Genomic DNA, 144,179 nt, shown 5'->3' with positions numbered 1-144,179 from the left:
TTGGCTAGAGGACAGGGACAGCAAGGACTAGGACTGACTTGTACTATCCAGTAACCTCCTGGTCTGGATGACTGCAAGTTCTCCAACAACTGAAATAGATCTTGGGACCTTCTGTTAAACTCCATAGAAAGACTGGCACAAAGTTTGTTTCATTAACAATTGCATGTAAACCCAATATGTTAGAAGGGTTGTTTGTTTGTTTGTTTCTTTGTTTGTTTGTTTTTACCTGACCAAAGCATTTTCCAGTTGATTCATGCTATGATTTAGAGGCACGTAAAAGCCTTACTTTGGGTTCTCTTTCTCTTTTTCAGACTGGCCTCTTAAAGATTAATAGTGGAGAAACAATTATTGTTTAACATATCCACAAACTGGCAGGACTTATCAGTCAGAAAAATACTTGCCCCATATCTGTTGTTCTAGCTCTTGACCTGAATTCAGTGTCAGATGAGTTAGTGGCGATGTACCAAACTTGAGGTCTTTCAAGAAGCAATTCTCTCATCTGTTGTGCTTACTTTACATTTTTCTTTATTTTCTAGGTTGGTGTATTTTTTTTTTTGCCAAATTTTCTTGGTAGAAGTTGTAAAATACCGGTTTCAGTGACTTCTATGCAGAATTCCCATCTTAACAGTACTTCAGATTGCTTTCTTTGGTGGGCGTAGGAGATGCAAAATTGTCAGTAACTTTTCCTTGATGATCGACTTACAAATTTTTCATGAGTAACAAGGAAATATTCATTTTGACATAAAACCTATTTTACATAGGAAAGACACAATCTTCTGAATTAAAAGTTTAATTTGGCATTTCTGAACAGACCCTACATGATCTTTTCATGTTTAGAGCTATCAGAATATAAAAGATATTTTTGTGATAAAAATATCCTAAACCTAGTTTTAAAAAGGAAAGCATGTAATGATAGGAGTGTTGGAATAAATGGAGGTCAGCAAAAATAGGAAATACTTAGGCTAGTGATTAATTTTTGTAATGAAGCTTATTTTTACTATGAAGGACAATACATTCGTACAAAGCAGATCTTGAGACAAGATTGCTAATATATTATGTGCTTATTGAGTCAGCTTTGACAAAGGGACATTCACTTTAATCTCTCCTGCTTTCAATAATCGCCTCTCGATACCAGCCGGCCGATGCGAATAAATCTCTTCCCTAGCGCGGCTCTCTGAGTGAAGCACTGCAGAAGCAGTTTCAGCAGATGGAGCCAGTGTGCTTCCAATCTCTGACAGCCGTGCTCATCGCAGAAAAAGACAACCAGAAAAATATGCAGGACTGTGGTTAGGGATGTGTCAGGGTCAGTGGTGAAGATTTTCTTTTGGCTTAGTGGAAAAGTAGCAAGCATAAGTGGGAATTAACTGTCCTTTATCAAGCACTGGTGGGTAAGAGGAGTGTGGCTTTCTGATTCAGGTACTGGTGATGTACCACAACATGAATAGAAACCTGAGAAGAACTGCAACAGAGTATTGCAGTTGTCTCCAAAGTTTTCATGATATGTTGCTCTTTTTGCACTTTTACTCTCACACAGCAATACATTGTGCTCATAAAGTGCCATAAAATATTGAAGTATTCAGAAAACTTGTGACCAATCGTTTAGGTCTTACGGGGCATGTTGGTCACACAGGACTGCAGTAAGCAGAGAGATGCCTCTGTGGAGTTGCAGCTGCTTAGTTCAAGCTTGTACTGACCTGAAGCACCTACTTGAGTTGTGTACAAGGGCCTTGTACAGTCACTGACACCGACATTTTAAAGTAGGGAGATGCTAGAAGCATCCCTCTTCACATCAGTCATAAAACACCTGCCAATTAGTAAAAAATAAGCCTGTCATTCTACGCTTTTTAAACCATGAATTTCCACACTGAATTCCAAGTTTCCTAGCTCTAGAGGTACCTCCAACCTCCCCAACGGTCAGAGTACAGATTACAGTGAGAGCTCATCCACAGCTCACATTCATATTAAGGTTTTCTCCTTTTTACCTCTAAGCTAATTTAAAGCATTCTTTCCTGCAAAGGGTGTTCCTGCAACAGCAGCTCTTACTGCATGAAGGCCCGTAGCTGTCCAAAGGCCAAAAGTTTAGGAGAAAAGGACAGGGTCTTGGGTGTAAAGCACAGGTATGTAGCACCTACAATCCATGTAGAGCTCTATGGCTGTACCTGGCACTGCTTCCTATGCAGAGGCCATGAGCTACCCTGGGGACCATATCTGAGGGAGACAAAGAGACCTTGTACCTACACCAGCAGACATGTCTTTACCGTGGCAATTGTGCTGGGTTCAGTTTTCAAGTTCAGTAGTTATCATTTGATATACTAACAAGTGCAGAAGGTGACAGCTTCTCACAAACCCCTGCTTCCGTACAGCGCAGCTAAAAGACAATGCTCAGAGCTGTCAACCAGCCTTTGGAGTTGTCCTGCCTTGGGCAGATCACCTGAGTGACTTAGGATTCAGTTTGCATATTCGCTCGTGGGGGTAGGGAAGAAAAGCAGAACAATTCAGGAAGCTTTCCAGTCTGCACAAAACGTCAGGATTTTCTGTTTGTGACATTAACTTTCTAATAGCAAAATGTGCAGATGCCGGTGGCAGCGAGGAGCTGTGCCCTGCCCTCGAGGGGGGCAAGGATTCACCATCTTCGTGCTCCTGACAACTTTATTTCAGTGTGCTGAGAAGAGGAGAGTTATGCGCTATTTCAGAAGTTAGTATGCGGTATTGTTGATATCACGTTGTACCTTCCCTGCAGTTCTTTGGTTCTTACACTGTGATTTAGTGCAGCACATTATAAGAGCAGTGTGTGAAAGTTTCAAAGCCATCATTGGTCATTGTTACAGCAGCATAACACTGACAAGCAACTGATGGAAAGAAAGGTTTTATTGCTGTACTGTTCTCTCCTTCTTGCCTATTTAGGTCTTCAGCTTCTGTACTTTAGTGACACCATACATTACCGAATTCTTGAACAAAGTTCAGTGGGTATAAAGTAAGGCATTATTTTATCTGCATGTCTGATACTGAAAGGACAATTCTACTTTACTGTCAATTGTCTATTGCAGCAACAAACTAAGCCATGGTTTTGCATGCGCATATATAAAATCGTTCTGGTTTTGAATTCAGTGTTTTGATTTCGTGATCTGTTGACTTCAAAAGATTATCTTATGCAAATTGTCATCTAGTGTTAGCGTTTCAAGACTTTGTTCCATAAAACTGTAAGATCTTGCCATTCCTGAACCCTTACTGGGGATTTCTGCCCTCCGACACCAGGAACATAGTATAAAAATGCAGGCAAGGGAATTCATCATATATCAGAATCTACTCTGGGTTTTCATATGGCTAAAATTAGTTATGTAGTGCATACACACATCACTAATTACTCTTGGAATGTAATTTCCTCTAAAGGAATGAACACTGCAAAGTTTTGCTTAATTTTCCTTGTGACAATAAGTCATCTGAATGAGAATAAATCCTGACTAGAAACCCAGAGATCCTGGGGTTGTCCTAGGTCTTTGGCAGAATTTCTGAATGACTAGTGCATGTACCACTTGCAGTCTCAGTTTCTAAAACAGCACTTGTGCTCGTCTGTTTTTGTAAATTCCTTGAAATCAATGAATGAAAAGTGTGGTATAAAAGTTGGGTTTCACATTGTAGCATTGTCTACAAAACATGTCCGCAGTTTCCTTTTCTGCCATGAGTGACTTGCCTATGTTGGAAGCTGGTGCACAATAAATTATGGTGTGAATTTACAGTATGTGATTTACTCTGCACTGGCTCCAGGTGAGGGCATTCTCAGCATAACTATTCATCTCACCTAGCTGCAGGTGTCCCCAGGGTTCTGCACTGCCAATGGTGAGTCTTCTGCAAAGGGAGATTCAGAGCATGCAAGTTAGACATGTGCTGTGATCTCCATTCCAGAGAAACCCCTCTCTCACCCCACACAGACTACAGAGTCTAGGCAGATTAGCTTCCACTTCAAGAGATGTGATACCCTTCCCTCTCACCTGCTTGCCTCTTACCACTGCCTGCGAGACAAATTCTTCCACAGTTACTTTGGAATTAATTGTATGTGCTCTAAGGGGTATGCTCACAGGGCCCAGACTCACTCTACAACCATGAGGAAAAAAATGGTAAGTTTACTCAGAAATCGATATAAAGTGGGAGACTGACATAGGTATAGCAGAGATGCCTCCGCTTCTCTCTCTCTCATTCCCTATTAGAAGTGGTAGCGGGCTACCCTCCCAAGCATAAGGTGAACCTTTGTGATGAGCAGATAAGGTGGTGGCATGAAGGAGCTCATAATTCACACCCTCCCTAAGTCACAGCCCTTACTAACTTCTCCACGTTGGCAAGCCAAACTGCTATATCGCTTAATAACAAAAATGCTGTCTGTATAGAAACTCCCAGGAAGTGAATCAGTGTCCTAGGGACACAGACTCCACATCCACTCCTGGGAGTTGCTAGTACTCCAGGTATTGCCAGTGGAATACTTAAATAAGCAATGTACAGTATTATTTTTCCAGTGGTAATACTTACTGCAACTAAAAGTACTTTTGGTTCTTTATTACTGTGAAACTAGGTACTGTGTGTTTACAACTGATATGAGAATTGGAATGAAATATCATCTTACTGATACCACGGTTTTTAACCCACGTGACCCACCAATGCTACATTATGCAGAAAAACCTTTAAGGGAAAAGGGGGTTGTATAGAATGGCTGAGAACAGCACATGAGGGGCCGAGCTGTGCAAGGGCTGGTGTAGGAACTGCAGACTTCGCTAATAAATGCTTTCTGTCAGGCTCTTGGCAGGAAACGGGTAGAAAAGCTATAAATCTATTGCAATGACAAGTAGAGATGCTGTCTTTCCGAACACCAGACAAAGTCTGCCTACCTGCAGAAGAGATCTGAATACCGGACTGGCAAAGAAATCTCATCCTCTTGACGGCATTTGTAAAGAACTCATCAAGGACAGGAGTACTGAAGGAGGTACATGAAGGGAAAGAGCTGACACAACGTAGAAGCTATGACTAAAGAATGCATAAATTAATGATTATTGAACAAAATTTGGAACAATGCAATAACATTTTCCTTTGAATTATCCCTGCACATAAGTTCATGAACAATCACAGTGATGAATGAGATCTTAAGTAGTTCTGTAAAATACCAGGAAAGAGTTTCACAGTAACTGGAGAAGTCTTACTAAAAGGAGTATGTTGCAAGGGGGGAAAGAACAACCAAGTTGTTGAAATAGTTTTGGCTCTTCCTTAATGAGGAACATACTCAACTTCTGTAGGTGCTCTAGTAGTTGTGAATGACAAAGCTTGACTGTTACGATGTGAATGGATCATTTTCTGTCCTATGTATTCTAGGATCTACCAGAGTAGGATTTTAATTACCTATGTTAACTAATTAATTACCTATTTTAATTTAAACAATTATTAATAACAGAACTGAGAGACCAGTCTGTGGCAAGATAAATACCCTCAGCCAACTACAATCTGAATTTTATGGACTGATGCTTTTGAAGTTAGCTGAAAACTTTTCTGCAGTAATTTTTAAACCTGTTCTCTGCCAGTATGGATGCTTTATTTTTTTTCCTTTGCATATGCTTGATTTCTTATCTTTCCCCCTTATCTTCACCGATGTGAAAACAGGCAGGAGAAATGCTTTTTAACTTCTTCCTTTTGTACATAGCTCAATTGTGTGTGGAACAGATGGAAAGTGTCCTGTGCAATATACTTCATCTGGATTCTTTCATCTGGGTGACTATTCATGGGGTGCACGTCTTGTTTAAAACTTAGGAGTTTTGTAAATGTCATAGGAGATTGAGTCTTTCTGCTTTTTTTTCCCCGGGATTAATTTTCCGTTGCATTTTATTTTGTCTGGAGATTTATCTGGATTAACACACATACACACACCTTTTTGCTGTTAGGTCAAGGCTTACCAAAATGCAGCTCACAAAGACACTTGTGACCCATTAAGCCTTTGTATGTGGTTCATAAACTACTTTTTTTTTTTTTCCTTTTGTCCTCTCTTAATGGAACCAAATCCTAGAGTCACAGAAAGCTGGGGTTAGAAGGGACCTCGATGTCATCTGGTCTGATGCCCTTGCTCAAGCAGGGTCCCCTAGTGCAGGGTGCCCAGGACTGTGTCCAGATGACTTTTGAATGTCTCCAAAGATGGAAACTCTACAACCACACCGAGCAACCTGTGCCAGTGCTCAGTCACCCTCACAGTGAAAAAGAGTTTCCTGATGTTCAGAGGGGAACCTTCTGTGTTTTGGTTTGTGCCCATTGTCTCATGTCCTGTCACCAGGCACCACTGAAAAGAGCCTGGCTTTGTCCTCTTTACAGTCTCCCTTCAGGTGCTTATATACATTGATAAGATCCCTTTTGCATCTTCTCTTTGCTAAGCTGGACAGTGATATTTTTAAAATTTAGTGTGCATGCTGTTAAATAAGCCAGAACCAAGGAAATGGGTTTGACCACTGCAATAAGATCACATGTACTGTTTAGCTGTTAACATGGTTCATGGCTTTCTTATGGCTTACTAGATCCTCCAGACAATGCCTGGGCAAGGTTTCAGACACCTTGCATCAAGGACTGCTCCTAAAAGGCAGGATGGATAACAGTAACTTGGAGGTTTGGCTCCCTCCCCTCTCTTCAGTCCCTCAGGTCTGCATCAGGAGGCTTGGTACCTTCAGACATCCCTCATGCTCTGCTCTAGGGCTATTGCACATACCTTGAGTCTTGTATTGTGAAAACGCCTCTTTAGGAGGGGTGTTGTAGGGACCTATGTAATGTACAGAAACTCAGCATCCCCCCGCTCTGGTCAGTTCTACAGGACAGGGATGGTGACATATAGGACTGCCCAGTAGGTGGGGAGTGTAGAAAATCAAAAGCCTCTTATGTAGAAATTCAAGGCCATCCTTGCTGCCTTGCATCTTGGGAAGTCAAGCTCACAAAAATACCACACTGGATAGAAGGCATCAGCGATAGTGTTGATAAGCATGTTCAGCAGGAGAAAAGAAGGCACGTTAAACTTTCTACAGCACAGAAGCGTGTACTGGTGACAGGAATGCTGTTTCCTTCTGTGGAATGACAGAAGAAGTCCGAGACCCTTGTTGCTCCTTAGAGTCTCAAAGATGGTATTGATTAAAAACCTATTCTGAGTGCCACGCTGTTGATGAGAACAACACGTTGAAAGCTCATCTCTTGCTTGTGTCACAACAGATGGTGCTTCCTTTATGACGTGGAGAGAAGTGTTGCAGCACTTGGGAACAAAAAAAGTCATAGAGCCTGGAGGTGAAGACACTTTTATTCGTGAGCAAACTCCTGTTGTACACCTTGAAATGGAGTATGTCACAAACATTGATGTTAAATGTATGAAAGTCTCCACACCAAAAAGTCTAGTCCTCTGTGGAAGAGCATGAGGCTGAATTTAGAGATGGGGTATATTCACAGTCATTCAGTGGTAATTAGGGATGCAGACCTAAACCTAATTTGGGTTGTTTTGTTTTGTGGGAGAACATAGATGTGTTTCTGCAAAAGAGTAATAAGGTTAGCAATATCTGTGAGGCACTGGCTGGGACTGCACAAGCCATTGCTGCTCTTCTCGCATCTCAGTGAAGAGAACCTGAACCTGTGCAGTGGCAAAATTCCCACCTAAAAGACTGCATGAAATATTTGAAGGGAAATCTCAAAGTATTGCAGAAACAACAGAAGCACAGTGACACTGCCAGGTTGCAACAAAGGAGGAAGAAGCTTTTTCCTTCAGGGCAAGAGAACCAGCAGTCTTTATCCAAGAACTCAGAGGTCCCAGAGCTCTTCCAGGAGCAATTCTTGGATCTACAAGCAAGCACTTGTTCCTTTCAGCTGTGAGCCAAGAAAATCTCCAGAAGATATGCAGGCAAATCTTTTTAACCTGAAGTGGACTGTGAGAACAAAGATAACATAACATGAGTTATGTCTGTTTTCTACAAAAACTTAAATTATGAGCCTTCTCAGCAATTGCTGGCACTCCTACAATATTATGCTTTCCCTTCAAAGCATACCCAGACGTGAGCAAATATTATTGAACACAAATATTAATAAATCTACTTTATGACTGTGATAGACCAACAATCACTTTGTATCAGTCCTCCTCATTCCATCTTTTTAAACTCATGTCACCACCAATAATCAACAGTAAAAATCTGCTGTGAAAGTCCCAGTCAACTATAAATTGAATAATATCACTGAATACCCCTATAGACACTTTGTGTATCTATCCTGCTACATCTATGGAACTTTCTGAGGTCTTGTATTACAGATGGGACGTCTTTTTATGACTCAAACCCTAATTCCCATTCAGTGTATTTCTTCTGAACGGATTTGGGTGGGGGACACCTGAAATAGGTATTTCCAGGCTAACAGTCAGATTGTTTTATATGATCAATGATTCTGGAGTCTTCCTCTTTTTTAAATGCCCCAGATAAGAAAAAAATATGTGGATCTGATTAACAGAGAGTGAGCTATCATCAGGAATTCACCTCATCTTCCCCTGGAACCTGTTTCTCACAGTAGTGATTCTACAATTGATTAGCCACTCTAAGGACAAAATAATGTGTATCAAAAAGAGGAAAAACCTGTCAGAATTTCCCTAACAACATCCTGGAGATAAGCCTTGTGATTTTTAGCACACAGTTACTCCCTCTCCAGAAAGACACTATAGCTTTTATTAAGGGCAAAAATTAATGGCTGCTACAAAGAATGCCACTTCTAGACATAAATGAATGCAGGTGACCATACAAAAGTGATAGTACATGTTACTCAGTGTTGTTGATACTGTGCAGGGCTTCCTGAAATCATCTATTTCAAATCTGGAGGGTTGCATACAGGCCATTTTTTCCGCAGCTCCTGGCAGTGTCTCTCCTCCATCTGCATGTAGAAGAGAGGCCTTTGCTTGAGTCAGGTCTTGAAAAAAATTTTCCCTTTATTCTTTGGAGATGATACATTAAGGAAGGAACTTGCCCTTCCTCTTCCACCATTCAATGCTTCTCTTTGTTTGCATGTCTTTTCCGTCTTCTGTCAATGGGGGCTGACAGTTTTCTGGCTAATTTCATATCTGGAGTTCAAGGAGCTTTTTAGCTTGCCTGCCACGGTTTCAGTTGGCTCAGTTAGGATATATCCATCTTTCTTGTACCTGTTCAGAACTGCTGTCTTCACAGTTTATTTTCTTTAGCCACCAGAACTGTTTTGGGGGACTGCTCTCCTTCTGTGCTGCTTTTTGTTGTGGCTGTTTTCGGTTTAACGGTGCAGTCCGGGGGCCAGGGTTGTATGCTAGCTGCTTGCCTTTCTAAAAACTTCTTTCTACCTTGCTGTTTCCTTTTCGTTTGCAGTTAGGTAAGTTAGAAGGCAGATAAATAGTTCTGAATTTTGCAGATTCTGCAAACCCTGGGTTTCTTAACAGCAGATAAAGTCCACTGCAAGGTGAAGTGTGCGTGCTGGGGAAAGCAGGCACCATTTCATGTGTCTGACATCTGTTTGCCAGTCATCCCAATAGTCATGACGAAACACAAGTTTTTTCTTATGTACACAGAGAAAAACATGCGTCTGTATGTATATAGGTATTATATTTGCATACTATGTATATACACACTTCCAGTTTATTCGGGTATTTTACCCACTGAATCAGGACCAGATCCCTTTGCCATTTTCATAGGCAGACAGACGTTTTTGAATTAAGGATTTGAGAACGTCACCACTTACATTTGTTCTGTAAAGAGCATAATGATTCTTGGTTGTGCCTCCATCCTGGAAAATACTGAAAGCAGCAACAACTCTAAGTTACATATACCCACTAGTCCTTCATGAAAAATAAATTAGCAATGGAACAAGTCCAAGTTGTGATGTTAGTTTTGGCTCTAGGAAATGTGTTTACAGTACCTTATAACAAATATATGTATATGAAGAGTGAGCCCTCAGAATGTATTTCTTTAGGTATTACGACCCTTAAGGTTACTTTAAAAGTCAGGAGTTTTTATTTTTTTATTATTTTCAGCTTGTTCTTTGTTTGTGGGTGGTTTTTTTTTTGTTTTGTTTTTGTTGTTGTTGGTTTTTTTTCTTTCAGAAACGACACCTCTTCTTTCGTGTCTTGTCATACTAAAATAATGATGTTTGAAGCCCGAGTTTTCTCAAAAGTGGGAAGAGCAAGCAGGTAGCACTTAAAACTGCAGTACGCAGTACCTGTTGTTTTGTGCAAATGTGGCTGCAGGGATAAGAGCATCACAACTAATTAAAGTACACAGCGAGTTTCAGCTCCCCTGCCTCAGAGTTACGTACCTTTTAGAGTAAACAGTGTATTTGCTAAATATAATCTGTTGCTGCTTTACTGGAGTTTGTGACATAGTGAAGCAAAAGCTAGAGGGTAAGTGGAATGAATTGGCACCTGTTTGGTCCTTGGATATCATGAGTTTACATACTTTTGGAGAATAACAGCAAATAATGTCCCTGCAGGACTTTGCTTCAGTACCTGTTGTGCCAGCAAATTAAAGGAGCTGAGCTCCACGTTTTTCAGGGCTACGCCTGTTTTGCGGTCTTTGTTGGGAAATTTGCATCTACCTTATTTGTCTTGGCTTTGATCCAAACAAACCTTGAGACAGTGGAACGAAGTCAGGGGTCCATCTAAACAAAGGGGTGATTCATGATCTAATGTCAAATACTTACATCTGTCACTGATTCAAGTGTCTCATAAGGAGAAGGTGAGTTGTCCTAATAGAACATTAACTCTTTCTGAAGCAAATACACTTTGTCACTTTGCGCTGGCCAGTTGTGTGACCTAGGGGGATTGTGCCAGCAACATGTTTTACCCAAGGAGAGATCAGAGTAAAGAGCAGGGCTGGTTGCCTAGATCCTCTTCACTACATCTCAAGAGAGTCCTCTAAGACAGTGAGTCTTCCCTCTCGGAGCTTGGTAGGAGCATCCCTCCTCAAGGCCAGGGATGGTAATGCTTGACATTAAGGAGTAAAACTGCCAGTACAGTCAGTGCAAAATCTGGTGTGTCATGGTTCTTGCAAAATGGTGCAGATCTGAAAGACTTAAAAGAGCTTTATTTTGTATTTATTTCATAAACATTCACAGGAAAGAAACTGTTATTAACTGATGATTTTTTATATATCCATTTTTTCAGACCTCTAATTTACATCTTCAGCCACCTTGACTCAATATTCTATAGCTGCAGAAACAAAGTAGCAGGGTAGCTCAAAATAAACTGACACACAGCTTTAAGTAAAGACTCCAAAATACTTTAATATTTTTCTTTCTCTCTCTCTCTTTCTCTCTCTCTCTCTCTCCCTTTCGCTTACTCTCTCTCTCTTTATCTCTCTCTTCTCTCTCTCTCTTACTCTCTCTCTCTTTCTCTCTCTCTCTGGCTTACTCTCTCTATCGCTTACTCTCTCGCTTGCTCTCTGTCTCTCTCGCTTTCTCTCTCTCTCTCTCTTTCTCTCTCTCTCTCTCTTTCTCTCTCTCTCTCTCTTTCTCTCTCTCTCTCTCTTTCTCTCTCCTTGAGACAGATAACAAATCCTTGCCTGGTAACTGCTACTTTTTAGGTCTCAGATTTCTCTTTTAAATCTCATTAAACATTATCAGATCCTTGACAGATTCAGTATCTCACTTCTCCCTCTTTTTTGTGATTAAGGAGATTACCAGCTCCTTCACAACTTAAAAATGAGTCCTTTTCTTTCACAGTAATTAATACCTGACTAAATTTTTTCTCTCCTCTGTTTTCTTTGCTAATCTTAAAATGGGTATTTTGACATTTACTAATCTCTATATAGACTCATAGAGGGAGTTTAAAGAGTCTGCGTAGAGACATTCAAATGCTTTGAAAATTAAGGTAAGAGATAGGAATCTGAAGAATATTAATTGCATCTGAATATTAGGTATTGAAACTCTTCAGATGTGATGTAACCGGACAGTTTTCTCTCTGGCGAACACCAGGACAGGGCTAGCTACAGCCACCGCATGGTGACGGTGAGGTGCTTGCCCTGTCACGCTCCACGGGCTGTGAGGTGCATGTTTAAGGTGCTCAGCTCACAGGCTCCTTAAACCCTACCATTTTCCTGTGGAAAATCGAGACCTTCACTACCAGTTATCCTAGTTCAGATCTCGATAATGGCATCGGTAACCCCTCTACAATGATCAGTGTCACCTACTAACTCTCACCTCATTCTCTTCCAGGATTTTGAATCTCAAGCATTTAGAAATAATAAACCAGGCTAATAATGTATCAGAGTAATTTTTTTAAAAAAAGATAGGGTTTAAAATACTAAGTTTGGAGAACATTTTATTTCCTTTTAATGCTGATATATTTATGATTCATGTTTCTGAACCCCCAAATGAAAAGCTTCCCCCCACCCCCGCTCCATATTTAATGTACAGTGAGATTCCAAGTAATACTATGATTCTCATGTCTGGGAGGAGCAATTATGGTGAGACTCACTGAGGAGCTGGATGTATTGGAGTTAATGTGACAGGAGTAAAGCAGAAGAAATGGTTATACAGCCTCCTGAATACTATTTTTCTTGGAAGAGGTTACTCTTGCTTTAGTGCTTGCCCTAGATGTAGTAGAAAGGTTAGAAAAAGGTAGGAGGGTAAAAGCAGGTAGAAATAAATCAAATTTAGTGTTTTATACATCTGCATTAGGGTTTCCTGTAGTCCTTATTACTATAATGCCTGAGCGTTCCCAAGTAATTTAGATCTGCTCTGGGCATTGTTAATGTACTTCAGTTGAATCATCTGCTCCTCTTCTTTTCCCAGTACAGAGCCAATGCTCAGAATTCAGCTTCTCTTCATTCTTCTTTCTTGCTAGGTCTTCCTCATGCTGCTTATAGTGAAAAATCTTTCTTGGAGAATAAAATTTTCATGCATTCCAATGGTGGTCAGCTGTTTCTGAAAGCTGATTGCATTACTAACCCTTCCCAACTCGCAATGTTTTCTGTTTCTGGCTTTCATGCCCTTCCATACCCGTTGTGAACTGCCTAGCTGCAGCATGGCCAGGCATGGCCAGAGGTGCACTCACCTGGGCTTCCAGGTGACTTCCGAGAGTAGGACTTGCGTTCTTGTAAAAGTAACAAAAATACCCTGGAACTGAGAGAAATGGAGCACAAGCATCGTGTGCTTTCAGTCACAACACTAGTAAGGAGGCAGCACTCGGCAGCCAGCAGAAGCCTGTGAAATCTCTGGAGCAGTGACGTTCTGTAAAACCATGTGGAGTAATGCAAGAAAAGGTTAATGCTGCTGGACCTATCTCACCCAGTTATTTCATTTGCTTTAATAAACCCTTGTCTGTGCTGTGCAAGGACTCTGCATCAGAACTGTGCTGTCTTAGTAACTAGAAAAGCTGCAACAGGAGGCTCAGCACCTGATTGCCATTGAGGTACAATACTTCTGAAAATCTCATGAGGCAACTGTATATCTCTCCTAATCCCTAATTATTCCTGTGTATCCCTTATTAAAAGGCTATGCTTTCTCGGTAGGGTGTTTTTCTGCTCATTCCAATATGGCAGTCTTTCATTCAGTCTGTCAACATAACCATCCTAGAATGGCATTTCTTGTAGTTAGTACTGATCCTAAATAGTAACTGTATTTGCAGAGTATTGCTTTGAAGACATGTACCGTTCACTTCTTTCTTTAGTATTTTTTCATACTTGTTACAATGATAAATGTTACTTGGTTCCACCTGTATGGCACTGTATCTGTCTGTAGTACTCTCATGAATACTCATTTTTTTCAATAAGGTTTATGGAAAACCACTGATGGGTATGTGGTAATATATATCTTACCATTTACAAGATAATAAGAAGATGTGTAAAATGTAGATGTATTTGATTGCACTCTTTCCCTTCTGTCTTTTATGTCAACTTTCATTTTAGGCCAAAGGTTCTCATCCTTTGACAAACTGGGACCATAAATTGAAACCACACAAGCTGTATTCCATATTCTTCTCAGCCATAATGAAACTGAAGGGGATTATAGCTTTTTGAAAAATGCTTTTCATTTGCTGAGACATGACTGTATGTCTGAAACCACTTGCTTTCAATTAGGAGCCATTCTGACCAAGTGATACATGTATGCATGTATTCATAGAGCTTCTAATGCCATGGATGTTCATGTCTGGACAGCAGAGTTATTTATCTTTGGAACATGTGTTCATGCAAAGAATACACAATACTAGTTATCTGCTAGAGTTCCTTCCTACACAGTGTTCCTTTCCATTTTGCTATGTTCAACAGCATTGTATTTGGGAGGGTTTTTTAAAATTCTGATTTTAAAATTCTAACAAATGCTGAAACCAAAGGCAGCGATGAGCTTTTTATGAGCTGTTAAACCATTATTCTGACCCTTTCCTAAGGTCATTTACTCCTGATACATCTGTCTTCCCTTCAAGATGTACAATATGAGAGTCATTTAGTGAACTGCATTAACTAGAAGATTCTTACTAGCAGTTGTTGAGGGGATGGTATAAGATCTTGATGTGTCTGGAGAAACCTTAATACAGCTCAGGTCCATTTCAGAAGAAAGGTAAATGTAACTTCTAGACCTGACAGATATCGTCGGCTTCATCTCTCTAGATTTTGTTTTAAGGAGCCTAATTGAAAAATCTGCAAAAAGGACATGCCTGTAATGCCCTGAACATATTCTGCTATTGAACTGGGTTTAAACACCTGAAAACTCAGGATGACATTTGGTGCTTTGAATGATGTGGGTTCCAGTCAAATCCTGTCATCAGACCTGAAATCTGGGATCTTCAGCTCAGTCCAGATGTTTGAGAACTTTCATGGTGTTTTAGCTCAGAAGCTGGTAAGGGAAGATGAAACAGTGGAAAACAGCCCTGTTCGAATAGGATTCGTGCAGCTCCAGTAGTTGTCTTCATGAGCTCTTCTGAAATCTGATTTTGTGCTCTGTAAACAATACATGAGAATACTAGATACCTTTCAAAAGTTGCCTCATAGTAAGATTCTGTATTTCTGAGATGTGTGCCGCCTGATATTTGTACAAGAAACCTTTGTATATGGAAAACAGAAAATACCACTGGAGCTGCCAGAGAATAAAAGTTGTCAGCAGTATTTCGTTCTCGCAAGAAGACACTAGAGATAAACTATAGGAATTTGTTGCTGTGCTAAGCAATGCATTGAGTCTGAGTAGCTCAATTTCAGTCCACTAGAGGTCTGTGAAATCATTTCCCAGGTATGTTTTTAATCTTGTTTTGAATCAACCTTGCTGAATCTGATACAGTTAAAATAAAATACACTTTTTATCCAGTTCCTATTGTTCTCAGACAAAAGACTACAGCCATACAGAGATCAATTTAATAGACATGGCCGAGTTAGAAAACAGTCCTAGCTGATTCTTTATTCTTGGATCAGCACAGAGAATTGCTTTGACTACTGATTGAATAATATTTTAGGTTAAAAAAATTGGCTTTCCTTACAAATGGTCATTTCTTCTAATAGGAAGAGAGTACCATGTGGCGCAGAGAGTTCATTAGCATGAAATACCCACCCCATCGTAGTTCTTCATAGTGCTAAATTTACTTAAGTAGAAAAGGAGCCAAGATCCATAGCCTCATATGGCTAATGAGGCCTTCCAGAGCACTGGAAGGACACAGGTGGTTATCTATTAGCATCTAGCTCAGACTGTTTGACTTGCTTTCAAATCGCTTGTTAAGCCTCAAAGCTTAAGGTTCCAAATATATCTCGGGTAATAGTTTTATTAATTTTTTTTTTTTGCTATACTAACTCATTTTCTTTAATTTCTATCCTAATTACAGTTATATTAGAGCATATTTTACCCCTAATTTTATGCTGCATGTGTAGTCAGTTCAACTCTGCACATAAAACCAGCTGAAATAGTGTTCTAAAAGGCATTAGTAAATTTGTGATTTTCATAATAAAACCAGTGCCTGGTGTTAGTATTCAAAAGCAGGAGCACAGCATTACAAATCATAAGATAATTGTGGCAATTCAGAAAGATTCAGGTAGGCTCCATACATCCTAATCTTTAATCCCAGTTGCTGCAGTTCAAAGAGAGTGATTGTTGAGAGCATAAGCTGTAGTAAAAATGATGGTATTCAAAATTGCCTGAATTAATTTGAATGTATTATTTTCATCGCTGCTCGGGATTCAATATTTCATTTGGTTTCAGTTAAATTCTTTGTATTTGGTTCATATTCAGTATGTGGTTCATTTTTGCATCGCTAAAGAGTGCTACTGCACAATTATTTTCATGTGTCTTGAAATATAATTAATGTAAAACTGAATATCATTGATAAATGGAGGCTACTTATCAGTATTTAGCATATAAGGATATATGAAAGGGAAAAATGTAATCTGTCTGAAGCAATTATTTGTCTAAATTAGAGATAGAGGATTAAGGATGAGACATTTAAAGAACCAAACAGAATAAATATATGGAATGTTCAAAAGTACAAACATGACACTTTCAAGTTGGTAGCAGCTTGTAAAACGATGGATGTCTTTGTACTTTCTATGGACAAACACAGAGTGCACAGTATTAAATGATGCCTAGGTGATGCATAATCACCTTGGAAAGTAGTAGATAGGAGAGGCTGCAACACCTTAGAGTCTTGAAACATGCTCATTGTGGCATGTTTCCACTTAAATGAGTGGGGACCACTGACATAATACAGTGATGGAGAGCCCAATCCTTCACTTGAAGCTACAGAAAATATTTAGTACATTAAACCACTTACGACAATCTTACTTTTGTGGTCTGAAATATATTGTACTGTCCGTTAGACTGGAATGCACTTCAGCTGCCAGGAATCTGGTTTACTGAGTTTTTTGGAGGACTATAGGATGAAGTCAGACTACTGACTAGTGCTGGGCTCTGTCCTATTGCCTAGATATGAGTAACAGCAAATATCAAATGTGACAGGAAACTTTGCCAAGTATCTTTGGGCATTAGTGGCATTCACATTATGTATATAAAAAAATTCCCTTTTCCTTCTCTCCCATGTTTCCAAAGGTGATCCAACACATATATAACATCATCTGCATATTGATCCACCAGTCCCTTGGAAGCCTAGATTATCATCACTTGTACCACAAACCAGAAAGATAAACTTTTGTGGCTCTTTTTCCTCAAGGAGCAGCAGAGGAGAAACTCAGAAGAGAACTTGTGGTGTTTATAAAGGTTTGTAAGAAAACTCATCCTAGTTAGCGGGTGTTCCACAAGAGGCAAAGCTCTGTGTGAATGTTTAAATGCTTAGGGGCTATCTTCCTAAAAGAAACTCCAAGGTTACCAGTAAAGAATTCCTGCAGGGCAGGGAATCTTTTGCTAGGCTTTTCAAGTATATCAACAATTTCAGTATTTAGATAACAGAGCAAACACAACTTTTATTTGAACAAAAGATACTGGTCTGTTTGACCAGCTTGAGAAGCAAGTACAAGGGAAGACCCTGCCTCAAAAGGCAAAATCAATTACAAAACAAGGACCCTCACTGAAACAAGAATTAAGCTCATTTTCCTCATATCTGTGAAACATGCGATTGTATAGTCATCATCACTACTGTCACAAATAAGCTGTGGTGTGCTAATGAAATGAAAATAACTTTGAAATAATTATTTATGTATATTTTTTAGAACAGAACATAGAAGGTATTGGGATGACTTTGTAAATTTATTTTATGGACAATTTCACAGCCTTTCTCTCCTGTTGAGAATTTGATAATTGATATTGATTGTCTCTAAAGTGAGTGCAGGAATGTGTGTAATGGTATTGCTATGGTCTATTTGCTTTACATGCATTGTAGCTGAGAAAATAAATAAGAGTCCCCATGTTAACAATTATGTCACAGAGAAGATCACTTTTGCATTCCTGGATCATGTGAATGTATTACTAAGCAGGGATGAATCTTTGTGCAGCACATAAGGCGCCTACTCCCACTTGAACGTCTGCTTCCAGGCCCAGAGTGCAAGACCTCAGATGGAACTATTCTAATCTGTGATTCTTTAAGGTGAAAAAACCCCACCATAGTGCCCCTGCAACTGTCTTCAGAGGAAATCTTGGCTCCCTTTTGTAACAGGAAATAAACATGCCGTATTTAGTGTAGACCTACTGTACTGCATGCCTTCAGCCTGTTTTGGCTGACTGCTATGGCTATCAGCCCTCTGAAATGGAAGAGAAACTGAGTGAAGAGTTTTCTTCTGTTCTGCAAAGTACAGATGCGAAGGTCAGCAAAAAGTTAGGGATGACTTCATGCCACTCTGTTTGCTTGTGTGGTGTTGCAAAGGCAATGCCGATGAGAGTAGGAAGAAAGAAAGAGCAGATCCACCCGCACGCAGCAGTACGATATGGTTGGTATGTGGAAGTTAGAGTGGTTTTTAGCTGAGTGGTGGTTTTGTGGGAATGTGGGCAGATCAGAGTCCTGAAATCACACTGCCTGTGTGTCAAAAGTAGATGGGACTTGCAGCCAGACCAGGAGCATGTTCCTATCGTACTGCATATAAACATTCAGCACGTTAACTACAGCTAAACTGTTTTGTGTAAGTTACAGTGCTTTACACTGCTTGCTCGTAATTAGAAGGTGAAAAACTGAGAAGAAAAGGTTTTGAGGATCCCACCCCCCCTTATTTTCTTGGATGTTGTTATTAGCATCTGCATCTCTAACAAGTTTGACTATTTTGGTTTGAAGTTCTAGAGGACTGAAAGCATTTCCACAAGGAGGTATGCAATGTTGTCAGTCTGACACTCTCTGACCAGGTTCTTTTAGACATTCCATATGTGGAGGACATTACATTTAATATAAAATTTACTTATTTGAAGATATTTGTTACACAGAATTTCTGATTTAGCAAAGTGGTATAAAATACACTGAAAACACAATAGAAATGTAAGCTATGCTTAGCAAAATACAGCAATTGCACTGGGCAGCCCCAGTCACCAGGGAGGAACATGTGGGTTGAAGCCAGCTCAAGCCCATTGCTCTCTTCAAAATAGCTTTGCTTGTTCTCTAAATTTATACTCAATGTCAGTCTGAGCCACTTACTCCCCTGCCCCCATGCTGGTCTGGCTGACTCAGGGAGACATTGACACTCTTAACTCAGGGAGAAACATTTATACCACCAGTTGATCCATTCAGCCGTTGGTAGCTGTCTATCTAAAAGCCCGTCTTGCAGTCCCCTTTGTGTTGAGGTGAAGTCTGCATCTCTCCAACAGCTCTGGTCAGTCGCAGCCAGTGTTACTCCCTGAGCTTCACATCCTTCTTGCCCATCTCCTCCGAGCCTTCTTCCATTGCAGGGGTTTATTCGCCAGTCACAAGTATGCAGAGCAATACTTTCTTGCTTTTTCTTCAAAATACTGAAATTACATGACACATAAGTGTACCAAAGATAGTAGTGAGATTCTCTGGGTTCTTCAAAGTACCCTTGGCTTTTCTATACCCACCTCTTTTTAGAGGATGAACACATGTAGTGTTCTAATTGAATGTCTGAACAATTTTCTGTTTATATTGATACAGAGTTCCCAGTAGTCTACCTCTAGTTGTGTCCTCGAAGAAACACCTATTTAACAAAGGCATGTAGCAGCTCACTACTGTAATGATCCCTCAAGAGGAATTTAATTTTTAATTAAGTGAAGCAGTGTGTTTACTCTTACTATATGGCTGATTAATCAGGGCTTTGTTAGCTGTGTAGAGGAAGAGACTAAATTAAATACACCTTTAATGAGATGATAGGGAATTGACCTTTGCTGTCATCTGGAGGGCAATATATAAACACATCCATTGAGGGGAATTGTTCCAGAGAGGTTAGATAATATCCATTAAAAGGCATCTTGAAGTAGTGGCAAATTGGTGGTAAGAAACCTAATCCGCATGACTGAATGAGTTTCATGGAAATTTTTGAAGCTACCTCTAAGATTATTAATGATCAGGTTTGATAAAGAATCTAGTGTAGCACAGAAATATTTTAATCTTCAGGCCCCCTGATGTTAAAGTCCTTAGTAAAATACATGGTTTATTGAAAGATCACTGTTGTTTTCCCAGATATCTTAGTTGGGAATTTGGGCAATGAAGGGAGGTGACTTAGTAGAAATCGCACTGAGAGATTTCCAGCAAAATTTCACTGAGGTGAAGTGAGTAGCAAAAATACCAATTATTTCTGCTGGACTGAAATTTTATATGAAATCTTCCTACTCCATCCCTACTGCAGTATAATCTTTGTCAGTGCTTCATTTGGACAGGTAACAACCATTCCTTAGTAAAGTCCTTTTTCTGGAATAAATATGTCTAACATACATGTCTTGGCAAGTAAGAGGCTAGGAAATTAATTGACTCTATCAGTGTGCTGGTGACGCAAGTCATGATGTATCTTGACACATTCCTGTAGCAGTAACAAAATTGTAACCTGGGTCTTTGACTCCCTTTATCTCCGAAAAAAGTAAGTTGTGGGATGGCTATTACATATTACACTTTAATGAGGGATCATAGGTTATATTGCTAAAAACACTTGAAGTATTTAGCTGCTAATAGAAAAAATATGAACTTTACTCACTGAGAAAAAATTGGTTTTGTGTTTTTATTTCTTGAAGAAAATATTGCATAAAAGCAATGCTAACAAATTCTTCCTCTACTATTAAATCAGTAGAAAGAATATTCCTTCAGCTTTTATATTATCTTTTCTCTCCCCTGGCCATTTTGATTAAATGGGTATGTGGTCTCTGTTCTCAGGACACCAGGGGGAATTAACCTCAGTGATTTTTTTTCACGTGACTCTGCCCTCATTTATGCCTTAGGCTCCACTCCAGGGATACAACTAGAAGGTAATTATCTAGACACTAGGGAAAGGTAGTTAATGAATTGGAAAACGGTATTGAAATATAGCCTTTACTAACTAACATACACATTTACCAGCTCTATGAAATAATGTCCTTGGAAAGGCAGCTGCAATAATGGCAGAGTTTCAAAGGGAAGCCCTTTATGTATTTCCTTAGGTCTTTTATATACACAATTGCATACTGACCCACAGAAGTGGATTCATGAAATCACACAAAGTGATGTTCCAGAGCAGCCTTCCAATACTCCTTGTAGGGCTGAAAGTCAAATTGGTTTCAAGGTGGATCCTATTTAGTTTATGAAAGAGCTTGTGTGTTCAATAACTAGCGATTGGACTGGACCAGATCAGTCTCGTGTTTCTTTGACTCTCTGTGCTGCCTTTGGGAGGATCACCTAACCTTTCAGATTCCTGTATTTTTTGAGCAAAGTGGTTATGACTTTTTCACAATCATTTGTTTTATTCCTGAGGAAACAGAAACAAGGATCTTTCAAAACTGTAACAGATACTTAGAGGGAGAATAGGAGAATACAAGAGAGCTTTCTGCCTGATGCCCATAGCAAAGTTCCTGTCCTCTGTTTTCCGCTAAGAAATGGGTATGGCATATTGGGTAGAGGTGGGGGTGAGTGACTCACACTTTGCATACATGGTGTATGAAGAAGCCGTGATTCTGGAATTCTCTAGGAATTTCAAATTCTTGGGAATACCAAAAAATGCAAATCATGCAGGCGTGCAGCTGCTGAAGCTGAACCTGCCTCAAGCTGTCTCTGTCGCCCTGTTTCACCATTCCCAATGTACAGAGAAGAGAAGGGTGCTCCTCTGCTGCTTCCTCTTCCAGGCACCACAAGCCTGGAGGTTGAGAATGCACTCAGCTCGTGGAGCCTTTCTGGTCTATGCCTATTGTCAGAAACGAGCGGTTTATTCTTTCCTGCTAGAACAAGAGGAGGACCTAATTCCTGAGTAAGTTGTCTCCCTTTCCCCTTGTTGGAGAAAGCTGCTGTGAACTTTGCTTTCCCTGGTGCCAGCACATAGCCATATGTGTTCTGTCACTAGTTTGCTCTTGTAAGTCTCTGTTTTCTGGGCTGGGTACCTCGAGATGCAAGCACCAGACTCTTTGCCAAGTTCCATTTGAGGTCTCTTTCCCATGTGGCTAATTACAGCAGGTGTGTTTGTCTTCCATCTGGCCCGAGGTTTAAATTGCGCTGTTGCAGCTTCAGGAGGTTCCAGTGTAGGTGGGGAAATAAAAGGATCTGCTGTGAAGGCTCAGAGTTGTTTGTCTGTTCTGGACCTACTAGTTCATGTGAAGATGTTAACACACCTGGAAGTCTCTGTGTTTAATTCTAGAGAGGTGTCTTTCTACGCCCATGACCACTTTGATGTGTGAGTTTTACTCTAGTGCTTCTGACTTGTTCTGAATTGGCCTGGGATCGTAAGGCGTGTCTTCTATATGGACAAAGACATAATATTTCTTTCCATTGTGTAAAAGAAGATGGCTGTATTGCTGATTTGTCTTACGTGGTAACTCTGGGAATATGAGCCTCTGGGCAAAGAGGGGATATTTTTTGTGCTTTATTTCTTCCTCTCTCATCCTCAACAAGCACAGGCATAATTTGATCTAAAGAAAAGCCACACTGTGAGCAATTACATGTTTTTGAGTCGTTATTTCTATACTATAATGGGTGCATCTCATGGACAAGCAGAATTTCTGAGTTTGCTTTGGTGATTGCATCCTGCCAACATATTGGTTCATATTCTGGGAGCTGTTTTTCCACTTTAGTTCCTTCTGTTCACAAATTTTCATAAATAACAACTTAGGATGTGATTTATTGCTCCGAAGTATTGTCTCTACCATCTCAATTAAAGAAATACACATTAAGGATAATGATAATTGGCTGATGTTCCTCAGGGTTCACTCCCTGGCCTTCTGTTCTATGCAGTTCACGCAATTCATATCTGTAGATTATGATGATGAACAATCAGGGTTGTAGATGAAATATATTTTGCTTACTATCAACATTTTTTTTAGCCTCTATTAGTAACAGCATTTTGCTGAACTGAAACTGAATGTCCATAAACCACCTGTGCTTTAGGGGAGTTCAGATTTAGCATCCGAAATGGTTAGCTGAGTAACTACGGTCAAGAACTTAAAGTACTCTGCCTTTGGTTGACATGTTTTATAGTAAAGACACTATTCGTTATTCCCATAGCAGAAGGTGTTTATGTCTCTTTTTGTTTCTAAGACAAAGAATAGAAAAAAAATGAAATAAGAAGCATTTCCTATGCTTTTCAATCTGTGTTGCATAGTGATGCATGAAATGCATTTTTTCACATGTTGCTTATTATCAGGAACTAATAACAGAAACTCTAATTAGTCTTATGGATGGCTTATTGTTGTAGTCTAACCCCAACCTTTCTTTTAAACTAATCTGTATTTTACACATTTCTAATTAAATTGCAATAATACTTGGAGAAGTTACTCCTATAGTGGTTGGGAGGGGAAAATCACAATTTTTTAAAAATTTTGTTTATGGCCTTTCAATAATATCTGTATAAAATGTATAAGGAAAATATTTTTTTAAAATATCTAACTATGCAAATTTAATCAGATATGGAAGTTAACAAGGGAAAATGTTACAATTTTCAACATATTGTCTATAGTAATTTTTTTTTAGGAGATTTTGTGAATAAATCCATGGATGCTGCGTGAGCCAAAGTAATCAACGTCTTTTACATATGTGTGCTCGTTTTATTTTACCTGTTGTGATTAAAAAGGGGTAAAATCTTACTTTCTTTCCACACAAATTCATAGAGATTAAAAGTACAGTTCACAAGTGCACTAAAATGGGCTTTACAACAAACAAATTCATGTGGTTGGCAGGCTGTACCTTTGTGAGCTTGTTCTAGTATAGATGTTTGTCTTGTCACAGTGACAATGTTGGCTTGTGTTCCTCTGGTAATCCATTATAAACTGCGTATCTTTCCTGCAGAACTGCTGTCTAGGCAATCATTCCTGATCCTGTGTCACACAATTCATTATTCTTGGCTCTATATGCACACTCTTCCCTGCTGAACTATATTACTTTTTTTTTTTTCAGTCTGTTTCCCTATTTGTCAAGATGGTATTGAATTCTAATGCTGCTCTCCAACATAGCAGTGGTATATTCCAGGGTGATATCACCTACTGTTTTAGGGAGAATAATCTCTCTTCTACCATTCAGGTCTTTCATAAATATATTAACTAATAGCGGTATATTAATTAAGGCCAAATAAAGAACTCTGAAAAATCTCATTTAGTATTTCTTTCCATTTTGATCGTGAGCTAGTGATACTCACTCTCTGTTAACAGTTTTCCAGTCTGTTTTGCAATCTATAATAGTTTTGTCTGGACTGGGCTTCCCTAGCCTGTTTGTAAGAATGTCACATGAGAAAGTATCAAAATCTTACTAGTATTAGGAAAGAGAGGAGGCTGACTACTGGGAAACCTTACCAGGTTACTGGGAAAATTGATTTGATATGTTTTATCTCTGGCAAAATCTCACCTGTGCTTTTCTTCCCCTCTTTGTCCTCTTTTCACGTCTCTTTCAGCTGGTTTGGCTGTCCATTCATGGGCTGAGGTTGCACTGGTTGATGGTTCCTCGGCTCCCACCCCACAACTCTGTGTAGAGATAAATCTGTGTCATCTGGTACCTCACTTACCCTCTTGAAGCTCTGCAAAATAACTGCTAATGTATATGAGATTGCCTGACTGTTTCTTAAGTTTACATTATGAAATTCTTCAGGTTTAGCCATTTAAATCAAATTAAGCTACATAAATATCCTGTAGCTTGTTGCTTCCCCACTTCCCGCCCCGCCCCCCCGCTGCCACTTTTTTTCATCCATCAAGAAAAAACCCCAATACATGGAAATGCATATACATTCAGAGCAAAAAGACGACTAGACATTCTATATGTTGCATTTCTATTTCTCAGTGAAACTTGGAGCCTTTATTATTACTAGGCTATATTAGTAATTTAAGATAATTTCCAGATACAAAACATGAGGCAAAATAGCTGTGAAATGATGAGCTCTCCTGTGAAATTGTTTCATTTCACAGTCAGGAATGCATTCATCTTATCATGACAATAGAGCAGCACTGCTGACCTGAAATACTGTTCTAGTGTTGATAATGTTCGGCTTTATCCTATTAATCCATTTCCAGTTCTCTTTTTAGACAGACGGTATTACACAGGAACCTCAAAGACTGACAGAAAGCAATATTATTGCCACACACTTGCCAAGGAAAAAACTGCAAAAGGCTTGGATATGTAAAGGACTGTAGAAATATTAAGGGATATCACTGTAATCTAAGTATAGGATCTGTGTAAATTGATGGTTTTCAAGGGGCTGTTAAGATCCAGTCTTTCATGATTGCAGAGAGTCTAGTACCTAACTTCTCATCTTGTTTGAAAAATTATTTCAGGGACAGGACTTGTACTGGGACCTTCAGGATTAACATTATTTCTGCAAAAAACTTGGGTACTCTTACAGATTGCTTTCCAATCTCAGAAACTTTTTAGACAGTGTCAAAGAAGACATTTGCAATGCTGATATACAGTAACTGTTCCAGGAATATTTTATAAAGATATTATCAAGAATTTATTAAAACCAGGATCAACCATTTACCATTTGCTTTGAAATGTGAAACATCTGCAACTGTAATTATATTCCTATGTGTCCTATCAGCCCATTGTTTATGCTGTAAAACAACAGATTGTGGAGCTTGCTCCTCCCCCTCCCCCCCCCCCCCCCCCCCCCCCCCCCCGAAAACTCCTAGAAACACAAACTTTGTTTGCCACCTTGACTTTGATCTTAGCCCTTTCTTCAAAGGAATTTTGCTTATAGAACTGTGGTATCAGTTTGCCTCTGCATCCTTTAGTCTCGTGGACAACTTAACCCCCTTGTAAAAAAGGCTGGAGGGCTTGGGGGTTCATGTCTCACATCCCAGATGTTGACCTTGAACACCTGTCCTCCTGCTGGGTGCCAACAGGTGCTGGGCAACATTGCAGGAGGCAGGAGATGGCTGGCAGGGCACTGTAGCCCTGGGCTGTGTGAGCCTTTTGCCCAGCCAAGGAGCGGGACAGGTAGGGCACATGGGTGTGAAGCGGAGAAAGGCAGTGGTGTAAAGCCGATGATACTGAGGTCCGTCCACCTGTGGGTGGCAAAGCGACAGGTTTTTCCAGCTTTTCGACTCACAGGACTAATTGTTGGAATAGTGTTTATTGTCTTTAATACTGATACGTAATTACGTTAGAGGTTTAAACTGTTGTGTTTTGCCCTATTGGATGTTTAATCTGCTAGTTATTTGTATATATGCATTAGAACAGTGATCTCTGTGATGTTACAAGTTTCTCTTAAGAGAAAAAGCACCATTTTTGTTTTTTTTTAAGAGAAGAGTAACTTCACTGCTGCTTTTTTTACCCCCTTATAGTCCCAGCTGTTTATTAACGTAGAGGAATATAGCGATTATTTTCTCCATATTACTGATGGGCCGACTCTGGTGTGTCTAGAGGCAACATCTGAGTGACATAATTTAACTTGGTGCCGAGACTGTTTTAATTACATTGATTTTAATTATATAGAGTACATTTTAATTACATAGACTGAGACAGAGGGGCTCCCATCTATTAAGATCCTCTGCAATGCATTTGCGTAATGGGACCCTATTTCTGTGTGCGGTGCTAACACTTCTTGATGGCTTCATTATTGGTGGAAGGTGGATTTTTTTTTAAAAAATTTCATTTACATTTGTGTTTTGCACAAGCACATTTGGAAGCCACCTGACAGCCTTCATTCCTCTGCACTGAAAAGATGTATTTTAAATCAAATATTAAAATTAGAGGAAAAATTAAAGAAGCTTCTTGTTTGTGTGTTACTCAGTTCCTGTGCCAGACAGGGCTTCCAAGGACTCAACTGTGAAACCAACTGAAGACTTTTTATAACATTTGGGGAGCACTCATGTTAATAGATGAATAATGCCCTAAGAGGTTAGTAATGCCCTGCCTCTCTGTTCCCCATAAAAACTGCATGGCTGTGGTCAAATGCGTGTTGACAAGGGACATATATTTACCAGTAAACATAGATTTCCCAAAGGGAATTTTCAACTCTGCTACCCTTCTTAGGCCCCATTGTTGTGTCCCTACTGGGGCCCAGGCTGCACGTACCTTGTTGTGTGCAATGTGGCAGCTTCCCTTGAGTCCCTGAAAAGGTCTCAGTCCCTGGCCATGTCCTGTCCCATCCTCTCCCTTGACACCCAAACCACTCAGGGTAATTAATTTCCCTTTGTAGGAACATTATGGTGAATGGATGGCACAGGGCTGGTTTGGTTCTCCCATTAATCCTGAAGCTACCGGTGATCCCAAATACTGGGCTCAAAATCATGAGTCTCAACCACAGGAGAGGTGCTGTTTAGTTAGCTGTATTGTGACATCATTTGGTTACAGTGACCCTGTCCCTTTGCATTTCATAGTGTGCTTTGGATATAGATAGTGCCTTTACTTTTTGAAAATGTTAACAAGATCAAAGTCTTCTGTCTGATGCATTTGCAGCTGTCATTTACTTCTGCTTTCTTTAAGTGTTTCCTAAAAACTAGTCAATCTGATACTATGGTAATTCACTAAGCCTAACCCCAACATCTTTTTCTCTCACAGAGCAGTATTTCTTTACTTGCGATTCCTCTTATGGGATTTGAGAGCATTTTTTCTTTTTTCTCTCTTTTCTACTGAAAGACTTTCACTCTAAAGTGAGACATAATAGTAAATAAAGCAAGGAACAAATTATGATTTGTTTGGGAAGAGCAATCCCTAAACTAAATGAATGTCTAACCTGGGGCGGGTGGGTGGGTGGATGATATTTTTGGATGTCTCTAATTAGCAGTCTGGAATTTGGACTGTAAGTACACATCTAAATATACCTGAGTGATTTAGAAATTTGTGTTTGGTCTTTGCAAAGGAATGAGGCCTTAATAAGGTTTGGGGCACAGACAGAGGGACTAACCTATCTAATCTGATGAACTACCCCCATACATTGTGCTCTTTTCTATTTTCTCTTTCCAAGTGGACATTTCCTTTCCCAGTTCAGATGACTCCTTCCTCCATTTATCTTTGACCTAAATCATTTTGCAGAACTGGTAAGACAGTAATCACATAGGTAAACTGGCATGTATGGTGAGGAAGGAGGCACAATTTTCAGTATAGGGATATTGGTACACAGTTGGAGATGGTAATGATCAACTTTGAATCAGAAATAGATGGGTGGTTTAGCCTGTAAATGATCAGAATCCTAAACTGCTTTCATTAGCGTACCAAATTATGAGACTTGGTCAGATGTTTTCTAGTGATATTTTATTGACAGTAAACGATTAATGGAAAAATCAATTCCTTGCCTCTTTGGAAAATTCTGATTTTTTTTACCTCCTAATATTTAAGAATTAATTAAATGTTTAATAAATTCAATATCCATTTTAATGAAGTATTTAATAAGAAAATGTATACTGGGTCTGGTCCAACCTGAAGCAAAACAGTCTTTTCAATGAAACAAAAGAATACATTTATATTAAAATTGGCTTAAAAAAATATTCATAGACAATTTTCTCTAGTTCATTGCTGATTTAGTTGTAGCTCAGGTCCCTTTCCCCTTGTCAGCCACACTCCCTGAAGCATTATATTCTGTGGTGTGTTTTTGCTCTGACCAAGCTATGCATTGTGAATCATAAAAATCACTGCTATCAATGCAGTTCAGGAGAGACAATTTCACCGTATAGTCTGGCCCAGATAGGAAACAGGCCTCACTGGACACAGACAAGGGTGTCCTCATACCAGAAACATGGCTAATGCTGTCCTTGTTTAGAAAACTCCCTTGTAGGAATCCTGAACTTAATTTAATTTTGGAACTTCCACCCTGTAAAATGTATTTGTATTCCAAAATATTGTCATAATTTGGGACAGTCAAGCTGTTTGTGTAACACAACTTTCTTTGCAATAGTCATAAATCATCAGAATATGCTATAAAAAAATTTGTATTTGTTAGTTATTACTTTGGATAGAATACTGAACAGCTCCTCCAGGAGCGACCAGTTCTGAAATTGTTTTTAGGACTTTTTTGTCTTTTTGCTGTGACCATTAATTAATACTACTAATCCTAAATTTCATCCTCCATTTGTACACTCAGCCATTCAATAATATGCTTTAATTTTGAATGACTTAAATATATTACTGTGATGGGTTGACCCTGGCTAGAACCCAAGCCACTCGCTCACAGCGGGGGAGAAAATAAGAAAAAAATACAGGAGCAAGATAAAGACAGGGAGATTCTTCACCAAGTAACACAACGGGTAAAAAAGGTCTTGATTTGGAGAAAGTTAGTTTAATCTATTGCCAACTAAAATAAGTATTTGATTACTGATTTGAGTAGTGGGAAACAAAAAGATAGATATGAAACCATCATCTCCTCCTCTCCCAAGCTCAGCTCCACTCCTTCACTCCAGGTGCCTCTCCTTCCCCCCTTGCTGTCACTGCAGGTCACATCCAGCCCCTTCACAGAGGCAAGGGGCAGAGCAGGATGGTGGTCCATCAGGACATAATGGTTCGTTCCTGTCTTCTGCTTCTTCCTCCTCACACTTTTCTTCTGCTCCAGTGTGGGCTCTCCGTGGGCTGTAGAGACTATGGGCTCCACCATGCAAGGCATGACCCCACACGCCCACTTCATGCACTGTAAGGATATTTCACACTTGTGTTTAGCTGGAAGCGTGCGCTTTTGTAGCTTGTACAGCAGTATCTCTCATGTGTTCTGCATCAGCAAATTGTGCTGGCTCACCTGGCAAAATTTAGTAAAATTATCAAAGACAGTATACATTTTTATAAAATTGAAACATTTAGACTGTCTTGTGAATTTAAACTGTAGAGATCTGTAGAGATATTAAGTGCATGTAATATATTTGTTACACAAAAATGCTCTAACAGGTCCTTCAGGCATGCTGTCCTTGAATGTAGTGTTGCAGCTCTGTTTGAAATCCTACAGGATGCTGCTTTGCTCAGTATTTTTGAGTGTACTTCACAAAAGATACGAAGTCAAAAGGAATCTTTCTTTCACTGTCAGCAGGTCCTGATTGCTAGTGAAGAGTGGGATTTGGTTCGGGTTGTGGAAGCACTTGATACGACATGAAAAATGTGTGCAAAAAAACCCTCTCACATAGCATAAAGGATATGTAGGGACAAAGGAAAAAATTGCAAGGAGGATGAGAAGGACTGGAGGGCCTGAGAGCCACAGGGCAGAGAAAACATTAAAAAAAAAAGCAGAAATAGGGTGGGTCAAGGGCAAGAAGAATGAAATAGTTTTGTTAAAGGGGAAAGTCTTCTTGTCCATATCTGAGGAGATTCAAATCCAGGCTGGAGCATGACAAAAATCAGGTGTTTCAGGTGGTGTCTGTCATTTCAGAAGACTGGGGAACTGGGTATTCCCTCCTTCACAGGGTTCCACAAGCCCTGACTGCACATTTGTCCTTCCCACCAGCCAAAACTGGTGTGGCAGAACAGGTGATGTTACATACTGTCTTATGAAAGGGAAGTTAAAAACTTTCTTGTTACCTTATTTTCTTAATGTTTGGATTGCTTCCACAGTTTTACTATTGGCTTGAATGAAGACAAAGTGGTTCATCCGTTTACTGCTGTCCTCAAGAGCAAGTGGAACTCTGAAACAACTGTTTATGCTAGCACAAGGGCTAACGAAGGCTCGTTCTCCACACGGCTTGCCTCTTGCTGAACACATATTTCTACAAAATTTCCACCGAATTATATCCACATATTCCTGTGTTGGAGTCTGGAAATCAATTCTAACTTGGTTTCAGGATGTCAGTCATGGGTTGTACTGTGGCAGTGTTTAATCTTCTGCTGTCTTCAGAATGATTTGCCACCTCTGAAATAAAAGTTGGAAAGATTTTGTTTTTACCTTGACTTTTTTTGTTTTGTTTGTTTTCTTCTTCCAGGTACATTTTGCTCTTGCCTGTATTACAGCCTGAATAAGAAGTAAGCACAAATCAGCTCATGTTGCAGTACTGTGAATTTGATTTTTATCTTTGATGTTTTGCATTTGCTTATACCATTTATAAGACTGATCACTCTGATTGCTGAAGTGCTCTGAACTCTGAGCAGACAATTAAATCTGCAACTTTCATTTTACGATCTCAATTAGAGCTCAGTATTACCAATCAATTAAAGAATAAATAGAGATGTGCTGACTCATTTGGAAAATTAATGGTGTTGGCAGTGAAGGAGAGTGGACAGAGCAGGTGTTTGATGTCTGCCCTTGAGTAACTAAACCACTAAAGCTGGGATTGGATTTGAAACCAGGTATAATGCCTGAAACAAAAACATTTTCTGGTACACTGGCTCACATCAGTCATATTCCACCACTCACTGTTTCAAGCTGCAGTGCCACAACAGTGTTTTTCCAGGTGGGGAATGCCTGAGCTGATTATTTTGGAAAAAAACTTGCCTGAGGATATTTTCTCACCGTTTGTGTATAAGGAGGAATATTACATATAATTTATGTCACAAAAAAAAAAGATACTTTCCCAGCCATAAATGGATGCAATAAAGGGGGGCTGTTCTCTTCAGCAATATTTTTCCCTTTTTCAAATATCAAAATAGTGATGTATTTCTGATAGAAGACCAGATTCTCAGGCCATGGTTTGGTTAGTCCTATTGGAAATGAGCTCTGTAAGATCTGACAAGACTAGGCAGGAAACGACTGTTCATCCCATGAAACACGAGAAATTACAAGAGCAACAACAACAAAACCCCCAACAAAAAAAACCCAAAAAACATCCCCTCCCCCCCCCCCCATATTTCTGAATTGGGATGATAAAGTTTTTTTCGTATATTTCTTCAAAAGATGTAGGAATGAGAAACATTTTACTCTGCTCCCAAAGAGCCTGAAGGTGAAGACAGTCTTCAGGTTATAGGAAACCTGAAGAAAGTTCCGGATCCAGCAGTTATTTTGGCTATTTATACAAAGTGAAATACCTGTAGCATTAGGTAATTGTTGCAGACCAGCAATAAGGATGTTTGCCTGTCATGTCCTAGGAAGTGTCCACAGCTGTTCGCTCTCTCTGGCCCAGCAGCTGAAAGCCCTCAGAGGTGGGGATGTGGGAAGATCACCCCTGTGCAGCCAAGCCACTGCTGGGTACAGGCTCACCTGGGCCATGAAAGAGCAAGGCTCATCTGGTCACTAATTCAGGCAAAGCAGGTGGTGACCATGCACTTCCCACATTGTGGAGGTGCCTGGCCTCCAGGTATTGATGTGGCAGTTAGGGATGTGGTTTAGTGGTGGATGTGGTAGTGTTAAGTTAATGGTTACATTCAATGATCTTACAGGTCTTTTCCAATCAAAACAATCTGTGCTTCTGTTTTGAGGTGCCCTGTCAGTTTATTGTGGAGAAGAGTAAGCTGTCCTAAAAAGATTTGTGAAAACTGGTGCTACAAAAAGATAGGTTTTTAAGAGATTGTGTACCCCAGTGAAATGCCACGCTGTCAGAAAATTCCCAGATGGGCATAGTTGCTGTCCTTAGAGTACAGAACCCAAACCAGTGTAAAATTACTGTAATTTAAATGCCTTTAAAATAGCTTAGATCCCTTCCTAGACAAGTACAATTGAAATGGAAACATTTATCAGGGGTTTTGGCGGGGATATTTGCCAAGACACATCTGCAGGTATCCTCTGTGGTGGTACAGTAGCAAGGACTCATTATGCAGATGCACAAGGAGAAGCATCCTGTAGATGCACCGAGTGGATGACGTTCTCCCTCCAAAAACATGGGTGCTCCTAGGAAGTGTCATTAAATCGAGTCACCAGCACAGCTCTAAAGGGAGCAAGGACAAAGAAATCCTCATATATCCCTTGCTGAAGCACTGTTGTGCTATATCTGGAATCCTTCATGCAAGCTGAAGTGAGGACAAGATTTGGCTTTTAGCACATCCTGGTTGCTTGTGCACAGGGAAATGAGAGAAAGAAGTGGAAATAGGAACAGCTTAGGGTCAGAGACACACTTTAAAGAACTTAGGGTTTATTCACCACACATACAAAGAATGAAACAATGGAGATGGCCTTGGAAAGAGAACAGTCTGCTAGGTGGTAGCAAAGAACATAAGAGACTGTGAAAAATACAATACAGTTGTATGTGCTCAGTGTAACTACTTTCTCTACTTTCTCCCTTTGATATCCCAGTGCTCTACAAATAGCTCTTATAACCCAATCATGCTTTTTAATAAAAAAATGGTTAGATCTCCTAGCAGCTAATAGAGATGCTGAGAAACATCAGTAGCTTAATTTTATTTTGTTAAACTTTCTAAAGTGAATCATACTGGGACCTATTAGCAAACCTCTCTGGAGGCATGCATCCTAACTAGAAGATCTAGTTTTTTAATACCTCCTAGACCTGATGGGTGTGGTGCAGGCATTCTCAGATATAAAGTATCTCTTTATAGCTGAACCCAGAAGACAGACAAATTTTTGTTAAAAATTCCAGTTGAAAACCAGAACTATCCATTAGGAAATGCCACCACATTGCCTTTTCATATTGCTTTTCATAGGATACACAGTGGGATCCATCCTTGGTGTGTCATCAAAGTACTTAATCAGTGCTCCAGTTACAATGTGTCATGAGAAATGTAGCCTGATTGAGAGGTCTGATGAACAGAAGAAAAGAGGAAATGTGAACATTTAAACATTATCTGTGATGAAATACTATACCAACATTTTCCACTACAAATCTTGGTGGTGTAGATAACTTTTCTAGCCATTGAAACACATATTTTCCTCAGCAAAAACACATTTCCCTGTCAAATTCTTGTTTTAAATGAATAAATTTAATCAGCTGTAGCTGCAGATCATCACTGTTTGGCAGAACTCCTTGCTGGTTGACTGATACTCTGCATATCTGCATTCCTCTCATTCCAAAGAAGAACTAAATGGTTCACTTGGGCAGAGACTTCCAACTAAAAAGGTTAATCAAATATAGGGGAACAGATTGCAGGAAAACAGAATGCATGCATCAGCCACACATGACTAAATTCTGCTTTAGAGTTTGCTAGGGCTACTGACAGCAGTGTCCCCATTCTTACTCAACTGTAACTCAGCAGACTCTAGCTGTTAATACTTCAGTGTTACAGATGCTTGTATAAAAACCTCATTAAATGTACAGTGTTTAAGGTAACCTTTTGGTGTATGGAAAAGCCTCCTAATGGGTTTCAAAGGGATGCTAAGTCTATTATGTTTTGAAAAAAGACACCTCAGAAATTAAAGTTATGAACATGTAATCTGACAATTATGGGACTTTCTTGCTCATAAAATAAAGAAACCTCATTTTTACACACAGAGTTTAAAAAAGGACATCAGTCTACAGTGCCTTGAGTCTAGTCTGCAAATAAAATAATTTCCCTCAGTGCATATATTTAATAAACCAAACTGTATAAACAGAATTGCTAATGGAGATCCCCAGGCTGGAAGAAATCACAAGCAATGAGTTGAACACAGAATACTGTTTGAATTGAAAATGACTTTTTTTCCTGGAAAATTGTTAGGTGAAGAACATTGGCATTATTCACCATTAGTTAGCAGTTCTCAACATGGTGAGGATAAGGAGAGCGGCCTTCCAAGTTCTTGCCTCTATGGACTCCCTAGCAGCCTGTGGGCTCCTGCTGCTGCTGTCACCCACACAGCTTTGCTCAGCTCATACAACTTCATCATTATTCTAGTTCATCAAATTCACTTTTCCCCCCATTGTCAGCATTGTAGAAATTAACTAGGAAGTTCCTCAGGATAGTGGACATGCTGGGTTACTAAAAACCCATAATATACTTACACATGCAAGCCCCAAAGTGTGTTGTGTTTTGGTTTTTATTTTATTTTCCAGTACAATTTTACTGTACGATCCAGCTTGTGGGTTCCTGGGGTAGAACTGTATGTTGTAGCTCTCCCACGTCTTTTTTTTTTTTATTATTCTTTTTCTTTCCCTCTCTCTCTCTCTCTCCTGCTGGCAAAGAGTCTTTCCCAATCAGGTAGGTTTATGTTTTTATTTGGCTAAGAAAATAAATTATCTAACTTTTCAGGCCAAAACTATGCAATTCAGGACTGCAAGAAGTCATCAAACCAGACCTACCCCAGAAAGAACATAGATGCCAACTGATGGGGAAACGTGCCACGGAACTTCTGACACCTCCTCCTTCACAAGATATCCTAATTACTTTTTCTGCTGTGTGTTGTGATCACAACCCTTTACTCTTCAGCTCCACCAAGAAGGAAGATACACACTACAGCACAGTCACACTACTTGTCACACTAATCCAGGTGTGGAGGAGACACTGTGTTTTGGGATTTTTTGTTCTTTTTGCTTTTTAATGGTTTATTAGCGTTGAAGTTTTTGTAATATATAAATCTGGGTTTAATTGGCCTTTATAAATGAAAGGATGTGAAGAGAAGGGACAAATGTTATTACCTGTCACAGTATAAACCCTGTCCTCAGTAAGATTAAGGAACCACTTGTTTTCCACTTGTCCATGGGGATTGGTTAACAGAAAGAGTCCTCTGCCTGCTTATGAAATTCTGTTGCCTGATCTTTGGGTCATAAGCATAACACAGGTGGTGCTGATCCTCTTCTCCCTGTTTGAAAGTCACTACGGATGTATTCCTGAGCCCTGTAACAGCAGATGCTTAAATGCATATAGCTAGTGAGGCAATTATTATAAAGCTGTAATGTGTTAACAGGAATTGCACCAGGCTCTGAAGAATATCAGACAGTCATTGCTAGCTTTGCACTGTAAGCCATATGCCAAAACTGTAGAATTAGATTTTTTACAGATGTTCAACCCTTGCTCTGTGAGCAAAAAGAGGTATGATGATTACAATACAAGGACAGTAACAAGGTTAAAATGCAATTACCATCCTAACAGGATCTGGAAAAAAAATATCTTAAAGACTGGATACACATGTATAATTACTTCTGCCTTTGCTTGTGTTATAAAATAATTTAAAAAGAGGCTGAGACATCATTCTATTTTAATATGTGACTGACAACAATGACCTGTTCTTTGCCCTTCTTCTTGCATCTTGGCTAAAATTTTTCAGGAGGAAGTGGTGAAGATATTATGTATGTTAAACTAAAGTAAAGATTTTAAACCAGAAAGCCTATGACAACTTCGGAAAAGTTTTTGTCAGCATGTTCTGTTGTAGTCTGAAGACATTTGAGGGTGCTGTTCAAGGAGGGAGACAAACTTCTCAGGATGCAAATTCTTAATACTCTTACATGGATTTCTGCAATTTGATGCAATTTTATCATATCTGTGTCTTGTAATATCAAATTCACCCAGAACTAGATGGTGCACAACAATAAATGGAATAAAATCCAGGTGGTTTTTTTTAAGTGGCTAAAGTAGTTAAGAGATTCCAGAATATCATTAAGAAGGTTCCTCACTGTCTTTTTGCATTTTGTGGGGCTTTCAATACTATAAGTCATCTTAGGGGTGGTTCTTCTATTTCTGTATGGAACAGGTAGTGGTCTGTCACTTTGTATAAAGTTCAAAAGTAAAATGTATGTCATTGACCCTGATTGTAGGTATTTATTTTTATTTATAGAGAAGATCATTTAAATATACCACTGTTTTCGTCATGTCTTTGTCACTATTCCTAAACTGATCATAAGCCTAAGCCCTGGACTTAAGCAATGAAGTCAGAAGAGGAAGCAATCCATTGTGAACACTTGAGCATTGAGAAATTCCAAAGTTGTAGACAAACCAGAAAAATAAAAATATTATAGAATTGAAAGGAGTCTCAGGCGTCTTACTCTAAGTTTTTAATAACAAGAGTATGTGAGAAATTACCATAATGTAGTATGGCTGAAGACAGTTCAAAAAGTGCTGAATGTGGTCAAATAAGGTAAATTGTTCATAGATACAATTTATGAAGATATTTACATTTATTTTTCTTGGAAGAAGAGAAGAATATTCTTTCATTTATTAACTGTTAATTCACAGATCTTTTCCCATTCGCTTCTGTTAAATACATGCCCTGGCTACATTATGCTGGCTTCTAATTTCTGATTACACATGTCATTTGATGATCTTGATTGTATCATTTCATTGAACCCCTTATGCCATTTTTTCTAATTATGAAGTAGAAGATACCTTTTACAAAAGAAACATTTTTCCTGTTCTACTGTAGACAAATTTTGAAAACATTTTCTTCTCAATTTGAGCTGTTGTTAAAGAGGTCTATCAATAAAGCAATTTCCCAGTGATTCCTATCGGCTCATTGTTGCAGACTGTCTGTGCTCTGGTAGTATTTTCAATATGGTTTCATCTATTTGAACACTATGAAATGCCAAAATAGAACTGTTATAGTCCAGCTTTTCTACTCCTAAAACTTGAACATGCTATTGATTCTTTTACAGTAAAGCGTCTATTAAAACTATTTAAATGATGTAACATACCTAAGGAAACCATCAGCCAATAAGTTATCAGTCATCTCCACTTACTCGAGTTCTGAGGCTAGAGAAATAAAAGAACTAGAAGAACAGAAGGCTCAAAAACTTAATGTAAAGCAAAGGAGGAAAAAAAAGACCAAACAAAAATATCACCATATTCCACATCTGATGAAAGCAGTGCTATCTATAAACTTTTCGAGAGTTAGGGAGATTATCCATTTTTTCCTAATCATTTAGAATGCTTTCTGCCAGCTGTGGCAAGCAAGGAATCCTGAATACATTATTATCCTATTAAAGGGAATAATGGATATGGAAGGGAAAGAGAGGAAGAAGCTCTCAGTGTTGTCACCTGTCTGCCATGTAATTAACCATGGTTATCCACACAAATCTTTCCAAATTCCTTCTGCCTTGCATGCAGGTTGCACACAGCCTCTCTGGGAATCTGTGCTGAACACAGCAAGAATGGTCTTGGCATCTTTTCTTAAGAGGATGAATTTGACTTCATTGGGCTGGAGGTTTTGGCCACTTAGGTGGCCGCTTAGACAGAGCCTCTGCTTCTAACCCTACAGTGAATGAAGAGAAGTTTCCAAATAGCCAAGAGATCCTTCAGGGACCACAGGCAGAAGGTCCTACTCCTGTAGGACCATCTCAACCTCTATGTTTTTCTTCCATTTTCACTTGCTCACAGGGAAAAGTGGCACTCATTTCTTCAGCTTTTTGTGGATTCCTTTTGAAATGGAGGTATTCCAGAACTACAGTTACAGACTGACAAAGATGTAGCTTATCACTAACATCATGAATGTATGTAATAAAGGGATACTACTGATTCCCTGACTTCAGTTAACCAGGAGAGATGAACATGATGTGGTGCCATTTATCAAGACTTGTAAAATCGGTGTCCTTTGGCTTCACTCCATGCAGCTGGAGGCAGTTTCACTTTCACCCTGTTCACATACTGTTCTGGCCTTCCAAACAAGGTATTTTGGCATGATTTGAAGCACTGCTGAAGGAAAGTTAGTATTGCTTAGCTATTTTATTCCCCTGCCTTTAAAAAAAACAACAAACCAACTAAGAATCATTTACAATATCTTCAATAATGCCTAGCAATATAATAATATCTAGAAATAATTATCAGATAAAAAGAATTAAAAAACCCTGGGGCATATGGTTCGAAACTGCATTCCATAGTGTTTCCATTAATGTTTATATTTCCATAGAAATTGTCTTAATAAAATTTGCTCCATTCCCTAGCTATACCTATCACATACTTATCATAAAATCCTAGGGCTGCTACAGTGTTCTACTTAGGCTATTTCTCAGCATTTTAGTGATCTCTGGAGAAAGAGGATCCACATGTGCTAGCTGATCAGATGATGGTTATGAGCCTTCCATGCAGTACAGCTGTGAGAAAAGCAAATGTTATCCTAGAATATATCAGCTGAGATATCTCAGCAGAAATAGGGGAGATATTAAAGTACCCTCCACTGGTGCAAACCTCATTTACTGCAATAGCTTTTGGTTGCCTACAATCAGTAAAGGACAGAGTGAACTTTCAACAGCCACAGAAATGTACAAGATGATCCTGAAAATAAACAGAGGACTCTCAGACCATCAAAAATGAGGACAAAAAAGAAGGGGATTACTTCCTTTAAATGATTGGGAGAAAAAAATGCCAGGGAGGGAATAAGAAGTATTTATCAGACTTTTTTGCATCAGACCAAATTTTTTAAACTGATGTAAAACTGACTAGAAATTCAAAGATGGATGTAAGTGAGCTTTTGAAACAGCCCTCTGGCAGGAGCAAAGACCACGGTCCAGTCCCTCAAAATCAGATACTGGCTCTGTCAGAAACTAATCCAGTTCTTTCTAAGATACCTTTCTGCTTTTCTGTCTCCATTATTCTTGTAAGCTGTCAAAGGGCTTCTGCCTTTTTCTAAGTGAAATAATATTTGTTGACAGCACCTAAACATGCTTGCTTTTTTTTTTTTTATAGTGTGTTTTGTAACACCATTCTTCATGGCATTAGGCAGACTGATCCCAAACCAGTTACTGAAGTGCTCCTCTGTTAACATTCTCCTGTCTGACCTTCCCCTTTCACCAGCTGATTACCTTATAGCTCTCCTCTCTAACCTCAGATCAACTAGTCTTTTCCAATATGGGTTTACATCAGATCAAAGATACTCAAATCCCACATCCATTTAGTGTAATGGGACTGTAACCAAACCCAGACAGAAGACATTTATTGTTTTACTTGTGCCTAAGCAATTTGTTGTGGTGTGACAGAAGGTGTCAGATCAGCACAGCAAGGGATAACAGGGCAAGGAACTAGCTCCGAGTAACACCTGTTCAGACACAGAGACTGAATCTGATAACTCAGGATATATTTTGCAGTCTAATTCCCATCCAAGAGATAGATACAAAATTCAAAAAACTTTTAGTAACACATGAAATAATCCCGAGGTTCAGGTGGGTTTCAAAATTGTTTCTATACTTAAATTACATCAATAGGCTTGACCAAAATTGTCTAGAATATTTTCCCCCTATGATATTTGTAAACTGGCTTAGAGATTCATCAGGAGAACCTAAGGAATAGTTGCTATCATTTCAGAGACATGAGAAGAACTCTTTCAAAGGAAGGAATTTTCTGCTTCCAGGAGGATATAGAGATGCATTAAATTTCTGTTCTTTAATTATGCTTACTGTCTACATTTACAGGGTTCATAATCATTAGCAGGCTGGTTATTTACTGCTGAGCAGATCCTAAATGAGGAAATTAAACAACAGGAACATCCTTATGTTTCACTAATGATTGATCATTTAACCTCCATGATACCATGGCCTGGTAACTGCCCAGTGTTCTGACCTTTTTGCTGGAATATAGTACATATTGCTGTTGCTCAGGAAAACTGCTCTTTTAATGGTCTTTGGCATAACGTGAAGGGAGAAGCGTGAAGAATAAAGGAGTGGGAAGTTCATAAACTTGCTTGCATGTATTAAATTTGATCTGTGCTGAAATCTAAACAAGAGGAAGTTTAGAAGCAAGATTTACCTGTTTTCACAGACAATGGAATAAAGAATGGTTGTGAAGAAAGATCCAATTTTAGAACAGACTTTAACTACAGCATGTTAAATTGCATCCATCCTTTTCAGGTGACAGTAGTTTAACATTTGACAGTGAAGCTCAGATCTATAGCCCTGCTCTAATATGTCCCTGACCAACATGCTTCCAAGAAGAATACAGTGGCCTAAATGAAAAAAGTACCTATAGACCAAGAACCAAAAGAAGAAAATAAATAAAGAAAAAGCAAAAGCAGAAACCAAGCACATACAAGGAAAGATGAAAGGAATGACAAATAATTTCTATGGATATCAAAATTAGGAAATAAAATTAATATAAATAATCCACTATTGGAATAGACTTTCTGCATATATCTGTTCTCTTGGAAAGACAAGATTAACTGCCATTGCTAGGCTTTTTCAGAATTACAGTTCTCCTTTCCTAGTCTTCCTGGTATAGTATTGAAATAAGAATATTCTTTCAAAGCTGAAAAAAGCATGCTGATCGTGAACCATCAACTTAATCATAATTTTGCCTGAAACACTTTTTTTCTCCTCCACACCAATTGTAACATTACGAGTCTATAATTTTTACTTTGTTCACTTATGCAAATGACTGGACAATCTAATGCCATCAATTTTTCTCCTACCTATGTGGTCTGTCAGTCAATATTTTTTCTTGTTTTCTAGAGCTTTTCACAAAACAGCAGGAGTGATGAGAATGTATTAAACTAAGAAAATGCACAAAACCACAATAATAATACTAAATAATAATACCAGAAAAAATGGCAGTAGCATTAAAAAATACAGCCAAAGTACTTAGACTAATTTTCTTAAATTGACTGTATTTTAGTTTGATATCATCCCCTTCCCCTTTAATATGTAGCATATCTGTAGTTTCTCTATTGTGTTAAGTTCTGAATATAGCATTCATTAGTGTAATTAAGTGGATAGATACTAATTTTTTTATGTTTACAGGTTATTCTCAAGGGAAATGAGGCCTGTAAACATCTTTTACTTTATTCTCACAAACCTAAGCTATTCTTCTTATGTCAGATAAAGGGAAGCCATGACTTGGAGTGATTTTACTCAGCCTGAAGAAAGACAGAATAAATAGCGTGGTGTTTGGTGAGGCTGCAGTGATTGCTAATGCTGTGTGCCAGAAATGGGTAAGATTCTTGTACCTCCTCAATGCACAGCTGTTTGGAGCAGAATTTCATGCACTCAGACCGCTGACAGGTTTGGTTTGTTTCCCCTTCACAATGAAAATTAACTCAATTTCTATAGCTAATTAAGTGTAGCAGCCTCTTCAACTTCTAATTTGTCCTGCTGAGTCCCCCGCCGCCCTGGAGGGAACTCGCTGAGTATGTACTGCCTCATTGAAAGCACGGGCCCTATCCTCTTCTGAGCACACTGAAGTGTTAGCACCATGAGGTGCCTGTGCTGTCACAGTGTTTTCCATGGTAAAAGCAAAATAAATACACCCATCCCTACAAAAAAAAAAAAGATATGGGAAAAAAATTTCAAGACTTGCAATGCAAACCATTTGAAATTCTCAAGCTTCCTCAATGCTTTTTTTTCTTTCATATTAAATGGGAAGAAAAAAATAAGCAAGTACTTGGCTATTTGTCCCATGCCAAATTACTTCTGAAGAGGATAGACCTGACAATGAAGCACAGTTTTCTGGAGAAGTCTTCCAGTATTCACTTTCCAGCCCTCTTCCCACTACCTTTCTAAGGACTGTCATGCCCCCATGAACACCTGGCTGGGTTGTCTGGGGTCAGTGTCACCCCAGGCCCAGGCGAGCTCCTGGGAGGCTTGCCCCTTTTCTCCCCACCCAGCAGACCTGAGGTGGTGTTTAACACTTTGCTGCTAAGGAACAGAGTCACTACCTCTTGATTCCCACTGGCAAAAGATCACGTGTTATTTCAGATAAGTGGCAATTGGTTTAAAATAGAATGTTTGCATCTCTGTGGGGCCTGGAAGACCACCATATGTTCTTTTACTGTTCAAGCTAGCACTGTACTTTTGTTAAATGCAGATTGTTGCCTTCAGTCCATGCAAATCCTTCCTGAATATTTTGAGTTCTTAATTCAAACTTTCTTTTTCAAGCACAATTCTCATTGCAACGTCAGGCTCTCTGACAATCCTATGGATAAAAAAAATATGCAGGAAAAATACTACCAGACTATATTTTCTGTAAACTACAAAATGAAAAGCAATTACTTTGTGCCAACAAAGCAATTATATCGAGGAGTCAACATGAATGCTTTGCAACACTACATCCTGTACCATCAAAGAAGTGTTTTGTTCTCCATTTGAATGCAAAACTCCCTCATCTCCACATAAAATGTATAATTTCATCCTGGACTGACACATGCAGTTTCCATGACTGCATATGTCTAACACTCACATTTCTATTGTGCATAAACTCATAGAGTTGCTGAGTGAGGTAACACCATTGCTTGCCTTCTTCATGCAGAGCTTTCAACACGACAGTTTTGAAAAATAGGTCTTTCCTCTCAATAAGCTTTCTTGTTCATAAACATCATGAAAAAGAACTTTGAAATGGTGTCTTTAGATGCCTCATCTTAATGAGCAAATTAAAATCCTATGAGACTTGAACTCTTTTCCTGTCATAGCTGCTAAGAGTACAGTATAACTGTGTTTTATTGACCTTCCTTTCCCTCTCCCACTCCCCTGCCCCCCGGTAGTTCATTGTTCATGCTAGTCTGAGCAGATGGCAAGTAGTCAGCAAGAACACATAAACCTCAACCAAACAAAAGCCAAGTTTTTTCTCCCCAAACCCATGAAACCTAAAATTTAAAAGAAAAAATAATCACTTTATAGCATTGTAAGGCTATTGAGTATTCTGACTCTGCTCTTTCCCATTTTATTGTTTATCATGGGCTCCTATTATTTTACCTAGGCAGCAGGAGGTAGGTTTTGCAAATGCATCCAGAGGTCTTCAAAATGCCACTGCATTGTTTAGTATTTAGGTATTTAAGCATTCATTAAAAAAAAAATAACTCTAAAGTAACAACGTGCATGTTGCAAAAAGAAATCATTCAAAGAATATGAAATATCTCCAGATACCTCCTGAAGCAAGAACTAAGACTTTTGGGCCAATATACTTTGCTTTGAGTTTCAAAGTTTAAGAGTTGTCAGTGTACCTTCATTCCACACTTAACTTTAGACATGACATTAAATAATTCCTTGGAGAAACTCTCCCCTCCAGGTTACTTGTAATCATACACTGGAATCAGTCTGATATTCCTCTGCAAAACCAACAAGAAAACTGATTGCTTGAGACAAATGCATCATCACTATATATTGAAAAGTCTTTTCAGACTGGAAAGAAACTACTACCTACTATCACCTTATAGGTTTCCAATTCCTTTCTTTGTATTCTATCAAGCTCTTGGCCAGAATACCTGAATAAGTGTTAATGAAGGGGATTTACAACATGCATTCACACGCAACCTGTGATTTATTCTTCTTTTCCCGTAAATTCACAGCTCTTCTTTTATCTAGGACTCAGAAGACTATGAGAATGATGAACTTCATCAGGCTCTCAGCTGAGATTTTAGAGTATTGTTTAAGCTCTGAACACTGTAAGCAACAGAGTTAAAGTAACTAACAAAAGCTGAGTTATATTTCTGTGTATCTCTGCTCATCCAGCATCTAATTCACATTCTCAGCAAGAAATGGTGAAATGGCTTCTTTATCCAAACAGACCAAGGAAACATGGCATGGTTCCTCCATCTACTCCAAAACGAGACCGTAATCACACACATCACCTAGTTTCCATTCCTAGAAGAAAGGCTGAGAATCACTAGATTACTCAGCAGCACACGACAGGCAGAGGGCCTTCACAGCCCTTGCTTCTTTGTAAGTCATTGCACAGTCTGCTCTTTCTCCTCTTCCCAAAGTCTTCATGAGTGTCTGTTGTGCTTTAACCCCAGCTGGAAACTAAGTACCACACCCCCATTTGCTCACCATCCCCACTGCCACCACCAGCGGGATGGGGAGGAGAACCGGGAAAAGGGTAAAGCTTGACAGATGAGATAAGAAAATTTAATAATTAAAATAAAATAACAAGAACAACTGTAATTAGAGGGAGAGAGAAGGGGAGAGGAATAAAATCCAAAAGGAAGGGGGGGGGGGGGGGGGCGGAAAGATGCACAATAGGATTGCTCAGACCCCACTGACCAATGCCCAGCCAGTCCCCCAGCAGTGGCCAGCAGCTCCCACCCAACTCCTCCTAGATTATATACTCAGCTTGATGTTCTACGGTATGGAAAATCCCTTTGGCTAGTTCAGGTCAGCTGTCCTGGCTGTGTCCCCTCCAGCTTTGTTGCTGGCAGGGCCTGAGTAACTGAGAAGTCCTTGACTTAGGATAAACACTGCTTAGCAACAACTGAAAACTTTAGTGTGTTGTCAACATTGTTCTTATACTAACTCCAAACCACAGCACTGTCCCAGCTATAAGAAGAAAATTAACTCTATCCCAGCTGAAACCAGGACAACATCCTACTCTTCCTTGCATCAAAACTGACTGCTGTTTTGTAAACAGTTCATTTTAATTCTTTTACTTTGCCCCCATTTGGCAGGCTGCTCTTGGAAATTCTGCTTCAGACACTGCTTCCTTAGCATGATGAAATTAATGTGCTTCACTGCTTGTATCGTAGAAACGGGAATCAGTTAAGTTCCTTTTCTTAACAGAAGTTATATACAGAGAATATAATCTGTTGCTATGCATCCTACAAGTTGTCACATATTAAACAACTATGCAGCCAATAGTTTTCTAATTTAGCTGTAAGCTTGTACCTTTTTAGTATGCACAGTATTATTTTAAAAAATAAGCTGATCGACTCCATTTTCTCCAAGAGGCAGTTGATGTTATTACACTGTCAGCATCCATAAGCACTTCAGAGAATCACTTGTGACAGCTTTTAAACTGCATTTACTTTCTCTTTTCCTACTTTACAGTGCTCTTTCAGAGATTACTGTTAACTGCGCCCTGTGTCTCCTGCAGACAGTTTGGGAAGCTTGAGGGCAACAAGCCTTCTTTTACTCTGATTATTCTGAGCAGACCATTATAATGACAGCAAATAAATTGTTTGGGTCATCAGAGATCACAGACATTTCTGTTTACACAGAAGAAGTTTGGAGGCAGATAGTTCTGTTTTGAATTGATTAACATGAAGAAAGTGACAATTGATACTAGAGTTAGCCAGACTAAAAAGAAGGAACAGAACTTCATAAACAAAACTGCAAGCGTACTTCGGATGCATGAGGATTTGATGCAATGATCTGTTCACATACTCCTAGAATCAACTCTTTTACAAATGCTTTGTGATCACATGTTCTTACATGAAACTGACTTTGAATGTTTTTAAATGCTCTCACAGCAGCACTGAAAATGAAGATTGTAAAATTCAGTCCTGTAATTGTGCTATATTACAACTCGTGATGTAACCTCTGCCCGTAATATAGAAGTTGGTTGAAAGCAAGGACCAGGCTAAAATTGCTCATAAAACAGAGTATTGCCTTTTGAAGTTTTTATTCTAGTACTGCAAAAAACTAATATGTTGACTTTTAAGTCTTGTAAATAGAGTCACTGAAACACATATGCAAATTCTGGTTCAACCTGTAACAAAGCTAATGCTGCAGTAATAAACCATAGGCAGATAAAAAATGCCATAATTTATGGTCACTTTATCTTGTATCACTCTGCTGTATGATCTATCTGCAGATTCAGCTAATCTGTCACAATCAGCCAGCCTTTAGCTTTGTTTCAGACAAACTTTTAAAACCTACTACTTATTGTATAAAGAATACTTTGCATCACAGAAATACTTTGTTGAATCATCTTGGTCTTGGCTAGCACAAATCAGAAATAAAGCTTAGTAACAGCACATGGAGGTAGCGTGGGATTTACAAAAGAAACAAAAAATCCTTTTCTGTCCCAAACTAATACAACAAACATAACTTCCATTGTGCTCATACACAAAATGTTCTGCAGACCTCATAATCCATATGTCTCAGTTATTTCAAATAGTAGAAAAAGGTCCAGAACTTTAGAAGACTCAAAAGGCTTCTACCCCCACCCCAAGAAATTACCACTAAAACACCTCTTTAAAAGATTTTCCCCAAAACTGTGTTTAAGGTGATACAGGTACTCTGAAGTCACTATAGTAAGGAAAATTCACGTCTGTAGCAAAACAGGCCTTAAACAGATCTTGTTAACTACCTGTAGGCACAAAAACAGCTAAACACGTTAAACAAGTCCAGGTACACTTACCAGAACTGTAACAGCAGCAACATAGCCAAGTATAACTCTGAAATAACTTTCCAGCATTACTCTCCTTATGGAATTAAGGTTAGCAGTTAATCAGTAGCAATTTCACAGCAGTCAAGCAAAGAAAAGCCCTCATATCAACCTATCTAGAATGGCTAATTTCTGAGAAACCAGCTAGCTACATCTGCTGGGGGATTTATAGCCTACAGCCCTGTGTGTGGTTCAGTGGGATTTGTTTGGAGCAGAAGCAATGAAGCATTTGCTAAAGTTCTTACACCTGGGTTAATGACAAACCTGTGCCACATGGGAACACTTCATCCCAAAGGGAAAAATCTGAATAGCCTTAATAATTTGAAATTATTATTAATCATTACTACCATGTCTTGCCTCTACAGCTATGGCAGAGACAGCTGCTCAAAGAGAAAATTCCTTTGGTTTTCAAATTTAAAAGAAATTGAAAACCCTATGCATATGTGCTCAGAAACTCCTAGGGATATCAGTATCCTGAGGTTTCACTTCCCTCCTTTTATTGCTGAAACATATTTTTAACCAAGAAAGCTAAGAAATGCTCACTCTTGGTTTGGTAGTATGAAGAAAAAGTTACTCCCTGAGTAATGTAAAAATGAAAGTAACTATTTCACTGAAACACTTTAGGTGGAATGTGGTGTGATTATTAAAGTATTAATTTCTCTTTATCTTAGCAGGTATGAGACATGCTTTTCTTTCTTTACTGGGATAATCCTTAAACAGAAACCAACATTTTGTAAAGCAAGTTTCTGTAAGGCTTCCTAAAAAAAAAAACCCCAAACCCAGTCACAAAACCCCAGCTCTTCCTATATAAGTGATTATTGGTATTAATAAAACTAAAATAAATAAAAAACTTACACACACACAAATCCCAAAGCTCTTATCTGTTGTTCTTTTGCTCTATTTTAAACTATTTCCCTACCTATATGCTAATAGAACTTTTTGGAAGTAAAATGCTGGTTTCCTCTGCATGCATTTGAAAACAAATGGATTTTCCATGTATTGTCAGCTCTTAAAGGGGAAATAGCTTAACTAAGGACACAAGCAGAAAAGCCCCTCTTGATGGGTGTTTACCTGAGAGTGCTCTAATCTGAAGTATAGAGCTCCATTACAATTTCATTGTGAGCAATGGCCCCATAATGGTCACAAAAATTCAGTTGTTGATTCAGAGAACTCTGGGACACTGGAGGCATTTTCTCCCTCTTCCATCAGGTGAACACACATGGCTTCCTTCAGCTTCGAAGGGAATTCTTCCAGTAGGAGAACTATAGCTACTCTGTAAAACTACTATTGCTCCTCCGGTGACTATTTCTGCTTGCTGTGTTTTATCTTTGTCTTCCCTCTGTATTTCCTAAGTGTTCTGGCAGCTGTCAAGTCCTCCTTCTTCATGGGGTCAATGCCAGCATTATCAACTGTATTGAGGGACTGAAGGCTGCTGAGAAATTGTGTGGACAGGTAAACTAAAGCTTTGAAGTGTAAGAGAGAGAACTTTTCCTTTCCTATAAAAGTTATTGTAAGGAGAGGCAGAAAGTTTTTTGATTCCAACAAGACTTGGATTAGAAAATAATGAAATACACAGCACATATTTGCTGCTCATCTGGGGCTTTAGTCAAAGCTTGTAAAAGTCAAAGGAAAGATAATTTTTCTGCTGAGAATTTTTTAAAGAGAGAAGGGTGTCAAGAATACTGTATCATCTCCTTTATAAATCTAGATGAATACCGGTTTCCTTCCTGTCCCCCTCTTCTGATGGCCAAATCATTATAAAAATTTGAGGTCATTGAAGAAAATATTTATTTGCAGTGGAACATGGGGTTTAACTTAGCTGAAACTTGATGACGTTAAAACCCAACAATACCAGGGTTTTAGTGGGAGATGAGAAAGACAAAGCAAAGATAAAATACTGTGAAAGTAAAACGGCTGCAGCTCCTTTAAAAGTGATTATATTTGATCCTTGCTCAGTTCAGTAGCAATATGAAACATAGAAATAAGAATTTCTGGGACTAGCTACTGTATAATAAAATGTTAAGATAGTTATCAGCTGCGTTTCTTATGAAGAGATGAGCCCAAAGGCAAAGAACTGTTACACATTAGCTTTCCCAAGGGTACTGTATTCTCACCTGCTCTAGTAGGAATTAATTCCCCAAATTCTTTGCCACTTCTAAAAGGCATAGTTTCCAGACATTAAAATTCCAAATGGTCCAAGCGTATTGTGACAGAAAAAGTTCAGAATGTTGAAGAAAATGAATATATTGAAGTATTTCCTCCTACCGTCAGTCCAGCTCAGGAATTGTAAGGGAGAGCATAGATATATACTCTATTTGCAGATGGCCAAAGGTTTAAATGTTATATTTGAGAGTAACCAGCTCAGCTCAGAGTTATACTGGTGGAAGTCAGGCTCGCCTCTCTCCATGCTGTCTCTATTGAGACCTTTCATTAGCAGCCTTCCATTTCCTTTTTAAGATACTCTTCAGTTTCAGTTCTATTCAAGCCATTAGTATGTCATAACAATTTCCATAAGCCTCAATTACATCCAGAGAAAATTAAATTATAGAGAGAAATGAGTATACAGTTTCTAATGGAACATGGAGAAGAAACATCTAGCAGAGAAACTCCATGCAGTCACTCAGTTGCAGTCACTGAGAATGTCCCTGTGAGTGTAGGGTGCAGGGGCCAAATACATTTTTTGTATCCACTCTGAAGTTACTGACAGCATCTTGGGAAGGTGATTTCTTTCAGGAGATTAGATAGATGGGGAAGATAGGGGCTCACCACTGAATGAAAGCCAGGTGTCTCTCCCAGTCCAAAAGGCAAAGTCCTAATTCCGTGGTGCACCAGCTGCATGACAGCCACCCTGCTGCGGTCAGAAAGGATAATGGCCAGATCTCAGAGCCCTCTGGGACACGTGGTTCAGGAGCACCAATCTCTCCTACAAGCGAGATGCCACCAGCCAGCTCATCAGCTGTGCTGTGCAGCTGTGAGATTGTGCCTGCAAGGCCAGTTCAGTTCAGGTTGCTTCAGGATCGTAAAAGGAGCAGCTTGTTTCCGTTCATGCTGGAGATATTTTGAATGGAGCCTTTTTCCACATTCCCTGGGTAATGTAATTTGGTTCAGTGTGAAACATGAAACATTCATACATCAAGGACAGTTTGTTGTAACTCTTCACTGTTTTACTGACTTAGCAAAGCACAAATAATGATTCCTCATTTACACTTAGGAAATATGTGATAGCTTAATGAAAGACTTACAAAAAACCTATCTTGAGATACTCTAATAAGGAGAAATACGTGACTTTTAGAAATATTTAGGCCTTGCAAAACAACCTACAACACCTTCCTTCACAAAAAGAAAAAAGTTCTGTTTTCTTATTGTCTCTATATAAATATTACACAATCACACAGATTTTGTTAAAATTTTAGCCTTTGTAAAAGATTGATAAAGCTGCAAGTCAGGCTTTACGTGCTGATCTGTAACATCCCTAAGCTTTGAGTAACTCTGGCAGTTTTGAAGGACTGGTTACTCTGGGTTGTCCAAGATCATTACCAGTACACACAAAACAACATTTTACCTGTTATTGTTGGGGACTGTAATGAAGGAGAGTGCAGAAATACTGAAGGTGGCTGCAGGGCTGGGGAAGGGTCAAAATGCAGAGAAAATTAAGATTATTTGTTAAACTGTGTACAAGTGATACCACATGGATCAACACTGGTTTGCCTTTCATATATTGTTCTGTAGCAAGTCATAAAAGTTGATAGGTGTCTGTGAAACAGTATTTACATTAGTTCTCCTTCATTCTCAGGGCTTTCAGGATGTTCCCCTTTCTCCCTTCCACCCACCATTCATGCTTTGACTTTCCTCTGTCTCCCAAGGTTAGTTTCCTGTCCTCAGGTTACAGACAGAGGTGGATTCTTAAAAAGATATTTAACAGGATAGTCAAAACTGCCACAGAGGTGAGAAGACTCAAAAGGAGTAAGGCTGGTTATACTTTACATTAATCAGAGTAGTATACCCAGGATACTGTAAAGTGGGAGATAATCTAGCTATTTCCTCACGTGATGTAAATGCAGAGTTATTTCTTTACAAGGGATACTTTAGCCATAGCAGGATGCAATTACCATGCAAACTCATCGAAGTGGTTTTCTAGGCTTCTCAGTCAACCTTTTCCCTGTGTGTCATTTATTGATGTTTCCTATTAAAATGCACCCATACAACATATACAGCATCCATTCTCCTCCTGTAAGATGCATTGTTTTATATTTTAAAGATTGGGGATTCAGGTATGAAAGTATTTAATAACTGACCACATTCACAGGCTTTTCAAAATCCCTGGATTTTCTTCACAAAATTCACCATGGTAACAGAGATAGGGCAAAGAAAGCAAACCTTCAGCCAAAAAGGCATAGAGTTAAAGTTCTGCTTCTTGAGCTTTCTTTCCCCATCAACTTAATACCAGAGTCTTTTGTTGGTGAATTAAATAATAAAATATTAATTAGCTGATATACACAATTCACTGTGCTTTGGCTTGTTTGGAATTTTCTTTTTAAGTATGTTTATTCTTTTGTGGTAGTAAGGAAAAAAAGCTGGCACTACAAATAACTGTTATATATGACTGTGTATTTTGTATGCTGGTTGATGTAAACAGCGACCAAAAATGAGAGTTTCTTGTTTCACAAGTGCTGCTCAAAAAGAAAAGTGCTGAGGCTTTGAAGTGGGTCAGTTCATTACAAGACTCAGTGTGCATTCACTTGGTTTGTTGTGTTGACTTTCAGGAGAGTGAAAACAGCAGCAAAGCTACAAAGGCATAGTGCTGTTACAGAAACTCTCAAAAATGAAAGCAGAGAGTGGCTTTTCCAGGCTAGTGACCAAGGTTTGATGTCTCTTTTCACTTGGGAAAACCCTCAGCCCATATCTGTTGCCTCATACCCATGGGAACATAAAATTTCTAATCAGACCAGTTCTCCTGGGCCTGGAGTCCTAATCCTACTTTTCTTCAGCTTTTTTGTAATACAAAGCATATCTTCAAATTGCTTAGGGACAACTAGTAGCCCTAGAGGCACCTGCTCTGGGTCCCCATCTGACAAAAGAAAGCCCCAAGTCTTCCTGAGTTTTGTCTCTTGTTGCTAATGGCACACTTTAACGAAGAATCTCTAAGTCTGATCATGTCTATGGAGTGTTTCCTGTCAATAACCCGTAACATATGTTTCATTGCCACTATAATGCTATCACTATTACCATTCATAATTCAGCAGCAGATAGTGAAAAAGGCATATTTTACTGAGATGAAAAAGAGCCTTAAAGTTTGAAGCTACTTTCTCTCAGTGCATAAAATAGCTTTTTAAAAGCCTTCATGCCAGGAACACTTATGTACCCTATCACCTTAAAATAATCTTTTCCTTTTCTGCTTTGCATTGCTCTTCAAGAAAGGCCACATTATTTGAAAAAAAAAAAAAAAAAGAAAAAGAAAAGAAAAGAAAACTTCCTGAGGAAATACAAGGCATGCTTTTGGACTATACTTAGGCAGTGAAAATGGTGCTAATTGTAACAAATAGCTTTGATCTACAAGAGTGAGTGATAAGGGGAAGGAAACAGTTATAGCTCTATAATAAAGTGCCATTCATTTTGTCACTTGAACCCATGAAACAGATGGATAGAGGAAAAGCTGACAAAGGAGGACTAGAAGACTATTTTTCTTCTCAGTACCATTTGAAGTAAACCCACTGTCCTCTGAATGACTACAGTGATCTGGATTCACCTGGGAAAATGAGACTTCCATTACCTTTTTCTAGGACAAAGTATTCCACATGCACAAAATCATGTAGAGGCTCCACATTATCATCATTCTTTGTCCCAGGAAAAGAAATTGGCAGCACTTTTTTAGTCCATCCTGCAAACAATAAATGTAAGAGCCACAGACACAACCCCCAGAAAAACATAACACATAATCTTAGAGCCTTCAAAAATGTCTTCACTACAGGTCAGGGGCACCCAGGCTTTATTTGGCTTTTTGCCACCCCTACAGTTTCCCATTAAGGAGCTTCTTGCAAACACTACTTGTGCCTGATTCCTGTTTAGATACTTAGCTGCCAGTCATGCTTCTCAGCTCCTCCCTGCTGTTTTCACCAAACAATCACAACTATATCTCCACTTTTAAAGCACCCATGAACTCTGTTATGAACATTCACTACACGTGTGGAGACGGAGCATTGCATTGCAAAGCTGTTCTTGTCTCACAGGCCTTTCTGACCTGTGGAAAAAAATAATCTGTGAGTCTAACCTTCTTTCTCCCGGGTGACATCCCCTCCTGTAGCTCTCTAAAGTGGTTGCAAGGCTTCTGTTCACCCCAGGGAACGAGAGCAGACTTTCTGCTGTGGTGCAGCTCTGCAGCATGGAGACTCAGTGAAGGTGGATCTAGCCCTGTGAAGGACCGAGGCACCAAGAACTGAACTGCTGACACTATGAAACTCCAGATAAAAATGATGAGGAAACCTTTTCCCACGTATAACAACAAACCTTTCCCCAACATTTGCTTTGGTCCTTTAAAATCCAGGAGGTTGCATCTAATAACCGAATTTTAGTTTCAGTTTCAGTTTCGTTGGGTTTGGTTTCAGGAGCAGTAACAAATGCTGCTGTCCGTTTGGACACAAGCCTTGTCCTTTCTGTAAAGTGCATGCTCTTCCAGATCCATCCTCCTGTAGGTCACGGGGTGACCCTATAACTTTCCCAACTACATGGACCCAGGATGAACTAGCAGTTTATTAACTACAGGGTCTATTATTATATCCATATATATGGAAATATATGTATACACAGACTGAGAAAACTAGAGATTTGTTTCCTTTTAACTAAAATAGCTTCTAGCATTTTAAACATGCACACTTTTGAGAAGCATGAAGTAAAGAGTTAAAAATATTTTACAGAGGCTTAACTAGCTAGGTATATTTCTTTGCCTTCTAAGGACTTAAAAGCCATTCCTCTGGTGGCTTTTCCTTCCTGGAGACATCTCTGTGGCTTCTTTGAGAAACTGCTTGCTCTTTCTCTAAGAATCTGCGGATTAGAAATGAAATATGGCTCTTTTATGTCATTCAGGCATCAGTGGGACATAGTTTTCTGAGCTACTGACTGCAAGAGGCAAAACTTACTGCAGAAATTTCCTGTTTTCCATCATTTGGGTTGGTGGCATTTTCCATGCCTTAGGGAAACAAGACTGGAGAAACTAAGAACCAGGAAGATGCTTTCTTGTGGGAGATTTTCCCATCTAAAACTGAACCAGACCAATTTCTCTGCTTTCTGAATCCAGATGAGACTGGAGTACTGTTTCAGTTTGCCTCGATATATTTGGGTGATTAATACTAAGCATGAGAGGGATTAATGAAATACACAGAATGCTATGGTTTGCTTGAGTTTAAGAGTAAAAAAGCACAGCAATAAAGGAATTTTGAGGAAAATAAGAGTGCTGATTTTTTGATTGCAGAATACCCTGTCACCAGCAGTTGGAAAGCTTTATCTTGTGAAACATCACTATACTTTTTTTCCCCCAGATTTTCTTGAGTGTATGTAATTGGCCATTATCAGACTTCTAGATAGGTATTTTTCATTTGACTCTGGTCATTATCAGACATGGGAAATAAAACATTTTTGAGCTGTCTATAATGAAGCTGTTACAGTCACTCACATACTCCAACAGTAAAGAAAAGTTTAAATATTTTAGCCATCAAAGCATATTGCTTTCACTCAGAAAGCATAAAGACTGTAAATTCTTCCTCATTAATTTCTCTGTCGTTTAAACCTATGCAATGATCCTAACAAGATGGCTGTGTTAGAACCTAATGAATAAAGCGTATGCATTATACAGGGTCTGTTCCTGTGTGCAGATTTTCATTTTGTTCACCATACCTTGTCCAGTCTGTATGTTAAGAATGTAAATTTCCTTCCAAAAACCCTTGGTATAAATATATTTTGGTGGATTTGTGCCATGTTTGGCTTAAAGAGAATTTTGATTAATTAGAGGATGGACTGTCAGTACTGTTCTCTTGCTTATTGTTTATTCTATATCTTTGTCCTATTCCTAAAATGCTCCTGCCCCACAAACCTCTGGCTATCAAGGACATTGTAAAGAAAGGCTGAGTTGTTAGAAAAAAGAGCCTGCTTCTACTACTTAATATTTTGCAAGTAACATCGTGATAGTGAGGACCTTCTAAGTTCCATTTAAATTGGAAACATATGGAAAATATAAATAATTTGACAATTAAGTACCCTATAATGTCAAGAGATGAGATGATAGTTAATAAACTTGTGTCTTTTCTCCTTTCTTCCTTTCTAATTTTAATAATCCCTTAACAAATACTTAAATTTATCCTTCATGGGACTTTTATTTCCTCTTGATTTATGTGAATGGTATTTACAGGTAGCCTAACATAAACCTGCTGTGATAGACAAGCTGAAAGGTCACCAATATTTGTACGATGAAAGCTGAACACACATTGGGAACGAGAAGACATAATCATGTTGCTGGTGAAGGAATGAGGCTTGGTGGTTAACACAGTGAAAAGCTAATACAGGTTGTTGGCTTCTAGACCCTGCAGTGAGCAGGTAGACACCTGCCTTCTGCTGACAAAGCAATCTTCTGAGGGAATGAGCTGCTGCTCAGAAACAAGCGCATTTCTCCTGTCTGACGTTCAGCCATATCCCTTCCCTCCTGTTCTGTGTCTCTCCTTTTGCTTTAGGGTATTGAACATAGATTGCAATGGATCAACACAGATTATGCTGAACACCCCTCCATTTCAGAGAGCAGAATTCAGAGCTTTGATGTAGGTTTTGGCTGGCAAGGTAATAAGGTCATATGAGCAGTAAAAGTTTTCGGCTTTAAAAAATAATTGGCTTGCTGCAAAACAATAAAATTAACTGAAATGTTAAGTAGACTTGCTCAGTAAGCTCAGATCTAGCCATGAAGGCCCTAGAATTGTGAGAAAACATTTAGTGTTTTTAGTATTTCAATTTTTTAATGATAAGTAATCTCTATCTTGAATATTGTAATCAATGTTTTCTTCCAAAGAAAATTGATTTTCAGTCAAGCAGATGAAGGGAGGTCATTTTGTACTGTCTCGGATTCTGCCTAACTCATTATTACTTACAGACTGGTCTCTGGAAGAGATTTTAAAACTTTCAGTAAAGTTTTACATGGTCATCTCGCAACAAATTATTCTTACTAAGCAATTTTTAAGGAATGTGGATGGAAGTAATCAGAAAAGTCTTTCAGAAATAGGGCTGATAGTTCATCTCCAACTCAATACTCACCTACACTTTAGCGAACACATCACGTGCTATAAGGAGTGTAAACAGGAGCTAAAAAGCAAAATCACAATGAAAGATACAGATCAATAGGAGATTTCACACGGGCTTTAAGAAGTTTTGAATCATGGATCTGTCTGAAGATGATGGTCTGATAATTTAACTAAAAATATAATGGACTCTGTCCTCACTCTTGTTTTGTTTTTCCCAAATGCTACAATTTCCATCTCCATGAATACTCAACGCAGCATTTTAAACCAGCACATTGATAACACTTTTGCTTAGATTTCTTTCTCTTGCACTTTATGTGGCTCATGAACACTTTTTAAGCTCAAAACTCAGGTGAAAATTTTCACCACAGTTGTGTATTCCAAAAGGAAAGAATTTAAAATAGTTGCAAAATTTCATGTCTTTTTCTCTACTTGCCTTTCAGTTGTTGTAGAATTTTAATTTAAAATCCTTTTAAAACTTTAGAGATTTTGCTTGAACCGTGTGATAGGCTGACAAATGCAGGTGAAAAAAGGTAGTAAAATCACATAATAAATGTTGCTATAACTAAGCTAAGAACTTATTTAAATATCCTTTTTGTTGGAAATGCATTTTCAATTTTTTTTCCTATATTTATATTAATGTCAGCAAGAAATAATGAGTTTTACTGGCAAGCTTTCTCAAGTCCAAAAAGAAATTTTGAGGCACATCCCAACCAGTGCTGTTAGTCACCAGATTCACATTTTCAGTTTTGTTTTGTATGACCTATAGCCAAATCTTCAAGCTGAGCTCAAAGATATTCTTCCAGACCTTAAGGGAATGCTTGCTCTACACAGAGTATTCTGTTTTGGGTCACTCTCCCAGTTTCTGCTGTCTTTATGTTTATTTAATATTTTAAGACCATTCTTTCTTCCAAAGCACCATTTTTATTTGATAATAGTGTCTTTTTCCACTCAGCCCCATGACACCTGGCTCCTGGCCTAGTTGCAGTGAGTGCGGGCATATCCTCTACTGATTACAATAAAGGCAAAAGTATATGTTTGTGTTTCTCTGCGGTAACTCCTATTTATTTGGTTCTCAGGATACCCACCATGTCCAACCCACTGTTCTTTGAAAATGACAAGGAAAAAATAATCTGTTGATATTCTGTTCCTTAAGAAGTGCCAGAGTCTAAAATGATGCCACTGCCTTTTTGCAGAATTTAACAGGATAAACCAGGCATTTATAATATTTATAATCTGATACACTAAGAAGCCATGACAATGATGGCACCAGTTCAAATTAACTATAGCAGGTTACCTTTGAAAGGAGCATGAGCATACAGTGCTGTGCTTAAGTAATTTGAACAGAAAATCACTTTTAAGGGTCTATATTTCGTATAAGAGGTTCTCCCTGTATCACCTGTGTGTGCACATACTCATCTGAAGTTTACTGAGAACAGCTAATCAAATGTTGATCTTTTATAGTTTAAGGCTGCAGTTTAAAAAGCTGTCATTAGATGTTATTAGCCGCTCAGAAAACATAGGCACATGCGCATCTATCCACATCACCTTATAGCTTCGTATGTAAAGAAACATTAATAACATTTTGCTATTGTGATAATCTTGAAATACAACTTCAGAGAAGCTCCTACCATATGTTGAACTTTTTGCATCACAGTGGATGGAATTGTGGATAAACAGTTGCTTACAGCTTATCACAGACTCTTTTACACATAGTAGTAGATACAAAAAATTCTGAGAGCTGTAAAAACATGTGGAGGTTATATAGACTCAGAAACCAAAATGATAATGAGTAATAATATTCTAAAATAAGTTGAAATCTTAAGTTTCTGATTGCATTTGTTAGTTTTTCTTTAATAGTTTCTTTTCTAGTTTCCTTTCTCTGGGAAAGTTCCTATTGAAAAAAATATTTTCCAGGATCTGGCTTTACTTTTGAAGAATAATATATGTCAGACTTTGAGTCTTTTGAGCCAATTGTTTCATACACTTCAGTACAACATACATGGCAGTATTTGCCAATGTGTCTATACAACACTATGCCATCCAAACTTGAAATCCGACTACTCTAAACCAGACCTTGAATGAGCTGCTGACAATAATTTTATGACTCGCCTTGTTCAGAATCAATCTGTTCATAATTTCACAGTGTAAGCAAATCAGCTTGAGGAGGAAAAGGCATGCTGGAAGTACCAGTACTAAAATTTTTAACAATTGAAGGTGTGATTGTTTACTATGGCACTCTTGAAAATGAAAGTGTCAAATTGATGTAACATGGAGCTGCCATTGTACTCAACAGAATTTTTAAGGAGAAGAGGTGAGTGTCAGTTCATGTCCCTGTATTTTGGTTTGCTTTTCTTCTGGACTTACTGTATATGACATTTCACAAGGTGTCAATAATAAAAGAATAAAAGTCAAAGCTGCTTCTAAGGACATAGATGAAGTGATAACAAGAATTAATTGGGTAAATGAAACTCATTAATTTATTATTTAATGTGCAGTCAATGCATGCGGGGTTCCATCAAGGTTAATCAATTTATCTATCTGAAGACACTGCAAGGGTATGGTGAATAGCAGACACTGGTGTTGAAGTCTGTTTATTATTGGTGAGTCAATAGAGGTCAAGGGATTTGCAAACAATTTAGATCTCATCTTTATGATAAAATGACAGACAGCATTATTGACATGTGTAAACACAACCTATCTTTGCAATTTTAGTAATCTAAGCAAATTGTTAAATCTAATAATAAAAAATAATTGAGTTGTAACTAATAATGTAAATTACAGAACTGTAGCACTGCTCATTATTAAATTTGCCTGGCTCTGTCTATTATAACTCTTTGTTTTCAGTTGATAGTCCTTCTGGCAATTGTAAATATGTGTGCTGAAATTTTGCATTTTGGGTGTATCCTCCAGTGCTTCAATGGCATTTGTTGAGGTTGTAGTCCTGACTGAAAACTTACATGGAAATGGTTTCTTCACTTTCGACAAAGAAGCTAAAAAATATGGTTATGTTTAGCAATGTTACAAATAAAGCTGATGAATTTTGATTTGAAAAGTTTGGGCTTCCTATTTTTGGGTGCAATGATTTAAAATTTCTGGTGCCAGTTTGTCTTCTGCTGTCCTGGAAATGAAAGCCCAAATCCATGGGGTCCTCCCATGCCAGCAACTTAAAATGTTCCAGGTGACATTCTCAAGTACTGGAAGTCAACCATTTCACCTCAAAATGCTGCATTCTTTATCATGGTTTTGTCTTGCGTCAACTAGCACAGGACAGGGACCATGTCTGAGGGCATTTTGTGTGCCATTGCCCTGTTCTGGGGGCTAATATGTTTAACTGCTTGGACACAGCTGCTTCCACCGCAGTTTGGCCTCTATAACACAATGTTCTTCATCAAGTTTAAAGTATTTTTAGCCATTATAAATTACAGTTTACAACTGCTTGTACAATTTAACAGCTAAATAGCCAAAAAACCCTCCAATATCAGATTTCACTAAGAAAACTCAAGCTATTCAAACCTCCAATAATAGACAAAATTTCTGCGTCTGACTGAATTGCACATCTGCCATCCCACAGAGCAATTAGGCATGCCCAGGGCTGCAGGTGTAAACCTGCATTTTTGTGTGACACCTATTAACAGGGAGTGTATCTCTGCTGTGATCGCAATAATACTCCTGGATAACATACATGCTGCTTAAAATGGGAGGCAATCTTACTGAAATGACAAGGTGACAAGAGGTAGATTTCAAACACTGTCAGGGAGTAGATTAGACAAATATTACAAGTCAAACATATGAAAAATAAGTAGTGCACATGCAAAACCTTTAGCTGAAGTGACTTGCCCAGCAACTCTGATTCCCTTAGGCAGTATTCTGTCACCCTGACCATGGAGCTATACTTTTTTTCTCCTGTCCTTTCAGGTTTTTTTTTTCCCTCATTTCCCATTGAAAGTCTGCAGGAAAGGAGGCAGACATCAATCTCTTTCATTGCATGTTAACAGTTTTCCAGAGAGCAGCTTGTCACTCTGTGAGGCAGGGTGAAGAATGGCATGACATATAGGCATTTATCGGAATGCAACAGTTAAATTCCCCAAAGCTGTACACCTTTTGCCTATAACAACATCTTAAAATGTGACCTATATTAAAAGATATTACAAAATTATGCATACAAAAAGAAGATCACACCTTAAACAAAAACTTCCCCTCTTGGGCCATTTGTAATTCACAGCCTTTGATATACCCCTAGATTAATTCTTCATCTTTAGATATTCCTTAGATTTACAAGAGTTAAATGTAACAAAAAGGTTTGAGTATTGGCATTAGGGTAAGAAATACAGGCAATAATTTCTGTGTCTACATAAGTAAATATGGTATGTCTTTTGGGTTAATTTTAGGCACTGATAGGAAAGGAGCCAGCACTGTAATATGTAGATTTTTGAACTGTACCTAAATATGTATGTTTTCTCCATTGTTTTCCTCTGTACACAGCAAACTGAGTGGTGTTTTTCATGAGTTTGGCACTTGGATACTAGGTGAATAAGCAAACAGATTTTTAAAGGGAGAGTATGAAACTGCTTAATTGCATCTTGCTGAACTCATATGGGCCAAAAGCATTGATTTATATCAGGAATATATACCTCTTTTAAGAAAAATAGTGTTTCATTGCAGACATTTCTAGCAAAACCTGTATTCCTTAGGTGTAAGTGGTAATTACCCCATTTCCCCATCTCCTGGTTTCAAGATATGTTTGGGGTTTTTTTTGAAACTGTCCCAATTCTCCCTCTGTGACGTTGAGCTGCAGCTGAAAGGGGGTGGAAAACTTAGGTCCCAAATCAGCCAGCTGTTTAGTGCTTATTTACACCCAACAAGATACTCTGTACATGAGTATTTTGCTTGTCATTGAGTCTTTGCACACATTGAAAGTGTTAACTGTAAGAATCTGTGCTTACTGGTTGGTCAGCATCTTTAATGTTTACACACATCAAAAAAAAAAAAAAAAAAAAAAAGAAACAGGTAGATTGGGATCTAACTTGGGTGCCTGAGAGTCTGAAACTTGGTGTCAGTCTGTAGGATCTGTTCTGTTTGTATAGAATATATTGTGTTTACTTTCACTCTGGAAGTGTTATACATTTCCATGTAACAGTATTCCTCCTAACAGTAACATAAAAATCTTGCTGTGATTGGCATGGTTGAAACTGATAGCGTAAATTAGTTGGCTACTGTGTGTCCTGGGTGCTTTCTGAGTCTTTGGATTAAATATGATCTTTTCTTCAGAACACATGAATGAATTAACATTTTCTTACTGAAGACTTTCTCTGCTTCAAAGATTAGTTTCATGTTTAAGAATTGTTATATAGGATCTTATTCAGTTCTCACACATAGCTGTATTTTTATGTAGAGGCTTTGAAATGTCTAAAATGCAAAGCTCAATTTACTGGAAATAAAATTAGCAGGGGGTTAATGTACTTTATCTATTTTAAAAATGTTTGAGGTATCATGAAACTAAAGGTCTTTTCACAGATTGAAAACAAACTGCAGTTAAGTTAAAGGTCTTTTAAGAGAGATAAAAGAATATTCTAAATTGGAAAAGCTAAATCAGTGTGATACCCCATGGTATTTGTGAAATAGATACCCCGTGGGTAAATATCTAATGACAACTTGCAAACAAATATTAGGGAATGGTCATATCACTGGAAACCATCGGGTAACCACGATGAACTGACAGTAAATGACAGTGTATACCCTTTTTCCAACTCAGATTTAAACAGAAGCAGTGCAGAGAACTGCAGAGACCTAAGCTGTACTAACTTTGTTGCCTTCAGCTGTGTGGATATGCCCTTGTGCATTAGAAAGGGGCAAGCTCTCAATCCACATGACTCTTGCCGAGTCTGGAAAGTCCACTCATGACTATCTTGTCATACTACTTTTCTTGTCCCTGTTTGATTTAATAATGCTAGCAACTGTTGCAACATCTGAGCTCCAAATCACCAGCTAAACAGTCTTTAAGTGACTTGATGGAGTGTCTGATACCAGATGTAAGATCAAAAGTCTCAGATTTTTGAGTAACTGCAAGAAATGCTTACAAAACTAGAGCAACGTATGAAGGCATTGGTGGCTGTTCGAAGAAAAACCTCCTAGGTCTGAACAGAAAGCTAATTTGTGGGTTGAATTGGAAAATTATTTATGCTATATATTATATTATAGCAAAACTCTGGGGGTCTGTGTAGACATCTCTCTGTTAAAACTGAACTGGGAAATCCTAGCCTTCCATTGTGCATCCCTGCAGAAGCATCGCTGAAACTCCCTGGTGGTGTTAGGGCTATCTTCCCTGAAAGTTAGTTATCACTGTGAGTAACTTAAATAATTCGCTGCTGCATGAAGTAACTTCAGTCTTTGTAGCACAGACTGAGCTCACTAGCAGCCTCCAGCTAGTCTCTGCAGCACTGCTTTCAATTATCTCATTGTGACACTCTGGCAGTCCTAGGTCTGCAGATACAGCACTTAGGACGTGCTTTGCTATCCTGACCATGCTACAGCCATATGCACGTAGTCCTCTGGAAGCACTGGGACTGCATGTGCAGCACTTTTGTAGTGTTGTAGAAGCAATATGGGTTTGGCCCCTTGGCAGTCTTTCTGTAGAAAGGGATTCTTCTGCCAGTAATTACATCTCTTGAGTGAGCGACTGAACAAATCTCACATCTGGGATAGTAAGACCTACAGACTCCACAGCAGAGTTTGGAGTGCAAGTTTTTTTAATGGACCAGATATGTGCCTAATCTAGCAGTTTTCTTTAGAAATTTCAGTCACCAGCTACATCATGACCATGAAGCAATCCTGAGGGCTTGCAGCGCTGTGTTGCAGGCATGATTTTTCAAGTGTTGCAACAAGCTGTTCAGAGGTCTGACAGCACAGAGTCTCATTTCCACCTCAGGTTGATGGGAAAACCTAAAAATATTATCGGCATTTAATAGAAATTATCTGTTGTTCTTTTGTCCCACCTGTATAGCTCATTTAAATAAATATATATTGATCCAGAAAGACTTGTCATGAATTCCATGATTGTGTACCCATCTTGAGGCATATAAAGAACGATTCCTTGCCGGTTCACCACTTCCTCACCTGACTGTGGGTTATCATCTTCCTCCTGCATTATTCCTAGTTCAAAGTGCTCCTCACCACTCCGGCCAGCTGGCTGGCAAAGATGCTTTTGTCCTGCTCGGGTGAATCCTGCCTCTCCCTTTCAGGCCTCAATCCTCAGGGGTCATAAAAACCAAATCCCCGCTGACACCAACTACACCACCAGGTATTGACCCAAGGGATGTCTCTCCATACTACGAATATTCTTGAATGCTCTTGTACTTTCCTTTTACGAATATGAAAAAAAAAAGTGTTCTGAAATCAAGAACTATGTCCGAAGAGACTTACTCAACAGTTATGACCTTTTTAAAAGTAATTAAGGTCTTTTTAAAACTTTTGTTTTTTTGTTTCTGAGACTTGAGAGCGTGTCTGGACCATATTTGGAAGCCCTCTTAATCCCTGAATGCGAAGTCTTTCCAAGATATTTTCAACACCAAAACTTGTAACACACAGCTTCTGTATCACTGATGTCTTGAGGCAGAAGACAGGGAATCCTCAGTCAAAAGCCTGTCAACCAGCTTTTGATTTACAGCAAGTGACTGCTATACCATCGGTGGCGAGCATAAAATTTGCCTTTTCTCCAAATGCATGGGTATTAGGGGGAGAGTTGTCTTTTTGATGTGGGGCCTTTGATGGCTTTGTAGTGAAATAAATGTCCAGACTGAGGATACTTCCATAGCCATCAGATATCCTGTAAGTTTTAGTCTATAGGATGGAGTGAGGGGGTGAAGTGATGTCAACATTTTACTTAGTTTGTGTTACTAATTCTTGGTTTTGTTTTCTGAATTCTTGCTGATCTTTAAAACAGAGAAAAATTAATCTTTCCAGCTGTTCCTATTATTTCATCCAGTTTTTAACAGCAGTTTATTGACTTGGCTGGGGCTCACTATAGACATTTCTAGATTGTATCCCACCCATGTGATAGCTAGACCTGGGGCTACTGAGATCAGACTGTGTGCTTTCAATCTAAAGTACCCTTAAAGTATCCAATATTTTTACAGGTTTATTAAAGCTACATTTTCAAATGGCAATCTCATCAAAAGACCAAAAATTGAAGGATAATAAATATACCCTGTCCTCTAATTTCTAGAGGGTTCTTCCCCACCGAAGTACTCACATACATGGAGGATACAGAGAAGCCTTGTGCTATTCTGCCTGATGCTGACAATGAGAAGAGACATGCATTTTCTCTCTGAAAATAAACTGGATATTGCAAGGAACTTTAGCTATTTGTAGTATATTACATTTCTTATTTCTGGTAAAAAAAAAGTATGTTTGGTTATTTTAACTGAGAGAAACAGGGTGAGTAGGACAGTTAAATTGTAATTGGTTTTAAATTATAAAAATCTGCTCAGAAACATGAAAATAACTCATGGTTTCCCATTCTACATGAACAGAAAAAAAGGGAAATGAAGTGGAAATAACTCCACCACCACAAAATAATCAATTTCTGCCTTAGAATTGAGATGACCATCTGGTTTTAGATAACATGGGACAAAGATGTAAAATTTATGGAGGCACAAAGGATGAGAATATATTACAAAAAAAGAAAAACATGAGTAGAATACATGCAGACAACATGGAAAACCACAAGATAGCCTGTCTGTATCTAAAATTTGCTGAAAATTGAAAAAGCTTCTTAAGATTCAAAAAGCACTTTGTCTTTTTATAAGAGAAAATATTTTCCATATAGATCCGGATTTTCTTTGAAACTTATTGAAAAGTTAACTTTTCTCCAAGAAAAAAATTTTTCCTCTATTTTGTTACTATGATACCTAAAGGCAGTGTAATAAAAATAGTTTGAGATAAATAAGGTGTTAATGATTTTGTACATTAAAAAGGCAGAATATGTCTGTATGAGCCATTTAGAGCAGCAATTTTAAATTTTATATTTGTTTTGTGTAACTATAAAATCAAGTCAATGTGTTTCAGGTTAGGTATCTTTCGCTAGCAATAGAAGAACTGTTATTCTTCAATATAACTGCTTCTTTCAGCTCTCCCAAATTGCTTTATAAGCTAAAATATACATGATAGGTGCAGAATTGCTTCCTCTAAAATCCTAAGATTATTCCATATTTATAAACAGGATTGTGCAACAAAAGTGGCTGTTGATAGAAAAATAGCACAAAACGCAATAAAAGATTTGAAAGGAACCGTCTCTGGCAATACAGATACAGGCTCTAATTGCTGGACGCTGAGGAAATAGGAACTGTTGTATTTCAACCAATAAAGACAACAGAGATGAGTAAAACAAAATATTCTCTTCTCATCTAATTTTTTTCATTTCAGAACATGTGGCAGCCACAATTTATCTTACATAAAATAATTGGCAGCCGGTGACATAGCCATGCTCACAGATGGCACTTTGATGTTATGTGTGTTATTGTTTATGCGTGAGAATTGGGGAGACCGGATGAAGGAATGGCAGGAGGCAAAGACATTACCTGGCTTGCAGCACAAAAGGGATTATTCTCAACACCAGTTCTCTTTCTTTTCTATGCTTGCTTAGGGACAGGATGGCAAATCTGGGGTTTGGGAGAGAGCAAGGCAAGGCTAAAGGTCACAGATAAGACTCAAAAACAGTAGCTGAGGGATTTTCCTACTGCCTTATCTCACCTCTTATTTCGATTTCTAGGTATTAGCATTATCCCTTGAGGAAATGTGTGGTTGGCTGAACATATATTTTGTTCCTGGTAAAGAAACATTTTAGCTGACAGATGCTGACACTGACCTCTTTTCTTAAAAAAAAATCTTACATACTCTTCCGTCACAGTTTTAATGCCACCCTAAAAATAAGAAGATTTCTGCCCTGCAATATGCAGTATATATAAGCAATGTCAATTTTGTTCTTGTCTGTACATATCCTTTCCACTACAGCAATCTTTGCATTTTAGTGATATTAAAGGCAAGGGCCACTTTAACCTCTCCTAAAGGGAACACACTTGCTGGAGAAAGAGTGCTGTCGCTGTTCTCCCTACCCTGTGTCTCTCTTCTTCTCATGACATAAGTGTTATTGATAACTTTTATCATAGAAAGGTATATCCTGTCTCTTTTGCTTTATGACTCCCTTTCTTATTCTCACTTAGGATGGATGTATCTGTCCTGCCTCCACGGATCGTAATCTCTCAGGCTCTTAGCTGCAGCTGTGGGAGCAGAACTGAGGGGCTTGGATGAGGTGCTCAGCTAGCAGACGTGTCAGTATGAGCTATTTGTGTTTCATCAAGGCAACCTGGAAGCAGGGACAGGCAGGAAGAAGCTTTCAGGAAGATTTACAGTCAGCTGAAGGGCCATGTTTGTGTTGGGAAGGCCCATCTGAGGTCACGCACCTGTGACTGTTAAACAGAAGAGAAGAGAGATTTCTCCTGCCATTCCCCAGCTTAATCTGTTTTTATCATTTTTATTACCAAAGACATCCATCTTACCTTCCAAATACTCTATAAAAACAAGAGAGACAAGCAATCAGGGAAGTTTTAGACACCTTGTAAACAGAAGGTATGTGGCTGTTTGTAGTCTATGGCTTGTGTTGTGTGTTACTGTCTGACTTAAAGAATCAGGTCTTGGAATTAAAGAGCTGCATATTTTTTTTAGACCTACCTAACTTGTAGTTGTTTCTATTTTTCTCCTTCAGTGGGTTTTGTTTTTTTTTCCTACCATGGATGACCAAAAACTCATAACCAACTGTTATTGACATTCTAGTTTTGTACAAATTTTTGTTAGAAATAGTGATGAGGGGCTCCACACAGGTAAGTCCTTCTCTTGTCTCAGTGGTTTCCTGGTAGAAAAGGAAAGTTATGGCTTCATAGGCTGAGGGCTTTAAAAGCTAAATCTTTGCCTAGATGATGATGACAGCGCAGAAAATGTAAGGGACAGGGAGCTGAAGTGGATATGGTCAGTGTGAAGCTCAGTGGGGAAGTGAAGTATGAGGCTCATGTTAGAAAGAGTTTCAGGGTGTTGGGCAGGAGAAGAAAATGACCTGGGGAAGAACCTTTAGCAGATTAAACAGCAAAAGCATACTAAACTTTGGAAATGTTGTGAAGGAGGAAGCTTTCAGGTTTGGTCAGAGCTGGGGTAGTGGATTCAGAGGCTGGATGGGATTCCTCTCAAGAGTACAAGGCTGTGTGATTAGCTGGTGGTTGCAATGACTCAGATCAGTGGGAATGCAAAATATGGAACAGAATGAATGCCAGCCTCCTGGCACACAGTGTAACACTTGTACCAAGAAACTTGGTAAATTTTTAAATATTGCCTTCACAGTATTCACTTAATAAAATTCCTTAACTCTGACCACTAAGTTGGGTAGTGGGAGGAAACTTGCGATTCTATACTCCAAGCAGTAAAGTGTGCAAAATACCAAAATTAAATAGAAAGCTGGAAACTGCCTTGAAACTCATCATAGTTTTGTTTTTTTGTTCCTGCTTAACACAGTCACAATCTGGAGTCTTATAGTGCCTTACTCTGTGTATGACCAATGACATGTTGTATCCAAACATGTGGCCAAATGAACCAGAAGCTCCATGGTTCAGAAAGAAAATGCTTTTGTGAATTCTGCATCTAACATAATTTTTTAACAGATCAGCCTTTGATGACTCTGAAATAATCCCTAATCTCAGTCAAATGGTGTAATTCTTGATTTGTAGTGGGATAGCACAGGATACAATAGTGGGGAAAAAGCTGTCACGAGAAACAGATCAGTAAATGGCTTTTCCAGCTGGCAAATGATGCTCCACTTGTGATTCACCTAAGAATATATATGTTTACTGTGTTAGCCTCACTGTTTGAACGCTGTTTGAATACACATAGCTAGGAAAGGGTGGGGCTGTGACTTAGATCCCAGGTTTTCATTCTGCTCATGGCACCATTTTATTTATTGGCATAATATACTGTGGTTTCTCACACTGGGCCTCCTAGCCATCTCCTTCAAGGATTTTTAATAAATGAGAAATGGGAATGGCGGGTGATACCCAGGCAGGAACAAATAAACAGAGAATAACATCTGTGGCCTGCTGGAAAAGAAGACGGAGCACAAAATCCAGATGACTGCAAAGCTTTCTGAACTGCCAAGTTTGGAAGCATGGACTGTCTTTCTGGTTATTGTGAGGAGAAGCTATAAAGCTATGTTGAAATGTCTGAGTGACAAGCAGGAGAAACCTTGGAGAATCCGTGTACTCTACCTGACTCGCAGAAGCTTGGTCTTTGCTTCAGATTTCTGCCAGGCCTTATCTTGGTTTGATTTTCTTTGTCATTTTTACTAATGACACTACAACCTTTGAGATTGTCTGACTGTATCTATGCTGATAGCGAACAGCAGGAAAAGAGTAGTTTTTAGAGGCTGGGAAGAAGTGGTATGCCAAAATGTGTGAGATAAATACTTTGATTCTTACTGTTGTTGGCTAGGCTGTATTACCAGCTTAAAGGAAAAAAAACCCCAGATGTGTGTACTGGTGACTTAAAGGGTTTCACTTTCAGCTTGTCTTGGCCCATATGAGATCTATTCTGATTGTACAAAGGTGAATTTGGGATTATATTAAAATGCCATGTTATAGTATGAACTTTTTCTCTGGGAGATGTTCTGGAGTTTGCTCTGTGCCTACACTCACAGATGAACTTGAGGGTAAGGAGAGTGGATGGAAGATGGTTGTGGGCTTGAGCACAGGATCAGGTCCCAGTTGGCTAATGTGGAGTCTACAGGGAGCACCACTTATCTTGTTCTAATTCCACAAGAAGACAGTTGTCTGTGGGCTGTCTGTTTTTGACGACAGTCTAGTTTGCTTTAAAAGCATCAAAGTAGGTAAGGAAATTATGTCCTGTAGCCTTCCTTTCCCAATTTCTTCCTGACAGTTTAATTTAGGTCTACCAGCTCTGTGGCAAGGATTACTCTATGTGCCAAGGGAAGCCGACAAAAAATTAGTATGATGGGCTATAGACAGATGCTCCAAGAATGTGGATGTTACTTTTCAGAAGGACTATGGACTGTCAGGGGTGCAAACACCTTTTACATTTTTGGTATTTCTTTGACTGTCAGTAATAAAATGAAGATACTTGTTGTTGAGGCATACAGTTGCTGGCTCCCAAATAAAATGTAAAAGGTCTTGACAACACACTTTTATTGCCAAGCTATTTAATTCATGTAATACACTCATATTCTGCTCAGAGTCCTAAAGGAAACTAGAAGCAAGCAGTCCCTTTGCAACAAAATACCTCTTCACTATAAAATGCAGATAACTATAACTCCCTATTAAACTGTAGTGCTATGCATTATATAGATTTTTTCCCCTCCCTTACGTCTTAATTGCACTCACTGCACTGTGAAACTACCTTATATTGATATAACAGAATTAATGTCAATATAAGTTGTAATGCCCTCTCTCAACAGCATTAGATAGTTACATGCTTTTGTAGACAGGTACTCAGCTCAGCGCTGATCTTCAGGGATGTATTATGGAGGCTGTGCAGCTGTGTGGTGTCAGGCCATTGGCAGGGTGTGCCAAGCCAGGCAGCTTTAGGGAAAAGCCAGTCGCCTTAATGACTTATTTCTCTGTCCCCTCACTCATTACATCTACCCCTTTATTGCCACAGTTTTTCAGTAAATCATGGCAAGTGAATTGAGAGTATTTTTTGAGTTACTTGTGAAGGTTATCCCTGTTTTATAGAGGAAGACCAGAGCTTAAATGATCTCCTGAAGGTCACAGTATGAATCAACAGGAAAAACTGCGGGTTTTATTTCTGTCTCAGCTTTCCCCCTTGCATTAAGGGAAAGGTTCATGTGAGCCTTTTCCTTTCATAGTGTTATGATTGCAGAATGTGTGTGTTATTCAGCTGTGTTAGTCTGAAAGCTTGATAAAAAGCTTGTTGCAGAAAATACCTTTGAGGGTAAAAATCAGACTTGAAAGAGCACTTCAGCTTACAGATCAGAAGTCAGGTGAACACATGTGACTCTTTTCCTTACAATCAGCGTTTCAAAACATCCAGTTGGAGGAGTTTCTGCCTAAGGTTTCTACAGTTGTCTTTCACTTGCCAGCTGCAGAAGGTGGTATGACTTTTTTTTGCCTCCATATTATCTTTGGCTAAAAGTAACTTGGTCTTCCTTCATCGTGTCTCTTTGTACTTGGATACTCTGGAAAAAGGTGATATGACTGCTCTCTAGCTTCCTATCCAAATTGTGCAGGGCTGACAGAAGGAAGGTTGATCTAACTTTTACCTCTGTCCTCTCTCCCTTTCTTCAGCACTGCTTCTATTTACAAACCAGGGAACAATGATGACATTTTTACTTTACAGACTTCGAATTTTGTGATGCAAGGTTGATTTTTTGGTGCCTATTTCTAAGTAACCTAATTTGGAATTTGTGAACATTTACCTCTGTGTTAAATGTGTTTATAACTAAATCAAACAAGAGAAACACTTGAAGTAGAAAAGCTGAACTGTAAAAAGCCAAAATACAGGCTATTATCTCTTTGCTATGGTGAAATAAATTTCAACTATTTTACAAATGAAATTTGGCTATAGCCTAAGCAATTACATTTCTTTTTTTGAAATGAGTGTCATATGCCTGAAAACCATCTGCAACAGTTTCCAACCATTATAAGATAGCTGGTTTATTTGCTTTTAAAAATATTGCTATGGATTGTTATTTTTGCTAAAAATCTAACAAAAGAGGAATAGCAGGAGAGAAAAATAATCAAATTTATATTTAAAACTCCATTTTTCCTGTCAAAGCCACTCATAGTTTGCAGAATACCTAAAAGCTCTAAAAGCAAATATATGAATTAAAGTTGAAGACATTGATTTTATTGAAGACTTTTTACTTAATTGATTTCAGTCCTGTTTTACCTTGGAAAACTGGCAACAGGACAGCTAAGGAATGCTTTTATTGATCAATATACCTCAGGCAGACAGCAAAAGGCAGGGATTTTACTTACACATGTCAAATTATAGGATTTGGATTTAGCAACTTAACCAATAAAATAAAAGAAACTCTTTGATCTGGGCCAACCTGAAATGTTATTGTACTTTATAGGGGTCAACCTGAAATGTTTAGTTACACTAGAAACAAGTATTTCCTTACAGTGTTTGACTATTAGTTCCTACTTTTGCTCTTAAAAGCCTGTTTTGAAAAGGAAAGGAAATACTTGATTATGAAATGAAATGACCAGTTAGGAAATGAAAAGTCAAAGTACTCTGAAACACAATACAGGTAGTATGGTAGTATGCTTTCACTTTATGCTTTCTTGGTTTTATCTTTTTTTTTTTTAATTTATTTTGCATTTGTTTGTTTATTCAATAAAACCTGATTTCCCAAACAATTTTAGAAGATATATTTTATGGCAAATTTACAAGCTTGCCAAAATTAATATTCTGTGTGGAAATGAGTTCTTCTCTCTCCTTTGCTTTTCAGTTACAGATGTTGCTACAGTACTACCTGTTTTCATGTGTTTTGAAAACAACCAGGTCAAAATGGAGAAATGGAAACTAGAAGGGGTAAAGTGGTGATAACAGGAAACCTGCCATGGGGCTCTTGCCATGTGTCTCATGGGAAAGATAATTGTGTTTCAAGCTAAGGTACCTCTGAGGGGAAAAAAGAAATTAAAAAGTACAAGGGAACTGTTTCTCTTTCAGGAGAGAGGAATTAATTTTTTTAACAAGTACCTGGTATTAGATAATTATAAATCAAAATGCTTCAGATCTCAGTAGTGAAGCTGCAGCGCTTGGGCTATAGTATCAGAACACTTCAGTAGGTGAAAGTAGCACTGCAGCTTGGGGAAATGCTCCAAGGAGTGCTCTCTGCAGTGGTCTGGCCTACAAAAAATGAACGTGGTCCTCCAGTTCCATGGGTAGTATACTGAGAACAGCATACTCAGGCTGCCTCCTTAGTGCTCTGAGGCTGTTTGGTGATAACCTTCTCTGCATTTCTTAGACAATGTTTGCACTGAGTTCAGTGAAATATGTCTAGCTTTTGGGCTCCTGGATCAAATGATTTTCCAAGTACTCAAGTACTTTTCAGCGAAGTTCATTTCAGCAGAACGATATTCAGTCTTCTGCACACACCCATGCATACACTCATGCCTATGCAGCCACCTTGCTGTGCTAATATTATATTACTCTAATGGTGAATATTCTACTACCCTAATTCTGCTCTATGTCAGTTTGATGGCAAAAGTCTTTTGGCTAAACAAGTGAAATAAGTCAAATATTATGTTGCCACTTTAAAGTAGCAGGAAAAAAGATTAAATACTTCCTAGATTATATCTTTCCTTTGATCATTGTCTGCCTCTGTAGATAAAAATTAGAAAATTCAGCTGTTTCTGGCCAGATTCTTCTCTCTGCTGTACTGCTTCTACATTATCTATAAATAAGGAGTTACGTCTTAAACTCCATGAGGGAGGCAAGGATTGCTTTGGGCTTGAGTTGTCTCCTGGCGACTTAGAATCATGGAGCCATTTAGGTTTGAAAAGACCTTTAAGATTGAGTCAATCCATTAACCTAGCACTGTGAAGTCCACCACAAAGGCATGTCCCTAAACATAACATCTACACTTCTTTTAAATACCTCCAGGGATGGTGACTCAACCACTTCCCTGGGCAGCCTGTTCCAATACATCTCACTAGGTCCTAGCACAGTACCAGATGAAAGGGTGAGTGACTGGGAGGTCAGCACCACAAGGTGAGGGAAGTTTCAACAGCTCATAATTTACAGTACTTTCAAGTTCCCGCAGTTTTCCTTCAGTAGATATAGTCAATAATTAAAATGAGAATTAAAGAAATGAAACTTTAAAAAAAAGCAACCTAAAGCAACCTCATATAAATGTACAACTTTGATTCCTAAGAAGCTGTTATATTATTAGCACAGTAATTTAAAGTAAACCATTGGCGTTTTAATAATACCTTTTTCTGCTATGTGGCCAGTTGTAGCATATTTTGAATTTTAATAGAAGAACTCTAAAAAGTTAGCACCGAATTATGATTGCTCTTAGACTTTTTTTTCCCTTTTAGCCATTCATTTTTCTTTTGTAATTGTCTGCCTATGTACCCTCCACACATTACTATTGGTGAAAGAGGTCTCTTCCTTCACAGAGGCATCTGCTCCTGAGGCGGAGTGCTGTGTCATTCAACCTGGACAAACTGACTGGATGCTGATCCTCTCCTCCAGGACTGCTTCTGTGTTATCAGCTCTGTGGATTTATTTTCTATGGAGAAGCTGTGGCTGAATGATGTCTCCATGAAGAAACGCTACCAGGAGGCATGTAGTACACTACTGTATAATAGGTCCCACACCAGAGGGATCTTGAGAAGTCTTCATAGAGGGGTTTTGACAGCTTCCATGGCAACTCTTTGCTCTTTGGTAAGTAGGAGAAGATGGTATTTATTTGAAGGAATCCAACTGAATTTTATGCAAGATTAATCTCCCTCCCTTTTTTCTTGTTTCATCAGTATGTAGGTTAAAAGCTTGAATATATGAACTACCATATAACAACCCACCCCTATCTTTGCCTGAATTAAAATGTGGGAAGAGACATGGCACCTGGTTATTCAGTCCCTCTTGCAGTTAGTGATTGTCTGTAATGTCACCAACAGTATCTAGCTGCTTCACCTTTGTCTACTAATAGATATAATTCCATTCAAGTCACGTACACTCAGTCACAGGAGATTAGCAGAAATCAAAGCTATAAAAACCCCAGAATATATAGTAAATCTCTGATTTGTTTGAGACATCCTTGGAAAAAATGGCTCAAAAAGATGTACTGGCCATAGTGCCTACTGATGTGAGGAGTATGGCCTTTCACAGAACAGTGATATTAGCTTATGTATGTGTAGTGCTATAGTGCTATGCCCATTAACACTCATTAGTCAGTTCAGTCACTGGTGATGCACAGCTATCTGTACTCTTGCTTGTCTTTTTAGCTATTCTAAAGACTTTAAAGCTTGGGTGATTTCATCTGTTTGTCCTAAACCACAGCACTTTCCCATCTGTGCCGTGCAACACACAGAGAACTTCCGTAATGTGGTATTATGTGTGTCTGTGATGTGTCCCTCAGTTACAGCCAGTACATACAGCCCCACTCCTACAATGTGCCTTGTCTGCTTTGGGATCATATATCCTAAGTATGAAACAATTACATTCTCTGTAGACAAAGGAGACTTTATACATACTAAGGTGCAGATTGTACTTTCTGACTTTATTGATACTTTTATTAGGATGGGACACCTAATGGAATGTTAGGCATTGGGCTTTAAAAGCAATTTTTTTTGCTGTTCAATTTTCTTTTATTTTATTTGCATAATGAATATTAATCTTTTAACTTAATTGGCTTTATTGGGTTTTACGTGACTTATTTAGAACATTTGTATGTGTAAATAATATGTATTTAAAATGCTTTGCCTGCAAACCAATGTTTTAACAAATGCAGCATATAATGAAAACCAATGTTTAATAAAAGGAAAAGAACTCAAATCCAACAAAGTTCTGTTTGTGGAAAAATAAAATCTGATCAATGGTTGAACATCTCAGCAAGGTGATATATAAGCAGGCAGTCAGAAGACTGAGGCACTTGTTTAAAGACAGGCAGGTTGGAGTTCTTGCTTTTCTGTAATATGATGCTTCCTTGAATGTGCTCACTTCATTCCCATCATCATGAATCAGAATATTAGTATTTGTTTTTTCACTGTAAGGCTGATATCCACCCAGCTCTGGCCCACTTACCACCCAGTTCAGAGACCCAAGGGAATACACTTCTGGTCTCTTCTTTCCTGTGAGCCCAGGAAGAGTCCCACTGACAACTGGGAGACAGATGATGCTCAGCAGGGATCATAACCCCAAATAAATTTCCAGAACTAGCAGGAAGAAAACATTTCTGGACTGCCCCTGCACAGATACACCTGGTAAAACTTCCTTTGAAAACTGAGGGAACAACAAGGTTTTGTGCAATTTTTTTAACGGATGATTTAACATCATTTTAATTCAGAGTAGACTATTTAAATTCTTTTATTGTTTCTTTATTTCCCTCTAAGACATTATTTAACACTTTAAAATGCTCTTCTGTTAGTAAAATTATATACTACATTAATCTGCTCTAAAAATACTGAAGTTCATTATATTAGAATTATATAGTTAAGGTAATTAAATATTTTTAATTTCATAGGCTGCATTCAGGGAAGGTGGTTCAGGAAAACAAGAAATAGTACAGTGATTTCAGATAACTTCTTTCATTAACAAACAGGCAAAACCCTCTTGAAAAGGTGCATTTCTGATAAACCCTGCTGGAAGATCAGCAGAAGATGAGCTTAATGGACAGAAGTGAGAGGGCAGTAGAAACAGCGTAGCCAGAATTACCAGTCCTCACAAGAAAAGCTGTAAGCTGAGCCATTTCCTACAGAAAATGAAGACAGCCCTACACTCACAACCTCCAAGGTAAGCTAAACAGAGCTCTGCCAAACGTCAACAGGGGGGGTCTGGCCAATACCAGCCTTTAGAAATACAAGGAGTGAGGAGACAATGTCATGGGAACAAATTCATAATGAGAAAGTCTTCATGGCCCTGAACTGTGTCTCCACACAAATTGGCAGTTTTCATCTGAAGTGAGAATCTTCAAAACCCACAAGGGTGGGTTTGAGAAGAAAATAATTTACATGCAAGTAGCAGAGAAACTTCCAAATCCAAAATTTTCATCTTTCATTCTAAATGCAAAGAAGTGTTCTGCCAGTCAAAGACTGTCACGTTTCTCATGGTGCATTTTCTCATATTTCTTTTAAGAAATACTTTAATGGAAAGCATTAAGGAGTACCTAAGAATTTTTTTCCATAATTTTCCTTTTTATTCTGAAATTGATAGTAGGATTGTTTATACAAAATATGTTTGCAATGAAGCCCCTCTCAGAAAGAAGATACTGCAAAAGTTGTGTAGCACTTCCTGTTAAAAAAATCTATGTTTACGTCTGTGTGCTGTTGATTGCTGTATGCTGCTTCCCACATCCTTGATGCAGTTCACTTACTTTGCTCCCGGCAACTGTCCCTCTAGCTCTGACCTTCCAGGCTACATGTACTCTGCTCCTGCTAATGTCAGCAGGAGAAATGCATTACTTACATCTGCTAAACTCTGGGGAAGTTCTGGCCATGTGTCCAGCAGCAGAAGCACTTGGAAAAGTTTTTGCAAAATTTTAAATGGGACAAGAGGCATAAATAAAACATCTTTCATGAATGAAGATCATTCAGATCCAGGTCAAGTTTATAAAACATTTTTGTTCACTTTCAGAATTATGAAACACCTCATTTTGCTATGATCTTTCAGTTCATATTATAAATCACTTCCCTGAAATAAATTTATTGACTTTAAACCACATAAGGCTTTTTTTCAAACAATGCCAATGACATTTTTCATGATTTCAGTAATGTTTTCTCCACATTCTTTGAAATTGAACCAGCTCCTTCATAACTTAGCAAGGGTATACAACTGGAATACACAGGCCATAAGATCACATTAATAAACTCATCAAACTGCATCTGAAAACCAGTTAGGTTTCCTAACCATCCTATTTCTTTTGCAAGGTGGTATGGAACCTTTTGCAAAGGTTAGTAGGACATTTTCTGTTTCCAAACTAATATATATATATATATATATATATATATATATATGTAAACCACATATACCTATCTGCTTCAGTCTGCAAAACTATTCTGAAGGAAAGTCAGAAAAAGTATCGCTGCCTGTATGTAGGGATCTAAGTTCCGATTCCTTTTTTGATAGAATCTTGCCTGGACTCTGAACCCCTTTCTCTTGGAATATAGTGGATGTTTTTCCGGTGATTTATGTGGAGAATGCATCAAGATATTAGTCTCATCAACATTACAAAACAGATTTAATACCTATTTCTTTTCTTTCAAACAGAAGTCACTTCACAGTAAGTATAAAGCTCTTTCCTTTCTGTCAACTAGCCGCAACAACAGGTCTCCCTGCCTGAGCAACGGGGTTGGACCAGATGACCTCCAGGGGTCCCTTCCAACCTCGACCCTTCTGTGACTCTACATATAGAAGGCTTCATAAAATTGTTGTGAGTAATCTCCTGTCCAATTCTGAAACCCAGTGAATAACTAATCAAGAATTAATTCAGATTAAATATTCTTTTAAAGTCTGACTCTGATTTGTACCTTCAAAAGCTATGTTGACTGAGTTTGGTGTGAAAGCTGAGACAGTTTCTTCTCTGGAGCAGTTATATTTTGTTTATTTTCACTTTACTTTTTCACTTTATTTGTATTGACTTGATTTATTTGTATTTGTATTGACTGATTCTAAGTTCCCATTAATTCTGCCCAAAGAGGTGTCTGTCCTTGGAGATACTCAGAACGTGTCTGGATATGACCCTGAGGTATGTGGTAAAACTTTGAAGTTGTAACTAACTTTGAGGATGCTTTGAGCAGAGAGCTGGACCCACAGGGATTCCTTCCAACTTGAATTTCTCTATCTTCATCTTTGTTTCTTTTCTTTTTTTTTCCCACCCAGTTTTATACTGAAAGTTAAGCTGACATTAGAAATAAAAATGTGACATTTTCAGATACATTTCTTCCTTAACCGTATTCATTGACAAAAAAGACATATATATGTCTTCTCAGCAAAACCAATCCTTTTACAGTGTTATCAACTTAAAGACACCTCTATGTCTTATGGTCTCACACTGTTACAAGAAACTAACTGTTGTTCTGTTTGTTGTTAAATTGTACTCTTTATTTCATAACAGAAACATAATCCCTGTAACTACTGACTGTAACTGATTATTATTTATTCAGAGGTGAGGGTATGGATAACCATTGAGCAATTACCACTTTTTTAAGTAAGTTCTTTCTGTTAAAAATGCTTTTTAATCCAAATAAAATGGAAAATGTGCTATTTTGTGATATGGTATGTGAAAGCCACCTGTGTAATTATTGGTCCGGGTTCTTCTCAGGAACTGGTTGGTTCCTAAGAACAAACGGTACAATAATTAGAAAGTGATTACAGCTTTCTTCTTTTACAGGAATGTACCCACCAACCTGGCTTGAAATGGTATGAAAGAGCTGTGGGATTTCTACACTTTAATTTAGGTGCATAAATCTGAGATCAGCCAGGATTTCTTGGAGCTTGCCTGTTTTCTTCTCTGTTCTTGTCTTTCTTTTATGTCAGAATAGAACAAGGAAGACAGCGCGGTCCTCAGCTGGTGTAATCAGCTGAGAATTCCCCTGGTACATAGGAAATGGTAGTCAGACAAAGAAATTGTTTGGAAAGGCAGCAAAAGAACCCCAGATTCCTTGGTGGCTCCTTATTTATGTGGATTTAGTTTCAAGTTATCGAATAAAATAGAGTTTAATAATTAAATACATCTATTTTTGCAAGTTACTGAGGTGTAAACATATTTTTCAGGCAGTCAGTTTATGTCCAAAAATATGAACATTGCAACAAAATATACAATATCCACACAGAGTCACTTTTATGCTTGCTTCTCCACCACAAAATCGCAAGGAAGGTTTCTGGCTGAAACATTAATTAAAATGCTTTTTCAACCACTCTAAAAGACAACCCTGAAGAAATTATAGGATACAGAGGCTTGAAAAAGGCAGTAAAACTCCATTTGTGTGCTTGTGTATGCCTGGGAGGAGAAAGGTCAAACAGATTTGAAATGTGTAGAGCATGAAGTTCTAAATTATATGAGCTTCACAATGCATAAAAGCTATGTCGTCTGAGTGCATACACCTGCTGAAAGCAGGTGGGAAAGAGATAAAAATGTTTCTTCACTTTTTTCCTTGCAGAGTTGTCACTGATTTTAAAACCCTCCTAGTCTTTTGAGGTATTTCAGAGTTGACAAATGTAGTCTAGAGAAATGCATGAGGAACTCTAATACCCTGGAGAAGCAAATAGGATCCTTTTCACATAAATCGCAGCTTATTATGTCAGCAGTTTCTGGATTTTCTTTTTTTGTAAGTTTTAATAATTTTCTTGGTTTTCTACTGGAAGAATAGTTAGTTGCTGTGACAGGAGAGTGGTCAGCTGCCTAGCAAAACTTATTTTCTTTTTACTTCCATTTCAGGTACACCCAGAGTTTATGAACTGGAATTTAATGAAATTACCTTTCATGTGAACCATGCTGATACCTCTCCTGTCCCCACTCCCCACACCAAGCTATGGTGGTGTATGTGTTGTTATTTATAAAGACACATATTGCAGGACTGCCTGGGGAAACAGACACATGATGTTAGGATGAGAAAGGAGGGGCATAATGTTTTCTTTTGTTTCTCGATGTCAATATTCAGGGCCAAAATAAATCTGCCTCCTTTAACTGTTTACAGTTGAAACACATTGATTTCCAAATGTCTTTCTAAAGACTAATATGATGTTTTAAAAGGCTCATAATCAGGAGAAAGTAGGACGGTGACTTTCCATCTTCCCATGGTCTAGTGCTGTGTGTGAAGAAACCATGAGTCTTCTCTTTGCTACAGCTCTTTTTTCCCCTTCTGCAACCTAGCTCTAGGTGGAATGTCTTGGGGCTCCAATTGCCCTCAATTCTAGGATGTGTAAAAGCTTTACAATAATGTCACTGTTACAGCTAGGTGCCACCCTTGCTGTCATCTGGGCTGGCTGACTACCAGGCACTGATATCTGGACATGCGCTATGCAGTGGCCACTTGTTCAACTACCTGGTTGCCCTCAGAAATGGCAACTATAAATGGAGTCCACAGCAGGGCCAAAGGACGATATCCCAAATTCTTAAGATACAAGGGCTTGCCAACAGGACGGTGTTTTTTTGTTGTGCTTTTACTGGCCTTTCATAAGGAAAGAATCTGCAACCACTGGAAAACGTCTTGTCTTCTACTGGCACCGGTGCAGGGTTTTCAGGAGGAATGAAACCTGTTCCTGGAGGGACTTTCCCAGGTGTTGACTGCTTGGACATGAAATCATATTAGAGAAATCAAAGCAGACAGCGTTGCCTAGTCAGAAAGTTGCCCACTGATAGGAGTGCCTCAGATACTGTGAAGTAAACTTCAGTAAGGAGCGACCGGTGTGAAATAGCTGAGATATCAAGAACTGAGCATTTCTTTCTTTGATATAAAAGAAATGTGTCTCTCACCTGCTGAAGATAGAATTTTGTTAAGCTGACTTTGGTAGATAAACAAACACTCTCAAGATTTTGTAACAGGTGAGATAAAGGAACCGAAATCTGTCATATTTGACCTCTCTAAAATATGGCTCCTACTAATAACTCTCAGATTCTTTCTGCTTCCTGCAAAAATATCATCTTACCTTTTTAGTTTATGTTTAAATCTGGCATAATCTTCTGTCATATTAATTTTCTAGACAGAAATGTGTTTGCATTTGAAGGGTTAACAGGCATTATTTGTTTCCTAAACCACTACTTACTCACCTTCAGGGAATTTTTCTCATGTAAGCAACTGGCAGAAGTTATCATTCACACAGGCAGGAGAAACTGAACCCTAAAACAATAAAACTTTTCTGGCCCTTTCAAGACTTTTGGATTTAGGAATTCTGCAGTCCCTGGATGACATGGTTTCAAATAGGGAAAATATTTGCCATATATTTAAAACAAGTGTAATAAACAGTGATTAAATGATGCCCTATTATTACTTATTAATATGTTTTAACTATTAATGAATTAGGTAATGTTTCAGTGTTTTTCAAGTATATTTTTTTACACTATGACCTACTGTATCTTCTCTGCATAAGAAGAATTTCAGAACAGATTTCCTGATGAAATCAGAGGTCCATTTAAGAAGTAAGTGTCCTGTCTCTGGCAGTGATCATCTGTGGATGCTTTGCAAAAAAGAACAAGAACAGAACAACTACACAGTGACACTTTCCCTGATGTGCCATTACAGCTTTCAGTAAACTTACAGTTTAGGGACTTCCAGAGCTAGAGACTGCATTTGCATCAGCGTTCTCAATAGTCTCCAGTGGACCTTTCTTCCATTTTTTTTTTTTCTAATTTACTTTCTGAGCCCATTTATAATCTGGCCTCTGCAACACCTTGTAGCAATGACTTGATTTAAATATGTGATATATCATGATTTCAGTGGATGTCCTTCTATTGTGAGAAACTATAAGAAGTTATAGAAAATTGCTAAGCTAGCCATCTTTTTAATATCTTCTCTTTTCCAAGCTAAAAAGTCCTAATTAGACATAAAGACATTGCATAGCTCTGTTCATCCTTGTAGCCTTTCTCAATCCATTTTTTTTTTAGTTTTTACTGTTTTGCAAATAAAATAAGAAAAGCTGGAAGAAGTGAGGCTGTAGGTAAACAGTGTTTCATCTCTGACCTAACAGTGCAAGGATTTATTGTCAACACTTTTCCTTTTACATTGAAGTTCTATTTCTTTGGTGGATTGCTACTGAAAATTGACCTGATATATTAAAATTCCTCTATAAAAACTCCATATTCTGTTACATGCATAATAATTGTGAATTTATAATATATTATGGTGTATATATAGTTCTTTTACTCCAGGTATTTTTCTTTGCATTTAACAATTGCAAGTCTGCCATTTTTGCCATTTTGCTTTCCCCCCCCTGCTTATACAGTGTCATTTTACAATTCTCAAAAGTCTGATTTCTTCACTACCTAATTATTTTTGTGTTGCCTACAAACTCTGTAGCCTCTGTAGTCAGTACTTTTTCCAAAAATATGGTTTGTTAATCATAGCACAGGTCCTAACACAACTCTCTACAGGACTCCTCTGGTATTCTGCAGTGCTAGGAATGTCAGTCCTTCATTCTTATGACACAGTCATCACCAAAGCTGTCTGATGTGATACAAGCCTTATTCCTACTTTTTAGTGTTTGTTTTGTTCAGTGGCTAGAAAACTGCAAAATAAGCTATTCTTGCAGAATACGTTTTAAATGATAGTACAAAATCCCAGGGAACAAATGAACACAATTAATCTTTAATAAGTTCGGAATCAGTCTGTCTTGTTGAAGATAAACATCAGATTTGATCAGTCATAAAATAAGTCTAAACTGAGTTTTAAAATATATCTGCTTTGTTTTGAATCTATGCCTGACAAGCATGAAATATATGTTATTGTTCTCTTTAACTAGACAGAAATCATTACTTGAATCTATAGCATGTAATTTTGTGCAGGAAGCTGAGCTATATTTTGAGATTAATGATGGAGAAAAGAAGTTGACAGTTTTAGGTCCTAATATCTTGGGTTTATAAGATATGATGACATACTTAATTTGGACAATCACTTTTTAATATATGTATGCATGCAGATTTTATCTCTTGCAAAGGACAAATATTCCTTGCCCACCTCCAGCAGATGTTTATGGCACTTGTTCTTGCAGCTTCAAATCAATAGCAGTCTATACTATCTCTACAGACCCTGATCTGGGACTCGGGTATCAATCCTTTTGAAAATCCTTCTTCTAAATCCAGCCCAACACTTATTTTGTGCAAGTAAGCTGATCAGTTCTCTTCTCTCTAAAAAGCTTAAATTTAAGTGATTAATATTGTCTTTATAAAAGCCTTCCTAAAAAGGAAGATCTTTTTGTTCTGTTTTTGAGCTTTCTTAATTAAAATATATCCCTTTTGTTCTCCTTACATTAAATTTTCCAATTTTCTATCCCTTTCTTAAACCAAACACAGTTAAAGTGTAGCTGAAATGTCTTAATTTTTTTCACAAGGATTATTTCACAGGTCTTACTCCTGTCTGCATTTACACATCACCATATTGTTCACAGCAATATACCGGTTTTACTCATTGAGAATGAATGTTTCTGACATGCTGGATCCTTAACAGTCTGACCAGGATTGCTTAGGTGCACTCTTCACCCCATACTATCAGCTGACATTCATCACATGACAAAAATGACAAGTGGCATAGCACCACATGAAGGTGAAAGTATTCATTTATCTTCCCAAACTGAGTATAGATGACCTGCTAATATTGAAAGAATTAATAGAAAAAACACCAGCTGTGCTTCAATCAGAAGTCTTCTCAATTAGTTTTATACATTGAAAGAAACCACAGAATTTATGTAACCTTTTCTGTACACTGCTTTAAGTGAATACATTTAATATAATAGTGTTGTGGTAAATTGCCCTTTTTTTTTTTTTTTTTTTTTTTTACTTTCCACATTTTGCAGCCAATTAGAACCAAACTTATTTGGGTAAATTGAATTTGCAAGAAAACCTTCTGGTGCTAAAGGTTTGTTTTTTTTTTTAATGAATTTTTGAAGTTGTTTTCAGAAAATATCGTTGATTAAAACCAGCTACTGAATATGCTGAATCTGACAACTGTCTTGAATCCTTATTTTTATTTCTTGGCGTGTATGTTCACTTGGTTTACATTTAAGTTTCTTCTACTTCCCCTTACATTGGTTTTAGTAAGCTTAATTTTTGATACAATTTGTTGTCTGTTTTTACAGTTTCTTTTAATGGCTTTGTTTGGCAAATGCTGATATATTCTGGACAGATAAAAGATATATCTGTACTGATGGGAAATATTCATAACAGTTAATGTAGGTCATGAAAATAAGTTATGGTAGCAAGCAAGACATTTTTATTATCTTAGCTAAACATTTTGGGATTATCATTAGTATAGGGAGATTTGCTAATTTCTGAAGTGTAGGGGGTTTTAAGTTTTCCTCTTCTTTATTCCTCCCTTCTTGTCTTTTTTAAGCTTTAAATCCTTGAGATAACCTGAAATACATTTAGTTGCACAACATTAATTAATTTCCTCACCTCAGTGAGAGCTGGAAATATACACTGATGAACTATAATTATGAAATGTCATTCATTTATTATCACAAGGTTTCTGAATCTCTTATGGCCACTCTGCAATCTTTACTTTTCTTATATTTTATGATGAAATTACACCCAAATGCTCAACCACGTGGTAATTCCAATTTAGGAGGAAGAGGTGAATTGATTAAAAACATTCATGGGAGAACATGGAGATGCTTTGAACAATGATACGGCCCCTGATTTCAGGAGATGAATGTGTGGTCCAGTGCAGTAAAAACACTACCAATGGAGAATGTACCAGTACTGTTCTGTTTCACTTTTGTTAGCTGGTACCATACTTCATGTATGATCAAAACCAATAACAAACTAATTATTTTAGAAATACAAGTTGCAAACTTTCTCACAATCTATATTTTATTCTGGCATTAGCCCCACTGCTGGAAGAAATGTGTGCCGATAGAATTACAATATTTATTAGAGACACATAATTTTGCAGTGGTATGTGAAATCCTAAGATTAATTATTGTTCCCACCCAGGGCAGAAGGAACATTGAAAAAACCCCACTTTGAAATATTATGATTTTGAAAATGTTTTTGAGAAATTACTTTAAAATTTTTGAAATAAATAGAAAGCTTTTAGTCTATTTCTGTTTTGCATTTTGAAACTGATATGATAAAAATGGCCAGAAAAAAATAATTCCTTTCATGCATGTGCACTGTTTTCATTTGTTCAGTCTGATCAGGCCCAATGTTCTGTAACACTAGGGACCAATCGCATACTCTAAATGGTCAATAGTCAAAGAAGCACTGGCACTAACAAGCTGTGTAAAATGATCCGTTACGTATCATTGTGAAATGCTGATTTTTATGTTTAGCCTTTTTTTCTATTCATATTTTATCTGTCATCAAACTCTTGCTGTTACCTATTTGTCCATTTCAAAGCATTAAAAATATCCCCTTATCACCTTGTACTCAATTCTATTCTCTCTGAACCTGCTGGGAAAAAATAAATAAATCTGGGACTGACTTACTGGACAAGGGGACAGAACAAAAATGACTTCTCCAAGGAGACTGTCAAGATACATCCCTACGACAATTACAGACTGCAAATATACCTACCCTTGCCATTGCCTTGACAGAATCTTGCACTAAGGGCTGGCCAAAAAGTTCAGTATAGCAGCTGCTCTGTATTCTCTCATCTAGTTCTTTAAAGTTCATCATTTAAAGAATGATTATGAACTTGACTAGTAATGTATTCTTTAAAGATGTTCCACTATACCAGGGGTCCTCAAACTACAGCCTGCGAGCCAGATACGGCCCCCCAGGGTCCTCAATCCGGCCCCTGGTATTTACAGAGCCCCCCTGCCGCCCCTGCCCCCCCCCCCCCCCCCGGGGGTGGGGGGGGAACCAAGCAGCCGCAGATGGCTGCCTGCCACTGCATCCGTGCGCCGGCCCCCTGGTTAAAAAGTTTGAGGACCCCTGCACTATACCATCTTCCTTACATGGAAAATGTCTGAGTTAAAAAAAAAAAAGGTTATAAAAATGGCTTTTTCTTTAGAGAAGATAATGTAGCCCTGCTTCTCTGAAGCGTGTTAAAGCACAGGTCTAAGCATTAATTTTTTTGTGTGCATGTACAAGGTAAGAGTTGGATGTGACGTGAATTTTCCCCTATTGACTAGTCAGCGCTTTCCACTTGTCCTGATAGTCATAAACTTCTTCTATATGGCAGGGAAAGTGATTCTGTACTTGTAGTTGTTCTGGTTCTGCAGAAACCCATGCATTTTTGCTATGCTATGGTTGCTATGGCAATGTTGAATCAATGTTTTATGTCTTCTGGTATAATTCCTGACATCACACGCTTGCACGTGTCTATCAATAATTTTGCCCCTGAATTTGGTAGCCTGGCCAGGAGGTTCACATCAAGAAATCCTGCTACCACTTTCTATAGCAAAAATACATTGGTTCTGCCCTTGCTGCAAGCTGTTCAAGTGGAGGCGTAAGGGTGAAATTTGCTTGACAGGCACTTTCGGAGGGACTTTGTAATGTACCAGATGGCAGCTATTCTTACCAAACAGTGTAGAACAGCCTCTACTGAGGATTTTACTTCTTGCCCTCCGACCTTATGCCACAAATCTTGTCCCGATATTATCTAGCTATTGCAACCAAGAAGCCACATCCAGGCTAAGCTGTCTGGTTAGATTCAAGCATGAAGCTGAATTTATTAGCTTATGCAGGTTTCCCCATGCATGAACTTCTACACCACCCTGGCATATGATAGAACTTGTGAAAGGAAAGGCCTGAAACATGGACATATTTTACGTGCTTTTCACATGGTCACTGTGACTTTTGGTATGTAACGAAAGTGCCTTTAAAATAAGTTACTGCATGCAGCTGCCTGCCTTCCCTGTCACAGCTGGGTGGCTGACTTCATGGACTAGAGAAAGCTGCAGTAAAGGTTGTGCAAAGAAGCATAAAAAGAAGTATTTCCTGCAAAAAAAAGAGCACTTCTTATTCCAGTTCTATCAAAAGATTCTGGAAATCAAAGGAACAAGCTATTGCCTTGAGCTGAATATACATCACTGGGTTTTATGGCCTGTGTGTTATTTCTTGCCCAGTTGTGTCTAATTAATGACAAAAGAATGTGTTTTATGATTATGATGATGCAAAGGTTCTCTGGTTTGCTCAGACTAGTAATAAAGCTGTGTCTGCTGAGAATGGAGAAAATGGATCGAATGACAAACTATCTCATTCAATATTACCTGAATTTGAATGATTTTGAATTAAACATTGGCAGTTAATGTATTTTAGAAAAGGAATATCTATTGTGCACAACCTGCAGTATTTACTGTTATTGGATCTGATCCTGGCTACTGCCAGAGCAGTAAAAGGTACACTGAGATGATATTAAATGGGGTAGCTGAATGTTTTTTGTAGAGTCGGTACCCTGTGCAGTAGGTTTGGGAGGGAGCAGGAACAGAAAATATGGCAGGGGAGAGAAAGGTACTGCTAGACTGCTGCACTGACAGGTTCTGCTGCAGACACCTCAGAGGCTGTAATTAGCTCTTGCAATGTGTAACGGTCCAGAGGGGACCAAAATTTGTGAGTAAAACTTAATGGCTGTGTCCAAACACTTCTCTTACAACATTCTTGGAAGTAACTTCAGAGCAAAATCAGCCTCCCAAGAGTACCAGCTCCAGGAAACTCAGGACTGATGCTTTCTATTTTCTTTCTCAGCTCAGCTTCAGGTCCCTCCAGGGTGTACCGTTACACAGCCTGAACAGCATTACCCTCACTGGTTGAGTCAGCACCAGACATCCCTGAAGGCCACAGGGCAGATCTCACACTGCTGCTTTGGCACCGCTTCCCAGCACATCTGTGCTACCAGATGAGGTGTGCTTCTTTGCTGGTCAGGGTTGAAATGACACAGAATGCAGTCCAAAAATTTCTATTCCAGATGACCCCAGACAGAATAGAGGCAACTTAATCCTGGACCACATAGAACTGAGGTCAGAGTCCTAACTCCCAGCCTTTGGAAAGTGAGACAGCTCCCTGCTATTTTTGCATTTGCCCTGGGTGAAAACTTTGCTATCACTAATGAAATGAGTATGTTGTAACCTAGTTGAGAGAGACTGTTTCAGCTAAATACTCTCTTATTGCTTGCTCTGCTTAAGATCGGAATTTGTTTTTTTTCTCTAAGTCTCTCTCTCTCTCAGTCCACAGTTTAATAGAGTCTAGGATAAGATAATGGAATTCCTCTTTGAAAATAAATATAAAGAACATCTTTATGTATATTTATACATAAGGTGAATCAAGGGATTTGATTAAATTACTCATCTTCTCAAGCAATGGCATGAGGATAAGACAAATTATAAGACATGACATCTGGTAGCCTCTGAGGGAATGACACTGGAGTAATAATCTCCATGATTTGGACTTTAGATGAAATATGAGTGTTGTAAATTATAAAAAATTAACAGTAGTAGCAGTTTTAGACAGTTATTCTGCACTGGCCGCTTTGGAGTCTGATGCAAAATTAGAGCCTTGATCAGCCTCCATTATACAACCATATATAATTCATAAAAACTTCCTTACCACAAAAAAAGCTCAGTGCTTGTGTATTGCAAATTAGCACATGCCGTGCAGTAATGAAGTGATCTTGCTTTGTATCTTAGTGCTCAGAATAAGCAGTTAGATCAGGAGTTCATTACTTGAGCCACTTCACAGACTCAGTCAGAAGTCTTTGACAGGAATTTAAAATTAACTCAGTGGGAACAGCAGAAACAAGGACTAGAAGGAGAAAAATTAAGGTGTTAAGAGCTGTTGATAATAATGACTAATTAGGAGTGCAGCTTGGTAATATTATTGTGTTTATTAGCCATATAAATAAAGATATTTGGAGTGTAAGCAATTTTAGATGGCAACTTGCTGATTTGTGTGTTCTGTGGTACCTACCACATAATACTATTCCTTTAACTTTACATTGTTACAGAAATATTATCAGTGCCAATTCCAGCCATTTCAAAATAAAAGAATAACAGCCTTCCCCCGATATTCTTAAACGGATTAGAACATTGTTAGACTATAAATAAACACAGCAGTCCTTTTTGCCTGCCTTACAAACCACATTTGCAAGCTTTTCTCCATATCTGTAAACTTTTTGTTCCTCCCTGAAGATTAGGTTAGCAATTATTTAGGTGACAATCTACTAATGACCAAAATAACTTTTCAAAAAAATATAATTGCTTTTTATCCAATATCTTGAGGACATTTATTCAAAATGATCCTACAGGAAAGATAATCTATGGGATCAATTACCTTTCAGGATGGAATTGGATGGCCAGATTCCTTTGGCCCTTTCTGAACTCCACAAAGCAGGCACATCTCATCCCTCCCTTGGAATGGTAGCCACCAGGATGAAAGGGACAGTCTTGCTGCAGCCCATTTGGTAAATTTATTTGAAGAGGGTCAGCAGAATACCACGTTCCAGTTAAACCCCCAAACAGCCCTCTTGCCTGGAAGCGTGTATGGCTGCTGTGCCATACACATACAATCTCCAGAACTGTCTGTGTTTGCTGGAACTGTCTGAATTGAAACATTTTGCAGTTGGTATAGTGGTGATCTTGGCAGTCCTGTGTTAATGGTTGGACTTGATGATCTTGAAGGTCTTTTCCAACCTAAATGATTCTATGATTTTCCCTCAGTCAGTGTACTCCAAGCACCTCAATAGCCTAAAGGATTAATTGACCAGGATTTCTGTAACAGTGTCAGCCCTGCATCTCTCAGCTACGTTGCAGAGCAGATACAGGTCCCAGATGTGTGCTCAGGGCCCTCTGCACACACACAGCAAGGGGTACCCAGGCTGGGGGCTCAGCAAGTGCTCGAGCCCTCCTGGGAAGAAAGTGTGAGCTCTCGTACTGAGCCTTGCAGCCTGGAGGGCTCAGGCTGGGCTGGCCATGCTCTGCATTGCAGGCAGCAATGCCAAGCTTAGCTGTTCCCAGGCACCAGAAGGATGCTTGGGACTCCAGCTATGACCTGGAAACAGTGCGGATGGAGAACACACAGGTAAGAAATCCACAAACACACTGAGGTCCTTATTTCCTCTGTTTCACTACCGATGGAGAAATAAGCTGAATTTTCATATGATAGCTCATCCTGGTTTATTTATGGCAAAGTTCATAGTTCATTTCTGACTCTCTGCTCTTAGAGATGGAATTCTGTCTCGTGCAAGGTGGATGTCCACACTGAGTCAAGAACCTGAGTCCCAGCACTCGTGGCTGCTTGCCAGCCTTTTAGCTTCAGCTTGCAGTAGTGAACAGGTTTGAAACAGGCACTTGGATCCCAGCTGAGGGTGAGGCTGAGACCCGTTGGTAGCTATTATCATTCCTTGAAGTGTTCCTGTGTCAGAGACAAACATTGATTAGATAGTTCATATATATTTGCCCATAGCCGACTATACCTCAGTTACATCAGAAGAAACAAAGATACTGGATTTTGGCCAAAAGATTTCAACTTCAGTACCTGTAGTTACACAGCCTGAGTGCATGCTGAGATGTTATCCATCCACAGCTTCTGCTGGTGGCAGAGGGACTTAAAGTGCTTGTTAATTTTAAAAATCAGACTACAGTCATGTAAATGCTTTATCATGGGTTTAGGTGCTTGCCTTCTCTTTGGGATGATGTATTAACTTTTTCAAAGGAGGAATAAGAAACACTCTACTTTTCCTCCTACATATAAAATACTTAGTGAATTAGTAACAGAAATGGCTGTGAAGCAGAAGAAAGCAGCCTAGGCTAAAGTCCTGAAAGATCTGTGATGTAGTTTAAGCCATTTGATGTAGTTTTAGCCATTTGATCATGGCAAAGGCTAAAGCACTAAGTTAGCTGAACAAGGAATGGTATTACTCCTGAAATGTATGGCAGAACCTCTTTGCTGGAAAGTACATTTATCCCCAGACAACTGCAATTAGAGTTCACAAAGACATACGGCTCACTTGGTATTCAGTGGTCCTTTGTTGCAAGCCACAGCTGTGGTTCTAAGAAACAAATCCCACAACATCAGGCAAATCAAAGTTTCCATGTATGGCTTCCACCAGAGGCAGTGTCTCTTAAATATTCAGACACAGAGTTCATGTTCTATCATGAATATGAGCATTAACAATTATAGTTCCAGGAAGGAAGCTGCAGTGAGGGTTTTTCCTCTTAGTTTTTTTTTGCCTTGCCAAGACCTGTATCCCAATCTCCAATGGAGGCAGCACTAGCTACTTTTCTTTTCCGGTCCTTAGAGTCACTGTTATGTGGTCCGTTTAAGGACTTCAGTGCTTTTCTGTACAAGAGGTGTTATGAGAACAACTGAAGTCCTGCAACTATGAGATCTTCTGTTGTGAAACGGTTTAGGATCCACCCGCAGGCTAAAAATAATCAAAATTTTTAGCTGGCATAGCTTTATAGATGTGTGGTTACTACTAGATACCTATGATTATAATCCTGTTCCCTGCCTTCTAGGCATGAGAACAGGAAAAATCATACCTACATCAGAGAGAGAATGGAACTCACATAATTCGTTCCTCCTTTTGGTCTTTGAAGTAGTTGTACTACTTGTCTGCCTTTTGGTCTTTCAAATGCCACAGAAGAGACAAAAACATATTTTGTTGAAGAGAATCATGAATATCATGGCAACTTTATACAAGATAGCAGCATGTTTAGAAGAACCTGTGAGAGCAGTAACATCTTTTGAAGGTGCATCATCATTAGAAAGAAAAGAAAAAGCAGAAGGAATGAATGTGTTTTTGTTAATCATATGGCTTTGTATGTCTTCTTTGTAAAATAATAGCATGTGTAAGATACATTCCCATCCCCAGGAGAACATTAGGCAATTGGTTCTTCTGTGGTGAGATGACTTTCATTGTGCCAAACCTGGCACATTACCTTAACTCTTTGTCTGTGTTTACCTCTAAAGCAAAGGCATTATTCCTCTGGCCGTAGGCAACGATCAGTGACTGAACTTCAAAATGGCCTTCAGCACTGTGAGGAAATAAATATAGCCTCTAATCTTTTGGTTTCCTCTATCGTTCCTGCTGGATCATGGCTCCAGGGGGGGGTCAGCCCCAATCCCCACCCCCCACCCACCCCCTTTTTTATTTTCATGGAAGAATAGATGTAATTAGATTTCAATATTCCCAAAGAGCCAGATTTTTCCATTGGTACTTCATTCACTGGAAATCTTACTCATGTCAATGGAGAAATTTAAATAAGGTGCTACTTAACATGAACAAAAATAATAGTGCCTGGCTCATGCTTTAATATCTAATTATCATCAAAAGTACATAGTATAAAGTATATAAGTGGCAACTCATACACTGGGTGTATGGAAAGGGGTGCAGTACAGCTGACACTTAGGATAGCACTGCTCATTATGTGTGAACAGCTTCTTGGCAATCATTCCTACAAACCTCAATTAGAGATTGTCTTTTTTTATGTTTTAGGTGTAAAGACTGCACAAATGAAAGTGATCAATAACTTTAAGATAGTTCAATTAAGAATGATTTCAATGGTGTGGTACGCAGGGCTGGGCACGTGGACAAATTGTGCCAAGCCCACAGCAAATAGCTTAATGCAGCTGCAAGTATGTTTGGAAGGATGAGGAATATGCAGACTATGTTAAATAGCAGACTTGGGAAAAGGTGAGAAAAAGTGTCCCGATTCTTCGTGTTAATGTTATTGGGATTATAGCTTTTAGAGGTTGTGTTGTACACCAAATTTGTAAAATCAGATCTAGTGCAGGTTAGCTCACTTGTTATTTACAGCCTTGGCATAAAGAGGAAGTGAAAACATAATGGGGATGATAGATATAGTTACCCACCGGCAGGTATGATAATACATAGTCCTAAATATGTTTAATGTTGGCATAGAAGCTTAGGTCAGTTGCGGTTCTTATTTTCTTTCAAAATTGCCTTCCAGCTGCTAGAGGTAGTCTGGATCCAGTGGTTGTTTTCTGTGCAGGCTGCAGCAGTTGCCCTTGTCCCAGGTCCACTCAGCACAGAGGGCCAAGCATGTGCTCCTGATGGCACCGAGTGGCCAAGAGCTTCACCAAGGCAGAAAGCTGTGCTTGGTACTCAGCACCCACACAAATGTGCTCGCATCCACAGCGGACGCAGTGACCCTCTGTGTGTCCCTCCCATCAGCTGCAGTGTCCCCCAGGTGCTGTGGCACCCAGCCCTGCATGCTACTCCATCCCCCTGCCACCCCAGCCTGCCCTCCTGCTCCACCCCCGCACCCCCCGCCAGGCAGCACATCCACTCTCTGCACTGGGAAATAGCATTTAGTAAGACGATCAAGCAGGGGGTTCAGTCAGTCAAGTGTGCTGACCCATACACACACGTTCCCTTTTTCTCCCTCTCTTTTCCTATACTTGTTCCTCCCTGATTCACATTGATGCCTCCCTATTGCTGCCTTTGATCCTTTCCCTACATATCTCCTTCTGCATTTTCACAATACCCTTAAAACATCCCAGAATAACTTCTATGTAGTCAAAATTGTCTTCCACCTGCATCCTATAATAAGCCCCATAAGTCCATAGGCAATCATGCCATCAGTTTGCACAGCTATCTGGAGAGACTCTTCAGCTGGCTCATCTCACCTCCTACTGACAGGATGTTGGGCAAAGATCAGGTGATGTGTAGACTTCCTCCTGAAGACCCTTGCTGATTTTCTCCCACTTCTGTGATTAAAGTGTTTTACACTCAAAACCCAAACATTGCTCTTTTGTCACATATCCTCAATCTATAATGGTGTTTGTTCACACTAAGATACAAGTTCACCATTGACTTTAGTCAGAGCTGACACAAAAAGCTCTGTGTTATGTATCTGCTTGTGGTAGTTGGCAATTTTAATGTCAGCACCTGCCTGCACTTACTAGAGAATTATTTTACAGTGAAAGTAATTGAGAAGACAAACGAGGTTTTATCTTTCATTGTTGAACATTCCAGGAAATTAAGATACTACTATGAAAAATTAAGATGTTAGAAACTAATGGGAATAGTTTTGTTTAAAAAAGTCATTTAACCTTAGGAAATATCAATCAGAACTCTTCAATATAAAATTTAAAGAAAAAATATTGAAGCTCTCTTTTCTTATTCCTCATTTTCAAACACTAAGCATGAGATGACCAGTTCACTTATTTTAATACACTTAAATTTTAAAATAAAATCAATCTTTAAACTTATAAAAGAGTAATCTGTATCAGTGTTCTACTAACACAAAATTATTAGGCTCACATTCTTCTGAGGACTAACTGGAAAATGAAATAGCAGGGGTAGGGCAGGCAGCAAAATAAGAGTATCAACAGAGTAGAGTAGAAGATTTTTTTTTTTTTTTTAAAGGAATTAAAAAGAGAATGTCTTGTGTCTGACTGCCCCCTGCTCCATGCATTGGCCAGGTTCTGAGGACAAGCTGGGGCCATGGACAAACACATAAACCACTGGTGTACCTGCCAGTTCATATCCTTGCAGAGTACCTGAGATGGCAAGCAGTGACGAGGAGCTGAGAGCAGCTGGCTATCAGCTGTCACCTCTCAGCTGAAGGCAGTAGGTGCCTGCCTGGGTCCTACCTCCTTAGGGCTCCCCTGCACCAAGCCAAAGGGGTTGGTTCCTCAGCCTGGGGATGGAGATGAGATCACACAGCCAGAAAGATGCTTAACACTTCACCTCCCAGCTAAGGGTTCTGTGTAACTTCCTTCTGTTCCTTCAGTTAAGTACTGGAGGGCTTGCCCAGGAGGGCTGTTTCATCTCTGAGCCTCAGCCCTTGATGCAGGCTTCAAACCCTTAGCTGAGGAAATACATCCCAGGTTTAGGAATTTGCAGTGTGCCAGGCAGAGTGTGATTTAAAAAGTTTCTTCTGGGTGCAGCTTGCCAGAGGGCACCTGCTTGGCAGCCATGTAATGTAAGCATGGGCTTTGGCTACACTGATATAAGGAATGAATATCAAAGAAAACAAGATCACTGTGGAAAAAATGTATACTGTATACACATCTACAACCATAATTTGAAGACTGTTTCCCTCCTGTACATGTAGACTTCCTTTTAGTATTTTCAAACTCACTGGAAATACTAGAAAGGGAAACACACATCATTGATTGAAAAAGGCATCTCTCTCATATGTTCCTATACTACATAAGGAGCATGAGAATTTGAAGTGAAGCAATTCTTTGAGCGTTGCAAATATGAAATAGTTAGGTTCACCCATGCAAGAATTTAGTGAAGTTTTGAATTAATATAAGCCTTTGTGCAACCCATAAATCATCTGAAGTCATGTTTTCATCAAGCCACAGTGTTATCCCCAAACTCATAAACATAAGAAAGTTAAACTGAATTTATATACTAAGTGTACACTGAATACTGTGAAAGCTGTTGCACCATTATCTAGCTCTCTGCAGCAAACCAGGAATGATTTAAGCTTCAAATTTTGTTAGGAGTGTAGTATAGAAATTTAAAATGTAATACCATGATTTTTTTTGTTGTTGTGCTGTAATTATTATTTTGAGCAGAGGAAATGAATACTGTGAATAGGAAGTTCTAATTAACTGCTGTCAAGGTGAACATTTATCCTGTTAAAAATTCTGTGTCTGGTCAGTTATTCAGTGAGGGCAAATTTTGTAATATAACTGGAAAGATATTAAGTATCCTGAACTTTCCTTGAAGAATCTCTGCACTTTGTAAGACTGGCTTTTCCATTTTTGAAAGACATTTTGCATTAAAAGGAAATAGTGTATATTGAACAACAGGGTAAATACAGCAGAGAAAGAAAACCAACCTATAAACTATAGAAATATTTGATATATATTGATGAAAAACTTCACTTAGCAACAGAAAACGCCTTTAAAAATCCTCTCAGATGGTGATATGTGAATTTTACAATGCATGGAAATGGCATCAGACATGAAACATCACAAACACCTGATGCACACTGGTCAAGCGTATTGCTTTATTTTATCATCCAGCATGGCTCTAAAAGGAAGATGTGACATTGAAGAAGAGGAAATCACAGAACTTTAGAGGCTTGGATGTGAAGTGCTTTCACTCTAAATCCTCTGGGATCTTTTAATCCCTTCATCTGCTTTCTCATCTGTAAATAAAAACAACAGAAAAGCCTTTTCTCCCTTCTGGTAACATTTTAAGGAATCAATATCTTCTGCTCACAAAGCACTTGAACATGTAAGATGCCTAAATATTAAAGTTATGAGAAAAATGTAGGAATCTATGTTGACCAAAACAGAACAGAACTCGATAGAGAAATCCACTGTGCCTATTAGAAAATTTTCTGCAGCACAGATGAAAAATACTGTTGGTGATCTACTAATCTATTTAGTTTTACATTACTGCCTATGTGATAATATATAGTACAAAAGGCACATTCTTCTCTTAGAAGACACTGACACTTAAGTCAGAAGAGTCTTCAGATTTGAGTTTTTTTTTTTTAATCTTAATCTTCCTCACAGTTTTCTTGTGTTTAACATGTATACTACAATATTTTAGCCTTTTGCCTGTTAGAAGTAGGTCTTTATTGGTTAGACCTTTACAATTTTGCTCAAGCCTCGTGCTTTTATGATTCTGACCAGGGAGCAACCTGGTCTAGTGGAAGTTGTCCCTGCCCATGGCAGGGAGGTTGGAACTAGGTGATCTTTAAGGTCTTTTCCATCCCAAACCATTTTATGATTCTATGATGAATTCTATAACTTACTATTATGAAAGTATGTTATCCAAGAGCCACAAGAGAATATTCACAATTCAACAGACATATCCTTATCATACAAAGACTATAAAACAATTTGGCTAGGGTCATTTAAGCCTGTAGCTTTATAGATATGCTAATAAACAGCAGGTGATCTTTGCTGTATCCCATACAGTTTTAATCATTTAAGGCAAGTAACTAATTCATATCTCACAAGTTCAGCAAGATTAGACACTGTGGAAAAGGACTAATAATCATGATATATAATGAATAAAACAGTTCCCATGGTAAAATCACATAAGGTAATATAAAAGCATGAGAGGGAACTCAGTGACAAACCTTTATTATTTTAATGTAGAGTAATACAAGAATGAGAAATATCTAAGAATGCTGCTGAAGAGGTCCCTGGAGCACAACAGAACGTATTCTACTGCCCTTACTTTTCTAGTAGGGTCTAGGGAAACAACTTGGGCAAAATTATGCCCAACAGTAAAAAGAGAGGCTAAAAAGAGACTCTGCAAAATATAATTTCTATTACTGCAAACAAGTGTTAAATTTTTCGGACTGTGAGTTCTGGTCCTTACAGTGAAAGTCGATCAAGAGCTGACTGGTATGTAAGGGAACACCCCAAGACCAAAGACAACTTACAGATGTCTGTGATCTTTCAGAAAAGGTTTGAATACAGTAAGCTAACTACAGAGGCAGAAGCAGTGCTCCTGTGCAATTCCTCTCTGAGGAAAGAAAAGAAGGAGGAAACACAAAGAGTGCACATGGATCACTGTTCCCAAGAGGGGTGAGGAGACCTGCAGAGGCAATTAAAAAGGAGTATGTGGACCTTACAGTTCCTACGGGACCAATACTGCAGAAGAAGCAACATCCACAGTCTAACAAGGGCAGTAACACTTGCAACAGTAGTGAAGCTGTAGAAGCATGGAGCTCCCAGACAGCAGCAATAAGGGGAGCAAATAGTTTGCCCTTTGTGCTTCTGCCCAGCCTTCTTCCCTTTGGGGATTACTTGAGACACACCTAGGTGGCCTGTCACCAGTAGAAAAAACCATCTGATTCATCATGGAAAATGCAGTCTGTCACCGTGCTTGCAATTCTCTTAGAAACAGCTTTATGACAATCAGCTTGATAAAAGAGGTATAATTGAGAATGTAGAAAAACCACACCAAAACCATAGGTCTTCCAACCCTTAAACAGACCTCCTAGGTTTACATGCGTGTCAAAAACCCTTTGGTGCTGCTTATAGGAGAACACTTCAAGGTGAAAAAAGTCAATTGTCTTGCCCGTATCTGCACCCTAACATGCATGCAAGGTAAGTTTATGACAAGCCCTGTTCTTCAACACCAGTAGGATGCTTTGATAAGGAGTACTTGCTATGTACTGCTATGCAGGTTATATTTTAACTGTTATAGGATGACCTCAGTTGGACTTAGAGGCCCTAAACATTACAGGGTAATGGAAGTAAAAGCATTTATTATCAAAAGTATAAATTCACCTGCTCAAGAAATTTACATTATTTCAGTATAAATAAATTTTAACTATAACACTGCTACTACGCTGCAGGGATTACATTTTCTACATAGAGCATGGTAAGATTAGTTCTCCCATAATTGTATATATTGAGAATCTGCTTTAAATATTGACTTGTGACAAAAGGTTTCTAATAAGACTAAAGCTTTTCATGTTCATTTCTTAGCCTTGCAGTAATTGGGTTGGTTTTTTTTTAAGAAAACATGGCAAAACAACCTCTGGCCATTTTTGAACACTGGGGGCTCTTTTTTTGGTCTCAATTGTTTGTTTTTCTTCTAATTCTTTTAATTTTCACATTTACAAGGCATTTATTCTCAACAATGAAAGACATCATTAAAATAGCCTACCTTTTGATTAACTATTGTATGTTGTTAGACCTGACAATCTCAAACTGTGTGCACATTGTGAGGATTCTGTTTTAGCAACACAGAAACCATGAAAGGCAGGAGTATTCTTGTGGTTAAGGTATTGAACTGGAAGAGAGAAAGCACTGAAATAAGAACATCCTTGCCTCTGCATGTCTGCATACTTTCCAGCTGCAATTCGAGTTAAGATGGACAACAAATATTGCAATACACCCATATTGATTAGATTTCAATGGCTCATCTCTCAGTGCCTGTTATGGGTTGTAGGTGCTCCCACTTGTCTCAGCTACGTGGGCACCAGTTGATGTAGTCAGAGCCTGACTCAGCTCACACAAGGCACCAATTGTTGCAGTGCAAACAAACTAGTAGGCTGCAGCAAAGCTTTTACCATCAGCCAGAGTCTACTGCCTATGCTGTTTCCCTTCTCCAGAGCTCAGACCACACCACTCCTCCTCCATCCAACACCTACTCCCACCATCCTCAGGACTATTTAACTACTTGGTGGAATGAGCTACAGCTGCACATCATCCATGTCAATCAACCCACTGCCTTTGCGGCAAGGCCACAGCTGCATGTTATCAATGCTAATCAACCCACTGCCTTCATTCCTCTAATTTTCCTTCTGTGCTCAGATGAGTACTGGGTACCTACCTCTCCCATATACCTTTAAGCTTTGTTCTGAAACATAACCAGAACTCAAGCTTAAGAATTCAGGTGTTACTCTAAGAAGGATCTATAGCACAGTGCTGAAGGTTTGGGTCTGTAGATCAATTGCTGTTCTTCATCACATCTCTGTGTCTCTTAAATCTACTAATCAGAGTTGCTAAAGCCCCTGTCTGTTATAATTGGTTCAGCAGAAAGGTTTTCTTCCTAGCGTGATTCATCATTCACGTTGCTACAAGGTTGAAGTATATCAAAATAAGTGGTGCACCAGTGCAGCCTTACTCCTCTCTGAAAATACTTTATGCCATAGCACTGATGATCTAGAAATCTGCCTTTGTTCTTTCTTTTTCCAGTCTATAAAGACAAAACATATCTTTGGAGTAACAGTAGATCTCATTTACTATGAGATGAGAAAAAACAGGAATACAGAAATATTGCAGGATAAGAATGAACTTTAACATCTAAGATTTATTACTAAGCTTATTTTTTTAATCCTGGAAGCAAAGCTCGTACATAAATACTTCTAAAAAAAAATCTAAAGATTATTGGTATCTTTGTTATTCTGTTTTAATACTCTAGATTCTATAAGCTGCTTTTCATGCAGTTTGTGCTCCACTTATTCCTGTCTGACATTTTACAGATAATTTGCAGCGAGCACAGCCTAGTCTTTCAAAGTTGTGCTTGTGTTATTAATGTTTCTCTTTCTCTTCTCTTTTGTAAAATAAAAGATGTCCTCCTCTGTCCTTCACCAAGATAATCTACAACTTAATGAAGGCAAGAGCCTTATTTATTAGACAATTAGGTTGTAAGTATCATGACTATACCACCACATAGTGACTGTTTTAATGGTATTTTGCAAGCTGGAAAATAGACTAATGGTAGTCCAGACAGCTAAAGACATGCATTCTTCCTCAAAACAGAATGCATTTCCATTGTTTCTGTGCTATTCATTTTCATAGCAATGGTAAGTCAAACTATAATGTAATTGTTAGTACATGTTCTATATTAACTTCATAGTTAATTTTCTGATTTTTTTTCTGAAATTAATTATGATATATTTATTGATAATAATCAGTCATCTTCTTTCACAAATCATCCTTCACCACATCATTTCATAGATGAAATCATTAGGTACATCAAAACCTTAATATCTTAATATCTGAGGTAGTTGGCAATATTGCTAGGCACTTTACCTATTTTTTGGCCTTCCATTTAGTATTTTGATATCAACACAGTCTCTTAACCACCGTATAAGAAAGATGAATGAGAAGTAATCTAAAGTATTCCTTTTGTGTCTTTAGGAGAACATTTTTCTGTTCCTTTAATACAGCTTTGCAATAGAACGTCTGTTAGTGTACCTTGAGGAGCCTTCCCCAATTTCCTGATGTTGGAATGATTTCTAAGGATCCAGTTCCTCCTGCACAGGTACATCAGGAACATCCACTCCTCCTCACCAAGCCACATCAATCCACTTGGGTTTCTTTCATTTCCCCTGTTCTCCCACTCCAGTTCTGAGCCCAACACTACACTGAATGACATACATTGCTCTGTAGGATACCAAATGCTGCTAATCGCAGACCTTGCCCAGTTCTGACCTCCTCTGAGCTCTCACTAGAGCCTATTGAGAATTTTAATCATATAGCAGAAGATACATCTGAAAGCAATGTCAGAAATGCATCAGTTTAGATTATAATTACAAAGATTTTTTGGATAGGATGCAGGCTTCTGGGTCAGAGTAAGAAGACCCAATCCCTAATCATCAGACAGATAGATCTTTTTTCCTAATGCCACAAATTGTTGCAGTAATGTAAATTGGCTTCTCCCCCAGCTCCAGCTTTTCAAAACTCCTCATACTTTTAGCCCTTCTTTTTGTCTCTGTGCCTCTGTGATTTAATCCAAGTGTACTTTTTTTGCTTTAGAACAATTTCACCAATGTATCTCCTGCAATTCTCTCGAAGGCAAAGCTGTGACCTTTTTTGGGGTGACAGTTCCTGTTCAAGGTACAGCTGAACCCTGCACTGTAGCCTTTCCCCACTCTGTTCCCAGGGCTCGTGCCTACTCTCAATAATTCTTATTGTCAATAATTCCATGCCTTAAAGTTCCTTTACATTCATTTATCCTATAGCATAATTCCTTCCTCCAATTTTTTTGGGGGGGAAATAACCTTAGTTAAATATCTAGACTACATAGTATGGGAAATGAACAATCCCATTTTCTCTGCTCTTGGAATTTCCAAAATGGGTTTATTCTGGACAAGAGTGGAGTCAGGAAATGGTTTTGAGTCTCTATACAGCCACCTTTGGATAGAAGTTGTTTACCATTTTTTTTTTAAGGTTATGCATTTTTACAAGAATATAAGAGATGCTTTACGAAAAGCAAACTAACACAAAGTCACTGTGCCTTCTTGTAGAAGACAACTTTCCTTTATAAAAAAGCTGTAGTTTCAATCACAAAACCTCTTTGGGTATTTTTAAAACAAAGACTTTAGGTAAATTTACATTTTAGTTTTAATTCTATATATATTGTCTGCAGTGTATGTCAGTAAGTTTCTGGCGGCTAAGAGTCCTAATTCTTTTGTGCTTTGTTAGTGAGCCAAGATTGAGTTATATTTTAAAGTCAATACTAAATCCTTTATACTTTATATTTCCCTCGAGTATTTCTTCTTTTACAACTGTTTTCCTTTAAAAAAATGTTATTGATCTTCAGTGTTGAGGGAGATCTATAACAATATTTGTAATTATTTGTCATTGTGAGTTTCATTCTGTGTATAGTATGAAATATAGACTTGTTCTCTTTTCTTGATGAAGGAGCCAGGTTTATTATTTTATAAAGCATGCAAGATGTTACTGAAAGGATGTTTTGATATTTTTAACAGAAAAGAAATATTTTTCCTTCTGCTCTGGCTTACTATGCAAAGGGAATCATCATGCTGAAATATCACACCTCTGAGGTTACAAGCATGCCATAAAAAAGTGCTGTGGAATACTGAGCATCATAACCACTGGCAATACTAAAAACAAACAAACAAATAAGTAATTAAGTGAAATAAGTCCTAAGCCTACCAATAGGAGTTCCTATACATCAAATCTAGCAGAAAATGCTATGTTTTTAATGATCAATTTTTTTCAATACTGCAAGAGGCTTGGGGAGTAGCTATCTCTGATTATTTTATGCCTCTGGTTTCCTTTTTGGTTTGCTTTCTATTGTTGTTCAACTGCCAAATCTCCTTCATTCATATTACCAAAAAAGTGGGTATCATTCACTGTTCTGTTTGTTCTGAACACAGGACTGCAAGCCATATCCCTTGCCTTCTTCCCCATATCCAGCCCTTCATTCAGCCAGTGACTCTCTTGCTGGCTCTATTGACTGCTGCTTTTGTTTCTTCGCCCAACAGACCTTTGACTGTGCACCTCACGCTGACTTTCTCATCTCACCTTGCATTTCTTCCTTCTACATTCTACTTTGTTCAAATGGGAAAAGAAAAACAATTTCATTTTCTTTTTTGTTCTTTGCATGTGCTTGCTTTCAAGTCATATATGATCACCAGAGCCCTCTTTCATGCCTCACTCACACTTACTGATCTTCATTTTCTTATAATGCTTGCTCACATTTCAATTTCGAGCCCAAAGAAACTGCACAAACTTATTATTGTCTGGCTATATAGGTACATAAACGAAACATGGGGCTATGCTAATACCTGGAATCATAGATAAATCTATGTTGTATTTTGAACTTAAGCCCCTCAGTGTTCTTATTTGCTTTGTGTCCATCACATGCAGATATAAATCCATTTGGTACAATTTTTAAGTAATCTCTTAGCAACTGGGACAGAGCTTTTGGACACATGGCAAGACCCACATATATAACCCACTGAAGGCAGATTTATTTGTGGTGCGCTGTTAGTAACCACAATAGGCCTTTTTGAAGGAGACTTGTGAAATCTCCACAAACACCACTGGAATGGCTTTCTAAAGATTTTTAAAATTACAGGTGATACTTAAATTTGTCAGTCTTGAATATTAAGCAAGTGTCTGCTGTGACAACACAAAGAGCCCCTAAGTCATTCTGTGGTACTTCTGTATACAACAGCTGCACCAGGTGACAGAATTCCCCCCAGGCTTCATCCAGGAATGCCTCCAGCATAGATCCAGTGTCTTTTTCACTCTGAAGGTGTCAGTATCACTAGAAAACTTTTTTCACCTAACTTTTGCAGACTTTATGCAATGTAGATATTGACTAAACACTGGTTTTGATTTTGAATTGCAGAGGAAACCAGCCTTTAAAATATGTAACTTCAAACCTTCTGAAATAAGTAATAAATAACTCCTCACATAGTATTGTCCTAAAACTGCGCTGAATTGTGAAATAAAATCCTGCACACAGCTTAATGTTTGAGAACTTGTTTAAACAAAGTAGTACCTCAACGTTCAGTTCTCCTTCTTGCTACCTGTTCAAGAAAATATAATGAAAGGAAAAAATTTCTGGTCCATTGGTGCCTATGAATAAATAACAGTTCTGTACTATTGAAAAATCTCAGTGGGTAATGACAATTTAAAATGTATTTTCAGAACAACTCCAGCTTTCCTAAAAGAAACATATCTGGAATCCCCATAGGCACTCAGCCTCTAGGGATTCAAAGATTTTATGTCATGATTTAAATCATAATGATTTAAAACTAGGTACTCATTATATGAACTGTCAATGAAGAACACAGAAAGTGACCAAGACCTAAGGATAAATATAATCGTTACCTAGTTATTTTCTCACGGATATATGGCTTGTGATGATGAGAATGACTGGACTGGTGGCACTCATCAGTAAGTCAAGTCACTTCTGACTTAGAACAGACCTCGCACTCTCCAGTATTGAGAGAGAAACACTTTTGCAAGCATCAGTGAAAAATCAGAATAATTGATATTAGGGTTGCTGTAGTTTTGCAGAAGTCTTTTTATTGAATATAGTGATGCAAGATGTTGTGAACACTGTTCATAAATATATTTTTAGAATAGCTTTTTTGAGTAAAAATATTGAAATTTGTTACTGGCACTCAATAAGAACATGAATGATAAATAAGGTTGATAAAGCAGCAGTAAAGGTGTGCCATAACGTTATTCTTACTTGTTATGTAAGTCACTCAATAGTGATTTTGTATTTGTATTGTATTTGTATTGTTCAAAGTGAATTAATAGGCCTACATTTTGATTTTGGAGACTTCTTTAGAGCACTATTAAGTATGTTCAGAAACACGGATGACTTGAACATTGGTAGTGTATTCTTGATTGTGGCTGATGATGCAATACTAAAGGAGGTGTTAGTCTGTACTGCTTAACACAGGACAGAAAATAAGTGACTATTTGCTCAGTTCATGTACTGCATGGTACAACAACATAGACTATAGCTAAACTGTCATTTTATCTTGAAGATTGTACAAAGGGGGTCAGTTTTTCCTTGTTTATGAAAGAATTTTAGATTTACAGGTGATATTTCATTTGACATTCTTGAATATAAGCAAAACTGAAACATTTATCCACAAAGTAAATTAATCTTTATATTCCTGTCATTAAAAATATCTGAAATTGTCTCCTTTGTTATCTGCAGTTCAGTATATTAGTAAATCATATGTAGCTGCTATATTATGTTGAATCTTTTAATTTTTAATTTTTTGTAGATATTAAAATAAGGACCATCTGCAACTTATAAGTACTGGTGTTTATAAAAAATAAGTTCACTCTATTGATTACAAATTCTCTGATTGTGTCCCACTCTAAAAACTTATCCTACTCAAAGAAAAGACTAATATATTTATTTCTGTGAAATACTTATTATTGTAAAAGCCTTCACATTTTTATTTCTGAAAGCTGAATTACATTAATCCGATCCACTCTCTGTAAGTCTGCTGAGCACTGTGATGGCTGATGCTTGACAGAAGACTGAGCATAGTCTAATTTGAGGAGAAATACTGTAATTTAAGATATCTGGTAGACTGTTTATAATTCAAGAATTCTGCAACAAAGAAGTAGTACATTTCTTCGCAGTCATATTCTAGACTTATTTAAATATTTTATATTACATAATACATATTTTATTTTATATTATATAATACACACACACACACACACATATATATATATTTTGTAATAGTCATATTAAAAATAAAAAAAAACGCCCCCCAGAAAAACAACTTGTGGAATTTTTTGGTTATTTGCATTTAAATGCAGCAGTAGGAAAATATTTCCTGAGTAAACAAGCTTGGAATAGTTCAGAAACCTGATAGATATTGATCCTGTTAAAGTGAAGTTCCAAATAAGTTCAGTTGTAACTGTACAAAGCTTTATGAATTGTTTTAAGAAAAAAAAAGTATCAGACGTAGTGACATCATTATTATCATTAACTATTTTGAAGCTTATGATAATGGAAAGCAGCATAAATCTTTACCTGAGAGAAAAAACACGATCAATGTCAAGAAAAATAACATGCATTCCACTAAAATGTTCCTTTAGAAAAGATTTATCACTTGCTTTTTCACAGTCATCTTCTCCCCTAAATGAAGAAAATGAAGGGGAGAAATATGCTACTCCCTAGAAAAGTAGGTGTATTTGAGATCATTCCTTCATCAGTCTCTGGAGCAATCTGTTCAAATTCCTTTGCTAAGTGATTTTTTTCGGACCCTTATTCCTTCCCAACTCCTATGATGTACGGGCTTTTAAAGGGAGCTTTTAGGCTAGTGATATTGATTTCACTCAATTGATTGAACCTGCCAAATTATATGTTCTCCACCCTGTTATAAACAGATCATTTTTGCCAGAGAAATCATAGTTAAATTTTAATAAAGAATTGACTGAGACAGAAAGAACCGAGTTCAAATTTGAAACATTTTCTTACATGTTAAGTTGCCTAAAGCTGCTATCACCTTTAATTTTACACTTAAGACTCACAAATAGCTTTTATCTCATGCATATAAGCACACTAGAGACTATTTCCTCATATGGATATTCTTTCTTCTGTACATTGGGAAATCGATTTCTCAGCATTTTATTGCAAAAATTTACTCTGAGGTCACAATGAATGAATTCATATTCAGCATGGTCCAATGGAAACAGTAATAAAAAATACCTATTTTTGTGCCAAGAAGTATGCTTTCAAAAAGATACTGTGGTTGGTAGTTGAATGTGTTGTTATGAAGCTAGTTTGTGGGCTCAGGAAGCTGGATAAATAACACACCTGAGGATGTTTATAGTTGGAATAAACCTTTTTACCTCAGATGTTTTCACATATCTTGTCTCCAACATTGGCCAGATGTCGATACCTAAGAAAGGTGTTCAAGAAACAGTGCTGGTACAGGTTGATCTCTTCTCTAATACAACTCTGTAGAATTTTAAGAACTTCCTGTGCTGCTGCACCAGCCTATTTTTCGTTTAATATTCCCTGGTGGGTCAATCTTCCAGCAGTATTTGATTTTTAGCACATAACATCCTATAGCAAAGACTTTCACAGTTTAATGTAAATTGTGAGAAAAGATTATATCAGTTTTAAGTCTGGAGCTTGCTAATTTCACTGGGTACCACCTGGCAATTGTATCATAAGAAAGAAATTCATCATATGCCCATTCTCCATCCCTTCTGTTGGCTCTTTCCCAAGCTGAAGAGCCCTAGCTTACTTATCTTCATCCTAAAGGGGTGACAAGAAGATGTTTCATATATTTTACCACTTTCCAGTAGCTTTATGATGCTTGCAGCTAGACTGATACTTCAAGACTGCTTAAGTAAAGCTGGCATGACTTCACTGCAAAGTCATACCAGAGACTGCAATGTGAAGCTTCTCCAGCAAAACAAACTTACCATACTTCACAATCATCTGCTGCAATGGAGTTCTTGGTATTGCTCTCCAAAGCATTTGAAGATTAAAGTGTTATTTTTAAAAGCAAGCATTTATTCATGGGAGTTTAACCTTCATTTTCCCAGATACATTAAGCCTGAAAAATTTCTGCCTACAAAATGAACTTCAGGCAAAACACATTCTGCTTCTAGGAACCTATTCTTGTGCATAAAGTCATGTGATTAGTACCTGATTTAAAGCTCAATTCCAATCAAAAGCTTCAGGCCAAAATTGCACCTTCAAGGTCACTCTGCCAGGAGCTGCAAATTCCAATGGTAATGGTTGGTGTATGCTTGAAGTTGCAGGAATTTATATATATATTCAGTCTTTTTTATGTGCTGGCACTGAAGAGGTGACTGCAATCTCCACAGTAGAAATACAGAACTGAGCCTAATGTTCCTAATTCATATAAACAGATTGCTCTTTCTTAGTCTCTGTGTTCTAATATTAATAGAGATGCCATGGATTTGTTTTGAAAGAGCATTGTAAATGTAATTTTAAGAAACCTAGATTTCTTACACCTCTAGAAAGCAGTCAGACCTGTGAAACTGAAATCACGGAGAAGCTAGCAGAGTAAATATATGAGTTTTCCTTCTCCTTGTGTCTCTGAAAGCTATTTTGATTGGTTTTGGTTTGTGTTTGTTTTTGATTGGGTTTTTTTGTTTGTTTGTTTGGTTTGGTTTGGTTTGGGTTTTTTTTAATTTGCTTTGGAATTGAGGGTGAATCCTTCAACAGAGCAGAATATTCCCTGGGATTAAATGGAAGAGAATACTTGCAAGGGGAATGCTAGAAACAGTGAGCTGTATGCCCTTCATGGAGATACAAAACCTCTCCTTGATTACTCTGTTGGGTTAATGTTTTGCAGATAGAGCGAGCTACCTGCAGAAAGAGGGTGTCTGCTGTACTGCAGGAACTGCAGGGTAAATAAAGACTTAGTGACCTTCAGAAAGACTCTGTAAGCCATAAAAACTAACAACAGCTTGAAACAGAGGCATTTCTACAGGAGTAAAAAGTTGTATGAAACAGGTCATAACTTTCTGAAGAACAGAATCCTGTTCAGCAACTGAAAAGTATTTGAAGCCTGACATGAGCAGACAAATTATCTTCACAGGTTCCTGCTGCTCAAGGCTATCTCTTATGAGTTATTGCATATCACGGGCCCTTAAGTCACACTTTGTTATTCCTCCGTTGGACATCCGTAGCCTGGACTTGGCTGAAGTATATCTTGGATAAAACATGTTTTCTAGGAAGATGTTCCAGGAAAGCATCTAATCTTGTTGTGTTGCACTGTTTAGACATGGAAGACATTGCAGCAGTGGTGGGAAGGGCAGGCTGTGCAGCTTTTCAGCTGCAGCTGTGTTTTTAATGCAGGCTCAGATGCTGTACCTCACTGTGCTAACACAAAGGAGGAAGTGGCTTCAAAGTCTTGTGAAGTAAATATACTCTTTCCATTCACTAATATTCTCTGCTTGTTGGGCTCTAAGGTAAACATCCAGACTACAGATGCTATCAGTTAAATGGGGAAATCACTGCTGATCTTTAATGCTCCTAGTGTTTAGATTTAAGAAATGTGTCACCCATTAGCTTGTCAGAATAAAATAAATTTAAAAGTATGCCTGGAAATGCCTGTCTTTGTTCCCAGGCACTGAGGCTTCACTGTTTCTGAGTGCATTGAGCACGTCTGAGTAGCGCTGTGTGAGCAGTGTCCCACTAGGTTGTTAAAAAAAATGAGACTGCTTTCACAAGGCCACCCCCAGAGAACAACATTTTGAATAAATAAATGTGTTCTGAGGCAAAACTTTCATATTCTTTGTCATCTATAATCTATCCTGCCCAGGATGGTGAGACAAATAACAGCTTCTGTCATTTAATGATACATTCAGAAAGCACACTCAATTTCCAAAGCTAGAATTTGGAAATTATGACATTTATTGTAGGTGATGTATTAGCAACTTTTATTGGCTTTTAGGAGACAGATTTTATTCATTTTCAGCTTTCTGAAAAACTGATAGCTGTGAACAAAACTATCTTTGTTTAGTATCTCGTCCTACTTCCAATGAAGTTAAGAATTGTTATTGCTCAATACCAGTAGGAACAGTGGTAATCTTACATTTAAAGAGTCAAAAACTACTTAGAGGAGAAACTACTTGAGGGAAATATTTTCCATTTGTTGAAAAGAATAACCACCTCCAAAATATCAAGGCACAGGGAAATACGCCAGAAGAAACATTCTGCAAATTGTAAATGCTTTTCAATTTTCCATGTACCCCCACTTGTATTATGTTTTCACAATTTGTAAGTAATATAATAACTTATGTAGTCTTGCCCCCTGGCTTTCTGGGAATCCAGTAGACCTTTCTGTACATGCAAAAAACAAAGCCATCAAACAAACCTCAGAAAGAGTGTAAAAGAAATAAATGAAACCTAAATCATGGTTGGACTGACTTCAGATGTTCACAAGATTTGTCTAAGGTATAAAGTACACAATTCACTAAATATGCATTTTCTTAAAAACACTTGGGACCTTAGCAACATCAATATGAGTATTGATTTTTTATGCTAGCGTTAACAAAGCAAACAAGGTGTATCTAATATTGAATACAGAGAAAAAGTCAATACTACAGTTTCAGAGAAATCATCCCAAAAAAGCATGTTTGTGTGATATTTAGTAGAACCAAAGCGATATTTAAACCTCTCAAAAATGTTCAAAATGCAGGGAACTAAAAATAAGAGAGGGGGTAAATGAATTTAATCTTCAGAAATGCAACAATTGTAGATTGCAGTTGGCCACAGCTAGATCACCACTATTAAGGTGCACAGGAAAAGACTGAAGGAGGTTTGGACATTAGGATATGAGAAGGAGGTGCTTTTTGATGGCACATACAGTTTTTGACCTGGAGCTCAATTAAAAAGAATACTTGCTGTATGGGAAGCAGAGTCATTTAACAGACAATTTGTGCGTCTGGAAATACGTCTTTAACACAAGGAGTGATATCAAAAGAGAAATAACATGTTTCTTGATTCCTGCCCCCACCCCCTGAAGACAGTGACCTGAAAACCTCTGTTGTGTGGAACTCCAGAATTACAGGAAGCATCCTTTTCAGCTATTTCTAAAGAAATTTAAAAATACATGATCTGTATCCCAAACAGAAGGGATTTAAATTATGATCTGGACAAGATGTTGTGAACAGACCAACCAAAACAGAGTTTTATCTCTGAGCTAAATGGACTGAAACAGATGGAAGGCAGAAAAGAGAACTTTCCTAGAGGCACAATGTCTCTGTCACCAGCTGTTACTGGGAGATAATGTGCAATGACAAGTGATGTATAGGAGGAAAACCAAGTGCCTATAGTCTTTTTCTGTGGCTTGCAAGAACAGTGCATTCTCTTACACCTTTATCTTGTTTAAAGAAGGGACTCAGATTTATAATGGCCACTCACATGGCAATTCTCACACAGTTATATCAGACAGAACCTAAATCTGGAAATAAATGTTTCTCAAGCCAGCTTAATTGTAATTTTTCAAAGCTTTACAGGTAATTAATATGTTACAGAAACACGAGCAAGACATATTCCTCTTTTGCTTTTACAGTTTTTTGTCTTTACTTCATATTTTGAATATTGTAATACAAAAGTATGGTAATTATAGCAATTTGTGGTAATTCTTATACATGTATTAAAATGAGATTTTTTTTGATGTCTGAATAATGCTGCAATAAGAAATATTAAAAAACCAGACTACAATAAGATCTTGGTACATCTACTTTAAGAGATTAAGACAATTCAAAGTGCTTATTAATTCACCATGCCATGAAATCCAAGAGTGTTGTGGCTTCCTTAGGTTTGAGTTCTTTCAACAGTTAAATCAAGAACAAAAGTTCTTCAGCTTCCTGAAAAGTGGTGTGTGTTCTAAAGCTCTCTGTCAGTGCTAGGTTCTCAAAAAGTGTTCAGACAACTGACAGCTAAAAATTCAGATCCGTATTTTTCAGGAGTATCTAAAAGTTATGACTATTCCTGGCTGAAAATCCAGATATCCATCTAATTATTCACCTGGATACTTCTAATGTTTGGCCCACAGTGCTGAAAGGAAAGTTTTTACAGATCTGGAAATTCCTGCCATGATCAAATTAATTTCTAAACCTTTCCTTAGACTGCAGATGAAAGTATTTCTTAGGCTAACAAGACAAACTCAGGTTGTATCTCTTTATTTACAAGAGAATAAAACTCCTTAAAGTAAGCTAGGAGCCCAAAATCTACAAAGAGAAAGCTCTGTGCTTAGGACTCTTCTTATATCATAAAAAAACATCTAATCCAAGCCCTAAGAAGCCATTCCTGAAGTGGCGCTGACTGGATTCAGATCCATCTCAGGCTTTTTTGTGGGCAGCATTTCTTTTAATATGTATTAAAAGAGGCATTTATGAATCTGCTAACCAGAGATATAAAAAGACAGGGAAAGGGAAAAGTGGATGCAAGAAAGAAAAAGAAGCACCCTTCTGTACTTCAGCTGGGTTTCTCAGGAAGCCAACAGGTTCCACCTGCTTCTGAGTTTTTGTTTGCCTTTAGTTACCTTAGCGAGGATTGATATGGCGTTGTTCAAAATGGCTCAAATGCTTGAGCAAGTTTGCATTATCAGCTGGGCACGTGGGGCTCACACAACACCATAGATTGCTTGACTGACATCTTGACCCAGGCAGGCCAGAGCACAGCCTGTGCAACTCGGTCCAGTGGCAGAGAAATGCTCGTGTCACTATTTGCCTCTCATAAATGATTCTAGGATGTAACTGAGGAATACTCAGTGAAAAATTTATGTCCCTGGAATTTTTGAGAGCAAGCACATTGTGGACCTTCATCTCAGGCAGGTGCCCAGCTCACATACACGTATTAGGAAAAGTGAGGGTCTGTGGAAGGACAGCAAATGGGATTTTTTCCTGATTTCTTTGTGCTTTCATGTTTCACTGAACATGAGCACTGCATGGTTTCACTAACAGCACTTAAGCAGTGTATTAATTATGAAACAGCTGCTCATTATGCTAATGAGGAAAGCAGTCATGACTTCTTTTTTAAAATCAACTGTAATTTTCTTCTGTTGATACAAAAGCCACTGGTAAGGAGCAGTGAAGAGACTGAACATCAAGTTCAAACCTAAGAAAGCACCATAGGCCAGTGCAAATGCGATGGCAGTTTCCTTTTTACATGGTTTTCTTTAATTTGGAGAAGTGTGTCAGTTTAATTGTACTTTGTGTTAGCCATTAGAAAGGTTCTTAGCAATCCCTTTTACTCAAGTTCCTGCATAAACTGTGGGATGAACAGAGAAGGACCACGTTTACAGTGGCACTCCCTGGGATCTTTGGGATCAGACAAATACATGCTTAACATCCTTACCTTTTTGGGAAGAGAAGCGTTGCATAGCATGTGCCAGCTGGGTTGCATTTGCTGTGGAAAGTAAGGAGGCATGGAAATGCTCACCATGTATTAGGTATGAGCTCTACATCCTTTTCTTCCCTTACTGCATTTTTAATTCTGTGCTGGAGATTGGTGAAAGTTCAGGGCATTTTAAGAAGTTGATCTGTTTATGTAAAACCTGGAAAGGCAGATATGGGTGGTTTCAGGAGATTTTCAGAGACATACACTAGTCTTTTTCTATAAGAAATACTTATTGTATAACAAAAATATTTTAAGCAGCTCTTGGTATGCTATGAATAAATTTGAAATAAAACTAGTCCACTGTGTTTCTGGTACTGAATTCCTCACTGTGTGCCTGAGACCTGTGAGCATACTATTTTTTCTTTTTGGTTTTGTCCTTGAGAAATAAAAAATTGGTTGTCAGTTAGCATAATTTAGAGATCTAAGCTACCACAACAAAATATGAGCATATATGAGTTGCCGTTCGCACAACAGAAGACTATGCATTGCACACAACCAGTGAAACTGTCTTGGTCGTACGTGACAACATGGTACAACTCACTTGTTCACCCTTGAAACCCTCAGTGCACAGAACTAACAATTTTTTTTCCATCACAGCACTCAATTATCAGAAAAATTCTGGAGATACAGATATTAAAATATAATATTATACCAAGTACTCGAAATTACAATATCCATAAATCATAAAACACTTAAGGAAATCACAGCTTTTCTTCATTCACTTTCTCTGTTTAATTATGCTGTGTCTCATAGCAAATAGATGACTTATTCCACTGCATCCAGGACTCAGAACAAAGGACAGCTGACAGGAGAGTTTTTTGTTGGGTTTTGTGAAATTTTGAATTATTTTCAAATCTGTTTTCAAGAATCACTGTTTTCTAAGAACTATAAGAAATTTGCTAGAGGTAGCTCCAATACACACTCTGGATTCATAGACTGGAAATTCTAATTTCCCACATGAATAAAGGGATAGAAAAATTGCAGACTTAAGCTTCCTATAAATAAAAAAAAAAACCCAAATATTTCCTTTATGTCTGAAATTATTCTACATACAGAATACTGTATTTATCTAGCTAATACCACATTTTTTCTTTTAGAAGTAGATATTCAGCTCACATTCTGGGTCTTATAAATGATCAATAAATTTGTGGTGAGTTTGCATAGTACTTTTCTCAAATGAATCGAGCCCTTGACTGAGATATTTTAATTGCTATCATTTGAATAACTAATTCCAAGCTCTGAAAATGAGTTGAAGGTAGTATGTGATTAACTGCTGTTAATGAAGCCATTACCTGATTAAGTAACATTTCATGCTTGAAACTGATTATATCTAAATGCAAATCAAATTGATTTGAATAGCCTATTTTTTTCCCCAGATTTAAAGCGTATTCTTTTTATGTTCTGCAACTACTGTTATGCAACATTCCATGCTATTTTTATTCTTCTGGTGATTCTGTAAATTTATCTGTCTAATATAAACTCAGAAAAGTTCTGGTCTAAAAAAGTAGAGTCTCTATTCACATGCAAAATCTTCTTTGCTAAAAAAATTTAGCCAAGAAGAAAATTAAACTCATTTTTAGTGAAATGGGAGTTAGCCACTTTGCTGACGGTTAAATACATTGATTCACACAAACTGTACTGAAATGCAACAAATTGCTCAGTGGCAGGATACAAAATTATTGATGAAGGAAGTTTATGTTGTTGTGAGATTAATTTGTTTAGTTTGAACAATAGCTAGTTTATTTTCATCACTTCTAGACTACCTTTTAGTTCTCATGTAAAGAATGTTAAGACATAAAAGTGATGGAGCTGTGCACAGAACACTGACAATTTTGGAACTAGAAGGATATTTATACAATAAAACATAAAAAAAAGGTAAGGTTGTTAATTTTATGTTATCTGTTGCTATGTATACTGCAATATCCCTCACTCACAACATCCTGCTGCCACGTCACGACTTCTACAACCACTTACTGATGGACAGATCTGTCTCAAAATTATCAATTAAATGGATCAGACCAAAAAAGACTGGGAAAAAGGAGAGTTGTGTTTGTGGTAGGAGGGATGGGAAAGGTTGCTTGTTATTACAAGCTGCTTAAGGGTATTGTGCAACAACTACCATAGTAAAATGTTAAAGCCACTAAATGACTGAAAACTAGGTTTTCTTCCATTTTTATCTGTGTCTTTCACCTCCAGTTTTGTTTTCTCACTGCCCACCATGATTAATTTGGCCTTGCTTTCTCTCACTTTATTCTACAGAGTTTTCTGTTCCATACTGATGGTGCTGCCACTGGCTTGACTCCTGCTTGCTGTTATCCTCCCCCTGGGGAGGGAAACGGGCTACAGAGGTCCCACCCCAGAAACATTTGTTATCTGTTGCTTGGTAAGCCCCGGAAAGACCCATTTTCTAAACCACAGAAGGAAGATCTCATATGCACATCTTTTTACCAGGTACATTTCCTCTCTGCTCAGAGAACCAGCAAGGAAAACCTCTGTTATGCAGTGTGGTACCTTCCCCTCCCTTTCTTGGGAACTTACCAGTTTGCATCTGATACATTTAGGCTAATTCAGTTTAAAAAATATTTTTCCGTAATCTGGTTTGCCCTAATAAATTTTACACCTTTAAAGCCATTTGAAGAAAATAAACTATGAACTTCAGTATATGACCTATTTTCAGATTAAGAAATTGCAAAAAAAAAAAAAAAAAAAAGCTCTTGATTCAAAGTAAACAAGCTATATTTGAAATCTAAACAAGCAGAGTGGTAAAATACATAGAGTACAGTAATACTAGAAAGTACAAAATGTAATAAAAAGTCCTTCATGTTTCATCCTTCATTGAGCTCTGGATTGGGGGGTTATGTGCAATCTCTCATGCTCTCTTTGTATTGTCCTTTCATACTCACAGCCATCTAGCCATCCACCCACCCACATCTACGTGTGTGCACACACACACACAAATCTACATTCAGACTACTACCTACGTACCTTTCTATTTTCTTTTAGTGTGGGAAAGAATCTTTTCAATAACTCAAATATATATCAAGATAACCCCACCAGACTGAGTTGTTCCCGACTCCAGGATGTGAAACATCACTCAGCATGTTAAGGAGTCCTGACCAACTCAGGAAAAAGCATTTCAACAGTATAGTCTGCTCTCACATTTAGGATCAGTTTTGTCTTTAGAGGGACAAAGTTGTGTATGTGTCTAACAATTTGGAAATTATCATTAAATTTTAACACATATGAAAAAGCAAAGACCGTAAGAATGAAAACAGAAGTTAAAGACACTTGTTTGCTCAACAGTTTTTCACAGAACCTTCCAAATGCTGCTCAGTCCTGACAAATCTGGGCAAAACAACAAGAATGAGAACAAAAAAATGTACTGGGCATTTTACTTCTTGTATTTACTTTATCCAATCCACTTCTGAAGGTGAAGAATGGATTAGTATGAAGATAAAGTTAAGAGTACTAAATGTGTGCAATCTGGAGGAATGTTGCAGAATAGGAACAGACTATAAAAATTGTATTAAGGGAACAGAGTAATTTTATACTAAAAAGTTGTTAAACAAGAATATATAAGCAGTGTGAAAACTGTTCTACACACTGGGAAGGAGCTTTTACTACCCATTTTAAATGAGACATTCCTAAGGGAGAAACATTACAAACAGTGTAATAGGAACACTGGGCAAGTAACAATGAAAATACCTGCATGATTTGGTTGGTTTTAGTCTATCTATGGAAAAAAAAGTCCACTATTTCCACACTGGAAAGATTGCATGTCTGTCCATATGAAATGTTTTCTTTTTCATAAGAAGGACAAAACTATTCAAAACAGAATGCCTCCCTGAAATAGCTGGGGGTCTGAGAAAAATATCTTTCATGGCAGCCTGATATTTTCATTCCCAGTTTGGCATGTAAAATGTAATGATGGGCCTATCTACAATGGTGATTAACTTAACTGTTTTTATCAATATGCACCAAGAAAAAAAGCAGAAAGAGAGAAGGAAACCCTATTTTGAAAAGGACACTACATGTTTGTGAACACAAAAAAAACCCAAAAAATTGTCCAGAGAAGCAAAATTAATCTCAGAAATGTTAATGACAGAAAACAGTAGATAGTTTTTATCTCCATTATGCAAAGAGAATATCAGTACTAGCACTGTTGAAACCATTTGTCACGTCAGGGTAGTTTCATCAGAGGGGAAGAAAATCATCATAAAGTTATGTGGGCTTTGCAAATGAGCAACCACGGAGCTTCTGTGACAATAATAGCATGCAGGGACTTTGCTGATATTTTCAACATCAACCTGGCAGTAATAATGACAGATTACTATGGGGAAAGATATTCAAGAATAAAGTGATTATATTGGAGAGACCTGTGCTCTCCATAAAATAAGATGGGCAAGGCTATCTCAGGTGCTGAGCTATACAGATATTCCGTAACATACCCAACATGAATTACACAAGATGAAGTGGAAATAAGACATTATCTCCTGAACATTACATTTATGAAAAAGATTTAAAGTCTTCACCTAGAATGATTTCCAATTATGCAGATAAACTTCTGCATAAATGTCTGCATCTTACTTCTCTAAATAAGGTCTAAATATATTGGAAATAAATCAATTAGCTTTTACTTTCATATACTTGTCACCTCACGTTCAACCTAAAGTGAGGATAACACTTTCACTAGGATGATCAAAAGTTTTGCCAGAACGGAGCAAAAAAACTCTGCTCTTTTAATAATTTACAGGAGAGAGTTATGCTGTATGGTCTGCAAATTATGCAAATATCTTAGATGAACGTGCTGGGTATGAGATATATGAGGATTTCTTGGGTAATGGTTTTACCACTTACCATTTCCACCAGACAGCGAAATGAGTAAGTGATGGTTCAGTATACTAAGATATCCATGGAGTAAAATGATTCAGAATGAGTGATGTTAAATGTGTTTTGGTATCACATTATACATTTTCTTGACAAATCCTTATCTCTGTGTTCTTGCCTGCTGTACAGTCAGACATCCCAGAACTGTAAGAACCCTTTAATGCAGGATCTCCTTTTGCCACCTTTACTTATTACTATGTTCTGGCTATAATGGAATCATTTCAGATTAAAGTATTATGTAAAATGAATAAGGCTGGAAAAGCCTAGACAATGCCTTCAGGTTCATTCTGAAAAGTAGACAGCGAGCTGCTTCCAAAGTTAGTAAATTCTAAGAATATATATCTTTCCTGGATAATAAAAACTCCCCAAGCTGGCTAAGATTAGCCAGCAGCACAGTGCACAGTGCACTCGCTATTTTTGAAAGAGGTAGTGTACTAGAGACGTTCACAAAGGTCTCATTGAAAAAAAGACAATATAAGCCTCACTATAAGTCTGCGTTAAATATGTGTTAATATTTTCTTATCTACCACATTTTATCCAGTTAGACTGTATAGTTTCTGGACTTGGAATCTGTCTGCTGCATGCAAGGCATAAACATGAGCCAATCCCCACATGGAGCAAGTGGTCAGTATGACACATAAATGGCTAGTAAATGCAAGAGCAGGACAAGATGAATGTCTTTGTTTAAATTAGCACTGTATCATGAAATGTTAATATTTTTCCAAAGCAAATTTTGTGTGCATAAAATAACTTGGCTTTCTAAAGTCAGACTTCTCAGGGAGCATATTTGGTTTGACGCTAACAATACATAAAAAAGTAGGCGATTTACAGAAGTCAGGCTGGTTTAGAGCTAAATCACTGGAATGCATGTGTATGATGATGTTTTTTCTGGGTGTGTGCAGTGGAGGAAAGAGTCATGATCATATCTTTTGATGTGAAAACAGAGAAGACTGGAAAGTGACAGATATTGTACTTGTTTTTTTCATCTGTCCCCTTGGGTCAGCACTGAGTTTCTCTTTTAGTGAGATGCTAGAAAATCCATCATTTCATAATAGCACTGTTCACATGGTAGATACCGTACAATTGAAGTATTATTAATATATAAATACTTTCTCAACATAAACCTTTATAGCACTGCACACCAGGTCTTTAAACACCCTTCACTGACAATGCAACTATTCTCTGAGTCTCGCATGCATGATTATCACATTATACAACAGTATTACAATGTAGCAAGAAGTTAAAATCATACAATAGAGTTTTCAGGAAGTTTACATGAAATAAATACACCTTTTCTAGCTTTACTTGTGTTTTCTCCTTTTCCTAAGCCCCAACCTTTTCTGAACCCAAACTCACAGATTTGGAAGTCTTTTTCATCTTACCCAGTTTTTCAGGTAATTGCAAGGTAAGGATGTTAACAGCTGAAGTGACTCTCCATAGCTTGAAACAAAAAGGCTTCAGCAGTGTTAAACATGAAATTGCCTTTTGGAACCTATATGCTTTCTGGGTCACAAGCCTCAATTAACAAGCCTCAATTAAATTTGCTTCCTTCAGTATGAAGGGCATACAATCCTCTGATTTTGGGAAATCTGGTGAAGTTTAATGACTTTCTAATGATCAAGAAGATGCTGTAGTTTAATGACTACAGTAAAAAATCAAAGGTATTCTCAGTTCTGCTCTATGGTAAACTGTGGGACTTAGAGAACGTACTTCAACTCTAAGGATTTTTCCTTTCTTTTTCCTTTTTTTTCCCTTTCCTTTTCCCTTTGCCTTTGCCTTTCCTTGCCTTTTTCCCCCCCCCCTTTTTTTTTTTTTTTTTTTTTTGCCTTTAAGCATGATATTAAAATACAAAAGACAAATCTGTGATTTTATGAGCCCCTGAACTCCCTGGAGGAGTAACTGGCAAATCTTCTGGTCCTTTTCATACAGGAGAGCCTACTGGGTGATCAATAGATTTTTCCAACCTTCAGATCTATGAATATATGAATAATTTTGTACTTTACAGAGAAAGCAAGGTTTAATTCATTAACATTAGTGGGGCCAAATCAGAACACCAGTATAGACAGTGAGAGAGAAATATAATCCAAGATTTCAGCCAATTTAAACTGGTGTTGGCTTGTTCAGGACACTGGTGCAAGGTAAGTCAGAAGTCTCAGTCTGGGTATACTTGTGAAATGGAATGGATTAATCAAAAAAGTAACTCAAGACTTACAGTGGGAGAACTGAGAGGAAAATATGTCCTTTTCTATAAGCAGGAACACAGGTAAATTATTCATAGCAAATAGTTTATTTATTTATCATATTTTATCTCTTTTTCTGTGCAAGGTTTGTCCATATATAGGCCATTATTTTCTCCCCTGTATTCATTATTCACTGTATTATTTCACTGAGCAAATTTTGGTCTGAAGTTTGTCTGTTAAAAGTTTATTGCAATCATTCATTATTTAAAATTTGTGCTGTTCATCTTGAAAATGTGTCACCTAGTTTATTTTTGTTTCTTTGCTTGCTGACTGGTTGAGCATAATTCTTAGATTTCCAGTGTGAACCATGAATTGGAAAATTGCTTTCCACACTTACTATTAAATACCGTTTATAAATTGCTGTGTTGACAAATAAACTCAATTCTTTAAAGATCCATTAAGAACTCAAGGAAATGGGTGTAGCCATTTTCTGTTCCTTAAAGTATCTGACAGATTCTTACTGGATATTTTTAGGAGCTACCATTTTCAAAACCCTTTATAAAGTTTTCTCTGTTCTAGCTTCATTTTGAATTCATAATTTAAAAGCAAACAGCTCTAGGGAAAGTCAGTCATCTGTCAGAGAGGCTCCACAACAGCTGAGACAAAAGGAGAGACTAGAATAATGGTATATACTTCATATAACAAATATTGCTAAAGCACTTTCACCATTTACTTGATATGATTTATCACTTAAGCTACATATCTGTGAAGACACTCTATTTACACTATGACAAGCACTGTGTTCATCAAGTTTATTTATAGAGATGTTAGTCCAATTCTGATGTTAATTTGTTGACATAACTTAGAAAATTTTTGGTAATATAGGAAACAATATGCATTGCCCATTTGACAGGGGTTTTTGTCTCTGATGCTGGCCAACACAAGAATTTTCTAAAGGTTAAGGAAGCCTGCATTAGCAAACACATGATAAACAGTCCTTTAAACTCTATCTCCTCCTACTCCCTAAAAGACATTGTTCAGTGACAAAGCCTAATTTCCCGTAGATATATGAAATTTAGATTAATAAAAGCTTTGACTGAAACTCTTGAAGGCAATTCTGAAATTGTCAACAGCCAGTAGAGAAAAAGACCATAAGTCTTCATGGAAGAAAAGTAAGCAGAGGAGAAGCATCACAGCAGCTTAAGTTGGTAGAGTTCAGTAATCACCAGAACGAAATGTTTTGCTTTAATTTTATCTTCTGATATTCTTCCAAAATGCTTTCTTATGGAATAGTTTGGTTTCCATGATTTCTTTCTGCCATATCTATCAACATTTCAACAATGCCCTTTTGCTATTCACAGAAGTGATATCCCAGCCTCAAGTTAACTGAAAAGTTTTCTCATTCTAAGTCCTTTTCTGAAGTCACACTCCCTGACTGTACATGACAGGTTGTTTCCTCAGCATTTAGTCTGTGCCAGTTCCTCCTCAGTGCTGCTTGATTGCAACAGGGTGTCAGGAAAGGCATTGGGTTGGTGACCACTTTCCTGTCAGTTCTGAGTACTCCAAAATGTTTTTCTTGACTTACAAAATGGTCACTAAATGTGGGACTGGGCTTTCTGGCAAAGTATGAAAAATTGAATTTGTTTTGTGATCATATGCAATTAACCCACATTATATGATCTTTCAGCATCAAATAATTAAAATTGGGATAACTGCATCTCATGTGGCATACTATTTTTATTCACATACAGCAGTACTGGATATAGTCATTGATTTTTTGCATAGTCTAAAGTTCTTTCTGTGCAAATGATGTATAAAATGCCTAATGGGTTTGACATGCTTCTTGCAAGCATCTGTTTAATCTTTCCTTTAAGACAATTAAAAATAAGACTGAATCTTTATATGCCCAGTCATTGTAAACCTAGGGAGGGAATTCTCTGAGGAAGAAGCTGCCATTAATGATATTTGTGAATCAGCACAAAAAAGCTTTGTCTGTCATGGCATATTCTATTACTATGCTTATCATCCCCAGTAGCAAAACAGAATGAGGGAAAATTCCTGTTTTAGTGAAAAATCAGTCATCATTTCGCTATGACATGTTGGTTTTAGATGTTTTTGAAGACTTTTGGAGAATTCAGCTTCCTGTTCAAAGTCACCAGATCTCCTGGTGAATGTGTATATACTTACCAATACTAACCTGAGTCATCTTATTGCAAGTAATTGTATAAATTATGCGTATAGATATTTCCTGGGTAGGTCTAACTGTAATTATATTATAACAGGAAGAAATCAGTTGCACAGTAACAGTAACACTCGTCCTGGAGCAATGCATTGGCTTCAGAAAGTTAGCTCAGCATAAACCCCATTTCTCTGAGTCATCTCAGTTGTGAATACTACTATGAGAAGTAGTGGAAAGAACTTAAAAATTGGTCATCTTATAAAAAATACTTAACATATTGAAGAAAAGATTTGTATTTGAAATCTTTTAAATTCTGTATGAAATATACACATTCAATGTAAGTATATTACAGAAGTATGCTAATTCTAATTAACCTTGTCAAATGGAATTCATTCAAGATGAAAAACTGTATAAGTTTGTAAAAGTATTCAGACTGTATTCAGGAAATTACTTAATGCAAAGACTGTTGTACCTATATAGAAAAAGGAAAAAAAAGCTCACCTGAATGAATTTGACACATAGAGAAAATGAGAAGGAAAAAAACTGGCTTTTAGCTGAGATTTGAAGAAAAACAGACCTAAAAAACTGGAGAGCAGATTTTGCTCTTCTCATACTCTTTTCCCCTTTTCTTCTATACAAATTTTCTATCTCATTGGGACATCATAATCGTTCCCCCATCTGTACTGTCCCTCTGAGGGGACACTGGAGCTGGGGGCCTGATCCAGGGGCTGGTGAAGTCCCTGTGAACTGCAGCCCACCTCTGGTACCGGCTCCTGCTGGAAGAAACAGCCATCGGCTTCAGTACTGCAAGAAAACCTGGGCATTCACAGAGGCTGCTCACATTGTGCTAGGTCAGGCAATTAATGTCTCACTGAATTAATTACGCAAGAGGTTAGTTCAGTGCTTGATGATTAGTAGAGAAAGGGTGTGTCCTGCCCTTCCCATTGATTTTATTTGGGATTAGGATTGCTCTATGGGGTTGAGATTACCTCTCCATACACCACATTGTGCTTCTTTTGTGTATTCTTTTGTCCAAGGAACAAAGCACCTTCAACTGTGTAAGATTCAGGGCTAAAAGCATTAATTATATTTTCATAAACAGCAATGATGAACTTCCAATGAAACGCGTTATATCTTGTGGGTCATAAGTATACAAATTTATTCTACCATCCTAAGTTTTCTCACTGGCTTGGCTGAGCTACCATAGAATTTTAGTTGATGGCCAGTCTCTTTGATAAGACTGTATTCAGATCTTTTTTCCTCTTAACTCCTTCGCTTTCAAACTCTGCAGCTCGTTTTTTACTCACCTGCCCAGTCTCCCACGTCTCATTTTCCATGATTCCTCACATCCCTTATGCAATTTCCACCCCCACCATCACTCTATTGTTAAGCTGCAGTTGCTGGGTCTTCCTTTCCTGCCAATTGCCTCTGTGAAGTCTTTCCCTTTCAACTGTCACTTTTGACACTCTCTCCTTCACTAGAAGCATTTCCACCCACCCACCCCCAACCCACACCCCCAGTGTCTCTTTTGCTCTTAGTAAGGTCAGTTCTTTTATCCATGTTATCCAATCAGCAACCCGCTTGGAACAGCCGTCTCAGTTCTCACTCCTGAAAAGGCTTTTGAAGGAACAAGCTCAAACAACGACCTTCCATGCTCCATTATTATGCCCACTCTCCCCAAAACAGCCAGCTGCGTTCCTCCTCCCTGTACTCCGATTTTATCCGCTGAACATTTCTGTCTCCTTCCACTGACTGACTTGACTGATGCCTACCTCTCACCACCCCTACTGTCCCACTTACCAGTTTCAAGGGCACAAACCCACAGTTTCACTGGCATAAACTGCTTAGAAGTTTATGAAAAGATGCTAGTAACCGTGACTTAATGATCTCTGTAGCTTGCCAAACAACAGCAGATGATTTTTCTTTAATTTGTGTCAAAAGTTCTCATAATACAGAATAAAAGAGCAACAAGTAAAACCATGTTGAGTTCACACCAGAAAAAGATGCTTATTTCAAGACTTGCTTCTCAGGCAGAGGTGTTTTTTGCTTCAAACTAACTCAGCGTGAAAAGGAATTTTATGTGTCTCTAGAGAACTGATACAACATGTTTCCTTAAACTCTTACGAAACAGCTTAAATCTGGGATGAAATCTGTGATGAGTCTTTGTCAGAAATAACCTAAGGAGTTTTGCAGCAGGAAGAGTAATGTTGTATCTTAGGTTGTTTTGTGGGTTTATGTGCTGACAATATTTCTGTGGAATACATACTATATTTAATTAATTTCTCTAAAACATCAATATCTCTATCAGCCACAACAAAAAACCAGCAGCTAATTTCTAGTTTCTTAATTTTATATTGTTATATATAGTTTCAGCAATGAACAATGTGGTGTGAGTGCAAACGTAAAATCTGAAGTAATGGTAGTCACACTTCAAACCTATCTAAAATTTTCAAAGATCATACAAATTACTCAGGCCTGGAAACTGTAATCTCACAGCCAAAGATCTTTCCCCTATTCTTCCACAGAACAGGATGGAAAATGTGAGTCTCTTAAGCAGTATCTTCTGCTTTTCTTAACTAAGGAAAATGATATGTGGATGCCTGGGGTGTAAACTTCTTTTAAGTTTACAAACAGTTAAAAAACTTTTGCACTGGGATTACAGCTGTTAAGAATAAGAAAATTCTGTTGCATACACAATGAGATATTTTTACTTTTGAGCTTTATTCTGAGTTGAATTAGAAATGAGAAATTTGAAACACCTCAGTAAGAAAGGATTTTTTAAGTTAATGGACAGAAATATTTTGTTTCAATAGTGTTGTTTTCTCATTCTTCCCACATAGCACTCACTACTTAAAAACCCCCTCAGTCAGTCAGTTTTATTTCACCATATGGGTGGACAATCCAAGACATAGAAGCAAACTATTACTTTTGCTGCTCAGAACCTACAATCACTGCAAGAAACAGCACCAGTTTATTTGTGAACGGTGTGGTTTGCTGTCCTTGCCTTTTGGCTAAGGTATGGCCTTGCAAAATAGCTTGGTAATTGCATAATGCTACAAATTTAGCACAATAGTGCATAAGTGACTTCTATATGCACTTTAGAAAGTGCAGTATGAACTGCCCGTACCTTATACTAAAGGCTATTGATTCATGGTCATTGGGTTGGGTTTTATTTTCTTTCCATTTGCTTCATAGGCTCTCAGCAGTGTCTGAATGCTGTCAGCGTCATAAGGATGGCAGGCAACAGCAGGCAAACCAGGGAAGATGTCAACTAAGGATTGATTCCCAGGTCCTCAGGAACAACCCCTCTATTCTCTTATTCCAAGCATCTAAAAGAAATTACCTGTGGAGCCAGACAGAGACCAAATCCCATTTTTTTTTCAGGTTGGAATCAATGCCTAACTTAGCTGAATGCTTTCAGGAACAGCAGGAAATGATAAGTAGAGTGTTTGCAAGTGTTGTGAGACATGGCACCTCTTAGTGACCAACTGTATTAGAAATGATCAGAAAATCATTGGAGCTCTGTTACAGTTTACTGATTCCCATGGTGGAGGGAGGGAGTCTAAGCCCTATATCTTCTGTAAAAAAGGCTTCTGAGGTAGACATGGCCTTACCTCAAAAAATGAAGTGTGTTATTAGAGATAACAATATGAGGAAGTACAGGTCATATAAACATTACAAGCCTTTGATCACAGCCACATATTGGGATGCACTAGTTATCTGTACAGTATGCCATGTCTGCCTTGGAGGAGAAGCTGCCCCAAAAGTCACAAATTTAATCTCAGCCACAAATGATGGTTTTAGTCTCACATAAATTTGCAGTTTATAGCTGTTTATTAAAATGCCTGCCTTGGAGTGGCATACCTGTGCTAGCAGGTCTGAGTGTAAGTTTGCACTTCTCTGAAAAAGGTTAAACAGCAATAAAAGCTTGCTCAGATGAGGAAATACAGCAGTGAGGTATCCTTACAAAAGAGTGCTATGAGAAATATGAGAAAGAATAATAATAATAATAATAATAATAATAATAAAGCAGGTACCATTTGTGGGTTTTTTTCCCAGAGTTTGACACAGAACCTTACCTAGAGGGAAAACACCAATAAAACTAAACATGGGTAATTTCTGTGGCTTGGAAATACCTCTGCATATCTGTGCATCTGAGGCAGTCATTGGAGTCTTTGCATTTATTTGCAGTTCTTCCTTTCTCTGTCATGCTAGTCTCTTGAACACAAAAATAAGTGTGCTTAGCACATTTGTAATGACTTTTAGCTCAGTTATTTTATGATTGCAGCCATTCATGGTTTCTTTTTGCTCTTTACCTCAACTTTTCTATTTTAATGAATAACTTTTCTGTGTAGCACCATGTAAAGAGGTTGCAAAACGTAGTATATTCACTATATTGCATGTTTTTATATTTCCATACTTCAATATCTGAAATATCACAGTGAGTGTTATGTTCTAAAGCATCCAGTTACTCATCAAAGAAATTTTAGATGAGATTTGGAATAAGCATTCTGTACATTTGGTACCATCATTTGTTGTAAAGGTGACCCAAAACATACCTTTGTTGCAGGTTTCCCTATTACAATACTTTGCAAGTTGACTGAGTAATTTCATTTTACTTAGTGGCATCCTCTTGCTTTTGGAAGAATAAGCTTCAAAAGATATGTCTCACCTCTAGCAAGAACGGGGTGCAGGGAAAACAGATGATTCCTGCACAGCACAACTGAAAATTATGTGATACAGCCTACAAAGAAAGAGTTAACCCAAACAGCAAGTAAAGAAAGAGCTGAAAATGACCCTGAATTTAAGGAACAGAGCAACAATGAAGCTAGCCTTCTCATACAGATAGAGTGGGGGGAAAAAACCCACTGTTTTTGTCACAGGACAGGAAAATAAACTGAGGAGGTAAAGTTTTTTGATGGGTTAGGAGTCCAGTGGAAAAGCCTCAGAAGAGATAGCATCTTTGTAGAGATGGAAGGTGAATATGTTATGTGAGGTATTTCCAACATTTCTGGGAAAGATTTTATAAGAGGGAGGGTCCAACGTGTTCTGCTGAATGAAAAATGCAAAAAGAATGTAGATGAACCACATGCAATGGTGTGACCACATTGGGGAATTAGCGTCTGTATTTCTGTCTAAACAGGGAAACCTCTGGGGTAGACATCAGGAGGGAGGTACAGAAGCCACAAGCAGAAGGACTTACTTTATCCCAGCACTGAGTGGAGACACCCTTTGCTTGTGGATTCAGTGCCCCCAGTATTCCTCATGTCTTGCTGGGGTCTGTGGCCATTCATTTTGCCTGGGGAGTAACACCTTCAGCAACCTCTCTCTGCCTGATGGGCAAGAGTTGCTCCTGAGGCTGAGAAGAGGGGGAAGCCCTTAGTCCCACTTCTTCATTCACTCAGCTGTCTGCATTGGTGCTGTGTGCTTTCGGTTGGCAATAAACCAGTCTATCCACAAGGAAATTCTTGAGGTGATCCTATCTTCCAAAGCAGATCTCAGGGGCCTTCAGATGTGAAAATATTACTGTAGTAATGGCAAAACTGATATCCACTGTCAAAAGAAGTGATGCCTTGTTACCTTAACTAATACCAGATTAAGTGTGTTTATTCTAATTTTTGTGGAAAAGGCAGTACTTAGTGAGAAAAAGGGAGGCAGATCCTGGAACAGTATTTTTGCAGTGATGATGTCAGAAGATAGATTTAGACAAAAAAGAATTGTAATCCAACTTTTTACTTTCACATCTTAGCATTAAAACTGAATGTCTCAACTGTGAGATAGGATTTAAGAATGCACCATAGATCCTTAGTCTCCAGCTATTTGCCTCTATGCAGATCTCATAGGTACAGCTCATGAAGATGTGACTTCAGAATCAGGATCCATGTAAATCCCTTGAAAACATTAGTAATGTTTCAATAAATTTAACTTACAGTGCTAATACCACATTTTTCATACCTTTGTGCTTGTGCACTTGAGAGCTCACCATGAAGCTTAAACGTGTCTTTGCATAGCAAAATAGGCAAGTCAAATCTGCTGTTGTCTTGTGAATTGTGAATATGTATTTCTATGTATCGTGTTCCACAGACTATTCAAACTGTTCATTTGCATAAAAAATATTTCAAGTGCTTAAGTCTTAAGTCTTTAGTCTTTAGTTAAGCCTTTAGCTTTTCTGTATGTTAAACAACCATAACTTTGAAAACTTGGTCACAAAGGTAGATGGCTCTGACTGTCCCTTTTTCTCTTCCCAAAGATTGTTGCTTCCCAGGCAGAATTATTGTCTGATCTCCTGTAAAGCTGCACTAAATATGGTGCCTGCCTGAGCCTGGCTGCTTGCACATTGTTTTAAAAATCAGCACTGTAGCTTCTGTCTTCTTGTGGTACATAATTATGAGCAACATGATGTGAACAGCTCTGAAAAAAAAGGAGGTTTTAGTGTTCCCCTGTTTCTTAAAATCATTGAAGTAAATGTGCACTAACTATAAAAAGTGTTTGAATAAAGTGCAGGAATTGTAGAATGAAACAGAATATCAAGAAGTAGATGATCTTTAACATACAGAGTGATATCTAGTGCACAAAACAAACTGAAGAATAATCTATTCTTCTATTAAAATAATATATTTTAATTTGGATTCTTTTAGGTTTTACTGGTTAGAAGAGATACATCTTTAGAGGTGTGTAACTTCTCCATTGCTGGTGTCCTTTGCACCAACTGTAAAACAGAGTCAATATTTATGGTGTATTTAAGGGATTACTTGGTTTTGCTGACAATCTGGGTCACTTTTGGAAGGCCCTGGTCTATAAGTCCCACAATCTCTTGTGGTAGTCTGATTGTACATTCATAGAACATACCACTTTAAAGTCATCTATCTGTCCTTAACTATCCCACAGCCTCAGCTCCTTAGCTCCTTTCTAAGGTGCAACACTGTTTGCAAATGCAATCGTAATTCTTATCTCTTTAATGAAAGTAAACAGATTTCACTTACTGCTATCTGCCTTAAGCAGAACTTCATATCTAAACTAATGTCAGAAAAATGTTCCAAAAGAAAATACTTGTGTGCATGCATGTGTGTGTGTGTATTCCTGTGGTCATGTCCTCTACTTGGTGAAGAAATATAAAGTTTTACTTGTCTTTCTTACAATGTGTTACCCCTACCAACAGAAATATTTATGTCTTTCTCCTTGGCACAAGAGCTTTAAGGGGCACAAAGCCCCTGAAGGAACCATTTGGATTTGTACTAGACACAGAGCAATGCACATTTTTCTATCAGGTCTGTTTCTTGACAGAGCATGGCAAAAAGTATCCTTCTGCTATCACTTTGCTGTGGCTGTTGAGAGAGTAGGAATTTTGTTGTCTGGTGTCTGACTTCAAAATCTGATGTGTCTTATGCACCTTAAAATATGTTGCTAATTTTAATACCTTGAATGATACTTTGACAATGATATTTCTATGTTACCTGACAATGAAACAAAGCTCCTAAAGGTTTTTGTTACTTACTGCCAAATTCCCTCTGTGGAGTTTGAGGATGCTCGGAGAGATAACATGATACAGTACTCATATTAACCTCTCCTTAAATCTAGCTGTTTCCTGATAAAAACATTGCCTTACAAGAGACCTACTATTCAGAAAAGCTCATCCATACTATGGATTCAAATAAAGCAGGAGGTTTGAATATGAGGCATTTTAAAATTATAATCATGCCCTAGCTGCTCAGTTTCTTGTTTGATGTATTTCTTGGAGCTCAGACTCAGGGAAGGGAATTTGCAATGTCGAGTTTAAACAATTCCTGGGATCCTCACCAGCATTATCATTCTCCACGTTAGAAGCTGGCTGAAATCCTGAATTCCAAACAGTTTTGACAAAAATAGATACATTTTCACACTTCCCTGTTTCTTTAAGCAGCTCTATAGGGGATTTTGTATACCAAGATCACTACTGATATCTCAGGGAGATGTTTTTTTAGGCAAAACTCTCAATCGTAATTAATATTCAAAACACTCTTAGTCTCACAAAGGTGATATATTCAGCTTTATATATTCAGCAGGAATCTACACAGCTCAACTAGGACAAATTTTAATAGTAGGTGATTTTTGGACAAAGCCACAAAACAGTATCATGCATTTTATCTAATGAATATTTCATGCTAAGTGCATAAACAGTCTTAGAAGTCGGGACCAGAAATTAATACCTTATTTCCAGTAAGTACGCTGACTGAGGTGTCACCAGACCTTGTTCCTTCAAGCCCTTCTTGATCCCATAAATCCTAAAGTATTTCCAACAGAGTGTCAAAATTTCAACAGGAACATGTAGGTCAGGGTATTGCCCCAGCTGCTGGAAATATAGATCTGTCACTGAGAGGAAATTGAACATGGATAAGTGTTATAAAAAAGGATGGGAAGAAGCCTTGTCATGTTCTCCTTTTTATATGATTTGAAAGAAATAATATTTCATATGTGCACTTCTGAGTGGTTCTGTCTTTCTGTCTGTCTCGGACAGTAGTCAGGGCTGCAAAGCTGATGCAACCTCCCTGAAACACAAGCAGTGATGAAAATAATATCTGGTGCCAACTCAGTGTTAGAGCTTACAGTTGCAATTCTCATCTTCCCAGGGCAAGTGTCTTTTTGTTTTTTCTAACTCAAAGCCTTTTGAGACTAATCTAAATCTCTCCACTGACTGCAGTGAATGTTTGGTCTTTGTTCTCTAGGTTGTACCTCTAAACATGACACTTAAGGATCTTGGTTCGGTATATAATTATTGCTCTCCCCTAATCACAATGGATTATATGATGTTTCCTCTGGACCACAGTGTATTCATTCTAAGACTGTGACTTCCTTGAAAAGTTCTGTCTGTGTTACAACCACACCAGTATTTATTGACAACAAGAATATGTCAATTGACTGACTGGTTGCATTATCAAGCCCAGGTTCTATGGGGAGTGTTACTGTCTGCCAGTGTTTCACATAAGGACTTCCTATAACCATTGACTGCTGCCTCAGGATTCTCATAATCTGACATTATTTTCCTATTTATTTTCCTGTTTCTGTGTTCCAAGTCTTGAGATGAAAAGCTCACTGTCCTGAAATCTGGATTACAGTACCCCACCCATTACTCCTAAGAAAAATGCTCAGAACTGAATTAATAAAAAGCAATGACTTTCACTTGCATGGTTTCAAAACAGCAGCTTTAGCTGTATCAATTTTAGAAAGAAATAACAAAATGAGTGGCCAGAGCATACTTTTTCCCTTCCTCTCTCCTTCCTCTCTGCTCTGTAGTAAAGAATTTGCCATGTAAGGATTTTCACTTGGGAAAGAAATTGGTTTATAATTTTGAATACAGGGCTTTAGTCTATGGAAAGTATATGTACATCAAATTATGGTGTCTGATTCTTTCTTTTCATTTTCTTTGTGTTGGAAATCTTCTATCCTAATTTTAAAGAAAAGATTGGCAGCTAAAAACTATGCGTGCTTTATACCAACATTTCTTTCACTTCTTAGGTCTTCAGGTATTTTAGTTACTCTTCTAGTTTAGCATCTGTTGCTTTGCCTCGTGCAAATTCTTTACCTGAAACCCACCTTTTTTATTTGTTTGTGTTTATTTTTATACTATTATATTCTCTTTCACTATCTCATTTTTTTCAACTCTTTAAAAAAATATCTGCCTGCAAATTATTTTCACCAATTCTTCCATGCCAAGAGATTAAACACACCTACTAATACAGTCTTGATGTCTTCTCTTCTTACAGTCTTCATTGCTTCATTTTCTGCCCTATTGCAGGAAAGAAAAATGGGTCTACAATTGTACTTATGCTAAGGACTTTAATCTTTACTAGCTAGCCCTGGAGTGGTGCTCATCTCTGAGAACAGTTTTACAACATTTTCTCATTAAATCAGTGCAGTACTGTGCTGTCAGTACTAATCCCCAGCAGTCCATAACAATTCTTTCTGCAAGGAAAATGGGATAAAAATTGCTAATTTTCTGGACAACGTTACACACTTCTGAATGTTGGTATCCCTTTTTAGACCTGGCCTCAAAATGAAGGTCAGGAAGAAAGCTTAGCTCTTACTTTGAACTTGCCATACTAAAGAAAATATATGATAAATGATAAAGAAAATGACAATTACTGAGAAGACTTCCCAGATACTCGGTATCTGAAAAAGTCTATAGCCGTCTGGGAAGTGGTTGAATGAAAACCCACAGGGAAGCCCACAACTCCCAGAACAGTAGATACAAGAGTGCTGCCTGAAAGAGGGCAGTTATTTTGAATTTTATTTGTTTTGTATAGATTAGTCTTGTAAGAGCGTAACAGCCTAGCAAATAATGCTTTTGTGTGTATACTGTCCTTTCTGCACACAAGAAGCACGCTATATCATTCAGTAGTAAATCATTATAACCAATGCAGAATTGTAGGTGCATGTCATGTTTTTAATAATCACTTCTGTACAAATTATAAGGAGTAAAATTTCCTTGACAGATTTTATCTTATCTTTCTCCATGTTAATATTCGTGAGCACATTAATATTAATACAGAACTGGACTGTTTCTACAGCAAGTGATATTAGAGAAGCTAATCATGGCTATTCGTCTAGAGGTTATGGTAGGTAATCAGAAAAATGCTGATGAAGCATCTTCTGATATTACTCAAACTTTTGTTCAGTAAATTTTATTACTCCCATTCACAGAAGCTACACCAGATAAATTATGTTCATGGTTTTAAGAGTGTAATGATGCTGGATGTTAATTGATGCTTATTGTAGGAACCTGTAAAATATCTTCTTGATAAAGTGACCAAAGAAAGGGAGTGAATATTATTTTGTGTTGATCAAACAAACCATTGATTCTTCCTAAAGCAATTGTCATGAACTACAAATTAACAGTGTGAAAAGTTCAGCAAATATATCTTTGGGAATAATAAAGAGGAGCTATTCTACATTGCTGTTAATGATCTGATGAGAAAAATCTATCTTAACATTCATATGTGGGCACAGTACTTCAAAAGAGCAGAAGCTGTGGGAAGGGAAATGCATCATAGGCATTAGTCAACATTTTAAATATGACATTTTATCTTTTCTTCTAAAGTAAAAAGCTGAAGTCAATATTGTCGGCATCTCAATATTTGGAAAAATCCTGAGGTGTTCAGAATTGCAGCTCTAATGCCATTTTCTCCGCAGCTCCCAGGATCTGGGCTGGGAACCTGGGCTAGTATCTCTTCCATTCATCATATATTATTATTCTTTTCTGGTTTGGTTTTTTTTTTTTTTTTTTTTTTTTTTTTTTACCCAAAGGAGTATCTCCTCTATTTATGGTGATTAGGTATCTTATTGAGATCATGATTTCTGCAGAACACCCTCTTTTTATTTCAAAAGGGATAAAAATGTCAACTGAAAAGCAAGATATCAGAGATATTTAATTTCAGAGGGTTAATTGCCTGAGTGCCTGGGTGATTTGAAAACAAGCCGTTTCCCACTAGTATCCCCAAAAGAACCAATCTCATCATATACACAATTGAAAATTTCTCATTTTCTTTTTTGGGGATATAGATTAATAATTACTCAACTTCAATACTGCTTTGCTGGCCAAGGAAACAAGCAATGGAAAATACAAGAACAGCCTATAGTAAAGAGATAGCCTTGTTATAGATGTATATGTATTTATATATCATATATAATTTTAACAATATTTTTTCCTTTAGATACCAGGAACAGGAGAGAGAATTAAAAGCAAAGACATGATGCCTTGAAGACAGACTCTCCCTCATTGTCTCACCTTAACCACAGCACAGCTGACACAGTTTAAGAGCCATTTAGGCATCCTAACTGACTCAGATGGCGGTCGAGATGTAAATTTCCTTTTTGTTCAAGCTCATATGAGGATCAAACTCCATCTTCTATGACCTACTCATTCTTTCTTCCAGGAAGGCTGACTCTCTGATTGACATTCAAAAGAAGGCAGAGTAAGATAGATGTAACTGGAATACTTTTTATATGTTTTTTGATTCAGTATTAAATTTGATAAGGAAAGAAAACCCTCTTTCTACATCTTTCAAGGAAAAACTTAGTGACAGGATTTAGAAAATCTTTGCTTAGTCAATGTAACTCAGAAAGTTATTCATGAAGGATAAGCAAAGAGTACTCCCAGAATATGTTCTGTTGTTGGCTGACGCCTGTCTGACTAGAGTAAAAACAACTGTAAACTGAAAATAAATATGTGTTTTCTTGGTGGCAAAAAGGTATATTTACACTTCTGTGGCTCGTCCTTGCTTCCTGACATGAATTCAGTGATCCAGTAACTGCAAGACTTGATGTGTTTTTATGGTAAAGTGATGATAGGAATATGAGACTCTTGCTACCTCATTCTGCCTCATGCTGCAGTCTCAGGGAAAGACCATGCATGGTAAAAATTGGAAGGCTCCTCTTTGTTCTACTTTGAATTACTATATATAATTAAAAGGTAGAATTTTTATGAAGAATTCAGCATTAAATCAAATCTCTTTTCTGTGAAGCTCATGTTTAAGTTCTATGAGTTTTACTAAAGCATATTTAAGCCATAAAGTACTTTGGAAAATTCCCTTATAAATCTGTTAAACATATTATTGTGTTGACCCATGATACACTCCAACAGTGTTACACTTTACATTTTTCCATAAAAGTTGAGAAAATTCTGGTATTTTGAGGTTCTACTCATGTATTTTAATCTTAGTGCAATTTTACATAGATTAACTACTGAAAAGCTTTCTACAGCTCTTTCTCATTGCTGTTTCCTGTTAGGGAACGATTATTTATTTTTTTTCCTGATTTGTTGACTGTCAAAATAAATAGATGGACAGAAGAATTGTGGTTATAATGTTATACTGTCATGCTTATAAATATTACAGAAAACATCCATATAATTTCCTATGGAGAATCACATCACAAAAAGTTGGAAAGTAAAAAGAAAACTATTGTGGAGCAGCTCTAATAACTTCTGCACCTCATATGGCCTTGAGTTCAACTAACCTGTGTTCAGGGCTGGGCATTTTTTAGACTATCTGGGTGGCTGTGGCCTGTGACCTTAACATGATGGGCAAATACCTGTTTCTGTAAGTTGTTCTTACTTCTAATGATCAGGATTGTATTAGGACTCTCTTCAATGTATCCTTTCCCAGATGTTCCAGTTATTCCTGCATGATGAGAATCTTCCCTTGCAGTCTGGTCTCTCTTGCCTACCAGCTGAGATTGAGATGTGCCTCTCTCAAGAGCAAGTGTAAGTGCTTGTGCTAAGATACTTGCTTCCTAGCACAAGTGAAGAACTTGCACTCTCAGTTCTAGTTAAGTGAGGCATGATCTTTCTCTGTGTGAGAGATCATTAGTATCCCTGGGACCAGAGCTTTAAAATACAGGGACAGAAGAAGGGTGCATCACATGGAGAAGCCTCACCATTGCTCTTGCCTTTCTCCTTCCCCTCTCCTTCTTCCCATCTGATTTTTGGTTTTACACAGTCCGTGCTAATGGCACACAGACATAGATACACCCCACCCACCCCCACACCCCTATTGCCTCAGCATGTCAATGAAGATGGAATTGGAAGAACACAGTGCAGGATGTTGTAGATGGCATATGTGGAATAATGTCTGTAGGCTGGAAATTACGGGAGTAAGCCCGAAGTTTGCAGTGCTACAGTGTTGGCTTCTAATACTTGCAGAAGTGGTTTGAATTGTTGTAGAAACTAAAGGAATGCAAATAAATGCACTGTCGATGTTCTGTGAAGTCTCAGGTAATTATATACTTCATATCACATACTGCTTTAAGATCAGCAGTCTAGCAATGTAATACCGTAATTATACAGTTTTTAATACAAGAATAAAATAAGATGTTAATGGTGTGAATTGTATTCCCTGTGACAGTTTTAACTCCTGAGCAAAGACTGTAAAATATTTACCTTCTGGTTGAATAAATTAATAATTCAAGGTAGCTTATGACATTATGCTTTTCTACAGCAGATATTTTTAAAAAACCTTGCTAGCCACATACTTTGCAAACATGATTCAAAATTATTAGATTGGCTAAAAGAAATTATACTGATTTCAAGCCAACATTAACCAGATGTGAAAGTTTCTAAATACATACATCAAAGAGAAACCAGAAGAAAAATATTACATTCTGTGTAAGGACTCATTCAAATTCTTCCATTCTTCTTAATTTCTGGACTTCTTGAAACAACCGCCAGTGTTATGTTGTGAAAAATTGACTGTTTAAAGCCTAAAGGATGTGAGAAAACCCTAGCTGGAAACAGAATAGAGAAAGCAACAAGGCACTCAAAAAAGAAAAAAGAAGGAAAGAAAAAAAAAAAAAAAAAAGAAAAAGAAAAAGAGCAAAGCTTTCTTCAAGATCTCCTGCCAGAATTTTTATGCTTCAATCTATTGGTATCTCTGAATATCTGTCGAAATAACTGTACTTACTGACCATAACTTACTGAGTCCCTCTCCTTGATAAAGGATCTGACTAATTATGGGTGGTGGTACTCATAGAGCCACACCTAAACTTTTCTAGAAGACATTCTAGTTCTACAGTCAGACATTTTTCAAACATTAGACTCGTTATTAGACTGGTTTGAAATTGTAAGTGTAAGAAGATCCTACCTTTAACAGATCATATAACAGCTGGAGCTTCATAGAAGACATGCATAATAGAAATGGGACATTTGATGAGCGTTTTCTAATGTGGATTGAGTAACTTGCATTACTGATATAATTATGAATATCTTATCAAGTATAATTATCTGTACAAAAAGCCCATATATTACAGTAACTCTGTCAAAGGGGATCCAGATTGTCTTTAATGTGACAATAATATTTAGTACTTTACTTTTACGAAGCACTTTCTAAACACTAACTAATTAATCCTTACAACAACCTTGTGAAGTGAATGAGTGAGTCTTGAGCTTAAGTCTAATTGTGAGTTTTGTGACACCTGTAGAGGTCAACACAAGTCACAGTTTCCCGGGACTACAGCGGGAGGATGGGAAGCTTCACAGGGCTGACCCTATAGAACAGCTTTGATAGATCTGGTGAATTTAAAATGCCTGCTTTAAGGTGTGGTCCTTGATCAAACAAACAGTGTAGCCTGAATAGCTGGTATCACTTAAATAACCATTTCAGGCTCAAAATCAGGGAAGTGTAGTGTTAAGTGAAAAATCAGACGTGTACGAGAGAAATGAGGGGAATACAGGGGAAAAGGAAATTCTTGTAGGATTTCTTATAGAATTATAGAAACTTGGCTAGTGGAAAATGTCATTAGTGTCATTTCAAAAAATGATTGAATACAAATTATTGACACAGATTTACCATTTTTTTAATTCAGGATGAAAGTAGGAAAAGCCAAGACAAGTTGGGTTCCTTGGTTTGTACCAGGTGTAATAAGGGTACAAGGCCTTTCCATGGCACAGGACAGAAGGACAGGAGTAACAAAGACACATCCTAAGTAGGCTGCTAGGGCTCAGATACAATAGTTCCAGGTACAACCTCACATGGCTGTTCATCTAGGTAAAGTCTGCTCTCCCAGTCAGCTTCTATCCTCCAAGCGGTAAGTGAAGCATAGCAGTCTGTTTTCAGAGTCATTTAGGAATAGTTCATGAATTGCCTTTAGCCTAAGAAATAATTTTTGCTTTCTCACCTAACTGGTATGATAATGTGGGTTAGGGAGGGAAGGAAGAGGGCTTTGGTTTCTGGGTATACTTTTTTCCTGGCAGTCAGGCTTGAGCTAGGCAGATAGAGGGAGGATAGGTTACAAAAATCTCACACCAGTGAGGCAAGCAGCTTAGCCATATGAAAAAGAAAAACATATCTTAACGTTGTCCAAAACCCCTAAGCAATACAATTTCCTCTCATTTCACTGTTATGAGCAGTATCATAGAGAAGAAAGGAATGGAGGGTTCCGACAGAGAAGTTTGAACCAACTAAAGAAACAATTGAAGACTGAAAGAAATCCTAAGTCAGACGATAATACTTAGGGAAAGATGACATCTGGCTGAATTATTTGAGTTATGCCAGTGAAGCTGTAGTCTAATAAACCACACACACTGCATCTTCCTGCATATTCAGGACAGTGCATCTCCAACCAAACCACTGTGAGGAGCAATACCATAAAAAGCCCTAAGGATGTTTATAGTAAATAAAATTTTCTTGACTTACAGGCTTGGATTTGAATCACCTCTATAGAAGACCTAGCTCAGAAGCCAATGAAGATAATTTACTCTTCTTACAGGAGAGTCTTAGAAGAACCACAGACTAGAGGAGAAGCAAATGCATCCCATCCATAGGTAGAGTGGCACACAGGTGGTAGATTAAGAGCAGACCTCGCATACAGATGGAAGGATAAAATTGGATCCAGAATGTCTTCAGTTTCCAGTGAAAAACCCATTTAATGAGTGAAGTTCAGATCTTCGCTTGTTCTTTTCTTTTGAAGGATGGGTGTGGGTGTGTCTTATTTTCCCAGTAGAAAATACAGAAAAGAAAATTACAAAAATAAATGGAACACATCTCCCTACTCTATCAGTGCTGTAATATTTTGAAAAGAAATAAATAAATGTATATTTTATAAATTGCTCTGAGCATAGTGCAAATAGAGAAAATTTACTGTGATGAACAGAAATGGTTGAATGTGCCTTAAAATATACATATATGCCCTATCCATTGAAGAGGCTCAAATTTTTTCACAAAAAGTAACTCTTGTATAAGTCTAGTACTCTACAAACTTTGTTTAACTTTAGTGTCATTTAGGGAGGTGATTTAGTGTCATTTGGTAACAGTAAAAAGAGAAAAGGATGTGAATGCCAATTTAGAAGAAAGAAATTAATAAAAGAAACACTTTGTGGCCCTCTAGACTCATTCCAACAGGTTCATGTCCTTCTTATGTTGGAGGCCCCAAAGCTGAATGCAGTAGTCTGGGTGGGATCTCACCAGAGCAGAGTAGAAGGGAGAGAATCGCCTCCCTAAACCTGCTGGTCACTCTTCTTTTGGTGCAGCCCAGGATGTGGTTGGCTTTCTGGGCTGCAAGCACACATTGTTGGGCCATGGTGAGCTTTTAATCCAGCAGCACACCCAAATTCTTCTCCTCAGGGCTGCCCTTAATCTATTTTCAACCCAGTTTATATCTGTGCTTGGGACTGCCCTGACCCATGTGCAGGACCTTGCACTTGGTCTCGTTGAACTTCATGAGGTTTGCATCGGCCCACCTCTCAAGCCTGTTGAGGTCCCTCTGGATGGCATCCATTCCCTCCAGTGTGCTCAACGCACCACTCAGCTTGGTGTCATTGGCAAAATTGCTGAGGGTGCACTCAATCCCATTGTTCACGTTGCCCCCAAAAATGTTAAACAGCACCAGTCCTAATGCCAGTCCCTGGAGAAATAAGGGGTGGAGAGTGTGCTGGTTTTGTCTGGGATAAAGTTAATTTGTCTGGGATAAACTTAATATCCCTTGGGTCAGCTGGGGTCAGCTGTCCTGGCTGTGCCCCCTTGCAACTTCTTATGCACCCCCAGCCTGCTCCCTGCTGGGGTGCAGTGATATGCGGAAAAAAGCCTCGGGTCTGTGTAAGCACTGCTCAGCAATAACTAAAACGTCCCTGTGTTATCAATACTTGATACTTGTTTTCAGCACAAATGCAAAACATAGCCTCATACCAGCTACTCTGAAGAAAATAAACTTTATCCCAGCCAAAACCAGCACATTTAGTTTAAAAACATACTGCAGACAGTTTTTCATACAATGGAACATAAATCCAGGCAAATTTATATCCCTTCCAGGAGATGATAGATGATGACTTACGGTATGAATTTTATAAAATTTAGGTAATATGAATTAGCTACACATATTTCTTTAGTTTGTTTCTATGAATAGGATAACCTCAAACTGTTACCTTTCTAATTATTTTTTCTCCTTGTCTCATTTTTGTTTCCTACTCAGTTTTTGATAAAATGTTACCATGGAAGAGAGAGAAAAAAAGAACATTGTTTTCTATTACTTTTTGTGTCTACAAAGGTTTGGTGAAACACAAGAAAGGAAACTCATTTGTAGCAAATAGTATGAACCTGTAGATATGACTTCAACTCATAAATATTTTATAATAAACCTTGTTCTTGGATATTCATAATTTTTATTTAAATAAAAAAAATTGTATGGGTTGAAAGTTTCCACTCTTTGTCTCTGCCGCTGGTGAAGAAAATAGCAGGTAAGCATTTTTGCTAACATAAAAGCAGCTGAAAAGAGTATATAATACTTTTGACTTATACTGGAAGTGGGAATGAAAAAGCTCTGCTTTTCCGAACTTCAGTGTACAAGAATCCATCAGAACCCTTTCGAGCCCATGACTCAATGATGAGAAATTAATTACTTTGGTTTTGGGGAGTCAGAGCTTGCTCACTCTGGGTAGAATGTGCACTCTGTCACGTTCAGCATTTTATCTGGATTGTTTAAACTGCTCCCATCACCTACAGGGATTGGGGTAATCCAAGCTGAGGTGGGGGGGAAGGGGTGCTATGCATCTTTGACCCTCTGATGGCATAGGAGCATATGCAACACACCACCTTTTGGTGAGTTCTCTTGGATTCCTCTTGAATTTCAGTCCTTGACTGAATCAAAATGGCTTGAAAGACTTATAAGCACACTGGTAAGCACACTTACCAATATATAAAAAAGGGTGAGACCCTTTGCAGAGCTCGACAGCAATGCAAGAGACATGTACAACCATAAATTCATCGTAAAATTTAACTGAAGCTAAAAAAGGTCAAATAATGCTACAAATGTAACTGAAGATTAGAAAAATGAGAAGCATCAAAACCCAGAACACTTACATCACTGTTGAGATAAATCTGTCCCATGCATAACTATATATAACACTCAATAAAACCTGAGGGTTTTCCATGTATGTCTTAGAAATGAAAAAATATTAATAAGGAAAGCTATTGATTCTGAAAATCTACAATATACTAGATCACTCCATAATACATGAGAAGGGATGAAGCCTCTTTTTTATTTCAATGAATAATATCTGATGACAACAACATTCATACAAAGCAGAAATATTTGTGAAGTGCAAATTTCCATACCCAAGGGAAAAGTGCATGTAATTTATGCTCTATTGAGAAAGTGGGACATAAAGAGGGGAAAAACATGCTCTAACTACTGGACACATCTATTATATTTTGGTAACGCTTTCTCCCAGTTCAGAGTGTGTTCTTGAAGGTTTTACTTTGGAAGGACTGCAACACTTAAAAAAAAAAAAATAGTTGTTTTGAACAAAATAAGGAGATTCTGGCAAAAATGTAGTGAATGAAAACATACTGGCCTGATGTAACCTCTTTTCACTTTTCATGTTGAAGCACTGTATGAAGATCTTGACTGATCTTTGACAGAATACAAAATATATTCATGTCAATATATAGACAATGGGGAAAATGTTCTGGGTGAAGAATTAGGGCATAAAACTACAGGAACACTCTAGTTTGAGGGAAAGAAATGGCACTGTTTTGATGGTTTTGGTTTTTAACTTCACTAGCAGAAGAGTTTCAAGAGAAAGGGAGGAGAAGGTAATGTCCTACCACACTGGCTTCTCATTAGAGGAGGAGAAGGGCATATCCTGATTGCCAGCAGAAATAATTGAAGGAATTTCTTATACTCAGAGGTCACAGGATCAGACTTTGATGTGGTCCCAAATGCATTCACTGTGCTAGCCGTTAGACATCTCTTTCAAAGAAAAATACATGAATACTATAGGTGGTGGCGCAATAGTATGGATGCCACTCTCTATTCCCCAACTCATTTTTACTGTCTGTCTTGAAGCAATGTGGATTTTACACATTTCCTTTTAGAGAGGGGGTGTCCTGGTTTCAGCTGAGATAGACCTGATTTTCTTGGTAGCTGATGCAACGTCTTGTTTTGGGTTTAGTGCGAGAACAACGCTGATAACACACCGGTGGTTTTGGTTGTTGCTTGGTAATGTTTATATTAAGTTGAGGACTTTTCAGTTTCTCATGTCCTGCCAGTGAGAGGCCTGGAGGGGCATGGGAAACTGGGAGAGGGCACAGCCAGGACAGCTGACCTGAACTAGCCAAAGGGATATATTCCACACCATGTTGTCATGCTGAGTATATAAGCTGCGGGAAGAAGAAGGGGGGTACATTCAGCATTATGGAGTTTCTCTTCCCAAGTAACCACTATGTGTGCTGGAGCTCTGCCCTCCTGGAGGTGGTTGAACACTGGCCTGCTGATAGTAAGTAGTGAATGAATTCCTTGTTTTGCTTTGCTTGTGTGTGTGACTTTTGCTTTACTTATTAAACTGTCTTTATCTCAACCCATGAGTTTTCTAACTTTTATTCTTCTGATCCTCTCCTCCGTCCTACTGAGGAGGGAGCGAATGAGCGGCTGCGTGGTGCTTGGTTGCTGGCTGGGGTTAAACCATGACAGGGGGAAAATGAGCTAAGTATAGTCAATAGCAAATTTAATGTTCCTTTTGAAGACCTTAGCAGCTTTCTAAAGCGTTGCTAGGAATCAGAGTGAAGGACAAAAGAACCCTGTAAAGGGTGGGATTACCTTAATTTAATTTTCTTTTCCCTTGACCCTTTCACTTTCTAGATTTGAGTGCTTTCACCAGGAAATAAATTTCATTTAATCTAGGTATGAGGACTCTTAATTATATTGGAGGAGCTTTTAATTATGTCATTTCCAATAATGGTGGAACTTGTTTTTGTCTGAGATTAATCAAAGGTAAGTAAACTCACTCAAAATACACTTTACAATTAGATTGGAATAGTTTTGTGCTTTAGTGGTTTCACACCAAGAAGACAGCACTTGAATAAATGATGGTCTTGCTTGATACATTTTCAAGGTCTGAAAGTTTTCTTTATACCATGTGAACCTTTATTACAGCTGCTCACTAATTTCAAATAGTACCCACTGTATTTCTGTACAAACTCAGAAGGCAGGCAGAGACATAAATGTAAACCAGACCAGACCACTCAAATTACCCAATGCTTCCCCCTGAAAAATCTGTAAAAAATAGATGTTCATTCAGATAATTTATATCTTAATCTAGCATTCATCAGGTTTTCAGGTGTCCCATGGTGGAGGCTGTCCTGGTTTTGTCCGGGATAGAGTTAATCTTCTTCATAGTAGCTGGTAAGGGGCTCTGTTAGTATTTTTGCTGAAAACAGTGTTGATAACACAGGGATGTTTTAGTTACTGCTGAGCAGGGCTTACACAGAGCAAAGGCTTTTTTTCTGCCCCTCATCCCACCCCAGCAGCGAGCAGGCTGGGGGGCACAAGGAGTTGGGAGGGGGCACAGCCGGGACAGCTGACCCTGACTGACCAAAAGGACATTCCATGCCATATGGCATCATTGCTCAGCATATAAAGCTGTGGGAAGAAGAGGGAAGTGGGGGAAGTTCAGAGCGATGGTGTTTGTCTTCCCAGGTAAACCATTACTGGGACCACTGCTTTCCTGGAGATGGCTGAATACCTGCCTGATGATGGGAAGTGGTGAATTAATTCCTTGCTTGCATGCACGGTTTTTGCTTTACCTATTAAACTGTCCTTACCTCAAAGCATGAGTTTTCTCATCTTTGCCCTTCTGATTCTCTTCCCCATCCCACTGTGGGGGAGCAAGCAAGCGGCTGCAAGTTGTTTAGCAGCTGGCTGGGGTTAAACAATGACAAGGCCAATGCATGTGATTATAGAGGGCAATGGGAGAGATGTACAAACCTTTTGAGAAACAGAAAATGTAGGTCCTATTAAGCAAACATGCAAAAAAAATTTTTTTTCATTTCTCTTTACTGGAGCTTAGTTTTAGACATATTGCAAAAAGTCAGACTGCACAGAAAATTAGGATGAAATGTTCAGCCCATGTAAAGGTACTAGCAAAATGACTCCTAATTTCCTTTGAGGCAAGGATATATGGTAACTAAATTTCTTAGATAAACATTTCACTCAAAAATTCGAGAGTTTTTAATCAAAAAATATGTTTTAAGGAAATTTAATTTTTCCTAGAATATTCTGATTTTTGTCTTAGATGTATGCTTGCACTGTCTTCATATGTGGCATTTGATCTTCAGAAGTTTTAGTGTATTTAAGATACTAAATCAATCCTAATATATTTCAATAACTCTTGTTCTTAACTGAATTAGAGAAACAATATATTTAAATTGAATTAATCTGAGGTTCAACCATAAAACATATATTATCTCATAGGCTTCTACAACCTGTCCTCGTTTTTTTAAACAGAGAAAATGTTATTTTAAAAGTTTCCTTTGATATAGGAATAGACGTATTGCTTCTACAACCTGTCCTGATTTTTTTTAAAACAGAGAAAATATTATTTTAAAAGTTTCTTTTGATATAGGAATAGACGTATTAAATTCAAAAAGTTTATAGCTCCTAAAACCCCTAAGATTTCAGGCAGGGACTACATATGATTCCTGAAGAATCCATAGCCTTGTCAAAATCCATTTTATATATTATTCCTCACAAAACCAGTTCATGTCAATTCTGTTCTCAAGTTTCAATCCTCCAGTAACTATGTGGCTATCTGTAAATTCAACATTTTTTGTGGATGTGGTGGTTTGATCCTGGCTGAATGCCAAGTGCCCACCAAAACCACTCTCATTCCCCTACTCAATCAGACAGGGGAGAGAAAACATAACGAAGGGCTTGTGGGCCAAGACAAGGACAGGGAGATCACTCAGCAATTACCGTCATGGGCAAAACAAACTTGACTTGGGGAAATTAGTTTAATTTATTACTATTCGAGTCAGGAAAAAACTTTCCCCCCACTCCTCCCTTCTTCCTGGGCTTAGTTCATTTTAACTTACTACATTAGGTTTCTCTGCCTCCTCCCCAGGAGCAGCATAGGGGGACGGGAAAATGTCACTTACGGTCAGTTCATCACATGTTGTTTCTGCTGCTCCTTCCTCCTCACACTCTTCCTCTGCTCCAGCTTGCAGTCCCTCTCATGGAAGACAGTTATTTCTCTATTAACTTCTC

Source organism: Falco rusticolus, chromosome 1 (assembly GCF_015220075.1).
Source record: "Falco rusticolus isolate bFalRus1 chromosome 1, bFalRus1.pri, whole genome shotgun sequence".
NCBI lineage: Eukaryota > Metazoa > Chordata > Aves > Falconiformes > Falconidae > Falco > Falco rusticolus.
The sequence above is the reverse complement of the archived record's forward strand: the minus strand, read 5'-3'. Positions refer to the sequence as shown.